Raw genomic sequence first — 120,305 nt, 5'->3', positions numbered from 1 at the left:
TCCCGTAGCCCTGCAAATTTTTCCCTTTCAAGTACTTATCCAGTTCCCTTTTGAAGGCCATGATTGAATCTGCCTCCACCACCCCCTCGGGCAGTGCATTCCAGATCACAATCACTCACTGTGTAAAAACGTTTTTCCTCATGTCACCTTTGGTTCTTTTGCCAATCACCTTAAATCTATGTCCTCCGGTTCTTGACCCTTCCGTCAATGGGAACAGTTTCTCTCTATCTACTCTGTCTAGACCCTTCATGATTTTGAATACCTCTATCAAATCTCCTCGCAACCTTCTCTATTCCAAGAACAACCCCAGCTTCTCCAGTCTATCCATGTAACTAAAGTCCCTCATCCCTGGAATCATTCTAGTAAATCTCTTCTGCACCCTCTAAGGCCCTCACACCTTTCCTAAAGTGCGGTGCCCAGAACTGGACACAATACTCCAGTTATGGCCGAACCAGTGTTTTATAAAGGTTCACCATGACTTCCATACTTTTGTACTCTATGCCTCTATTTATAAAGCCCAGGATCCCGTATGCTTTTTTAACCACTTTCTCAGCCTGCCCTGCCACCTTCAATGATTTGTGCACATATACCCCCAGATTTCTTTGTTCCTGTACCCCTTTTTAGAGTTGTGCCCTCCAGTGTATATTGCCTTTCCACGTTCTTCTTACTGAAATGTATGACTTTGCATTTTTCTGTGTTAAATTTCATCTGCCACTTGTCCGTCCGTGCCACCAGCCTGTCTATATCCTCTTGAAGTCTATCACTATCCTCCTCACTGTTTACTACCCTTCCAAGTTTTGTGTCATCTGCAAATTATGAAATTGTGCTCTGTACACCCAAGTCCAAGTCATTAATATATATCAAGAAAAGCAGTGGTCCTAGTACCGACCCCTGGGGAACATCACTGTACATCTCTCTCTAGTCCGAAAAACAACCGTTCGCTACTTCTCTCTGTTTCCTGACCCTTAGCCAATTCTGTATCCATGTTGCCACGGCCCCCTTAGTTCCATGGGCCGCAATCTTGATGATAAGCCTACCGTGCGGCACTTTATCAAACACCTTTTCAAAGTCCATATACACCATATTAACTGCATTGCTCTCATCTACCCTCTCTTACCTCATCAAAAAACTCTTATCGGGTTAGTTAAACACTATTTGCCTTTAACAAATCTGTGTTGGCTTTCCCTAATCAATCCACACTCATCCAAGTGATTGTTAATTCTGTCCCAGATTATCGTTTCTAAAAGTTTCCCCACTACTGAGGTAAAACTGACTGGCCTAGAGTTGCTGGGTTTATCCTTATACCCTTTTTTGAACAAGGATGTAACATTTGCAATTCTTCAGTCCTCTGACACCACCCCCGTATCTACGGGTGTTTGGAAGATTATGGCCAGTACCTCTGCAATTTCCGCCCTTACTTCCCTCAGCAACCTAGGATGCATCCCATCTGGACCGGGTGACTTATCTACCTTAAGTACAGCCAGCCTTTCTAATACCTCTATCAATTTTTAGCCCCTCCAGTATCTCAACTATATCTTCCTTTACTGAGACTGTGGCAGCATCTTCTTCCTTGGTAAAGACAGATGCAAAGTACTCATTTTGTATCTCGGCCATCCCCTCTGCCTCCATGAGTAGATCTCTAGTCAGCCCCACCCCTCCTCTTACTACCTGTTTACTGTTTACATGCCTGTAAAAGACTTTTGGATTCCCTTTTATGTTTGCCGCCAGTCTATTCTCATACTCTCTCTTTGCCCCTCTTATTTCCTTTTTCACTTCCCCTCTGAACTTTCTATATTCTGCCTGGTTCTCACTTGTGGTATCAACCTGACATCTGTCATGTGCCCCTTTTTTCTGTTTCATCTTACTCACTATCTCTTTTGTCATCCAGGGAGCTCTGGCTTTAGTTGCCCTACCTTTCTGCCTCGTGGGAATGTGCCTAGACTGTTCCCGAACCATCTCCTCTTTAAAGGTTGCCCACTGTTCAATTACAGTTTTGCCTGCCAATCTTTGATTCCATATACTCGGGCCAGATCTGTTCTCATCTCATTGAAATTGGCCCTCCTCCAGGTGAGTATTTTTACTTTAGTGGTCTGTGTCCTTTTCCATTGCTATTCTAAACCTTATGATACTATCGCTGCTCCCTAAATGCTACCCCATCTGACACTTGCTCCACTTGGCCCGCCTCTTTCCCTTGAACCAAATCCAGCAATGCCTCCTTCCTCATTGGGCTGAAACGTACTGGTTAAGAAAGTTATGCAGAACACATTTCAAAAATTGCTCCCCCTCTGTGCCCCTTATTATTGTTATCCCAGTCTATATTAGGATAGTTGAAGTCCCCAGTCATCTCTACTCTATAGCTTTTGCACCTCTCTGTAGTTTCCCTGCAAATTTGCTCCTCTATATCCTTCCCACTAGTTGGTGGCCAACAGAATACACCCAGTAGTGTAATGGCACCTTTTATTTCTTAACTCTAACCAAATAGATTCTGTCCTTGACCCCTCCAGGACATCCTCTCTCTTCAGTACTGCAATATTCTCCTTAATACTGCCACTTCCCCCATCTTTCTTTCCTTCCCTATCTTTCCTAAACACCTTGTATCCAGGAATATTTAGTACCCAATCCTGCTCTTTCTTGAGCCAGGTCTCCGTTATCGCCATGACATCGTATTCCCATGTGGCTATTTGCGTCTGCAGCACAACCAACCTTGTTTACCACACTTTGTGCATTTACACGCATGCACTGCAAACCAGTCTCAGACTTTCTTGTACTCTCTCTTAGTCTGATCCCACCTAATACTGTACTATTACTTGCTCTAGTGCTATCTTTCTCTCCCGATCCTTTGTGCCCCTTGTTTCTCCTTTCCAATGCTACATCCTGGTGCCTATCCCCCTGCCAAACTTCCCCCACCCCCCAGCACTAGCGAACCTCCCCGCGAGGGCATTGGTCCCAGCTCCGTTGAGGTGCAATCCGTCTGGCCTGTACAGGTCCCACTTTCCCCAGAACTGGTCCCAATGCCCCAGGAATCTAGAGTCCTCCCTCCTGAACCATCTCTCCAGACACGCATGCATCTGCTCTATCCTCCTATTTCTATTCTCGCTAGCGCGTGGCACCATCTGGAGATTACGACCTTTGAGGTCCTGCTTCATAATCTCTTTCCTAACTCCTTAAAATCTGCCTGCTGGACTTCATCCCTCTTTCTACCTACATCATTGGTACTGATATGGACCACAACCTCTGGCTGTTCCCTCTTTCCCCCCCAGAATGAGTATAGAATTATTGATGAGGAGCAGTGGGACCCGGGGGGGGACACAGAAATCGGGAAGACTTCCAGGCTTCTGGATTTTCATACAATTTGAATTAAACTTTTGCCCTCACTGCTTCCAAGTTGGTAATTCTGTTTATTCCACGTTTGTGTTGCATAATAGTACAGTCCCATTAAAGTTTATTGCCATCTTCGTGTTGTAATGATTGGCAAATAAAATTATTTTGCTGTGAAATTGCTCATGCACAAATTTTTCAAAACATTTAGTATACATAAAATGCAATTCCGTTGCCCTCCTCTTTGCTAAAGAAACAACTCAAAACAATTTTCTAATGGGAGGAAAAGTTGAACCTCTCCTCCCTCCCCAATTCATACCCTTACTATGACCCTGCTCATACACTCTTGAAGGCAATGTCTTTTAGGAAAATCAGTTGAAACACCCTGATGTCACTTGTTACAGTACCAGGAGGCAACAAGCAGCGATTTCCACGCACCACTGACGTATAATTTCTAATCACTTTACTATCATCGATCAGTAACGGTGCTGAAAACCAAGGAGCAGCAGTTACCACAAAAATGCCTGTGGTTACCAGGGACCACTGCGCCATTATCATTTGAACTCAAACCCGCCAAATCTTTGCACCAACCATTGGCCCAGAACTCTGTCAATCAAACACAAAACAGTCAGGTTGGTCATGAGATTAACAGCAGCAATGAGGTTGCTAGAAAATGGAATGAACATTTAGAACAGGCATGTGATTGGCCATTAAGATTGCCAGAAATATTAATATTTAAACTGGTCACATGATTGGGCAATAAACCAGCCTAAAAGTGGCTCACCCATTTGTTATTAATCTACTTGAGAAATGTGGTAGACAGTCATGACCATACATGACATAAACATTACTTTTGCGTTTTTAAAAACCCTGCAATAAACCACTTGGTTCACACGTTATTTCACTCCCTGGTTTTCTTGCCAGCATTCTTTGCTCCCTTCGTGAAGGTGTTGATTCCTTGCTGGGCTATGGGCCAGTCGTTTTCCAGTTCTTTGCCCATGTCGGTATTATTTGTTTGTGTGAATATTTACTCTGCTGGGGTTCCGCGGTGGGGGGGGGGGGGGGGGGGAAGGCGGGGTGTCACAATATAGCCCAGTGTTGATCGTCTCTGATGTCAGCCCCCGGTAACATTCTGGTGAATCTGCGCTGCATCACTTCCAAGGCCAATATATCCTTCCTGAGGTGCGGTGGCCAGAACTGAACTCAGTACTCCAGAGGGGTCTGACCAAGGCCCTGTACAGCTCAAGCACTTCCTCACTTTTATATTTCAGCTCTCGAGATAAAGGCCAACATTCCATTTTTGAGGACTTCCTGTACCTGAGCCACTCCCTGCCTCCAAAATCAGTAATGTTCATTTATGTGAAGTTACAGGGATACAATAAACTGGGAGACTCAAGTTTTTGCATGAGAAAATTTTGTCAGATTTTGCAGTTGCAGCTAGGATCACAATTCCAAATAATGAGGTGAAATGCTCTCTTTCTAACCCAGAATGCCTGCCCTGTTCCCTTAATATTGGGAACTAACAAAATGCAAAGGAGTAAAGGAAAACCATGAATTTCAGTTCCCTTTTAGTGTGAGCGGAACTGACTGCCTTCCAGTTAACTAAAGGAAGAGAAAGAAAGAACTTGCATTTATGTCACGCCTTTCAAAACCTCGAGACACCCTAAAGTGCTTCACAGCTACTGAAGTACTTTTGAAGGGTAGTCACTGTTGTAATAGAAGGAAACTATTTCTTTTGAATTGTGTTCTGTTAGTTTCATTTTTTTAAAAAAATGCCCGTCATTCAGTTCAACCATGGTACACCAGCCATTTCAAGAACTGAGGGATACAACATTTAAGCTTAATCAGGCTCTTCACAGAATTTGAATTAATTGCTCACTCATCAGATAAACAAAATATAGTTGGGTGTACTGCATGAATCTGCATTTTCTGATCAAATGGTTAAGTTTTTCGAAAGGCTTTCTGGTTAGCTTGTGAAGTGTTTAAGAATGGCTTGAGGCCAAGATTGCTTTGCCAGTTTTGCTACAGTACAATAATTCTGAGCACGCACATCCCATATTGTTCATTGAAGGCACTTTTATACTGAAGCTTGTTTGGTTTGGTTCTCAGGAGACTAGTATACACGTTTACACTACTCAATCCAACTCTCCTTTCTCAGCAGGGGGATGGCAGAAGCTGTTTTTTCATGCGTGCACGATTCTGATAGCGGGGTGGGAGTGATAGATTTAGCAAATGTGAACGTGGGGAGTCCGTACTTTGACCTAGAATCCAAACTAGACAAGCACCAGTGTAAAAGTTTTACCTGTAAAGATAAAAGGGTTGCTTTTGTAGAAAAATTGTTTTTTCATATAAATCAAGTTCATGTGTTTTCAGAGATAAACACATTTCCAATTTCATTCAAGGAGATGTTTATTCTATTAAAGGGAAATATCTACATTAAACATTATCTGTGCATTTACTAACATCTCAGGTGCCTCTCAGTGTTTTATGCTTTAAATTGCTAGCTATATGCAGCCTGGTTCATAAGAATTTCTAGACGAGAAAAGACCAAGGTCCATCTAGATTGCCTTCTACCATCCTGGTAGTCGCATGATATGATGATAATGGAGTTGTTGAATAATCAGAGCAATCAATCTCTATCAATGAGTCTACAACAGACCCAGAAATGAGGTGAGGAAAACCCCCAGTGCTGGAGAGCTTTGGGAACCAGAGGTCCAAAGTCACCTGTTCCTCCCGAGCCTGTTACACTCACCACATGTCATGACTCAAATTCCTCATACACTGTATCACAACATATTTTCTGAAAGAAATGTATCTAATTTGCATTTGAATGAATCAACACTATCTGTTTCCACCGTCTCCCTGTTCAATAGATTGACCACTCGCTCACTGAAATAATGTTTCACAGATTCAGTTTTGAATTTACCCCCACCCTTCAAGCACAGACCGTGTCCTCTGGTTCTACTGTTCTGGACAAGTTGAAACAGTTTGTCATGACCTACATTATCCAGTCCCTTTAGAATCCTAAAACAGCAATCATATCATCTCTCAACCTTCTCTTTCCCAGTGAGAAAATGCCTAATTTACATAATCTCTCATCAGCCTGGGAACAGAAATGAAGTAGGTTTCCTCTTTTTAAAAAAAAAGGTGGATTCCAATATATGCCACATGAGGGGACATTCCACTCTAAACATCTTCCAGGAAACCTCTAAGCAGATGTTTTAAAATATAAAACACAAGGGACAACAGATGGAGATATTTCCCTTTATGACATTTAGGATTATAGAACAATTTAGCTTTGCCATAAACATATACACTGGAATCCACCTCATTCACCATCGTATTTCAACCTTTGAAACTAAATGTCTAAGCAAAAACTGCAGACAGACTTAATTACATTTCATTACACCAGTGTATTAATAAAAGATTTCCCTACACCTTAACAAAAAAAAAATGTTGCCTCAACGGGGAATCTCCATTGAAACGCTGCTGCCATGGCCTGATGTTACCTGATTCCAGCTGTTTAAAGGATTACATTGAGGGCAGGTTGCATAAACTTAGCTTGTATTCCCTTGAGTTTAGCAGGTTAATTGATGTGTTTACCATGATTGGGTAGATACAGATAAACTATTTCCTCTGGTGGGGGAATCCAGAACAAAAAGGTATAATCTCAAAATTAGAGCTAAGCCATTCAGGAAGCTTTTCATAATATGGGTACGGGGTTAGGGCAGGGGAGTGGGACTAGCTGGATTGCTCTTGCATAGAGCTGGCACGGACTCGATGGGCCGAATGGCCTCCTTCCATCTTCCATGCTGCAACCTTTCTATGATTCTAGTGGAAATCTGGAACTCCATCCCCAAAAAGGCTGTGGATGCTGGGTTAATTGAAACTTTTAAGACTCAGATCGATAGATTTTTGTTAGGTAAGAGAATCAAGAGATATGGAACAAAAAAGCAGAGTAAATGGAGTTGAGGTACAGATCAGCCGTTATCTGATTGAATGGCAGAACAGGCTTGAGGGGCTGAACAATCTACTCCTGTTCCTATGTTCCTCACTTTTAAGTGTAGTTTTGAGAGCCCATCACTAGGGCTAATGATTTATCACACAAAAACTGCCATTTTCACTGCTTCCAGAACCTTTATGCAAAAGTGTGGTACTTGGGCTGCAAACTTTAGATTACACCTTATTGTAGAAACAATTTTGCAGTGTCCAGTAATATATGCAAATATTGGCAGGACCTGACCAAATGACCTCCATACTTTTGGTGAAGTGATATTTCAATGTTGCCACTAGGCCTCAGTAAAAATGTAATGATTTGTGAATTTTTAGATTATATCCACAAAAAAAAAACATACCCAGCAGAATAATTTGAGACCCTGTCCTTCCAAATCTGAGCTGGAGGGAGCGTTGAGGTATGCAACAGTAGGGTGATATAGAAAGAGAACTTGCATTATATAGCACCTTATGACATCCTCAGGACATCTCATTTTGAAGTTCAATGAAAATGAGCATTTCATTTGTTTTCTGGTGATAGAAAAGAGAGAGAACTTGCATTTATGTAGAGCGTTTCATGGCCTCTGGATGCGCTTTACAGACAATGAAATGCTTTTTAAGTGTAGTCTCTGTTGTAATGTAGGAAATGTGCACAACAAGCAGCATGGAGATAATGACCAGATAATCTGTTTTAGTGATATTGGTTGAGGGACAAATATTGGCCGGGACAAATATTGGCCAGGACACCGGGGAGAACTCCCTGCTGTTCTTCCAATGGTGCATCCACCTGAGGGCAGATGGGACCTTTGCTTAATGTTCCATCTGAAAGACGGCATCTCCGACAGTGCAGCACTCCCTCAGTACTACACTGATGTCAGTCTAGATTCTGTGCTCAAGTCTCTGGAGTGGGGCTTGAACCCACGACCTTCTGACTGAGGTGAGAGTGTTACCACTGAGTCACGGTTGACACCTTGGTTGGTTGAGGGAGGAATGTTTGGCTATTTGAATAGAGCTGTGAGATCTTTAAGGCCCACAGAAACAGGCAAGCAGGGCCTCTGGGGTTTTAACATTTCACGATAAAGAACTGCACCGAATTGTCAGCCTTGGTTATGTGCTCACGTCTTGAGTGATTCCACTACTTTCTGACTCGTGAATGTTACCAACTGAACTAAGCCGACACTTAAATGCTGGTGGTTACAGATCCATGAGAAAATATAGTCCGCCCTACCCGATGAGATGGCCTTTTTTTTGCACTTTACTGTTCCACTGGGCCGTGCGCTTGACCTGGTACGGCCCGTTCCCAGTCCTTTTGCAGGTTTTCTTGATGGCCTTTAGAAGCACCAGCCTGATCAGTACAACTGAAATAGGAACTCTGAATAAAGTGTGAGGCTAGATCGTAGAATCATACAGCACAGAAGGAGGCCATTCGGTCCATCATGCCTGTGCCGGCTCTGAAAGAGCTATCCAATTAGTCCCACACCCCTGCTCTTTCCCCATAGCCTCCAAATTTTTCAACTTCAAGTATTTATCGAATTCTCTTTTTAAAGCTATTATTAAATCTGCTTCCACCGCCCTTTCAGGCAGTGTATTTCAGATCATAACAACTCGTTGTGTAAATTTCTTTTTTCCTTGTCACCTCTGGTTCTTTTGCCAATTACCTTAAATCTGTATCCTCTGGTTACTGACCCTTCTGCCAATGGAAACAGTTTCTCCTTATTTACTCAATCAATAGCCTTCATGATTTTGAACACCTCTATCAAATCCTCCCTTAACCTCTGCTCTAAGGGGAACAACCCCAGCTTCTCTAGTCTCTCCACATAACTGAAATCCCTCATCCCTGGTACCATTCTAGTAAATCTCCTCTGCACCCTCTCTAAGGCCTTGACATCCTTCCTAAAGTGTGGTGCCCAGAATTGGCCACAATACACAAGCTGGGGCCTAACCAGTTATAAAACACTGGTTAGCATAACTTCCTTGTTTTTGTACTCTATGCCTCTGTTTATAACGCCAAGGTTCCAGTATGCCATTTTAACAGCCTTCTCAACTTTTCCTGCCACCTTCAAAAACTTATATACGTACACCCTTAGGTTTCTCTGTTCCTGCACCCCCTTGAAACTTGTACCATTTAATTTATATTGCCACTCCTTATTCCTACCAAAATGAATCACTTCACATTTACATTTCATGTGCCATGTGTCTGCCCATTTCACCAATCTATGTTCTCCTGAAGTCTGTTGTTATCCTCGCTTTACTACATTTCCAAGTTTCGTGTCATAGAATCGTAGAAAATTTACAGCACAGAAGGAGGCCATTCAGCCCATCGTGTCCGTGCCGGCCACCCAGCTGAATCCTACTTTCCAGCACTTGGTCCGTAGCCTTGTAGGTTACGGCACTTCAAGTACTTTTTAAATGTGATGAGGGTTTCTGCCTCTACCACCCTTTCAGGTAGTGAGTTGCAGACCCCCACCATCCTCTGGGTGAAAAAAATTTCCTCAGCTCCCCTCTAATCCTTCTACCAATCACTTTAAATCTATGCCCCCTGGTTATTGAACTCTGTGTTAAGGGAAATAGGTCCTCCCTATGCACTCTATCTAGGCCCCTCATAATTTTGTACACCTCAATTAAATCACCCCTCAGCCTCCTCTGTTCCAAGGAAAACAACCCCAGCCTATCCAATCTTTCCTCATAGCTAAAATTCTCCAGTCCTGGCAGCATCCTCGTAAATCTCCTCTGTACCCTCTCTAGTGCAATCACATCTTTCCTATAATGTATCATATGCAAACTTGAAATAATGTCCTATTGAAGTAGCAAGCATTTTGAGCTTGACAAATATTAACACCTGTGATGTATTTGTTATATTTAAAGTAAGATGTTTGACCTTGACTTGAAATTATGTCCTATATACACAAGTCCAGGTGATTAATTTATATCAAAAAGAGCAGTGGTCCCAACACTGACCCCTTAGGGACACCACTGCACATTTCCCTCCACTCTGAAAATCAACCGTTCACCACTACTCCGCTTTCTGTCCCTTAACCAATTTCAAATCCACGCAGCCACAGCCCCTATAATCCCATGGGCTTCAATTTTGCTAACAGGTCTATTATGTGGTATTTTTTCAAACACTTTTTTAAAGTCCATATACACAACATCAACTGCACTACCCTCATCATCCCTCTCTGTTACTTCATTAAAGAACTGTCAAGTTTCCGATTTGCTTTTAACAAATCGGTGATGGCTTTCATTTACTAACCCGTATTTTTCCAAGTGCCAATTAATTTTGTCCTGGATTACTGTATCTAAAAGTTTGCCCACCACCGACATTAGACTGACTGGCTTATAGTTGCTGGGTTTACCACACTCCCCTATTTTGAACAGGGGTGTAACATTTGCAGCCCTCCAGTCCTCTGGCACCGCTCTCATAATCTAAGGAGGATTGGAAGACTGTGGCCAGAGCTTCTGCAATTTCCACCCTTACTTCCTTCAACTACCCAGGATGCATCCCATCTGGACTGGGTGACTTTTCTACTTTGAGTGCTGCCTACCTTTTACGTACCTCTTTATCTATTTTTATCCTATCCAATTTCTCTACTATCTCCTCCTTTACTTTGACAATGATGTGGAGATGCCGGTGATGGACTGGGGTTGACAATTGTAAACAATTTTACAACACCAAGTTATAGTCCAGCAATTTTATTTTAAATTCACAAGCTTTCGGAGGCTTCCTCCTTCGTCAGGTGAACGATGTCAACATGTTCAACGAGGTGAACATCGTTCACCTGACGAAGGAGGAAGCCTCCGAAAGCTTGTGAATTTAAAATAAAATTGCTGGACTATAACTTGGTGTTGTAAAATTGTTTACTTTGACAATGGCAGCACCTTTAATGAAGACAGATGCAAAGTAATCTCTTGTAAAGGCAGAAGCTGAGCTCCTAAGAAGATCTCCTTTTTTGTCCCTAATCAGCCCCTTTGACTACCCTTTTACCATTTATATGTTTTAGAAAAGAGTTTTGGGTCCCCTTTTATGTTAGCTGCTAATCTTTTCTCATACACTCTTTGCACCTTTTATTCCCCTTTTTAGATCTCCTCTGTGTATTTAGCATGGTTCTCTACTGTATTATGAACCTGTGTAAACAATTTTACAACACCAAGTTATAGTCCAGCAATTTTATTTTAAAAATATAACTTGGTGTTGTAAAATTGTTTACAATTGTCAACCCCAGTCCATCACCGGCATCTCCACATCGTATTATGAACCTTACATTTATCATAAGCCTCCTTTTTCTGTTTCATTTTAATCTCTATATCTTTAATCATCCAGGGAGCTTTAGCTTTGGATGTCCTTCCTTTCCCCCTTGTGGGAATGTGTGTAGTCTGTACCCGAACCATCTCTTTCTTGAAAGCCTCTCGTTGCTCATTTACTGTTTTAACTGCCAATCTTTGATTCCAATCCACCTGGGCCAGATCCCCTTTCAACTCACTGAAATTAGCCCTCCTCCAGTTGAGTATTTTCACATTTCATTTTTCCTTTATTAGCCGAGGCATAGAATATAAGAGCAGGGAGGTTATGCTTGAACTGTATAAAACATTAGTTAGGCCACAGCTTGAGCACTGCGTACAGTTTTGGTCACCACATTACAGGAAGGATGTGATTGCACTAGAGAGGGTACAGAGGAGATTTGCAAGGATGTTGCCAGGGCTGGAGAATTTTAGCTATGAGGAAAGATTGGATAGGCTGGGGTTGTTTTCTTTGGAACAGAGGAGGCTGAGGAGATTTAATTGAGGTGTATAAAATTATGAGGGGCCTAGATAGAGTGGATAGGGAGGACTTATTTCCCTTAGCAGAGGGGTCAATAACCAGGTGCAGAGATTTAAAGTGATTGGTAGAAGGATTAGAGGGGAGCTAAGGAAAGTTTTTTTTTTCACCCAGAGGGTGGTGGGGGTCTGGAACTCACTGCCTGAAAGGGTGGGAGAGGCAGAAACCCTCTTCTTATTTATAAGGTGCTTGGATGTGCACTTGAAGTGCCGTAAACTACAAGGCTACGGACCAAGAGCTGGAAAGTGGGATAAGGCTGGATAGCTCTTTTTCGGCCGGCACAGACATGATGGGCTGAATGGCCTTGTTCTGGGCTGTAAATTTCTATGATTCTATGATTCCTTGTCCTTTTCCATAACTACTGTAAACCTAATGATGTTGTGATCTCCATTTCCCAAATGCTCTCCCACTGAAACATGCTCCATTTGCCTCACTTCATTCCCCAGAACTAGATCCAGCACTGCTTCCTTCCTCGTTGGGCTGGAAACAAACTGATCAAGCAAGTTCTCTTGTTCACATTTCAGGAATTCCTTCCCCTCTTTGGTCTTTACACTGTTATTTTCCCAGTCTACATTAGGATAATTGAAGTCCCCCATTATCACTACTCTATAGTTCTTGCAATTTCCCTGCAAATTTGTGCCTCCCTCTCCTTCCCACTATTTGGCCTATTGTATACACCCAGCAGTGTGATAGCTTCTCTATTCCTTAATTCTAACCAATTAGATTCTGTCTGAACCCTCAAGTACATCATCCCTTTCCAGTGCTGTAACAGTATCTTTGATCAATACTGCCACTTCCTCTTTTTTCCTTCCCTAACTTCCCTGAATACATTGTAGCCAGGAATATTAAGTGCCCAATCATCCTCTTGTTTGAACCAGGTTTCCTTTATTGCCACTGTATCATAATCCCATGTAGCTACTTGAGCCTGCAGCTCAACAACCTTACTTACCATGCATTTAAGCACATTCACTTCAAACCCATCTTGCATTTCCTTCATGTCTGATCCCTCCTATTTCTAAACTACTCTTTATTCTGATGCCATTTTTGTCTCTCCCAGTCCTCTGTGTACCTTGTATCTCCTCTCTAATGCTTCATCCTGGTGCCCCTCCCCCACAGCACTAGTTAATCTCCCCGTGAGGACATTGGTCCCTGCCCTGTTGAGCTGCAACCCGTTCATCTTGCACAGGTCCCTCCTGCCCCAGAACTGGTCCTAATGCCCCAGGAATCTGAAGCCCTCCCTCCTGCACCATTTCTCCAGTCATGCATTAACCTGTTTTACTCCTGTACTCACTAGCACATGGCACTAGGAGTAATCCAGAGATTACTACCTTTTGAGGGCCTGCTCTTTAACTTTTTTTTATTTATTCGTGGGATGTGGGCGTCACTGGCAAGGCCAGCATTTATTGCCCATTCCTAATTGCCCTCTAGAAACTCTTGAATCATAGAATGGTTACAGCACAGAAGGAGGCCATTCAGCCCATCAGGCCCATACCGGCTCTTTGTAAGAGCAATCTGGTTAGTCCCATTCCTCCGCTCTTTCCCCATAGCCCTGCAAGGACCTCAACTCTTTTACTACTTATGTCATTGGTTCCAACATGGACCATGACTTCTGGCTTTTCTCCTTCCCCTCGCAGAATGTTCTGCATCTGTTCAGTGATGTCCTTTACCCTGGCACCAGGGAGGCAACATACCATGTGGGACTCACGTCGCTGGTTGCAGAAATGCCTGTCTATCCTCTGACTATCAAATCACCTATGACCACTGCATTTCTACACTTTGCTGTGCCCCCTGTGCAGTCATTTGCCCCACGGTACCGTGGATGTGCCCTGCAGTGTCATCACCCTCACCGGTATTCAGCACGGAAAAGCGGTGCTGCACCCACGGAGGATTCCTGCACTGCCTGCCTCTTCCTACTCTGCTCCCACTTATTGTCCGCCTGAACACTCTAGCTGCGGGCTGACCACCTCTTGGAACATGCGCTGCAGGAAATTCTCAGCCTCCCGTATGTCCTGCAGTGACTCCAGCCGCTGCTCAAGCTCAGAAACCCTGAGCTTGAGATCGAGCAACTGGAGGCACTTCCTGCACACGTGGTTATCCAGGGCACATGAAGCGTCCCGGAGTTCTCTCATGGCACAGGAATTGCAGGCAACGGGTCTCAACTGTCCCATTGTTTTGCTTAAAAGCCTATCTACTTATATATATTGCAATTCGGATCCCTTTAATGTTGGTATCCTCTACTTTGTTAATTTTATCCCCTTAGATCTAATTAATTACGCTGATTATATGTTTACTTATTCACTGTTGCCCCTTGATTTAAATTGCTTAGCATCTCCTTCCCCCTCTGCACCGAATTCCCACTCTTTCCAAATTCCAGTTTTTAACGTCTTCACTCTGTTTATAATTCTGTCCATTTTACCAAGCTCTGTGCCTGAGATTCATGTTGTGCCACTGAAGCACCGACCTACTCTTTCATTAACCTTATCTAAAACATCTAAACCAGGCACACATTGTGTTTTCATGCCTGCTTAATGCTTTGCCATTTGTTTTCAGAGTGCACTAGTCTGGTGTATAGTAAAGGATGCTTAATACATGTTCTCCAGTGTTCCTCCTTACTATTTTTACAAATGAGCAAGATACAAGGTTGAAATGAAGACATATAAATGTGTAGCAGTAGTTCCTCCTCATCGGATAGGCTGATATATACTTTTTGTAGATCCTTATGCTAAAAACCTGGTTTTTGATTAGTGTACAAGTCTAAGGTGTTTTCTAAAAGGGTTTTCAGATGTCTCACTAAGGCAATGTTTTCATGAAGGTTTTCAGTAAGTCCCAAATGGCATAGGCGCAAGTGACTAATAAACTTCATATCAGGCACGAGCAGTAAACATCATACAGGTGAGAAGGCCTAACATGTTAGCGGTGCGATTCTTTAAAAAAAACAGTACTGTGCACCATCTTCACTGCTGTGAAAGCAAGCAAACATTTTCAGGGGCAGTGAAAATAATTACTTTCTTACATAAAGGGACACATAATATGTAGTCTCAATTTAAAGGAGAAGTATAATCTGAATTCCCTATAATCCTTAATGTAATCAAAGAAGATAATTTATCAACATCTCTTGTTTTGTTGCTTGAAGGCAGCCTAGAGTGGACATTTTGTGTCGACCAGTGCCCCATCTCTGTGACGTGAAGTTCTGCCCACTGATATTATGAATGGGGAACAGTGAAGTACGACTCGGATTTCCCTGATCATCATCTCATGGGAAGAACAGTTCTGCGCCAACTCTTGCTCCCAAGGTCCCTTCAATCAGCAGTTATAAGGCATAAAATGTGCAGAGGAGAGGCCAATAAATGGATTGTGCTTATGTTTAGTGTTGACTAGGTGTCAGATGTCTTCAGTTCAGCACTTCCATTGCAAAGCTGCCATAAATTCTAACATTTGAAACTTGTTCTCTGAAGGGGCACAAAATGAATGTGAAAAAGAATCTACAGGAGTTGATGACGTAGCAAAGCAGCTGGAAAAGCAGGTCCTCGAGGACAAGGAAAAAGAGGAAGAAGGGGAAGAAGGCAAGTACACTGTCGAAGGACAGGGACTTGTGTGCTGAATGTTTTACTATGCATTACACTAGCGGAACACGCTTGTTGATTTAAAACCTGTTTATTCACAGAAGGAGATGGCGAAGGCGAGAGTTCCGCAGCCAAGAAAAAGAAGAAAAAGAAAAAGAAGAAAGGACGTGAGTGGATTTTTAATACTTCTGCTAAAGTTGTTGCAGCTGATAAGATTCACAGGGCCCTAAAAGCACAAGTGGATGAGTGTTAAAAATGTTCATGAAATACAATGTTTTATGATGAGATATAGAATATAAACGTCGCGATGTAACGGTGAATCTATATAATCCCTTTAGTAGGATTGCATTTGGAGTACTGTGTACAATTTTGGGCTCCACGCTATGGAAAGGATGAGGCAATAGAGAGGATATAGCGCAGATTCACTTGGATGCTGCCTGGTATAAGGAAACATAAATATGAAGACAGACCTGAAAAATTGGGGTTGTTTCATTAGCAAAGAGGAGATTAAGGGGTGATTTTAAAATAGAGGTGTTTAAAGTTATGAAGGGATAGGGCAGAGCAGATAGAAAAAGGTTCTTTCCAATGATTGAGGGGTCTAAAACAAGGGGACAAAAATATAAGATTATGTGCAAGAGATTTAGGACAGAGAAGAAACTTTTTTTTTAAAAGAGTGCTGTGAGGCTGGAATGCACTACTGGAGTTAAAGCAGAGACCATGTCAACATTCAAGAGTAGGTTAAATCGATGGTAGAAGGAAAGGGGGATAAAGGGATATGGGATTAGGATACTGCACGTGTGGAAGATAAACACCAACATGGACTGGATGGGCTGAATAGCCTGTTTCTGTGTTGTAATTTCTAGTGTCTTCTCTTTCAGCAAGAGTTTAATTTAATGGAAAAGTTGAAACTGCATAACTAGTTTGTCGTTTCTGTCCTGTTCTGTTGCCATTAGTTGGGTCACATGATCAATTGCAACCTGCACCATCCCCGTGTGTCCTAGAGTGGCTGCAGATAAAATGTCAGTAGGCCAGAGTCCCTTTCAGCTTGACAGATTTGGGCTTGGAGCCTGCTGAACAGCTCCATTGGATGTCTGGGTGATCCCTGAACTTAGTGGCACACTGACAGGTGGGCAGGGATCTGCGGCTGAAGATGAGCTTTGTGGCTGAACATGACAGACATTTGTAGCTGGTGTGGTTATATGCTGCAAAGGAATTGTCTTGATATTGCAGTAAAAATGACTGCTAGACTACATTGCTGCTTGGTTAAACTTAATGGAGATGGGGGTGAGTAAACAGTAGGATAATCTGGGGTTTCGTAATTAACTTTATTGGCGGTTTTGAACTTGTAACTCCACGTTCTGTAAAGTTTAACTTATCCAAAACTCTGCTGCCCATATCCTATTCCGCACCAAGTCCTCCTCACCCGTCACTCTTTATATGTTGGCTCCCGGTCCCCCAACGCCTCCAATGTAAAATTGTCGTCCTTGTGTTTAAATTCCTTCATGGCCTTGCCCCTCACTATCTCTAACCTCCTCCAGCCCTACAAATCAACCCTCCTACCCCAGAACCCTATGACTCCGGCCTCTTATGCATCCCTCCTTTGCTTGCTCACATTGGCAGCCGAGCTGTTTTGAAGTCTGTCTTTCTCCCCCATTCCCCCACCCCCCAAACTGCACTGTTTCTTCTCCTTTAAGTCTTCTCTAAAGCCCATCGCCTTAACCAAGCTTTTGATCACCCTTCCTAAAATCTTCTCCTCTGGCTCGTGGTCCATCTTTGTCCGAAGTGCCTTGGGGAGTTTTTCTATGCTGAAGTCCCCATATAAAAGCAAGTTATTGTATAGCAAATTAAACTGAGGTTTATATTATCCCTAGAAAGACAGAAAAGAGGGAGTCTGACGCACATAAAGTGACATGACCATACTTTACAAAATTTCCTGCTGCTTTTCCCCCTGTCCCCACCAAATCTATATTGCTGTTGCCCCCAGTTTGGAGGATAATATAGTCCAGCCTGTTGAACTCTCTATAGGGACTGCCAGTATAGCCACTTTTGTTTTCACCAAAAATGAGAGTGCATGAAATTGGAGGTAACCTGTTGACATGGATATGGAATTGGCAGAGATTGTCAAACTCGCCCAAATAAAAAAAACTATTCAGTGCTCACTGGACTGCTTGGGGGTAAACTTAGTCACTAGTGCCACTGCGATACTCCCATTTAGAGGTTTCAAGGTTTACGAATGGATTTTAACTCATTGAAACTTAACTGATCATAATGGCGATTGCTTCAGTTCTTGACCAGCTCTCTAGATCTTAGCGCCATGTGATGATCTGTCTCCCCCAGCCTGCCACTACAGCTGGTGAAAGGGAAATGGAAGTGTTGGGGCAACTCAAGCTTAGTTGAAATACAACTTCCTTCCTGTGTGGTGAGACTTGGGGTACAAATTCCTTTGTTTTGTGCTTATAAAAATAACCAAAATGCCTCACTGTAGCACCATAAATGTGACGGAACGGTTTCTGTTTATTTGAATAGTTCCAAATGTCCCTAACATTTTTCTTTTGGAAGGACATGAGTTCCTTGTTTAATACTTCAATTTTTGTTTTTACAAAAAGCTCACTTTTTTTCTTACCAATTTTTTTTTTATTTATTCGTTCATGGGATGTGGGCGTCGCTGGTGAGGCCGGCATTTATTGCCCATCCCTAATTGCCCTTGAGAAGGTGGTGGTGAGCCGCCTTCTTGAACCGCTGCAGTCCGTGTGGTGAAGGTTCTCCCACAGTGCTGTTAGGAAGGGAGTTCCAGGATTTTGACCCAGCGACGATGAAGGAACGGCGATAGATTTCCTCCTCTCTCCTCTCTTGAAGACATTGATTCTTTCCTGGAGTAGGTTCCCATGGCCATGCTGTGGTGCTTTGCCCACTTGGCCATTATCCATGAGTCACCCTCGACAGTAATTGTCAGCAAACTAATTGGCTGCGGGGCAGAGCACCATAGCAGAGCCCAATCCTGCCCCCGTCCACCCCCACCACGTCTCTTATCAATGAACTTCTAGCAGAGGTGGCTGGTTGGAGGTCAGGGGCTGCAAATGCATATTTCTGCTCACAGTCTAATGGTTTTCTGTAATGTATGTAGACAGGTGCAGTAAATTCAACAAATGTTTGCCCCTTACTATGTGCTAGAGCTGTAATAATGCAGAATCTAGCACAGGAAGGTATACTGCACTTATTGGAAAATATTGCAAAAAATTCTGTTGTGTATTTAGGGCACTGAAGTGGGGTGGGGGAGGTGAGGGAGTTCTAGTGCTTGCTGAAGAGATCTGTAGGATCTTCAGGCAGTGGTAGTTTTTCTCTGGTGTACTTCAATCCAGCTGTTGTCCTCTGGAGAATTCCCTCTGATTCACAGTAGAGGAAGAGGGTAAAGTACCAGAGATACGAGGAAAACTGAAACTAAATCAAGGGGAGGAACTTAATGGATTTAATATAAGTAAGAAAAAATTAAATAAAAAAAAAATGGTAATGGAGAAAATGAGACTAAAGATAGACAAATCTCCAGGACCTGATGGTTTTCACTCCAAAGTATTAAGAGGTTTGTGAGGAAATTGTAGATGCTCTAGTCGTGATCTTCCAAAACTCTGATTTAGGAATTGTCCTCTTGGAGTGGAAAATTGCCAATGTCACTCCATTATTTAAGAAGGGTAGGAGAGATAACTGGAAATTAGAGGCCTATTAGTCTAATGTCTGTTGTGGGGAAGTTACTAGAATCTGTTATTAGGGACAGAGTTACTGAGCATTTGGACAAACATGAGATGATCAGCGAGAGCCAGCATGGATTTGTAACGGGTAAGTCATGTCTAATGAGCCTAGTTGAATTTTTTGAGGAGGTAACTGAAATGATAGATAAGGGAGTGTCTATGGATGTCATTAATATGGACTTCCAGAAGGCATTCGATAAGGTTCCACACAAGAGACAGTTAACAAAAATCAGAGCGCATGGAATTGGAGGCAACCTATTGGCTTGAATAGGGAATTGCTTAGGAGGTCGGAGACAGAGAGTAGGAGTAATGGGTATGTACTCAAATTCTGGGGATGTGACTAGTGGTGTCCCCCAGGGATCTGTACTGGGGCCTCAGCTTTTCACTATTTATAAATGACATGGACGAAGGAATAGAGAGCCATATATCCAAGTTTGCTGACGACACCAAGTTATGTGGCACAGTATAAATAGTGTATATGGAAGCAGAAAGTTGCAAAGAGACATTGATGGATTAAGTGAGTGAGTGAGCAAAGCTGCAACAGATGGAGTTTAATGTTTGGGCAGTGTGAGGTCATCCACTTTGGATCTAAGAAAGATATCAGCGTATTTTTTAAATGGCAAGAAGCTAGAAACTGTGGAGGAGCAGAGATTTAGGGGACCAAGTGCAGAACTCACTAAAAGCTAGTGGACAGAACAAAAAATAATTAAAACGGCTAATGGTATGTTGGCCTTTATCTCAAGGGGCTGGAATACAAAGGGGTGGAAGTTATGTTGCAGTTATATAAAGCTCTGGTCAGACCACACCTCAGGAAGGGTATATTGACCTTGGAGGGGTGCAGCGCAGATTCGCTAGAATGATACTGAGGTTAAAAGGATTAAATTGAGGACAGGTTGCATAGACTAGGCTAGTATCCCCTTGAATATAGAAGATTAAGGGGTGATCTAATTGAGATGTTTAAGATGATTAAAGGATTTGATAGGATAGATAGAGAGAAACTATTTCCTTTGGTGGGGTAGACCAGAACAAGGGGGCATAACCTTAAAAATAGAGCTAGGCCGTTCAAGAATGATGTCAGGAAGCAATTCTTCACACAAAGGGGAGTGGAAATCTAGAACTCTTGCCCCCCCCCCCCACCAAAAAAGCTGTTGAGGCTGGGAATCAATTGAAAATTTCAAAACTGAGGTTGATGGACTTTTGTTAGGCAATGGTATTAAGGGATATGGAACCAAGATGGGTAAGATATAGATCAGCCACGCTCTAATTGAATAGCGGGACAGGCTCGAGGGGCTGAATGGCCTACTTCTGTTCCTATGTTTATGAGGCAGTTTTTAATACAATTCAGTTTTTTACACAACAGTTAATAATCTGTGTCTTAAGAATGCTTTTATCTGTGAACAGCAAAAGTTCAGACAGATCCTCCTTCCATTCCGATTTGTGAGCTGTTCCCTTCCGGCATATTTCTTAAAGGGCAAGAATGTGAATATCCGCCTTTACAGGATGGGTAAGTTCTTAATCCAAAAATGAATGACGCTAAAGCAAATGTGTTTTAATATATATATTCATAAATTAGGCTTTTTTTCCCTCCTCTCTCGGTTTTACTCCAGATTTGTTCTAGAGCAGAAAATGCCTTTTGACTTTTTTTTACAAGTTTTTGTTGGTGCCTGTTGTTACATGAAGGTAGTAGTTGGCCTTCACTGTAAACTGCAAAAAAAAAAGGACAATTTGATACTGATGTGTTGTATTGATGGCTCCAATAACATCACATAGTCGTTGCTAGTTGCTATTGAAATTATGAAAGATAAAAGGGATATTCTAATTTTTTTGAATGGCACCATCAAATGAGGGATGTTAGTGCTTGGAATACTTGCCTATCTAAGGCACTTGGTATCATTCAGTATTGAGCACTCCCAGGTCTGGTATACCATGGTCAGATGTGGTTTAAAACTCCTTCTACTCTTGCCTCAATATTTTCCTTAAACCCCAACTTCACACAATTATGCCACACTTCACTGAAATGTTTCCATTTCTCATCCTTGGGGCTCTGACTAATCAGAGATTGTTTTGTACTGTGAGGCAGTACTTACTGGGAGCTGGATCAAGACTGCGTTAGGCTCACTTCACTCAGTACCCTAGAGCCAGCAGCGATAAGAGACTTTTACGTCGTCAGTGGATTTGAACCTGTTTTGTTCTAGTTTAATTCTGGAACAGAAAATGCTAGGTCATTTTTTAAAAAAAAGATCTGGAATTTGTTGATGCCTGTAACTATGAAAGTAGCAGCAAACCTAAAGTGAAATCAGTGCAAATCAAAATCAATGGTGTTTACAGTATTGATCCTAATCGTTTGTCTTTTGCATTACACTTTATTCCAATAGATTGTCAGATTAATGGTCTCACTTTTGTTCCGAGATAAATATAAACCTGTCTGGAAGCATTATTTATGGCTAATTTAGACTGGTTTCTGTTAAGTGCTTTTGGAAAGGCTTTGTTTTTGTGAGCAATGAGGCAAATTCCTTGTCTGGAATATAGATTGTAGCTTTCAAAGGATGGAGAACCTCTGTTTATATTAATGACACGCAGATGACCCCATCGAGGTTTATTTTGGCATTGGAAGCCTTGCAATTGCATCTTATCTTTAGTTCAGCAAGAATGACGTTACTGCAGGTCACTACACCGAGACCGAACTCTGAGCACCAAAGTGTAATTAACATAAAAGGTTATCAAAAGAGTCCGCTTAAAGGGCATGTGAATCTTGAAATGATTTGGATTTGGACAACGGTTTATTGTAGTGATGAAAGTTAAGTGCTGGAATGGTAATTTTAATCTGCGGGTTGAATATTTTTGTGTATTTCTTTCTCATATTTCAGGCTAAACTATGAATTATGTTGTATATTTTCTGCCTATTGGGGGGGATCAGGATATGCAGTGGGAAATCCATCCCACAACTGGTACCCGGTAGCGAAGGAGGTGCACTGCATCCCATACGTAATGTGCATAAAGTTAAGCTCCAGTTCAGAAAAGGCATACGCACGAGTACAGAGCGCTGGGAGGCAGCTTGAATTATAACAGGGATATTACAGTTTAGTATCTCTTGACCTTGATTATAGTTGTCTACTTCTGATGGGATCAGTAAACATTATTCTATCTCTTTTCCCCCCCCGCCCCGGCATTCAGACGTACTTCTGCTTGGCGCATGACCAGTGAGGAGAAGAAAGCATTAAATAAAGCCAGTGAGGAGATCTGGAGCGATTTTAGACAAGCAGCTGAAGCACACAGACAAGTGCGCAAGCATGTCATGAGTTGGCTCAAGCCAGGGATGACCATGATTGAGATCTGGTAAGTAAAATGTCCTGCTTTACAAACTATTATTGATAAGCAGTGGGTACAGTGGTGTGGCGGTTATGTTACTGGAGGCCTGGACTAATAATCCAGGGAACATGAGTTCAGATTCCACCGTGGTAGTTTGAGAATTTGAATTCATTTTCTTTTAAAATGGTCCCAGTAAAAGTGACCATGAAGTTGTTGGATTGTTGTAAAAACCCAACTGGTTCACTAATGTCCTTTAGCAAAAGAAACCTGCCGTATTTACCAAGTCTGGCCTGTATGTGACTCCAGTTCCACACCGATGTGGTTAACTCTTAACTGCTCTCTGAAGAGTGTCAGTTGTACCACCACCTTCTCAGGGCAACTAGGGATGGGCAATAAATGCCTTCTTGAAGATGCCTGAGAATAAAATTTTAAGAACTATTTGACCATCTGTTTCCCCAGTTGCAGCAGAAAGAGTGAGTGCACAACCTGCTGGGTCACCGACCGACTGACTGTTGAGGCAGACACTGATAAAAGCTGTAGCGATGAGTGCTACATTGTATTGATGCTCCCTGGTCTAGGTCTTCATGGAACAGCTATATAAATATAGCTATTCTTTGACTTAGATTATTTTTTTAAATAATGCATGAACTTTATTGACAATGTCTGCAGTTGGTTTTCATTGAGGAGGAAATGTATTTAAGTGAAGGATGTCAATGCCAATAGCCATCTACTGGGAACTGGATCAAGTTGCCTGAAGCTGATTTCTTGGTCCTTCATAGCTGGTAGAGAAGGTGTGAAGACCTTCATACAATCATTGGTTTTGCTTTTAACCCAGGTCACAAAGGCTGCATTCTTCTCAATATTCTGTCTAATTTCATAGTTAAATAGTTCAAATTAAAAAAAAACTGCAAATGCCAGAAATCTGAAGCAATAGCAGAATATGCTAGACATATAGCAGGTGCATCAGGATGAGAAAAGATGGGCAGATGTTTTACCCTTCCTCAACTGGTGAAATGTTTTGTATATCTTTTACCTAATGACCTGTCAACCCAGTGGAATCACCGCAGTCAATGAAGTTACTAATAAGGTGATGTAAGGTTGCTGCGTGACACTTTTACACACCAAGAGGAAAGAATTAACACCAAACTTTTAATTTTGCAGCGAAAAGCTAGAAGATTGTTCCCGTAAGTTGATCAAAGAGAACGGATTGAGTGCTGGCCTGGCATTTCCTACTGGCTGCTCCCTGAACAACTGTGCAGCCCACTACACACCGAATGCAGGAGATCCAACGGTGCTGCAGTACGACGATGTTTGCAAAATTGATTTTGGAACCCACGTTAATGGTTGGCCAGGTTTTATTTAGGCTGGACCTTCTGAAACGTTTCAAGTCTTTTGGGATTTTATTTCAGTAGATGCTTAATTTGACCTCTCTCTTCTACAGGTCATATTATTGACTGTGCCTTCACAGTCGCATTTAACCCCAAATATGACAAGCTTATAGAAGCTGTTAGAGATGCTACTAATACTGGTATCAAGGTAAGCTAGAAATATAAACTAAAGGTTTAGAATAAAATAGCTGCAGATGCTGGAATCTGAATCAAAAATAGAAAATGCTCGGCAGGTCAGGCTGCATCTGTCAAAAGAACAATGCTTACAGCATGAATCCTTTGTTCAACTGGACAAAGAGTCCACACCTGAAACATTAACTTCTCCATTCTGTCCACGGGTACTGACTGACCTGCTGAGTATCTCCAGTAGTTTGTGTTTGTGATTATGCTAGAAATATCTTAACACATTATCTGTATGTTGATCATACTTTTGACTTGTTTAGATCAGCATGCGGTTAAAACTGTACTCTGCACACACCAATTTCTTTTCCCTTTACCCATTGCCCTTCTTTCCCCGTTCTCCTTTCCTGAAGGTGCTGACTCCTCACTGGGTAATCCTTTCATGGGTACATCACCAACACTTCCAGCAGGAGTGGCTGGGTGATGATTGGGAGTGGGAAACCTCCTCTTGTCCCTCTCTACAATCTAACAGTCCTGAGGCCAATTGTAGTGTGCCTCCTGCTGCCCTGGCTGAGATCAGCTAACATGAGCACGGATCGGGACCTTCCCCACATAAAAAGTGTTGAAGGGCATTCGTCAATTTGCTTACCTAGTTCTAAAGATACGATTTTATGTTGCCATTGTTTACATATGTTGTATCTGTAAAATAATGACCAGTTGTAGTGAGACTGATGTTACTTCCGGACATAAAATGTTCAGTCAGTGGCTTATTAACCTGACCAAGGCTTCAGACTTTAGTCATGTGGATGCCTGCATAGACTGTTCCAAAAATATGGAAATAATTTACATTTTAAACATTGATGCAGTCCAGATTAAATATCATCTTTCACATGTATCAAGAGTGTCAACCTGGCTCAATTGGTAATATTCTCAGTTGAGTCACAAGATATGATGTTTAGTCCATCTAAATTCATCAGAAGGTGGTGGGTTCAAATCCTGCTCCAGGGGTTGAGCACATAACCTTTAGACTGAGATTCCAGTCCAGTAGTGAGGGAGTGCAGCATTGTCTGAGATGCCGTCCTTCGGATGAGGCGTTAATTGGAGGCCATGTCCCTCTGTTCCAGAGGTTCAGGGGACTTTTGTCCCATGGTAGTGCTTGCAGAGGAGCAGGGAATCCTGACATCCTGACTAACATTCCCTCCTGAACCAACGCCACTAAAAACAGCTCGGCTGATCACTCGTCTCATTGCTGTTTGTGGAAGTTTGCCGCATTTGTCTACATAACAGTTTCTACATAACATTGAATACCTCAAAGTATTCAATGTATGTGAAGTGCTTTGGGATGTTTGATGTAAAAGAAGTACAGTGCAGTTCAAATGAGCTGGATCCATTAAATTTAGCTGAAGTTATTCTAAAATGCATGTTTTTTTTCCTTAACTTTTTTAGTTGAATTTGATTTTGGAGCCCACGTTAATGGTGAGAGCATAGTGAAAGTAAACATGGGTCCCTTAGAGGCTGAGACAGGAGAAATTATAATGGGGAATAAGGAAATGGCAGAGATGTTAAACAAATATTTTTTTATCTGTCTTCACAGTAGAAGACACAAAAAGATACCAGAAATAGTGAGGAACCAAGGGGCAAATGAGAGTGAGGAACTTAAAGTAATTAATATTAGTGAAGAAAAAGTATGGAGAAATTAATGGGACTAAAAGCCAACAAATCTGATGGCCTACATCTGAGGGTTCTAAAAGAGGTGGCTGCAGAGATAGTGAGTACATTGGTTATGATCTTCCAAAATTCCCTAGATTGTTGGATTTTGAAGGTAGCAAATGTAACCCCGCTATTCAAAAAAGGAGGGAGAGAAAACAGGGAACTACAGGCCAGTTAGCCTGACATCAGAAGTCAGGAAAATGCTGGAATCTATTATTAAGGACGTAGTAACAGGGTAGTTAGAAAATCAGAATATGATTAGGCAGAGTCAACATGGATTTATGAAAGGGAAATCAAGTTTGACAAATTTATTAGAGTTTTTTGAGGATGTAACTAGCAGGGTAGATAAAGGGGAACCAGTGGATGTAGTATATTTGGATTTTCAAAAGGTGCTACACAAAAGGTTGTTACACAAGCTCATGGGGTTGAGGGTAATATATTAGCATGGGTAGAGGATTGGTTAACACACAGAAAACAGAGAGTAGAGATAAATGGGTCATTCTCAGGTTGGCAGGCTGTAACTAGTGGGGTGCCGCAAGGATCAGTGCTTGGGCCTCAGCTATTTACATATATATTAATGACTTAGATGAAAGGACTGATTGTAATATATCCAAGTTTGCTGATGATACAAAGCTAGGTGGGAAAGTAAGCTGTGAGGAGGACACAGAGTCTGCAAAAGGATATAGACAGATTAAGTGAGTGGGTAAAAAGGTGGCAGATGGAGTATAATGTGGGGAAATGTGAGGTTATTCACTTCGGTAGGAAGAATAGAAAAACAGAATATTTTTTTAAAAGGTGAGAAACTATTGAATGTTGGTGTTCAGAGGGATTTGGGTGTCCTTGTACACGAAACATAAAGTTAACATGCAGGTACAGCAAGCAATTAGGAAGGTAAATGCTATGTTAGCCTTTATTGCAAGGGAATTGGAGTACAAAAGTAAGGAAGTCTCACTGCAGTTGTACAGGGCTTTGGTGAGACCACACCTGGAGGACTGTGTACTGTTTTGATCTCCTTACCTAAGGATGGATATACTTAATGTAACATAAGAACATAAGGAGTAGGAGCAGGAGTAGGCCATCCTGCCCCTTGAGCCTACTTCGCCATTCAACAAGGTCATGGTTGATCTTCTACCTCAACGCCATTTTCCTGCACCATCCCCATATCCCTTGATGCCTTTAATATCTAGAAATCTGTTGATCTCTGTTTTGAATGTACTCAATGACTGAGCCTCCACAGCCCTCTGGGGTAGAGAATTCCAAAGATTCCCCATGCTCTGAGTGAAGAATTTTCTCCTCATCTCAGTCCTAAATGAAGGTTCACTAGATTGATTCCTGGGATGAGAAGGTTGCCCTATGAGGAGAGATTGTGTAGAATGGGCCTATACTCTATGGAGTTTAGAAGAATGAGAGGTGATCTCATAGAAACATATAAGATTCTGAGAGGTTGTTTCCCCTGGCTGGAGAGTCTAGAGGTAGGGGGGCATAGTCTCAAGATAAGGGATCGGCCATTTAGGACTGAGATGGGAAATTTTTTCACTGAAGGTTGTGAATCTTTGGAATTCTCCACCCCAGAGGGCAGTGGATGCTCAGTTGTTGAGTATATTCAAGACTCCGATCGATAAATTTTTGGAATCTAGGGGAATCAAGGGAAATGGGGATCGGGTAGGAAAGTGGAGTTGAGGTTGAAGATCAGCCATGATCTTACTGAATAGCGGAGCAGGCTCAAGGGTCCATACGGCCTACCCCTGCTCCTATTTCTTATGTTATTTTCTGTTACAATACTGCAACTTCAGAGTTAATTTGAATCAGCTGCCTGCTGGCCTGGCCCAGCTGATGGGTCACTGGCCCAACACAGAACTAGAAATGTCGTACAAAAAAAATCCTCCTGAGACTGGCTAGCAGGTACCCATGTGATTAAAGTCTGAAGTCTTGGTCAGGTGAATAAACCATGGACTAAACATTTTATGTCTGGAAGTAACATCAGTCTCACTGCAGTTGGTCATTATTTTACGGATACAACATACATAAACACAGCTACTAACATAATGGCGACATAAAATCGCACCTTTAGAACTAGGAAAGCAAATTGACTAACTCTCCTCAACACGTTGGTTATGTGGGGAAGGTCCCAGGTCCTTGCTCTTGTTAGCTGATCTCAGCCAGGGCAGCAGGAGGCGCACTACAATTGGCCTCAGGACCGTTGGGTTGTGGAGAGGGACAAGAGGAGGTTTCCATCATACATCCAGCAGTTTTCTCCCAATATTTGCTAGGCATCATCTCCAACAGGGAGTGCCTTGCTACAATCTACCAAATGACTTACAAAAGATATTTGGTGAGGGGAAAAACAACCTGGAAGGTTTAATATTTAAAAATTGACCCTTTTTTTTAGAAAATAGGGCTGACAAATATCCCATTGTGTTGGAGCAAGGACTAAAAGCATGAAAGATTACACTGAACACGCACGTCATTTTGGCATCTCAAACTATTCACTGCATAAAACTCATGAGAGGGCGTGGGAAGTCTCCATTGTGGGGTGGGGGGAGCTGGATTATGCTATGTTCTTGTGGCCCTCTGTAGTCGAGCCTTTACCGATAGGTTTATAAAGTGGCACAGGCTGTTCGTTGACTTGAGGGTTGAATTTGACAGAAATCCGATGCTTTCATCTGCCACTCAAATCTGGATATATTTTTTATTTCAGAATGCGGGAATAGACGTTCGCCTTTGTGACATTGGCGAATCCATTCAGGAGGTCATGGAGTCCTATGAAGTTGAAATTGATGGCAAAACATACCAAGGTATCAGCTGAATATATTGACAGTTGCATTGGAGCACTTTTTCCCCTTTCCCTACCTCCTAACCGGGAGCAGTGAGGCCAGTTGTCGCATCCTGTTATCACTCAGTCTCAGGCACATACCAGGGACCTTCCTGGCCTGTGTGGCTTAGAAACTCAGTCTTAACCAGCTGAGGCCTCAGTGAGCTCCTTGATTAAGGGTTTAATTTGAGCTCTGGATTTGACCACTGGTGTTGCATTTAAAGATGTATCCCGTTTCCACAGTAGAGACTTTCTAGATGTTATATATCAATGTGTGCCTTCTATAAAGTGTATGTTCACGTGTGCCTTCTGTAAAGTTGACTGATATATATTTTCTTATAGTAAAACCAATCCGCAACCTAAATGGACATTCCATTGGGCAGTACAGGATACATGCAGGGAAAACTGTTCCAATTGTCAAAGGTGGAGAAGCAACCAGAATGGAGGTAAAGAAAACCAAGTTCCATTCTTTCTTCCAATTCTCAACATAAGCACGGATCAGTAAAGGAATATTGTGAGCAATACCCCATTACCTCTTTTTGAATATCATGGGGTTGGAGGGGGGGAGGAGTCTCTGTCCTACGACTTTCCTACCTGTGTCATACGAAGTGTACTTGTGTGTGTGATCAGTTCTTTTCCTAGTCACCTTCAGACTCACTCGTCAGGTGAAGAGAATAGTCAACTTTTTTCGCCCTCTGTGTTTTGTATTTCCTAAGAGGGGTATCATAAGAACAGGAGGAAGCCATTCAGCCCTTCGAGCCTGTTTGCCATTCAATTAGATCACAGTTGATCTGGACCTCAACTCCATTTACCCGCCTTCGCTCCATATCTCTTGATGCCCTTACTCAACAGAAATCTATGGATAGATTTAAGCAGCACACAGAAGAATCTGGGACCACCGGATAAGGAACCAAAACAGCTGGCATCATGATGGAAATGTTATACCTACCGTCTCATGCAGATGCGGTCGGTGTCGGGCCTCTTGGGTGGGGTTTTTTCTGACATAAGATGCACCACGAAGCTTGGATGAAATCTCATTTGTGGACCTTCAAAACCCCGTTGTAGAAATAAGAACATAAATAGGAGCAGGAGTAGGCCATCCGGCCCCTTGAGCCTGCTCCGCCTTCAATCAGATCCTGGCTGATCTTCAACCTCAACTCCACTTTCCTGCCCGATCCCCATATCCCTTGATTCCCCTAGAGTCCAAAAATTTATCCATCTCAGCCCTGAATTAATTCAATGACTCAGCATCCACAGCCGTCTGGGGTAGAGAATTCCAAAGATTCACAACCCTCTGCGTGAAGAAATTCTTCTTCATCTCAGTCTTAAATTTTTTTTTATTCGTTCATGGGATGTGGGCGTCGCTGGCAAGGCCAGCGTTTATTGCCCATCTCTAATTGCCCTTGAGAAGGTGGTGGTGAGCCGCCTTCTTGAACCGCTGCAGTCCATGTGGTGAAGGTACTCCCACAGTGCTGTTAGGAAGGGAGTTCCAGGATTTTGACCCAGCGACGATGAAGGAACGGCGATATATTTCCAAGTCGGGATGGTGTGTGACTTGGGGAACGTGCAGGTGGTGGTGTTCCCATGTGCCTGCTGCTCTTGTCCTTCTAGGTGGTTGAGGTCACGGGTTTGGCAGGTGCTGTCGAAGAAGCCTTGGCGAGTTGCTGCAGTGCATCCTGTGGATGGTACACACTGCAGCCACGGTGCACCGGTGGTGAAGGGAGTGAATGTTTAAGGTGGTGGATGGGGTGCCAATCAAGCGGGCTGCCTTGTCCTGGATGGAGAGCTTTTTGAGTGTTGTTCGAGCTGCCCTCATCCAGGGAAGTGGAGAGTATTCCATCACACTTCTGACTTGTGCCTTGTGGATGATGGAAAGGCTTTGAGGATGCAGGAGGTGAGTCACTCACTGCAGAATACCCACCCTCTGACCTGCTCTTCTAGCCATAGTATTTATGTGGCTGGTCCAGTTAAGTTTCTTGTCAATGGTGACCCCCAGGATGTTGATGGTGGGGAATTCGGCAATGGTTATGCCGTTGAATGTCAAGGGGAGGTGGTTAGACTCTCTTGTTGGAGATAGTCATTGCCTGGCACTTGCCTGGCCCGAATGCTACTTGCCACTGATCAGCCCAAGCTTGGATGTTGTTCAGGTCTTGCTGCATGCGGGCACGGACTGCTTCATTATCTGAGGGGTTGCGAATGAAACTGAACACTGCGCAATCATCAGCGAACATCCCCATTTCTGACCTTATGGAGGGAAGGTCATTGACAAAGCAGCTGAAGATGGCTGGGCCTAGGACACTGCCCTGAGGAACTCCTGCAGCCATGCCCTGGGGCTGAGATGATTGGCCTCCAACAACCACTACCATCTTCCTTTGTGCTAGGTATGACTCCAACCACTGGAGAGCTTTCCCCCTGATTCCCATTGACTTCAATTTTACTAGGGCTCCCTGATGTCATACTCTGTCAAATGCTGCCTTGATGTCAAGGGCAGTCACTCTCAACTCACCTCTGGAATTCAGCTCTTTTGTCCACGTTTGGACCGAGGCTGTAATGAGGTCTGGAGCTGAGTGGTCCTGGTGGAACCCAAACTGAGCATCGGTGAGCAGGTTATTGGTGAGTAAGTGCCGCTTGATAGCACTGTCGATGACACCTTCCATCACCTTGCTGAAGATTGAGAGTAGACTGATGGGGCAGTAATTGGCCGGATTGGATTTGTCCTGCTTTTTGTGGACAGGGCATACCTGGGCAATTTTCCACATTGTTGGGTAGATGCCAGCCTTGTCTTTTGCACTTACGTGCTGGACTCCGCCATCATTGAGGATTGGGATGTTTGCAGAGCCTCCTCCTCCTGTTAGTTGTTTAATTGTCCACCACCATTCACGACTGGATGTGGCTGGACTTCAGAGCTTTGATCTGATCCGTTGGTTGTGAAATCGCTTAGCTCTGTCTATAGCATGTTGCTTCCGCTGTTTAGCATGCATGTAATCCTGAGTTGTAGCTTCACCAGGTTGGCACCTCATTTTTAGGTATGCCTGGTGCTGCTCCTTGCATGCTCTTCTACACTCTTCATTGAACCAGGGTTGATCCCCTGACTTGTTGGCAATGGTAGAGTGAGGAGTATGCCGGGCTATGAGGTTACAGATTGTGCTGGAATACAAACCTGCTGCTGCTGATGGCCCACACAAATTGTGGTTCCATACATTAGGATGAAGGGGATTCTATAGAATCCTGGAGATTTCAGCTGATATTTTTTCACCTCGAGTGGTACAGTGGAAGAAAGCATTGAGTTGTGTATTCACGTTGCATAGAACAGACTGTTCAAGTTCTGGTGTCTGATGAGTTAACTCATGTAGTGAAGAGACTGCAGAGAACAGCAATAAGAATGTCAAGTGTAAAAGGGATGAACAGAGATTAGAGAGAGAAGGTTGAAAGGGAACCTAATAGAAGGGTATGTAGATGAGGTAAACCTGCACCATAACGGCACTAGGAGCAGTTATTAAAAATTACTCCAGCCAGTGATAATTTTCAGAAATAACAACTTGCATTTATATCACGCCTTTAACCATAGTAAAATGTTCCAAGGTGCTTCACAGGCGTAATCAGACAGGTGATCAAAAGCTTGGTCAAAGAGGTAAGTTTTAAGGAGCGTCTTAACAGAGGAGAGAGAGGCGGAAAGGTCCTAGGGAGGGATTTCCAGAGCTTAGGACCTAGGCAGCTGAAGGCACAGCCGCCAATGGTGGAGCGATTAAGATCGGGGATGCGCAAGAGGCCAGAATTGGAGGAGCGCAGAGATCTCGGAGGGTTGTAGGGCTGGAGGAGGTTACAGAGATAGGGAGGGGTGAGGCCATGGAGGGATTTGAAAACAAGGATGAGAATTTTAAAATCGAGGCGTTGCCGGACTAGGGGCCAATGCAGGTCAGCGAGCACAGGGGGTGATGGGTGAACGGGACTTGGTGCGAGTTAGGATACGGGTAGCAGTTTTGGATGAGGTCAAGTTTTTTTTTTGAGGGTGGAAGGTGGGAGGCCGGCCAGGAGAGCATTGGAATAGTCAAGTCTAGAGGTAACAAAGGCCTGGATGACGAGTGGTGAGACGGGTGATAGGTGGTGGAAATAGGCAGTCTTGTTGATGGAATGTATATGGGATCGGAAGTTCATCTCGGGGACAAATAGTAATCAGCAAGGGAGGGTGTTAGAAGGACATAGGTGGAGAGTGGCATTCAAAATGCAGTTGGATGCCAGCTGGGAGAGTTTGGTTTTGATAGGCCAGATAGCCTCTTATCAACTGTTGTTGATTTTAGAACAGTTCCTTATAGATTGCAATTAGGAATGATGACTGACCAAATGGCTGAGATTCATACATCCTGGGGAAACTTGTCCTTAAATCCTTTGGGTCATGTCTTATGGTCTTTATAGATTGCCTACTCCACCAAATCTAACATCTTGTGACATTGAAGATTCTTTGGTCAGTGTTTGGGGCAGTTCAGATTTAAAGATTTGGCCATTATTTCTCTCACTTGTCTGTTTCTCCTCATTTAGGAAGGAGAGGTATATGCAATCGAAACTTTTGGCAGCACAGGGAAAGGAGTTGTTCACGATGACATGGACTGTTCACATTATATGAAGAACTTTGATGTTGGCCATGTACCGATAAGGTAAGTCTAAACATTTTGGAGCAGACGATAGGTAGAAATCTAACGTACATTTTCACCACGATTGATTCAATTCGAAAATTAAAACCCCTCGCTATACCGTATGGAGCTGTACCCATGCTTTGTGTTCACAGTAACATTGATCTCAGTCAGGTATTTCTGCAATTCAGCAAATGTACCCATTTCATTGTTTCTACACTTTGGTATGCATTCACTAACACTGCATAAAACCTAAGGGTAAGTGTGATCACAATCTGCCAGTATTACCTATATAGACCGCTTGTGGTTTGACCCCAAACTCTTAAAGAATATGCTCGTCTTGTAATACACACCCAACCAACTGTTCTATAAATAAGAGCTGTTGGAGTCAAGTTTGTGCTATATTAACCCCATCTTTGCATTAGATGGAAAAGCTAACAATTCCTTTTTAAACATTAACTGTTGAAAGCAGAATGAACAATGAGAGCTGGAACCCTTTTGGTTCATGAGGTGTGCCTCCCAGAAAAAAGGCTTTGAATTGAATCAGAGAATGGAGAGTTTGAAATGATCACTGATTCTCTCTCTTGGCTGCTGTCCATTTGTTGCTGAGTGGCTTAACGATACTGAACGATTGATTGCTTCAGCTTTGTCCAGCAATCCATATTTGACTATTGATAAATGATGTTTGAACAGCTTCCTTATTAAGCAGCTCAATCAGTGTTGTTTGTCGTGCTGTTTCTCTAGACTTCCACGAGCAAAACATCTCCTAAATGTTATCAATGAGAACTTTGGGACACTTGCTTTCTGCCGCCGTTGGCTAGATCGTCTGGGTGAGAGCAAATACCTCATGGCCTTGAAGAATCTGTGCGATCTGGGTATAGTGGATCCATACCCTCCGCTGTGTGACATCAAAGGCTCGTACACAGCACAGTTCGAGCACACCATCCTGCTTCGCCCAACATGTAAAGAAGTTGTGAGCCGTGGGGACGATTACTGAGCACATCCATCGTTTGGCTTTGCTGTGCGAGCGGTTCCACCTGCAGCGTTCTCCTACCAGTTTGTTTTAGTAATGGACCGGGTTTACGTTTGCTATGTTTTAGAGAGGGTGGCAATAGGGAGGAGAAGCTTGTATTTTCACCCATCACAAAAATTTTTAATAAAAGGTTTCTGGTGTCTAGGAACTTTTTTTTATGTTGACGGGACTTTCTCCTTACACTTGCCTGCTGCTGGATTAATATAGAATGTAATGAAATACTGGCATCTCTGAATAGATTGTGATATCTCCCCACAAAATTGTCTGCTGCTGGATTAATTTAGAAAGTGTAATTGGGTACTGGCATTTCAGAAGTATGGGGTGCTGGTTGCTGTAGACACTCACCTCCGATACAAAACTTTCCCCAACATTTCCCAGAGGGTCCTTTTTATACAGAAAGTGGTGTTAAATATAACTGTTAATGCCAATACCTGCACTCTCGACTATGTTGTCTAAATTTCGTGGCAAACAATTTTACAAAAATAAAGATTAATTTCCAGTGTGTGACTTTTGCCTGCTAGTAACATCGTAAATACATTGCACTGCAGAGGAGGGAATGCCTGAGGAAAAAGAAATACATGTGTGTTTTTCTGCCATTGATCAGATTGGTTTTATTTTTATTAACTATATTTGTAAACTGTGACAAATTGCAACTGCAGGCTGATTCGGGACCTCGCAACTGATGCACAACCTGGCAGAACAGCTAGCGTGAGATTTATAAATCACCGTTCTAATTCCTTTTGGTTTTACTACTGACTCGGGGACCTTTACCAATACGGGGATGGGGAATCTGACTCGGGGACCTTCACCAATAGTGGGATGGGGAATCTGACTCGGCTTTACCAATACTGGGATGCAGAATCTGACTCGGGGACCTTTACCAATACGGGGATGGGGAATCTGACTCGGGGACCTTCACCAATAGTGGGATGGGGAATCTGACTCGGGGACCTTCACCAATAGTGGGATGGGGAATCTGACTCGGCTTTACCAATACTGGGATGCAGAATCTGACTCGGGGACCTTTACCAATACGGGGATGGGGAATCTGACTCGGGGACCTTCACCAATAGTGGGATGGGGAATCTGACTCGGGGACCTTCACCAATAGTGGGATGGGGAATCTGACTCGGGGACCTTCACCAATAGTGGGATGGGGAATCTGACTCGGGGACCTTCACCAATAGTGGGATGGGGAATCTGACTCGGGGACCTTCACCAATACTGGGATGCGGAATCTGACTCGGGGACCTTCACCAATACTGGGATGCAGAATCTGACTCGGGGACCTTTACTAATACTGGGACGGGGAATCTGACCCTGGGACGGGGAATCTGACCCTGGGACGGGGAATCTGACCCTGGGACGGGGAATCTGACCCTGGGACGGGGAATCTGACCCTGGGACGGGGAATCTGACTCTGGGACCTTTACCATTAATAGGAGAGGGAATCTGACCCTGGGACCTTTACCAATACTGGGACGTGGAATCTGACCCTGGGACCTTTACCAACACTGGGACGTGGAATCTGACCCTGGGACCTTTACCAACACTGGGACGGGGAATCTGACCCTGGGACCTTTACCAACACTGGGACGTGGAATCTGACCCTGGGACCTTTACCAACACTGGGACGGGGAATCTGACCCTGGGACCTTTACCAACACTGGGACGTGGAATCTGACCCTGGGACCTTTACCAACACTGGGACGTGGAATCTGACCCTGGGACCTTTACCAATACTGGGACGGGGAATCTGACCCGGGGACCTTTACCAATACTGGGACGGGGAATCTGACTCTGGGAGCTTGACCAATACTGGGACGGGGAATCTGACTCTGGGAGCTTTACCAATACTGGGACGTGGAATCTGACTCGGGGACCTTTACCAATACTGGGACGGGGAATCTGACTCGGGGACCTTTACCAATACTGGGACGGGGAATCTGACCCTGGGAGCTTTACCAATACTGGGACGTGGAATCCGACTCTGGGAGCTTTACCAATACTGGGACGTGGAATCCGACTCTGGGAGCTTTACCAATACTGGGACGGGGAATCCGACTCTGGGACCTTTACCAATACTCGGATGTGGAATCTGACTCGGGGAGCTTTACCATTAATGGGAGAGGGAATCTGACTCTGGGACCTTTACCAATACTGGGATGGGGAATCTGACTCTGGGACCTTTACCAATACTCGGATGTGGAATCTGACTCGGGGAGCTTTACCATTAATGGGATGTGGAATCTGACTCGGGGACCTTTACCAATACTGGGACGGGGAATCTGACTCGGGGACCTTTACCATTAATGGGATGTGGAATCTGACTCGGGGACCTTTACCATTAATGGGATGTGGAATCTGACTCGGGGACCTTTACCATTAATGGGATGTGGAATCTGACTCGGGGACCTTTACCATTAATGGGATGTGGAATCTGACTCGGGGACCTTTACCATTAATGGGATGGGGATTAGCCTGACCAAGGTTGTGCAGGAGGTTGATATGAAGCGCTGTGAAAGAAAATTTCGAGTCTAATGTTTTAAGACTGATTCAATGCCATTATAAAGGAGTGGGAGTTTTAAATTGGAATTTGTAAGCACTAGTTAAATTAAAAAATCTTTTTAAACCACCCTAATTAGAAGTGGGTTGTGTGAATTTTCACATTCATTCCCTGAAAAAATTGTGAAGTCTTTTATAGAATGGTGAATAACTGCAGGTTGCACCTGTACCATAATCAGAGTGCAGTTCAGTGGAGCCGAAAACTGATCGAAGAAACAACTCAAAGGCAGCATTAGGCACAGGTTGACATTCAGCCTTTAAGCATTTTATGACACTACTGGGAGTTCAATCTTAAAATGTTAAGTTATGTGCACTTTTGTGTTTCTAAGTAGCACATCAAAGTGATTGTGTGCAAGTGTGTGCAGTTCTGAAACTAACACAGTTCTATGTCTGGTTTGGTTTGCCTAGAAATCGGTGGACATAAAAGATTCCATGGCACTACTTTGAAGAGCAGGGGAGTTCCCCCAATATTTATCCCTCAACCAATCACTAAAACATGATATGGTCATTATCATGTTGCTGTTTGTGGGATCTTGCTGTGTAAATTGGCTGCTGTGTTTCCTACATTATAATAGTGACCACACTGCAAAAGTACTTCTTTGGCTGTGAAGCTCTTTTGAGACAGCTGGAGGTAGTGAAAGGTTTGATATAAATGCAAGTCTTTAGTCAAATTCCACTGAACACCACTAATCCATTCGCTACCGGTGTAGGAGGCCTCCAGATGTAGCTGTTGATGCAGTAATTATCTCCAGTATGCTGGATTGCAACCTGCTGACATCTGAAGTTGATGACCAGACTCTACTATAACCAAATCTCAATGAATTATGTACACAGTAGCCTCAAGAACAGTCTAGGCAGTAATACGAGACTCTTGAGTAAAAGGGAATTGAGGAGAAAACGCTCCTTGCCATTTCCCTCATTCCTTTCCTCCAGAAACTTGAATTGTCTCTTAAATCCACTCATACTATTTATTCGGTATCTTGCCTGGATTCCTTGTTTGTAGGTTTTAAACCCTCCATTGATATGAACCTAATGTGTTTTGACCAACTTTTATCAATTAGTGGGGCAGGACACAAAGGAGCTTTGGTATTTGCTGATTTTGAGAGCTATGATTTTTTTTTAAGGTGCAATTCTCATTCAAAATACATCTGAAAGTCAAGAACACCTGCAACTGCTGTTTGATTCTAAAACAGGCTGGGACTAAATTAAGTGACATGAGCTGAGTAAGTGGTTTTGGAGGTAACACAACCCATTTAAAGCTTTAAGCATATGCAGAGTAGCTGTTAAGAGCTAGTGCTGGCTGTGACTTGGTGCTTGCATGCCAGAGTTGGAAGGTTGTCCGTTCAAGTCCCACTCCAGAGACTTGAGCCTATAAATCTAGGCTGACACTTCTGTGCCATATTGAAGGAGTGCTGCACGATCAGAGGGGCTGTCTTTCGGATGAGACGTTCGACTGAGTCTGTCCTCTCAGGTGGCCATAGAAGATCCCACAGCCCTATTTCAAGAACAGCACGGGAATTCTCCCCAGTGTTCTGGCCAATATTTATCCCTCAATAGCCCTAAAAACAGATCATCTGGTCATTATCACATTGCTGTTTGTGGGACCTTACTGTGAGCAAATTGGCTGCCATGTTTCCTACATTACAAGTGACTACACTTCAAAAAGTAAATAATTAGCTGTATAGCCCTTTGGAACATCCTGAGGTTGTGAAAGGTGCTATGTAAATACAAGTCTTTTTCTTTGGTCCTTGCTATAGTTTGAAGGCCATTGCATACACAAATTGGCCTGGCTGGTTAAAATTGCCAGTTTTAATGATAATTCAATCAGCACCTCAGTAAGGTCCCTAAGTGATTAACACATAATGCTACTAAGTGAAAGCATTTGTTCATTTAAATTGATGCATAGGTTGCAGGAAGGGCTTCATTGGTCTCTTAATTTATGCTTTAAAACCGCTGAGAGGTAATCTTTGAGCCAATAGCCCTCAGTAATAGAAATGGGGACAGAAGGGTTTTGGGGAGGCAAGTCTATAAAAAATACCTGTGTAGCTGTTCAGCTTCTTACAAAGTAACATTAGGTAATAAATTCACTTGAAATAAGGGTCATTTATTTCTAATAAATTAGATTGAAAAGCAGGTTAAGTAGCTCAATTAGGATTTTTCAGCTGCAACCTATTGACTTGGCCAACTAGATCACCCAACACTACATCCTGTAGGAAGTCTTCTGAGACAACTAAGGTAGACAAAGTTTTAAAAAAAAATTAGCTTCCCTGCAATGGAAGTTGCAATAATGTATTTATTTATAATTGTAAAAATTAAACTCAATCTGTGTAGGGATGATTGTAACTTGCCTTTGACTACCATTGTGGAAATAAAACAGATGTAGTCAAATGATAAATATGAGGGGTATCTAATCACAATGCTTCACACATCACAACTGTGGGGGCAGGCTTGATGGTCATTTTCATACGTGAGGATCAAGTGATCCAAATACATGGAAAACTGCTTATAACAGTGCACTGTGGTTACAGTATGTCTAACTTTAGATTGAAATGTGTTGCATGTCACTACTTGGCATTGCAGCCTCTTACAGACCATTACCTCAATTTATGAAGTTCTCAAAGAATGGTCTGTGTTATGTACATTCTCAGAGAACTCAATGTATGGAAAGCAGGCACTGTATTGTACCAATAATTTGGGGTTTGACTTGCTCAGAGGGTACAGACATGTTCATTGCAACATCTTTACTTACTCAAAGTCAATCTACTGCATGTTATTTTTTTGTACTCCTTACTGGAAAGGGTGGAGAACTCCCATCCAAGAGAGAATACATTTAGCCTAGTCAGTGGTTATAAGAACATAAGGAATAGGAGCAGGAGTAAGCCAATCGGCCCCTCGAGCCTGCTCCGCCATTCAATAAGATCATGGCTGATCTGATCCTAACCTCAAATCTAAATTCATGTCCAATTTCCTGCCCGCTCCCCGTAACCCCTAATTCCCTTTACTTCTAGTTATGTTACAGGACTAGCCCAGGGGTTGAGTTCAAATCTCACCATGGCAATTTGTGAAATTGAATTCAATAAATTGGTAACTTGTGGGCTGGCACCAAACTGAAATTTGCCAGATTGTTGTAAAACCAACTGGTTCACTAATGTCCTTCAGGGAAGGGAACCTGCTGTCCTTACCCAGTCTGGCCTACATGATCTCAGTCCCAGGGCATCTAGGAATGTGCAGTAAATATGGCCTTACTAGTACCATCCACATCCCAAGACCAAATAAAAGTCACTGCAGAGACAGATAAATGAAAACACTGGACTGCATGAGTGTCTGGTGCAGTGCCATTGGCTAGCTGCAAAACTAGCTTAATTCCACCAGAGCAAAACAAGTGTTTCCAGTACAAACTGATCAGGGTAACAAATAATAAATCAACTAACTGTACAGTCTGGTGTGGCAATGTTCTCAATGTCACTTAGTATTTCTTGGTTCATGGAAAAGTGTTTGTATGAACTGACTGACATCACTCAGTGCATAGGTGTCTGGTTGCTTTCCAGGGCAGAGACCAAATCATCAGCCAGCAGAGATGCTATCCAGTTATCCATTGCATCCTGGACCTGACTGAGTCTAGGAGCAGATTTAATAGATAATACTAGGTCCCTCAAGTTAATCATCTTGTGCACTCACAAATGAAAGAACAGCAGTGTTAGTGAGAAGTTCAATTGAAAAGTTAACGGCATTTCCCTCGTGTAGTGAAAGTGGAGCTGCAGCTTCTAACGCAGGTGTGAAACAAATGCTCAGGAGCCCTGAGCTTCACCGTGTCACATTACAAGGGACAACAGATTTTAGTAAACAGAAGTTTGCATCTGGAGGTGTAACAAATTTAACTGGAACATTCACATCTCTGGTTTATTTTAAGATTGTTTTATTGAGGTAAAGTATCTAGAAGTTGAGGTAACAATTTTGCATAGTATTACTTTATGACAACCAACATTTTATTTTACAACTAGCAACATGAATAGGTTTGTCCATTAATAAAATCAGGTTTAAAGCAATGATTTTTCTATACTATAAAATGCTGCTATGTCACATAGCTGAACCTGTTCATTAAAGCTGGTGCACATACATGCAAAAGTTCATCTATATTAACATTATAGTATCTGCATATTTGAAAAAATATAGTAGAACCTTGAATCCAAACCTTGATTGTAGAAAACCTTAGTTATGATACTGAAACAATAACCTTCCATTTTCTGCTTTCACTTTTCTCTGCCCCCTAATTTTTTTGGCACAACCATATTAAACTAGAATGATACAGGTTTTTTTTTTAAAAACCTGTAACTTACACATAAAAGGTTTAGAAATATTCCCTCTCATCACTAAGAATTTCAGACCAAAAATATTATTCCACCGTATTTCACTTAAAAAGTTCTTTCAGCAACAATCAGAATATGTTCACATATCTTACAGTCCCAGAGTGAACAGAATTCAATAACCTCAGTAGAGAATAGATGATATTTAGCCCCCAGGGCACCATTGTTCAAAAAGAATCATTTAGAAAACATTAATGCAGCACAGACTGTTTTAAAGATTATTTTAAACAGCCAAGGGTTTATGTAAAAATAATCAAACCACTGGCGGTACAGTATCAGATCCTGGCACTACAGACATGAGGTTGGAAAATTGATGTGATTTTATAAATGTAGGAGACAACCTTTGCGATGACAATGAAGTCAATAGAAGTGATGTGGGATGGCACCAAAAATTACAGGAAAAGTTGATTCAAACAGGTTGTCATGGATTATTTATACAGTGATGATCAAATACTCACCACACCCAGATACTTTACAACTCAGTGTACCCTCAGTAAGAGTTAAATCACTAGCTCAGAAGTTAACACACATTAATACAAGAAAAATTTTAAAAATATCTTAATATTTGATTTTTCGGTGATTTGGGAGTAACAGGATGTGGATTCACAATGTGCTCCACTCCCATATCCAGCCACATCACTGTGGGGAAGAGCTATGGGGCAAGGCAGAAAAGGAGGAAAAAAAAATCAGGGTCACAACCAGGCTGCTCGTGACTGGATCAGGGCAGCAATGCCAGGCGCGGGGAGACAGGAAAATAAAAACGGTGGGCAGGGGAAAAGAAATAATAATCCAAAGCAGACTTGTTAATGGATATGAACCAGGCACTGTAAAAGTGATATTTAAACCAAGAGCAAAACTCAAACATTAAATGTCACATATGAGTGATTTCTATATCTGTGCACCCAAATATGAATTTAAAATGCAGATCTCATGATCCTTTTAGCTTAGGAATTTCATACATTCTTATTTTAAATAATATAAACACTGCAACACTAACTTGGAATTTCCCCCAAATAAAATAAAATCAATTGAAGCTTTCAGAAAATGCTGCAGCAGCTCAAATTATGATAGGCTGATTTGGTTGTCTTTACAGGACAGCACAAATAGTAGAATTAAAAAGTAAAACTCCCTGTGAAGGGACTCGATGCACTTTGTGATTAGCAGATACTCAGGTTTTGCATATAAAAAGCACAGAACAAAAGGAACAAGTTACCTTTGTGTTTAATTTTACACTGCTGGTAAATACATTATTGCACATTTACCCAAAACATGGGTCAGTGTCCATCGATTTGGCCATAGAGATCTGCACAGGCTTGGAGGAAGTCAGCTCCCCTTAGTGCAGTGTCAGTATTTTAAACCTTCAAAGTTCAACAGCAGAAGGGTTTACATTAAGCCCCTTTAAAGCACAGGCTTCCTCAAATGACTTCCTGGTTACCGCAACTAGGTCTCACCGAGTCACCAATAGTTGCACAAACACACTGCTGCTCGGGATGTTTCTACAGTAAAAGGTGCTGTTGTCATTTCTACATTCAAAGAAGTGTGTCTCCAACACATTACATTCAAGTCCAGACTTTCCACTCAACTTATGAGATTTCACCATTCTCAGTCAGACAGGTTTGTTACTCCAAAGTACAGTTTAACTAACCTGATAAGAGTTTTTTGATGAAGTAACAGAAAGGGTAAATGAGGGCAATGCGGTTGATGTGGTGTATATGGACTGTCAACAGGCGTTTAATAAAGTGCCGCTAGGTAGGCTTATCATCAAGATTGTGGCCCATGGAACTAAGGGGGCAATAGCAACATGGATACAGAATTAGCTACGGGACAGGAAACAGAGAGTAGTGGTGAACGGTTGTTTTTCAGACTGGAGGGACGTGTACAGTAGTGTTCCCCAGGGGTCAGTGCTGGGACCACTGCTTTTCTTGATATATATTAATGACTTGGACTTGGGTGTACAGGGCATAATTTCAAAATTTGCAGATGACACAAAACTTGGAAGGATAATGAACATTGAGGAGGTTAGTGATAGACTTCAAGAGGATGTAGACAGGCTGGTGGCATGGGCGGACACGTGGCAGATGAAATTTAATGCAGAAAAATACGAAGTCATACATTTCGGTAGGAAGAACGAGGAGAGGCAATATAAACTAGAGGGCACAACTCAAAGGGGTACAGGAAGAGAGATCTGGGGGTACGTGTGCACAAATCATTGAAGGCGGCAGGGCAGGTTGAGAAAGCATACAGGATCCTGGGCTTTATAAATAGAGGCATAGAGTACAAAAGTATGGAAGTCATGATGAACCTTTATAAAACACTGATTTGGCCACAACTGGAGTATTGTGTCCAGTTCTGGGCACTGCACTTTAGGAAAGATGTGATGGTCTTAGAGCGGGTGCAGAAGAGATTTACTAGAATGATTCCAGGGATGGGGGACTTTAGTTACGTGGATAGACTGGAGAAGCTGGGGTTGTTCTCCTTGGAACAGAGACAGTTGCGAAGAGATTTGATAGAGGTATTCAAAATCATGAAGGGTCTAGACAGTGTAGATAGAGAAACTGTTCCATTGGCGGAAGGGTCAAGAACCAGAGAACATAGATTTTAAGGTGATTGGCAAAAGAACCAAAGGTGACATGAGGAAAAACTTTTTTTTATAAACACAGCGAGTGGTTATGATCTGGAATGCACTGCCCGAGGGGGTGGTGGAGGCAGATTCAATTGTGTCCTTCAAAAGGGAACTGGATAAGTAGTTGAAGGGAAAAAATTTGCAGGGCTATGGGGATAGGGCGGGACTAGTTGGATTGCTCTTGCATAGAGCTGGTGCAGACTCGATGGGCCGAATAGCCGCTTCCCGTGCTGTAACCTATGATTCTAGAACTGCATAAAAGCAATCAGGAGGATGGCTTAGACAGCCACAGTGAGGCAAAGACAATTGCATCTTTAAAGAGAAAATGGGATAACTGAAGCAGAGGAAGATACAGGGGTGTGAGGAGTCACAAGTAGTGGAATTACTTTTGGATTTCCTCAGCAAAGAGTTGGCAGACACGATGGGCTGAATGACCACCTGTGCTGTAAACTCCTACGGCTCTGTTACTGATCAGGTTTGTGCAAACTTCCAGATCACTAGAGAAAAAGGCTCAAGGAGCAGTTACACGGCAGCCTTGGTGAAAGGTGTGAGGGAACTGCAGTAGATTGTAAAAACAAACTCTGCTGCTTTTACAATCTGTGCTGCAGTTCCCTCGCACCTTTCTCCAAATGATTGCACCAAATCAGCAACTCTTTTTCCTGCTCTCACACAGGCACAAACTTCAGCACTGGAAAAATCTTGGTCCGAGCCAGTGTTTAAGGTCTGGTTCCACTACATTCCGATGGGATACATATTAGCATTGGTCAAATATACTGCAATATTTGAATGCCAAATAATATCCAATTTCAGAGGCCGGCAGGATAGATGCATGTACCTAAATAGCACAAAATGTTGAATATGGGAAATAAAATTCCAGCACAGTACATTGAAAAATTGGGTCTTTTTTCTTTAGAATGCAAATTATGATAGAAGTATTTTAAAATTAAGAAAGGATGGACAGGGTAGTTAGAAGCAGACTGTTTCCAGTAGTTAAGGGGTCTAGGATGAGAGATCATAGAGACAAGATTAAATGCAAGAGATTTAGAACAGAGGGCTGGAGAAACTTCTTCACAGGCTGTGGAATTCACTGCCATTGTTAGTGGTTGAGACAGAAACGGTCAACATTTAAGATTAGATTGGATAGGTGGATGAAAGGGGAGATGAAGGGATATGGGAAGAGGGGGGGTAAATGTGATTGGGACTATTTGCTCATGTGGAGGGTAAACGACGACATGGTCTGTTTGGACTGAATGGCCTGTTTCTGTCTTGTAACTTCTATATATGTGTGTATGTTCATAAATATAACTAAACGCTGAAGCTTTGTTGGCTTTATTTCAACCCTTCTTTGAAACTGCATCAATTGCAGATGTCTGTCCAGGTGTCATTTCAAGATGTTGTACATGGAGGGAGCTCCTCTCCCCAAATTTTTCCCAGGACAAAAGAAAATCATGCAAATGTTGAGATGTTTCAGGGGAAGGGGGTGCAGAGAATGTTCCACTAACAGCAGCGAGCACAGACAAGGCCGAGCATCGTGACTGAAGTCTAGCCAGCGTGGAGAATGTTCGGAGTTGTTGTGGGTCACACTGCCGTGTCAGGTATCGGTGGGTTCAGTCCGACTCCCTCACCACAACACATTAATACTTACAGTGCATGAAAGAAAACAATACTAGCAGCTGCTGTCGTTCCTAATTTCAACTAAGTGGCAGCACAAACTTTAACATGTAAAATATAAAAAGACTTCAGACTATCAGTGTTCTAGGAAGGTAGGAAGTACAAGGGTCTCATAGCGATGGGAGGCAAACATGGAAATAGGAATTGCTAAATGAAAAAAAGACCAAGGTCCATCTCGTTCGCCTTCCACCATCCTAGTAGTCACATGATACAATAATGGAGTTGTTGACTAATCAGAGCGATCAATCTCTATCAGTCAGTTTCCAACAGACCCAGACATGAGGTGAGGAAAACCCCCCAGCGGTGGAGAGCTTTGGGAACCAGAGGCCCAAAGTCACAAGCGTAGGCCGTGTCCTCTGGCTCTACTGTTCTAGATAAGGTGAAACAGCTTGTTATGGGCTACATTATTCAGTCCCTTTAAAAGCCTAAAAAGACAGCAATTATATCACCTCTCAACCCTCTCTTTTCTAGTGAAAACATTCCCAATTTACATAATCACTCCTCACAATCCAATCCCTCCATCCCCTCAGAGATTCCAGTCACTTATAAACTGCCAAAGGCCAGAGATATTCATTAGGGGTTCTTTGTAAAAGTTACTTGCCTTCAGACAATAATTGTTTTTAACATGAAGGTAGATCCCCCATGCAAGGTGGGGAGGTAGAGAAAGTGGAAAACAGTTTGGCAGGAGTAACCATGACTCTCGTTTCAGGTTTGCCAAGAGGGTCTAGTTTTGTAGCTGTGATCCTCTTGTAAGTTCTCGGTCACAGCGAGCCGTGCCTCCTCGTGGTCCCGCCAGGCAACAACATACAAAAAAGTTAGCTAAATGGGCTGCTCAGAGAACTTACATGCAGGTGATCTGTGGAGATCTGCCCCCACCCCCCACAGGAGGGAAACAAAAAAAAACATTGAGCTTCCTCAATTCCGGATGGGACGTACTGGGCAAAATAATCTCTCCATCTGTGGACATCAGTGACCCAGGCAAAAAATGTGGAGCTAAAACACTGACAGATTCCTGCGATTCCTGCACCACTGCCTCTTAAGATCCTAGAGGGTGACAATACGACAAGATCTTATTTGCCCAGAAGGACTCCAACCAGGGAAGACACGAGCGAGAATATTTCGTTATCCAGGGAGCCTGCGAGGAAGTTAACCTCCTGGAGATGTCTATGAAAACTTCCACCTACGTCTGTGGAAGTTCAGCCTACATTTTACGCTCCGATACTGGACAACTGACTAAAGACTCCATATTTTACTTTTATTGTTATGCCATATTGGCTAATGTAGTTCGAACATTTACTCGACTGATTGTTTTATGTATATTTACTGATCTTAATCTATGATTTTATTCTGTAAAATGCTCAACTGTGATTTTAAATTTTAATTCAATTTATGTTATTTTATTACTATTCAACCTATAGAATCCATACATGCGCAGTTTTCAAGAGAGTTGTTTTGTCATGTTGTACTATTTCATTTGTCAATCTCTATATTCTTACTGTGTATTATTGTGGTTATCTACCACATTATTTTTATTTTGGTTTTAATTACGGTTTTAGACTATTTCTCATTGAATTGTTCGGTTTCCCCCCCTTTTTTCCCCCTGGTTATCCAGAGAGCCTCAACGCTTGGTAAATTTATGCCCATCAATGACTGTTCTTAAAATCTCAGGCCCCTTTCGCCCTTCCAATCCTGTAGTTTAATCGCTGGATACAACAAGTAGATGAGCAACTTAAAAACGGGAAATTGACACTCATTTAACGGACCAATAATTTGATCCACAAGTGTATTTAAAATTAGAACTGTACACCTGACCTATCTTTTCATCTTATTCCTAATTTTTTAAAAAAGGTCTCTGTTTAACAATGATGGCTGTAACTTGGGAAGGGGAGACAGAAAACCACTCAAACAAAATGAGAGATCACTTTTCCATTTCGAAGTATTGGAGAGGGGCCATCCTGCCAGTTTTTGCTGGTTGGGCTTAGGCAGAGCACATGAAGTACAACAAAGGATCATCTGAACATTGAAGATCAAATGGAAAAGTAGAGTTTCAAACCAAAGGACCCTGCACATACAAGACAGGGAATCTGAAAGCATTACAGAAACACAAATCAATGGTGAATAGGCCAGCTGGTTTGATTTCTTTTTTTGTAAAAGGTAGAAACATTAACACTGTACATCAAATAATGAATTGCCCATCAACTGGAGTGAGGGCTCAAGCTACCAACTTCACAGTGAGCTGATCTATTGAATTCTACTTACCAAATATATCAAAAATAGAAATGCTCTCTCAGGTATGTGGCTATTACTTGAACATTATTGCATGTGGCAATAGAAGCATTTGCTCAAATTACTCCCAAGAAATCCAAGTACTTGTAAGATAAAAAAATAGACTACAAAAACTCTATGAATGTATTGTATACGTGTTCAAAACAGAAAGGATAGTGTCACAGCTACACCTGGGTAAATGTCAGTAAAGTACATAGTCACAAAATCCTTTAGAACTATACTGCCTTTGGGGTTGGGTTGTGCGGAGAAAGTAGTTACAACAAAAAGAGCATTCGAGTTCACTCTGTTGCTGGTGTAGAATTATTGCCAGGCGAGGCGGGTGGTGATGGTACTTTAATGTCCTGAGGAAGTCGGTGTGTATAGAAGAGGATGTAGGCCTGGGCTTTGCAAACTTCATCCACAGTGCAGATTGTCACCGTCGAATCGTTACAATGGACCCACAATCCTACAAGAGCCAAAACATCCCAATTAAAGTAAACTGAACTCATTAGTTATGTAACATTGAACACATGCTGCCATTTGAACTAAAATATAGTCCATTCAGTTCCCAATTTTCCCCTCCTCTCCTGAAGGCATCAACTTATACTGGGATGCGGTCCCCAGGTATCAACTGCCTTCTGCCACCTCTCAAAGGTGACAGCACAGTCACATGATGGCAAGTGTTGACAGCCTATTTGACCATGGAGGGCATCAGAGCCAAACACAATCCTGCCCTCACACCACTCACCCACTTTCCAGCAAGGGCCACTAGATAGATCTGTATTAGTGGGACACTCGTCGAGTTTCCTTTCCCAGAACAGAGGCCATCTAGCAGAACTAATGTCACTCAGCCGAGATCAGTGATTCCGCCTTCTGCTCTGTACATATCAGTTACCCAGGAGGGAAGGGGGGGGGGGGGGCTAATTGCAGCTAGGCTCATATCCTATCATAACATGGTAATACATAAGGCTAATGTACTGCATCATGGTTTTTAATTCAACACAACTCAAAACCAGATTACATTGGCCTCATTTTAGAGAGGTTTAAAGCAAATTGTTTAATTCCTTAGGATCAGTGAAACAGTTTATGGTTAGAATACTAAACCTGGGGCTTGTGTAACAATATTTCTGTAGTGGATAATTAGAAATTCTTATTTTTCAATACAAACTAAATAGTATCAAACCATAATTCAATGGCATTTTATTGAGGGAACACCTTAGAAATGCTGGAAGTTCCTGAATAAACTGAACTAATCGTTTAACCTGTTAGTTGATATTATTGTTCACAGCAGCTCATCAAATCTGTGGGACACTGTGATCAAGTTTACAGATCAGATGGAAGTCCGCTGTGACCTGGTGGTACTGGTCCAAAGTGGTAGGACACAGGGTCACGTCTATGACCCCCCCCACCTGGAGTGTGGTACTTCCCAGTATGCAGCCTTGGGCGAGGCAAGAGTGGGCCATTTTAAGCTGTTCCACTTTTTATAACTGACTAAAAGTAGGAACGAGCAGAAGCCAAAGGACAAGTGGGTTGTTGGTCAGCTCTCTTAACTAGAGAGACCCACAGAGCAAAATGGTGCACATACCTTACCAAAGAAAAAATTCAGTGAACTGAAAGAGTTGGGACAATTTGGAACCTGTACTTAATGACCAAGAACCTCAATGCAACGACTCGTAATAATCCAACACTAAAAATTACAGTCAAGTCACACTAGTGTAGCTGAGTACTCCTGAAGTTTAAGTTAAGACAAATTGTAGGGGCTGAGTTGAGAACTTATCCCACACAAATGGGATACTTGGCCTGGAATGTTTAATGTGCACACACACTCCACCTCCATTTTTATAGTTATAGAAATGGTACGAATGTAACCATAAATTAGATTGCCATTACAAATAGAATGATATTTCTGGGCAAACACATGTTTGATAATTGATTAAATACAGGTTAGAATATTTTCACATTAGCATGCAGTAAAACTCATTTGTTTCCAGTTCCTGCACTGCCCACATAACTTACTATACTCATTAAAAGCACACACCTCCATCCGTACTGTAGCAATATGCTGTATAATGTCCTGAGCCAAAGCCCTTTCCGTGATGCATGACCACAGCAGCTAGGTCGTATATGAAGCAGTTGGGCCCAAGGGCTTCTGTAGACTCTCTACAGCAGTATGGTTCCATATTTAATACCTGGTCGAAGCTCACATGTACTCCTATCTTCTCACGGTGATTGCGACCTGACCACCTGCAACAAAGAGCCCATCAAGGAACTGAATACAGAATTACAAACCTAAAGTCAACAAAGAGCTTCATTTAACTATGTAAGAAACAGCTCAATTACCGGAATCGTTTGAGGTGTAGTCGCAGAACATGAGGTAGCTTGTGGACCATTAGCTGTTTCTGAGCTTCAGTCAAGATCAATGGTTTCGAAGATGACTTCCTGCGTTTCCCTAGGACATGAAGTAACATTTGAACATCTTGTACTTCATTAACACAAGGTTCCAATTTAGCTTATAAAATGCTGTATCATCAGAATGAGAGTCCTGTGCAGCATGGTCTGAACTTGGACTGATATCTAGAGTTGCCTTTGGAGTTTAGCAGTATGTTCTGTGCTCTGCTGCAATACCACACTTTCTAAACTGCCAAATGAATGAAGCTGTTGTCAGATGTGAAGCAGACAGAAGTCTGCCACTCCATGTGTAGATTACGAAAGAGAAATACTTCAAAATCCAGGGCACACTTCACACTTTCAACCAGGTTTTTATAACTCAAGTGATCAGTGTTTCTGGCTGCTGTCTGTTCTAGAAATCACAGGTGCTATGTTCACACTGGTGTGAATAATACATGGTAAAGCCTAAATCCAAATGTTTCTGGTTCTGAACTCTCCACTCAAACAAACAACAACATTTATAATTTTGTTGACAAACATAGTAAGAATTTAGTAAACTCTCAAAGCATTTTCTCTCACTGCATCCCTTTTAGCATAGCATTAATAAGTCAATACCAAAACCATATAAATATTTGAATATGTATTTTGAGAAAATTATTCATCTCATTGCTGTTTGCATCACCTTGCTGCGTGCCACATTTCCCTGAATTAATTCACTGCATGAAGCACTTTAAGTTGCCCCTCTCCAACTCGAAAAGAGCACCCCCTCCACTGCTCCGTTTACCATACTGTAGCTGAAGATAGACTGATAATTACTGAACTGAGGACAGCTTTGTAGACCCAGTCTCACTAGGAAACAGGTTTGAGATATCCATTTAAGATCCTTTCAGTCCATGGGTCTAAGCAGGATCAGAATCCAGGTCACTGAGGCCAAAGGCTAATTTCTGAACAAGGAGGGAACAGGACTATGACACGCTGAGTTAATGTGAAATAAACTTGCCAAGAGAGCAGACTTGTAACCTAACCTTAAACAGCTGTCAGACTAACCAGGCTCCCAGTGGAGGTGGTTTGTGGGTGCACTTATTAAACTGAAAACTGGTTTAAAACAAATCACCTGATATTTCCAGTGTATATCATTTCACTTTATTCACATAAAACAACTCCCATTACAAGCCTGCACATATGTACAAGTGCAGATACGTGGCATTCTGGTCAGTCCCTCACTACTTGTGCCTGCAAACAGCAATTTAGTCCATAAAAAAAGTTTAAGCAGCTTTTCAACCATAACTCATGAACAACTATACAGCATTATTTGGCACTTATGTTTTTAATGAACTATATTTTCTTGGTTACAGTAGTAAGTCCTATGTTACAGCATACAGCCAACTCTGACACAATGGACCTGTATCAGCCTTATGGTTGTTTGTGAATTAGACACGATTCACCATCCTCCATATACTATTTGTTTTGACCGGCCACAATCAATAACGATCACAGAAACTGCCTCACAACAGCTCCTCATGACAATGCAAAACAGTTAATTTCCCAAGATCACAGAATTACATCGAAACTACAGCACAGAAACAGGCCATTCAGCCCAACTGGTTTATGCTCCACATTAGCCTCCTCCCTCTCACCCCATCAGCATATCCTTCAATTCCTTTCTCACTCAGGTACTTATCTAATTTCCCCTTAAATGCATTAAACTACTTTGTGGTAGCGAGTTCTATATTGCAACCACTGAGTAAAGAAGTTTCTCCTGAATTCTTTATTGGATTTATTAGTGACCATGATGTTTTAAAATTTACTGAGACTGCAAAAACAATTTTGCTGTTTGTTGTCATAAAAATGAGAAATTTCCAACTGTGAGTTTTAATGACATTTGCTATTTATCCATCAATATCTTCACCTGACCATATTCATCCACTTGTCAGGGTTCAGTTTTTAAATTGATGGTGTCCTGCTATGTCAGTGACTTCACATCAATAAATACCACATTGATTGGAGTAGCAGGATGATTCACAGACATGCAAGAATTTCACTCAATAACTTGTGGTTTGTGTTGATAGAGAAGCTGTTTAGTTTATTGATGTAGGCAGGGCTGGGTATCACCTGCTAAAGTATCAGCAACATAGATGAGGAATGAAAAATGTCAGGTTTTTATTTTAAAGTAAGGTACATGCAAGTACAACACAAATTTATTTCTGCACAAGCCCATCTTCAGTTTTCTGTCAGTTATGCCAGGAGCCCACAGTTCTTTGGAGTTGAGATAATTAAAGGGTGAACAGGTGTCAGCCTTGACTGTGGTAGCACTCTCACCTCGGAATCTGAAGGTCATGAGTTCAAACCCCACTTCAGAGGCCTGAGCACATAATCTAGGCTGGCACTTCAGTGCAGTACTGAGGGATACAATGCCCTATATTTAAAATATAAGTTAAGTTGATTTGAAAGGAGAAGTATAAAGTACTACCCCGAGTATTTAATTGCTCACCTACTGTGTCTTTAATCTTTGCACTTTTCACTTTCTGAAGTTCTTCAATCAATCTGATTTTTAAAAAGTTCGAGAGTGGAGTCTCACTACATGACAGAGCTGCACGGCCAAAATCCCTTATTAGTATCAAGTGGATGTGAAAGCACACACTAGTTTGCTAATTTCAGTGCAAAAGGAGATGTACAGAATTAACAACAGCAACATGACCAGCAATGTGTCTAGATCACAGACTACCACCTCGCTTAGGGCTAAGCAGCTGCTGGACTGAGTGGTCCAGATCAACTCCTTTGTCCAACACTTCCCCCTCAGTGAAGATGTAGCCTCACTCAGACTGTAAAAAGATTTCAATTTAAGTAACAGCCGAACAGGATATTTAGAGCGCTTCACAAATTTTGGGGGGGGGGGGGGGGGGGGGTGGTGTAGAAATCAACAAATTATAAACCAACCAGAACAGGCACATATTTTCCTTACTAATCACACGGGGCTAGATTAAATTGTCAGGTGTTTAAAACACAATTAGTGCCAAATTTAACAATCTTATAGTTAACTGTGGTGCAAATTTAAAAGAAAAATACAGCATTGAACTTGAATGATTATATTTCCACGTAGTGTACATACACACTACATCCTCTTTACTCACTGTTGCACTGGTCACAAGCATAAATTTTCCCTTCCAGGGACTCGGTCTCTGTGAATTTTGCCAACATTTCCGTCAACAAGCAAGGATACTGGGAAGCAGCTTCTTTTCCATTGCAGTGGTATCTTTCAGGAAATTCTAGAGAAAGGTCCCAGAAGGATTCAATTGTGTTGGATTTGTTGTCGCAAGCAAGGCACGTAACCTGTTTCAGAAGGATACGAGTCAGTGATATAACTACAGTGATTTCGATCCCATGTAATTCACTCCCACTCAGAGAGTGAGCCTAATTATGTATGCTAATGAGGATCCCAAGTAGACCTGCTCACATTGGTACTTGGTAATAACTGTAGGGAACTGACTCCACAGCTTCTGGATCAGCATGGAGCCTGTTGCAGATCTGCTCCATTTCCTGAAGCTAATCCATAGCATAGGGGTAGCATTGTCAGTGGCAGGCAAGGTTAAAGATGCACACTGCCTCCTTCCAGCCTACCAGTAGGATCATTTGCAGTATTAGCCCACAGATGTATGAAACAAGTGACTGATCCACTAGTGTAACCAGCTATTTTAGCACTCTTCCTAGCATTTCCCAAAATACAAAGGATCTTTGATGGCACCCAGACTTCTCATCCTCTGCCACCTTCACTTGCTTTTCCTCACCCAGTGCTATCTCAAGCTCACTAACTGCATCCTCCAAGATGTGTGCAGAAGTGCTGGTGCTTGCAAACTTTGGTTAGAAAAACACAGGCTGCTGAGAGATGCTGTCTTGCCCAAGCTCATTATAGACTTGGAACAGCAGTCTACCAATGATAGAAAAGTGACAAATGTTACAATACGGTCTCCAAAAAGTACTTAGAGCAAAGCTCAGATAAGATACCATGTATGTTGTTTGTGGGCATGCCTGTGTGGGACTATGTGAGAAGTGGGGCAAAACAAGAACCGGATAGTACTAGCCCATAGCTCGAGGGAAGCCCGTGGCTTCATCTTCTCTTGCTCTCTGATGCTCTTGCAAGGCATGGCTATCCAAGGTGGCCTCCTCAAAGGGAACGAAGGACTTGTCATTTCCAGAGTCCCTGCAGTTTGGGTTTGCTCTTGTTTTAGTTGCCATGACGTGCTGATAGAGCACATGCACAGCAACTGACTTGTGCCCAACTGCAGTACATCCTGGGTGCCATTAACTGACCATGTACCTAGGGTGTGTTAGTATTTTTAGGTGTGAAGTCCTTTGAAGATGAATGTGCCAAGGCTTTTAGTTGTAATTAAAAGCTGTAAGTTGTGCCTTATGGGTATTCATGGCCAGTAACAAAAGATCTGTAAAGTTGAAAGAGAGCTTGGTATGGGCCAGCAGTAATTGTACAAAAGGTAGCCTGGCAACACTGGTATACATATATGGGCCACACAGCTGGCAAATGGTATATTTAGGTATGCTTAGCTTGGCAGTTTCTTTAGGTGTGCTATTCTCTCGAATCTTTTCCCCAAGTCTTATGGGTAGTACAGTATTGGCCATCTCCTTCCAGACATGCTGTACTCCTGTCCAGAGGATTGCAGCCTTGAGTGACAAGCCCTCATTGCAGAGTCATACAGCAACTCAGTAACTTTGCAGGGGTTGGGCATTCATTGTACCATCACTTAACCAGATGCCTCCTTGTATTTTGGTAGCCACTATTTCTCTCTCTCCCTCCTTCCATCACCCCTCCCCCCACCCTTTATAAAAGCTTTTCCAATTTACACACTCAATTATGCGATCACTTGCCTTTAAGTGACTACATCTATCCTCACAATTTTCCAACCCCTCTGCTGAGTTCCTAGTGTCAGGCCCAATAGGAACCAGGACCTCATCTGCATAAATCTGCATTAAATTCACCAACCATTGGAAATCCCAAAAAACTGGCATGCTGCCAAAACAATGGGCTTTAAGCCCACTGCATTTGGTCCTTAAAAATTCTAACTAATATACTCCAAGGATTAAAATTGCAGTGATATTATTCATTTTAGGAGGACAGGTCTGATTTAGGAGTACTGTGTCAGCTCAGTGAGGACAGCTCTGGGCTTTCAATAGTATCTTTCAACCAAATAAAAACTAAAAGATAATGCAATGAGATTACATTTTTATTTAGTAAAAAAGGTAGGAGGGAATATAGCAAGTCATTACTCGGCAGCTAGACATCACAGCCTACTGACCACTGCACTGTAGAATGTATCTTTCATTACTCAACTGCACACTTTTTGTTTTTAATCTTTGTGAAATGAATATTGCTGTTAGTGTAGTCTAGTCCCTCAGCTACCTGTAGTTTAATCCAATATAACATTATACACTAATGAAAAAGAACATCCAAATCCCATAGTGCACTGCGGGGTCAGTCAATACAAACACTTCACTAATGCTCCTTGATAATAAAAGAACCTTTTACAACGACCTTAACAGGAACACACCAAACACCAACACTGTAAAGAATTATCTTGTTTTTACCCAAAGGGCATACCGAGGTGTTGACAGGCAACTCCTGGATTGAAAGGGCCAGGTGTCTTTAAAACTTTCAGCTGACTAGATTTAAAAAAAAATTACAATATACAAATTTGGTATCTTTGTTTTTTGATGGGCATCTTTAAAAAAGAACAAAATTTCATAAAAACACACAATTCACATGCTTTCCTAACTCTGATTACCACTGGCCTTGTGAAATAATTTTATGCCTGAAATGTTTGATGCATGTTATTCCCAGAGTTAGCAATCCACCCTCATACTGCTGAGGGACACACTACAAGTTGTACAGGTTGTCCACCATATATGATAAAATCCCATAGGAGATATACAAGAAATGAAGTGTTTGTATTGAGGGTCAGTGAGCCCTTCAAACTGAGTTCATGTGAGTGCACCCCCCCCACACAATGCTTACGGAGTTCTGTTTCCTGAATGAACTAAAGGCTTGGCAAAAGGCTGCAGTAGTTATACACGATCAGTTCACTATCCAAGTTTCTTTAAAGAAGCCCCAGGTGCTATCTTAACAGCCCAGTAATCAACCTTATTGCTATCACCCCCAGGTGATGGAAAACAACTCTCCGGGCTGTCCGATTTATAAGATCAAATTCAAGACAAAGCCCAGTGAAGATTTATGTCTGGCCTGACACCTCTTAATATCTATAGCAAACAGACATTTAGCTCACATTCATCTGTGATCAGCCTTGCTTCACCCACAGCTGCATAAAGCAAGGACAAAAAGGAAGTGTTATTATAAAGAGCCATGACTCCAATTTTCTAAATTCCAATGTCCTTTGCTAACTTAAATTTATACAAAAGATTCAATATAGAATCATTTCATGTGAAACATCACAATATATAAGCTCTCTTTTGATACTGCTCATGTTAAGTTGGATGATAACACTCCTGTTTTTCTAAAATAGCATATGTGTAATGCACAACATATATTGCTGCTAAAGTGAAGCAGTGTCCCTTTAAGGCCACAAAGGCTAACTATCCAGGAAATAGGCTCAGATCAAAGTTTGATTGTTTGATGAGGGAACTGTGAAGGATGAGGTCAATTTAATTGCTCTTCAGGCTGCAAGTCAGAACCCAGATGAAATATCTGGCTATTTTACCTAAAAAAAGTGATGACTACTAAGGTTTTGTTTTGAAGTCATAGAGTCATAGAGTTATACAGCACGGATAGAGGCCCTTCGGCCCATCGTGTCCGCGCCGGCCATCAGCCCTGTCTACTCTAATCCCATATTCCAGCATTTGGTCCGTAGCCTTGTATGCTATGGCATTTCAAGTGCTCATCCAAATGCTTCTTGAATGTTGTGAGGGTTCCTGCCTCCACAACCCTTTCAGACAGTGAGTTCCAGACTCCAACCACCCTCTGGGTGAAAAAGTTCTTTCTCAAATCCCCTCTAAAACTCCCGCCTTTTACCTTGAATCTATGTCCCCTTGTTATAGAACCCTCAACGAAGGGAAAAAGCTCCTTAGTATCCATCCTATCTGTGCCCCTCATAATTTTGTACACCTCAATCATGTCCCCCCTCAGCCTCCTCTGCTCCAAGGAAAACAAACCCAATCTTCCCAGTCTCTCCATAGCTGAAGCGCTCCAGCCCTGGTAACATCCTGGTGAATCTCCTCTGCACCCTCTCCAAAGCGATCACATCCTTCCTGTAGTGTGGCGACCAGAACTGCACACAGTACTCCAGCTGTGGCCTAACCAGTGTTTTATACAGCTCCATCATAACCTCCTTGCTCTTATATTCTATGCCTCGGCTAATAAAGGCAAGTATCCCATATGCCTTCTTTACCACCTTATCTACCTGTTCCGCCGCCTTCAGGGATCTGTGAACTTGCACACCAAGATCCCTCTGACCCTCTGTCTTGCCTAGGGTCCTCCCATTCATTGTGTATTCCCTTGCCTTGTTAGTCCCTCCAAAGTGCATCACCTCGCACTTTTCCGGGTTAAATTCCATTTGCCACTGTTCCGCCCATCTGACCAACCCATCTATATCGTCCTGCAGACTGAGGCTATCCTCCTCGCTATTTACCACCCTACCAATCTTTGTATCATCAGCGAACTTACTGATCATACCTTTTACATTCATATCCAAGTCATTAATGTAGACCACAAACAGCAAGGGACCCAGCACCGATCCCTGTGGTACCCCACTGGCCACAGGCTTCCAGTCACAAAAACAACCTTCGACCATCACCCTCTGCCTTCTGCCACTAAGCCAGTTTTGTATCCAAAGTGCCAAGGCACCCTGGATTCCATGGGCTCGTACCTTCTTGACCAGTCTCCTGTGGGGGACTTTATCGAAGGCCTTACTGAAATCCATGTATACCACATCCACTGCGTTACCCTCATCCACACGCCTAGTCACCCCCTCAAAAAATTCAATCAAATTAGTCAGACATGATCTTCCCTTGACAAAGCCATGTTGACTATCCCTGATTAATCCTTGCTTCTCCAAGTGGAGACTAATTTTGTCCTTCAGAATTTTTTCCAATAATTTTCCTACCACTGATGTTAGGCTCACTGGCCTGTAGTTCCCCGGTTTTTCCCTACTCCCCTTCTTGAATAATGGTATTACATTAGCGGTTCTCCAGTCCTCTGGCACATCCCCTGTGGCCAGAGAGGTTCTGAATATATGTGTCAGAGCCCCCGCAATCTCCTCCTTTGCCTCACACAGTAGCCTGGGATACATTTCGTCCGGGCCTGGGGATTTATCCATTTTTAGGCCTGCTAAAACCGCCAATACCTCCTCCCGCTCGATGTTAATATGTTCGAGTATATCACAGTCCCCCTGCCGTATTTCTATGTCTACATCGTCCTTCTCCATAGTGAAAACAGATGCAAAAAATTCATTTAGAACCCCTCCTACATCTGCCGGCTCCACACACAGATTGCCATTTTTGTCCCTAATGGGCCCTATTTTTTCCCTAGTCATCCTCTTACCCTTAATATACTTATAAAACATCTTAGGATTTTCCTTTATTTTGCTCGCCAGTGTTATTTCATGGCCCCTCCTTGATCTCCTAATTTCTTTTTTAAGTATCCCCCTGCACTTTTTGTACTCCTCTAGGGCTTCCTCCGTCTTTAGCCTTTTGTATCTGCCAAAAGCCCTCCTTTTTTTCCTAATCCATTCTCGTATATCCCCTGACATCCAAGGTTCCCTGGAGTTCTTGGAACCACCCTTGACCTTTACGGGAACATGTTGCCATTGTATGGTCTCAATCTCCCTTCTGAAAGACTCCCATTGCTCCGATGCGGATTTTCCTACAAGCAGCTGATCCCAGTCCATTTTGGCCAGATCCTGCCTTATCCTATTAAAATCAGCCTTCCCCCAATTTAGAACCTTTATTTCCGGCCCCTCCCTGTCCTTTTCCATGACCACCTTAAATCTCACCGAATTATGGTCACTGTCACCAAAGTGCTCACCTACTAGCACTTCTTCCACTTGGCCGGCCACATTCCCTAGAATTAGGTCCAGTACCGCCCCCTCTCTTGTAGGACTTTCTACATGCTGGCTCAAAAAGCTCTCCTGGATGCACGTTAAGAATTTTGTGATAAGCTACAGAGCTTTTGGTGGCATGCTTCTCTGAATTCTAAATGACTGACTTTTTTTTTTAAAACCCAGAGTTTGATTAGAGAACTTAGTGGATAGGAAAGGGCTCAATAGCTTGTCAAGAAGCACAAAGCATATTATTTTGCATCTGCAACATATGGTGACATCAACGTGCACTTGCGTATCATTTTTAATATTAAATATTCTGCTGTGTTGCTCACGGTAAGTCAAAGATATGCTGTTTTATAACAAGACTGTTATACTATGTAAAGCACAAAGTAACAGCCAATGATTTACAGTGATCAAGTGAAATTGCATTATTACATTATATTCTGCATTATTTAAACTTTACTTTTGGGCATTAAATTGCCCAAGTCTGTCCATTCTTCAATGGAAACGGTGGCCTTTAATACTATTGTGTGCTCCTTTACCTACGTAAAATCTTCAACTCTTACTTTTTGTGAAGTCCAGAATACAAGGCAAGATGTACCAGAAGGGAGGTAGGGCAGGGAGTTTAGGAGCAATGGAAAGCAGGGGGGGGTGGGGGGGTGCTGCAGTTGTCGTCCCAGGGTTTGGTACAACCGTGGCACTGGGAAATTTAGGCACGTGTACTGTGACACAGAGATTAGGCAAATTTAAGCTTGCTCTTGCGTTCCGTTTAATGTTTTTAAACTGATTTAGTTTTTGGCCTGAGAAACGTATCCTATCAGAGCCCTATTTGTCCATCAGTCAGAGACCAGGAAGGTGTGAGGTATCTTGTGGTAATGTCCAGTGAGTTTATCAGCAGCACAAGGGGTTTAGGGTTCATCCCAGACACAGAACCCCCCCCAAGATTACTGCGCACAAGATCACATTTCGGTTCATAGGAAGCATGGCTTTGCCTGTAGAAATGGTGCCTTGTGCTGGACAGTGCCCAGATCATACGGTCAGTTTTAAAAAAAAATTGTTCATGGAATGTGGGCATTGCTGGCGAGGCCAGCATTTATTGCCCATCTCTAATTGCCCTCGAGTAGGTGGTGATGAGCCGCCTTCTTGAACCGCTGCAGTCCATGTGGTGAAGGTTCTCCCACAGTGCTGTTAGGAAGGGAGTTCCAGGATTTTGACCCAGTGACGATGAAGCAACGGCGATATATTTCCAAGTCAGGATGGTGTGTGGCTTGGAGGGGAACGTGCAGGTGGTGTTGTTCCCATGTACCTGCTGCTCTTGTCCTTCTAGGTGGTAGAGGTCGCAGGTTTGGGAGATGCTGTCGAAGTAGCCTTGGCAAGTTGCTGCAGTGCATCCTGTGGACGGTACACACTGCAGCCACAGTGCGCCGGTGGTGAAGGGAGTGAATGTTTCGGGTGGTGGATGGGGTGGCAATCAAGCGGACTGCTTTGTCCTGGATGGTGTCGAGCTTCTTGTGTTGTTGGAGCTGCACTCATCCAGGCAAGTGGAGAGTATTCCATTACACTCCTGACTTGTGCCTTGTAGATGGTGGAAAGGCTTTGGGGAGTCACTCGCCACAGAATACCCAGCCTCTGACCTGCTCTTGTAGCCACAGTAATTATATGGCTGGTCCAGTTAAGTTTCTGGTCAATGGTGACCCCCACAATGTTGATGGTGGGGGATTCAGTGATGGTAATGCCATTGAATATCAAGGGGAGGTGGTTAGACTCTCTCTTGATGGAGATGGTCATTGCCTGGCGCGAATGTTACTTGCCACTTATGAGCCCAAGCCTGGATGTTGTCCAGGTCTTGCTGCATGCGGGCTCGGACTGCTTCATTTGTGGGGTTGCGAATGGAACTGAACACTTTGCAATCATCAGTGAACATCCCCATTTCTGACCTCCTGATGGAGGGAAGGTCATTGATGAAGTAGCTGAAGATGGTTGGGCCTAGGACACTGCCCTGAGGAACTCCTGCAGCAATGTCCTGGGGCTGAGATGGCCTCCAACAACCACTACCATCTTCCTTTGTGCTAGGTATGATTCCAACCACTGGAGAGTTTTCCCCGATTCTCATTGACTTCAATTTTACTAGGGCTCCTTGGTGTCACAAGGGCAGTCACTCTCACCTCACCTCTGGAATTCAGCTCTTTTGTCCATGTTTGGACCAAGGCTGTAATAAGGTCTGGAGCTGAGTGGTCCTGGCGGAACCCAAACTGAGCATCCGTGAGCAGGTTATTGATGAGGTAAGTGCCGCTTGATAGCACTGTCGACGACACCTTCCATCACTTTGCTGATGATTGAGAGTAGACTGATGGGGCGGTAATTGGCTGGATTGGATTTGTCCTGCTTTTTGTGGACAGGACATACCTGGGCAATTTTCCACATTGTTGGGTAGATGTCAGTGTTGTTGCTGTACTGGAACAGCTTGGCTAGAGGCGCAGCTAGTTCTGGAGCACAAGTCTTCAGCACTACAGCCAGGATGTTGTCAGGGCCCACAGCCTTTGCTGTATCCAGTGCACTCAGCCGTTTCTTGATATCACGTGGAGTGAATTGAATTGGCTGAAGACTGACTTCTGAGATGGTGGGGATATCGGGAGGAGGCAGAGAAGGATCATCCACTCGGCACTTCTGGCTGAAGATGGTTGCAAACGCTTCAGCCTTGTCTTTTGCACTCACATGCTGAACTCCGCCATCATTGAGGATGGGGATGTTTACAGAGCCTCCTCCTCCTGTTAGTTGTTTAATTGTCCACCACCATTCACGACTGGATGTGGCAGGACTGCAGAGCTTTGATCTGATCCGTTGGTTGTGGAATCGCTTAGCTCTGTCTACAGCATGTTGCTTCCGCTGTTTAGCATGCATGTAGGCCTGAGTTGTAGCTTCACCAGATTGGCACCTCATTCTTAGGTACGCTTGGTGCTGCTCCTGGTATGCTCTTCTACACCACTCATTGAACCAGGGTTGATCCCCTGGCTTGTTGGTAATGGTGCAGTGAGGAATATGCTGGGCCATGAGGTTACAGATTGTGCTGGAATACAATTCTGCTACTGCTGATGGCCCACAGCACCTCATGGAGGCCCAGTTTTGAGCTGCTAAATCTGTTCTGAATCTATCCTATTTAGCACGGTGGTAGTGCCACACAACACGTTGGATGGTGTCCTCAGTGCGAAGACAGGACTTCGTCTCCACGAGGACTGTGCGGTGGTCACTCCTACCAATACTGTCATGGACAGATGCATTTGCGACAGGTAGATTGGTGAGGACGAGGTCAAGTAAGTTTTTTCCTCGTTTTGGTTTGCTCACCACCTGCCACAGGCCCAGTCTGGCAGCCATGTCCTTCAGGACTCGGCCAGCTCGGTCAGTAGTGGTGCTATCGAGCCACTCTTGGTGATGGACATTGAAGTCCCCCACCCAGAGTACATTCTGTGCTCTTGCTACTCTCAGTGCTTCCAAGTGGTGCTCAACATGGAGGAGGACTGATTCATCAGCTGAGGGAGGACAGTAGGTGATAATCAAGAGGTTGCCTTTCCCATGTTTGACCTGATGCCATAAGATTTCAGGGGGCCCAGAGTCAATGTTGAGGATTCCCAGGGCCACTCCCTCCTGACTGTATATCACTGTACCACCGCCTCTGGTTGGTCTGTCTGTCCTGCCGGTGGGACAGGACATACCCAGGGATGGTGATGGAAGAGTCTGGGACGTTGGCTGAAAGGTATGATTGTGAGTATGGCTATGTCAGGCTCTCCCAATTTTGGCACAAGTCCCCAGATGTTAGTGAGGAGGACTTTGCAGGGTCGCTTGGGCTTAGTTTGCCTTAGTCGTGTCCGGTGCCTAGTGGTCCGATGGTGGGGGGGGTGGTGATCCGTCCGGTTTTATTCTTATGACTTTTTTTTTTAAAGCGAGATTGTACAACTTAGTGGTCTGCTAGGCCATTAAAAATCAACCACATTGCTGTGGGTCTGGAGTCACAAAGGCCAGACCGGGTAAGGATGGCAGGTTTCCTTTCCTAAAAAGGACATTAGTGAATCAGATGGGTTTTTACGACAATCCAGTAATGTCATGGCCACCATTACTGATACCAGTATTTTAATTCCAGATTTTATTTACTTAATTGAATTTAAATTCCCCAGCTGCAGTGGCAGGATTTGAACTCATGACTCCGGATTACTAGTCCAGTAACAACCACTATGCTACCGTACCCGGTAACATCCTCAGACTCACCCAAGCAGTGTCACGGGAGATCTGCTAATAAAAAAGTGATGCATGTGCACATTTCATGGCTATCACATCACACTAACGAGAACATTTCTTTCAGCCACACACACAAAATTATGCAGGCTGACTCCAGTGGCAATGACTCAAGTAATCACACAAAGTGAAAAGAATCCAGACAGGTCATCCTGGGATTCTGACTTAAAACTTGAAAGGCAATTTTTGGTGAGGGAACTGTACAGTGTATCGTCAAAGAATTGAACTCTGGCCTAGAGCTCTATTTACTTAGACTTTTTGATGTTAAGACAACGCAGCTCCACCCAAGCAGCAGAATAATAGTGTATTAAATAGTACAAAACTCCTATCCTTACAAAGAAAGATCATTTGACTTACTGCAGCAAACTACAGACTGGGCTTGGTGCCCACTGTCATATCAGTGTCAGCAGCAGGAAATTACCCAACGGAACAGAAGCCCTCAAAAATCCAATACAGCGGTTTTCCACCACAAGTAGCTGTTATGAGTGACTGAGACAGCAGGTTTCACAGTCCATTGAACTATGGATCTTCAAAGTTATTTGGCTGTTGTCTCATTCTATTGACCTCACACAGTACACTTTGTGAGCAAAGACTACTTATGAAGGGAGAACTTTGCAAGGGTTTTCTATATGGATGGAGTCAATGCATAGGAAAGCAGAACCAAACATTGGCTGAACTAAATTAATACCTGGAATTTACACCATGAGAGGCTGAGATGTCAATTTTACACCACAATACGTTATGACTGGAACTAAACTCCCTCCCCCTCAGGCTGATTTAGATCGGCTATAGATCACTCACATGACCATGGAACAGTATTTTTTCTATAGTGATGGTTGGCAAAATATTGTCAGAGTATTCATACTAACTACGTAATTCACTTGTGAAAGCAGTACTTTGTATCAAGCCACACTTAATATGATAAGGTATAAAACGCATATGGTTGTGGTGAGCAGTACTTTAAACAATCCCGGGTCATGGCACCTGTATCGTTCCACTGCTGGTAAAGGTGGCTCCAGTTTCCACTAAACTCCCACTTGGCAAGCCACTGTGCAGGAAGGAAATTGCAGCAACAGCTTGCATTAGAATACCGATCACATGAAATGAAAACTGACGTCAAGGTGTGGTAGGAGGGAGGAGATCAAAAGCACATTCAAAAAGAAACAAAAATAGAAAATGTCGGAAGCGCACAGCTGTCAGCAACTGATGAGAGAACAGACTATGCGATGTTGAGTGCAGATGCCTCTTCAAAGAGGTAAGTTTTGAGGATGAAGTTGCAGAATGCAGGGCCAAGACAGCTGAGGGCTCGGCCACTGAATGCGGAACAGGAAGGGGTGGTCAGGTCCAGCAGGGACACGATGCAAAGGAAGCCAGAGTTAGAAGACACATGGGGTTGGAGGATGCTGTAGAGATAGGGAGGGACAAAGCCATGGAGGGATTTGTAGACTGGATTTTCAGATGTGAGAGATAGGCATGCTAGTAAGAGTTGGAAATTTACATAGGACAGAACTCAGAAGGCCATATGGAAAGTTTCAAAGGTGAGCATAGAGATGACAAGTGTTTTTATAAAAACGCATTTATTCTCTGGATGTGGGCGTCGCAAGCAAGGCCAGCATTTATTACCCATCCCTGGTTGCCCGAGAAGGTGGTGGTGGGCCTTCTTCTTGAACCGCTACGGTCAGTGTGAAGAAGGTGCTCCCAGTGCTGATAGGGAGGGAGTTCCAGGATTTTGACCCAGTGACAATGAAGGAATGGCGATGTGTCCAAGTCAGGCTGGTGTGTGACTCAGAGGTGATGATTGTGTTGCCATGCACCTGTTGTCCTTGTCCTTCTAGGAATGGAGGTCACGGTTCTGGGAGTTACTGTCGAAGAAGCCTTGGAAAGTTGCTGCAGTGTATCCTGTAGAAAGTACACACTGCAGCCATGGTGGCGGAGGAAGTGGGTGTTTAAGCCAGTGGATGGGCTACCATGAATGAGGGAAAGTGTGTATGAGGTTTTCAGTGATGGTGGGGATCAGGCAAGGTGATGCAGTGGTGTAAATAGTACATAGCTGTTCACCCAGCTACATGCAGTTAACCTCTAAGATGGCAAGTAGGTGAACTACATGTGACTCGCACAGTAAATGGATCAGTTTCATAAAGCACATTTTAACATGCACTGACTTCTGGGATGCTGTTCTAACTCCTGTATAACAGCTGGCAGACACAGAGTGCTACTCCGCCGCCAGACTCCGAGATGGTCTCACTGGAGATACAGCATTCAAATCAGAAAGTAATTTAATTGTTCTACACTGGATTTTTACCACCAAATTAATTCAACCAGCAGTGTGGATTGAAGAACCCTAGTAGAGGATTATGCTAGCCTGGCTCAGTTGCTAACACTCTTGGGTGAGTCGGAAGCTTGAGATCAAGTTCCATTTAGGACTTCAACAAATAATCCAGGATGAAACTTAAGTGCAGTACAGGATTACACTGTTGGAGATGCAGTTTTTTTTTGGATGAGACATTAAACCAAGGCCCTGCTGTATCCTAACTTGCACCAAGTCCCGTTCACCCATCTTCCCTGCGCTCACTGACCTACATTGGCTCCCAGTCTGGCAACACCTCGATTGTAAAATTCTCATCCATGCCCCCGCCCCTCCCCATCACTGTAGGCACCTTCAATCCTGCAACTCAGATCTCTGCACTCCAATTCTGGCCTCTTGCGCATCCCCAATTTTCTTCGCTCCACCATTGGCAGCCGTGCCTTCAGCCGCCTAGGCCCTAAGCTCTGGAATTCCCTCCATAAACCTCCCTGCCCCTCTACCTCTCTCTCCTCCTTCACGATGCTCCTTAAAACTACCTCTGACCAACCTGTCCTAATATAGGTTAGGTTTAAAATGGGTACGGTAGCATAGTGGTTATGTTACTGGACTAGTAATCCAGAGTCATGAGTTCAAATCCCGCCACGGCAGCTGGGAAATTTTAATTTAATTAAATAAATAAAACTAGTGTCAGTAATGGTGGCCATGAAACTACCAATTGTCGTAAAAACCCACCTGGTTCATTAATGTCCTTTAGGGAAGGAAACCTGCCGTCCTTACCCGGTCTGGCCTATATGTGACTCCAGACCCACAGCGATATGGTTGATTCTCAATTGCCCTCTGAAATGGCCTAGCAGCTCATCACCACCTTGAAAGGCAATCAGGGATGGGCAATAAATGCCAGCCTTCAGTGACACCCACATCCCATGAACGAAAAAAAAAACTCATGTGGCTCGGTGTCAAATCTTGTTTGATAATCGCTCCTGTGGAAATTTTTTACTACGTCAAAGGCGTTATATAAATGCAAGTTGTTGCCTGCCTACAAGTGGCTAGAATATATCTACAGAAATACTTGGAGGATCAGCGAGTTCTCCTGATCACCACAGACTCTTGGTTATTCATTCATTTACTGTTTGTGGAGTCACGTGTATAAACTAACTACGTTTGGCTCCATAAGTAACAGCAACTTCTAAATTAATCCATTGGTTGTAAAGTGGTTTGAGATGTCATGAAAGGAACTATACAAATCCAAGTTATGTTTAGTACAACACAGACAGAATAAATTGGGGGTTATGGAAGTCTCCTTTGTGTCTAATATTTCTCATTAAAAGCCAGAGCATAAAAGTGCCCAAATTTCTGCAATCACGAGCCGTAAGGATGGCTGGTGTAAGAATGTTAAATTCACACTGGTCCAATAGAAGATGCTTTTGGGGTCAAGGTGAAGACACGAGATAAGACAGAAGGAAGTAAATTTTGTTATGTTCTTATAGCATGGGCTAACACAGAAGAACATAAATAGGAGCAGTAGGAGGCCACACAGCCGTTCGAGCCTGCTCCGCCATTCAATAAGATCACGGCTGATCTTCAATCTCAACTCCGCTTTCTTGCCCGATCCCCATATCCCTTGAAGACTGAAGACACGTTTACTACTGGTTACAGGTGACAAAGTTCCAAAAACTTGTGCAGAATATAAAAACAAAGCCCACTGTACAAGGTAGGATGGTCTAACAGGCATCTCATTTTAGGGATCAAAATAGCATTAATATAGGAGAAAGGGGGCCCTAGCTTGAATACCCAACCTCTGCTGCCAAAACAGATTTGTTGATAGTCAATGTAGCTGCCTTGCAGACATTGGCAACAGAAACCTGGCTAAGAAGCCCAGGAAATAGCAGCAGAATGAGTAGGTCCTTATCTGGACTTGGGAGTGTTTGGTAATGAATACGTTCTACTAGCCATTTAGTTACACACTGCTTTGTCACCGAGTTACCAAAGGGTGTTATTTCCATATAATACAAGTAACTGCTGAAATTTGCTAAGACCTGAATTCAGAGAACATAAACAAACCACTCTGCAGGTAACTCCAGTGAAAACAATGCTCCTCATCTGATTGATGTCAGACAGTCTCATGATCCAAACAAAACTGTCAGACCATCTTGTAACGTCCCCAAAACAATTTTACTCTCATGCCAAATCAAATAGGGCTGCTTGACAAAAGCCTGCAGCACATCAGCCCTACAGGCTGGAACTTGTCCTACTGGTGTGCTGTCTTCCAAGAAACTTGTAACCACACGTTGAAAGATGTTTAAACAGCAAGTCTAACAGGACTGCATGAAGATCCCAGTTAAGAACTAGAGGTGGCTATCTGTACACAACTTCCATATGGATCTTATAAAGACAGGAAGGGATGAGAACCTATTTGCACTGTTTCTAAAGATGTGAAAAATACCATATTGGCAACCAAAGATTGGATTTTAGACCCAATTGAAATTCCAGAATATAACTTTCCGCTTGCAAGTAGTGAGCACAGACTTGGCTGTGCAACATTCTGCAAACTTCTCCTTTTTCGGTCTAATTAGTGGACAATTTCCTGAAACAAGGACTTGACCACTGACAAAGAAAAGCTTTGGCTTAGGAATCACCACTTCTAAATGGCCAGGCCATCAGGTGAAAATATACTGTCTCTAGATACAAAATCCAACCCTCACTTGCTGAGAGCGCACATCCCACCTGCAGGGTACAGGAATGTTGGCTCTGTTTACTGCCAAGATCACCAAGAGCCACGGCTGATTAAGCGAGCACAGGGTGTTTGGAATGAGTTTCATATGGTCCACCAATGCCTTCGACAGCACTTCCGTGGCTAGCAAAGAGGAGGGAGTATCCTGCTTCCACGTGGATGCGCTTACTATTTCAGAGCAAAATCAAAGGAGCCGATGATTTTCTGGTCACATCCATGTGTAGAATATTCTTTGAATGATCCCAGGAATGATCTTCCACTTGTCTGGAAGGATATTAAGAGACTGAAGGCATTTGCCTTTGAGTAGCCCACTCGCACCAAGGGTAAGAGGTGCTGGAGACGACATCATTGCTCAAAGCCAAGGTACAAAGCTCTACATTTGGTGTGTTTTTGAAGCTTAGCCCAATGGGTCAAGTCAAGGTACTGAACTCTACTTTGAGGGAAGACGTCCACTAGGGTTAAACATTTTTCTTACAAAGAGAACCTATTTTCCTGAAATATTGCTGATGCAACGATAAGCTCATTTACTTTCCTGACTAAATCGGAAAATAAAAAAGGGCACAGAACTTGAGTGCAGTCAGTGTTCAGAATGGGTAATTTTGTCAGATTAACAAAACGGTGTATTCTGGAGTTAAAGAATGGAGCAGTCGGCCCCCAATCTCAGTGAGGAATCATCTGGAGGAAAAATAGGCATAAAAATATAACCAAGCACTTACAAGCTACAAATTATACACATCTCCCCTAATTCTGCAACAAACTGCAAGGCCTGGCTCTCAATCAAGTAAAAGCAATGCTGGAAGTTTAAAGAACCGTCTCACAACCAGGGGGGGGGGGGGGGGGGAGGGAGATATGGTCGGTCGGTCATTAAATAAAATCCCCCAGATCCAAATGAAGATTGGACAGTTTCTATGATGTGAGAGGGATGCCAAAAAGTGACTAAAATAAAGTAAGTATTCCACTATTATTCTGCTCTCTAAAAGCTATGTTTTGTGAAGGATACTCTCAAAACTCCAACATACATGTCTGCATCTATACACACAAATACCTCAATATGTAGCCTCAATATTTGTATTAATCAGGAGATAGTCGGGGCATGTAATAAGGGAACAGCCATAATTATGGGGGATTTTAATTATCATATTAACTGGACAAATCAAATTGGGCAGAGCAGCCTTGAGGACGAGTTCATTGAGTGCATCAGGGATGGATTTCTTGAGCAGTATGTAACTGATCCTACAAGGGGGCAAGCAACCTTGGACCTGGTCCTGTGTAATGAGTCAGGATTAATTAATAATGTCCTAGTTAAGGATCCCCTTGGAACGAGCGACCACAACATGGTTGAATTCCATATCCAATTAGAGGGTGAAAAGGTTGATTCTCAAACAAGCGTACTGAGCTTGAATAAAGGAGACTATGATGGTATGAGAGCGGAATAGATTAAAGTGGACTGGGAAAATAGATTAAAGGGTAAGACGGTACATGAGCAGTGGTGTTCATTTAGGGAGTTATTTTACAACTTTCAAAATAAATATATTCCACTGAGGAAAAAAGGGTGTAAAAGAAATGACAGCCACCCGTGGCTAAGTAAAGAAATCAAGGATAGTATCAGACTAAAAACAAGGACATATAAGGTAGCCAAACTTAGTGGGAGGATAGAAGATTGGGAATTCTTCAAAAGACAGCAAAAAGTAACTAAAGGATTGATTAAGAAAGGGAAGTTAGATTATGAAAAGAAATTAGCAAAAAATATAAAAACAGATAGCAAGAGTTTCTATAGTTATATAAAAAGAAAAAGGGTGGCTAAGGCAAACATAGGTCCCTTAGAGGATGAGACCGGGAAATTAATGGTGGGAAACATGGAGATGGCAAAAATGCTGAACAAATATTTTGTTTCAGTCTTTACAGTAGAGGACACTAAGAATATCCCAACACTGGACAAACAGGGGACTCTCGGGGGGAGGAGCTAAATACGATTAAAATCACTCAAGAGATGGTACTCAGTAAAATAATGGGACTCAAGGCGGATAAATCCCCTGGACCTGATGGCTTCCATCCTAGGGTCTTGAGGGAAGTGGCAGTAGGGATTGTGGATGCTTTGGTGATAGTTTTCCAAAATTCCCTGGACTCAGGAGAGGTCCCGGCAGATTGGAAAACTGCTAATGTAACACCGTTATTTAAAAAGGGTAGTAGGCAGAAGGCTGGAAATTATAGGCCAGTTAGCTTAACATCTGTGGTGGGTAAAATTTTGGAGTCTATTATTAAGGAGACAGTAACGGAACATTTAGATAAGCATAATTTAATAGGACAAAGTCAGCATGGCTTTATGAAGGGGAAGTCATGTCTGACAAATTTGCTTGAGTTCTTCGAGGATATAACGTATAGGGTGGATAAAGGGGAACCAGTGGACGTAGTGTATTTAGACTTCCAGAAGGCATTCGACAAGGTGCCACATAAAAGATTATTACTTAAGATAAAAAATCACGGGATTGGGGGTAATATTCTGGCATGGGTGGAGGATTGGTTATCAAACAGGAAGCAGAGAGTTGGGATAAATGGTTCATTTTCGGACTGGCAACCAGTAACCAGTGGTGTTCCACAGGGGTCGGTGCTGGGTCCCCAACTCTTTACAATCTATATTAACGATTTGGAGGAGGGGACCGAGTGCAACATATCAAAATTTGCAGATGATACAAAGATGGGAGGGAAAGTAGAGAGTGAGGAGGACATAAAAAACCTGCAAGGGGATATAGACAGGCTGGGTGAGTGGGCGGAGATTTGGCAGATGCAATATAATATTGGAAAATGTGAGGTTATGCACTTTGGCAGGAAAAAATCAGAGAGCAAGTTATTTTCTTAATGGCGAGAGACTGGAAAGTACTGCAGTACAAAGGGATCTGGGGGTCCTAGTGCAAGAAAATCAAAAAGTTGGTATGCAGGTGATCAAGAAAGCCAACGGAATGTTGGCTTTTATTGCTAGGGGGATAGAATATAAAAACAAGGAGGTATTGCTGCAGTTATATAAGGTATTGGTGAGACCGCACCTGGAATACTGCATACAGTTTTGGTCTCCATACTTAAGAAAAGACATACTTGCTCTCGAGGCAGTACAAAGAAGGTTCACTCGGTTAATCCCGGGGATGAGGGGGCGGACATATGAGGAGAGGTTGAGTAGATTGGGACTCTACTCATTGGAGTTCAGAAGAATGAGAGGCGATCTTATTGAAACATATAAGATTGTGAAGGGTCTTGATCGGGTGGATGCAGTAAGGATGTTCCCAAAGATGGGTGAAACTAGAACTAGGGGGCATAATCTTAGAATAAGGGGCTGCTCTTTCAAAACTGAGATGAGGAGAAACTTCTTCACTCAGAGGGTGGTAGGTCTGTGGAATTTGCTGCCCCAGGAAGCTGTGGAAGCTACATCATTAGATAAATTTAAAACAGAAATAGACAGTTTCCTAGAAGTAAAGGGAATTAGGGGTTATGGGGAGCGGGCAGGAAATTGGACATGAAGCTGAGTTCGGATCGGTCAATACCCTGTGGGTGGCGGAGAGGGCCCAGGGGCTATGTGGCCGGGTCCTGCTCCGACTTGTGTTCTTTAGATTTGTGGTTGGGATCAGATCAGCCATGATCTTATTGAATGGCGGAGCAGGCTCGAGGGGCCGATTGGCCTACTCCTGCTCCAATTTCTTATGTTCTTATGTTCTTAATATGAAGTCTTGCACTTTACAGGGCAATCAGATGGCAAACCAGAAAGTGCCAACCACAGCAGCTGGGAGCAGTTTAGATCTAAATAACTGGTTAGAATAATACAGCATTCCACCACAGGACAAAGCAAGTAGATAGTTTTAATCCAGGCACATCCAAGTACCAGTAATTCACTAGAGTCAATCACTTAACCAAGACTATAGGTCTGACTTACAAAGCTACTTCAGCAAAATATAAAAGCAGTTCAAATTTTACAACTTACTCTAAATGAAAGTTGATTTTTAAAAAAGGCTAAATATATTAATCAGAATTTCTCCAACATTGCTTTGGGTTTTCTCACAGATTTGAGGGAGAAATTGAGAAAATCTCTAAAGAGACAAGTTTTACTCATTACTAGGTAGATTAACCAACAGCATAGATTTAGGAGGGGAAAACTCCACTCAATAAACCTGGACTAATTAAGAAGTTTGCAGATGATACAAAAATTGGTTGATAGTGAAGAAGAAAGCTGTAGACTGCAGGAAGCTATCAATGGACTGGTCAGGTGGGCAGAAAGTGGCAAATGGAATTCAATCCGGTGACATGAGGTAATGCATTTGGGGAGGGCAAACAAGGAAAGGGAATACACAATAAGTGGGAGGATACTGAGAAGTGTAGAGGAACAGAGGTACCTTGGAGTGCATGTCCACAGATCCCTGAAGATAGCAGGTCAGGTAGATACGGTGGCATACTTTCCTTTATTAGCCAAGGCATAGAAGAGCAGGGAGGTTATGCTAGAACTGTATAAAACACTAGTTAGGTCACAGCTAGAGTACTATGTACAGTTCTGGTCACCACATTACAGGAAAGATGTAATCACACTAGAGAGGGTTAAGAGGATGTTGCCAGGAAAGGAACATTTTTTTTTAGGTATGAAGAAAGATTGGATAGGCTGGAGTTGTTTTCTTTGGAACAGAGGAGGCTGAGGGGAAGATTTAATTGAGGTGTATAAAATTATGAGGGGCCTAGATAGAGTGGATAGGAAGGACCTATTTCCCTTAGCAGAGAAGTCAAAAACCAGGGGGCATAGATTTAAAGTGATTGGTAGAAGAATTAGAGTTGAAGAGAAATTTTTTTCAGAGGGTGGTGGGGGTCTGGAACTCTCTGCCTGAAAGGGTGGTAGAGGCAGAAACCCTCATTGCATTTAAAAAATGCTTGGATGTGCACTTGAAGTGCCGTAACCTTCAAGGCTACGGACCAAGAGCTGGAAAGTGGGAGTAGGCTGGATAGCTCTTTTTTGGCTCGCACAGACAGTGGGCCGAATAGCCTCCTTCTGTATTGTAAATTTCTATGATTCTATGGACTTCAAGACATTACAGATAATAGAAGCCCCTATAATCTAGGTTATATGGATTTCCAGAAGGCCTTTGACAAAGTTCCATGTTAAAGACTACTAAACTAAAATCTATGGAATCCAAGAAGAATGCATGCCAGATAAGCAGTTTGCTTTAAAAATAGTACTCATGAGGGGCGTAGTGTTAGACTAAAGGTTGTTTGGGGGGGGGGGGGGGGGTGGCAGGGGAGGGAGAAGAAAGAAGAAGCAGAAGAAGCAGAAGAGAGAAAATAATGGCACAGAAGATTGAGTGGATTACATTTAGGGGTTTGTGCTTGGACGTTTGGCTGTTTCTTTCTTGCATAAATGACCTGGCTGCAGAAACCAATTGTAAGCTTTAGTTTGCAGGTGACAATAAAGAGTGCAGCAGGGATGCAGTTAAAGTTTGTCAAAAGGATTCAGATCTGTGGTCAGGGACCTCTGATATTATATGGCCTCCATAGCACCACCTTTTAACTCATCCTTTTCCAATCATTTCTTTCCCCACTCCCCCATTCTCCCTTTCAAGTGCGGGTCACAAATAAGCGATGAGAAGGATATCGATCCAAAAGCTCATGGCACAGGAGCCTCAATGTGATAAGTTGAATTCACCACATAACTTATAGGCGAGTGTTCTCTTCAGTTGGGTAGACTTAAGTGTCCATCACACTGGCTGCATACCATACTTCTCTACATAATTAGATTGGACTATTTTCAACTTTTCTGAGGGAATACAAAACATCCAAGGTAGGCTCAGAATATTTCTCCTACAACAATGTGGTTAGTGACTTTTAAAATCAAATTGCAAGTAACTAGCTATATTACATCAGGTTAAAATTTGATGGAGGCAGAGAAAAAGAATGGGAGAAAATTAAGAGAAATTAGACAAACTAATGTTTACAAGTTATTTTTTCAGGTCACTATGATGTTACATACACATTTTGGCTCTGGTGAAATTATTTTGGCTGCTACACAAAAGGAATCATGTTATTACTCAAATACACGTCCGTAAAATGAAAAAGGTAGATGAGCTTGCTTCTCCAGGCAATTGAGTGGGTAAATGCATTGTATGATGTGGTACCAAGCTATGCAGACTAGCTCAGTACATTGTCTGCTTGCATGGTGATGCAAAAGTCATGACTGAGCAAGCTGACTCGTGAGTCCAGCTCAAAGTCAAAGTCAGTAACTGCCAATTAGAAATGTTATTTTAATAAAAAAAGTCAATATTATGGAAATTACAATTATTTTAGGACTCTCCTTGCATATGGAAACAGGACATGAGCAAAGAACCAGTCTGTGCACCCAAACTGGCTTCCAGTAGGCTTGACAGGCTCCAGTGACAAAAGATTCAAATGTAAAAATAGAAGTGTTCCATGGAAGCCTTTTCAGTGTTGCAATTTCCCAAGACCTAGAATGTACTGAGCTGCAAGGTACAATGGCCTTTTAAAAAGGTCCCAGGTACAATCCTTTATCTGTTCCAAGTTACTTGATCTCAGAGCACTACGGGAGAGGCTGAGAAGATTTAAAGAGCAGCGGTAAAATCAAAAATGAAAAAAAAATCAAGTGATGTCACAGGACAGCGGGTAGGTGATTAGTTGGTGAGTATGAATTTTTTTCTTGCTAAGCTAGGGTTTAAACTAAGAGCTGGGAAACTATAACTTGCTATTTTATTAAATACAAATAGATAAACTAATTAGTTAATAAAACTAAAAAAAACCGAGTGAATAAAAACTTTTATATATAAAACAAGGTTAGATAGGAATGGCAGGGTAGGTGGTGTCGTAACTGCAGCACGTAGGAGTTGGTGGAGACCAGCGCGATCCCGAACAACCACATCTGCAACTTGGAGGAACTTTGGCTCAGAGTTCTTGAGCCGGAGTTAGAGCTCCAAACATTGCGATGCATCAGGTAGGGGGAAGAGTTATCTGGACACTTTGTTCCAGGAGGCACTCATACCCCTTAGGTTAGGTAGTAGTTTAGATTTGGCCAGTGGTCCAGGACAGGAGGATGTGACTGCGAATCAGGCAGGTCTGGGGACCCAGGATGCAGTGATGGAGCAGCCTCAGCCTTTGACCTTGTCCAATAGGTACGAGGTACTTACTACCTGTGTGGATGAGAACAAAGATTGCAGGGAGGATGGGCAATTTGACCACAGCACTGTGGTACAGGAGGCCATTCAAGTGTGGGGGGGGGGGGGGGGGGGGGGGGGGGGGGGGAGTAAAAAGGAATGTGGTAGTGCTAGGGGACAGTTTAGTCAGGGGGAATAGACACTTGTCTGCAGTTGCAACCAGGAGTCCCAAAGGCTGTGTTGCCTGCCCGATGCCAGGGTTATGGATGTCTCATGGCTGGAAAGGAACTTGGAGCATGAGGGGGAGGATCCAGTTGTCGTGGTCCATGTAGGAACCAGCAACATAGGTAGAACTAGGAATGAGGTTCTACTGAGGGAGTTTGAGGAGTTAGGGTCCAAATTAATAAGCAGCACTTCAAAAAGGTAATAATCTCTGAATTACTACCTGAGCCACATGCAAATTGGCATAGGGTCAAACAGATCAGAGAGTTAAACGCATGGCTCAAAGAGTGGTGTGGGAGACAGGGGTTTCGATTCATGGGGCACTGGCACCAGTACTGGGAAAAGAGGGAGCTGTTCCATTGGGACAGGCTCTACTGTCCCGGTGAATCGAATAACTAGGGCAGTAAATAGGGCTTTAAACTAAGAAGTGTGGGGGCAGAGGCAGGGGTGGTGAAGAAAGAGGGTTTATGTACAGGTAGATTTATAAATCTAAAGAGAAAAGTCCTGGCCATAGAGCAGTGTAGCAATTTGGGTAAAGATAAGCAGACCGTCAGGAAGGGACAGAGTTTAACGATAATAGTGCATCAGCAAATAAGGTCAAATCAGGGAAAAATAGTAAGTAGTTAAAAATTAAAGGCACTTTATCTCAATGCACGAAGCATTTGTAACAAAATAGATGAATTAATGGCACAGAGATAAATGGGTTTGATCTGGTGGCCACTACTAAGATGTGGCTGCAAGGTGATCAAAGTTGGGAACTAAATATTCTAGGGTACTTGGCTTTTCAAAAAGACAGAAAATGGAAAAAGCTGGGGGGGGCGGGGGGTAGCCCCGATAATAAAGGATGAGATAAAGACAGCAGTGAGACAGGATCTTGGCTGGGATGATCAGGAAGTAGAACCAGTATGGGTGGAGACAAGAAATAACAAGGGGCAGAAAACACTGGTGGGACTATTTTATAGGCCCCCTAACAGTAGTTATAGTGTTGGACAGAGTATTAATCAAGAAATAAGAGGAGCGTGTAACAAAGGAAATGCAATAATTATTGGGGGACTTTAATCCTCAGAGGCTGGGCAAATCAAATTGGCAAAAGTAGTTTGGAGGATGAGTTCATGGAATGTATTCGAGAGAGTTTCCTAGAACAATATGTCATTGAACCAAACAGGGAACAGGCCATTTTAGATCTTGTCTTGTGTAATGAGACAGGGTTAATTAGTAATCTCATAGCAAGGGATCCTATGGGGTAGTGTGATCATAATATGATGAATTTCATAGGGTTTGAGTGTGGCATACTTAAGTCCAAAACTAGAGTCTTAAACTTAAACAAAGCCAATTACATAGGTAGGAGGTGCGAGTTGGCTAAGGTTGATTGGGAAATTAGATTAAAAGATATGACAGTCGATAAGCAATGGCGCACATTTAAAGAAATATTTCATAATTCTCAACGAATATACATTCCATTGAGGAATAAAAACCCCCACAGGAAAAGTGATCTATCCGTGGCTAAAGAAGTTAAGTACAGTATTAGATAAGAGGCTTATAACGTTGCCAAGAAGAGTAATAAGCCTGAGGATTGGGAGTGTTTTAGAAACCAGCAAAGGATGACCAAAATACTGATAGAAGGAGAAAACAGAACGATAGTAAACTAGCAAGGAACATAAAATCAGATTGCAAGAGCTTCTACAAGTATGTAAAAAGGAAGAGTAGCGAAAGTTAACATGGGTCCCTTGGAGGCTGAGACAGGAGAAATTATGATTGGGAATAAGGAAGTGGCAGAGACATTAAACAAATATTTTGTATGTCTTCACAGTAGAAGACACAAAAAATTACCAGGAATAGTGGGGAACCAAGGGGCTAATGAGAGGGAGGAAAGTAATTAAGATTAGTAAAGAAAAAGTACTGGAGAAATTAATGGGACTAAAAGCCGACAAATCCCCTGGACCTGATGGCCTACATCCGAGGGTTCTAAAAGAGGCAGCTGCAGAGATAGTGGATGCATTGGTTGTGATCTTCCAAAATTCACTAGATTTTAGAACGGTCGCAGTTGATTTTGAAGGTAGCAAATGTAACACTGCTATTCAAAAAAGGGAGGGAGAAAAAACAGGGAACTAAGGCCAGTTAGCCTGACATCAGCAGTCAGGAAAATGCTGGAATCTATTATTAAGGAAGTGGTAACAGGGCACTTAGAAAATCAGAATACGATTAGGCAGAGTCAACATGGTTTTAAGAAAGGGAAATCGTGTTTGACAAATTTATTGGAATTTTTTTTTTTTTGAGGATGTAACCAGCAGGGTAGATAAAGGGGAACCAGTGGATGTAGAATATTTGGATTTTCAAAATGCATTCAATAAGTTGCCACATAAAAAATTGTTGCACAAGGTAAGGGCTCATGGGGTTGGGGTAATATATTAGCATGAACAGAGGATTGGTTAATAGAAAACAGTAGGAATAAACGTATCATTCTAAGGTTGGCAGGCAATAACTAGGAGTGCCGCAAGGATCGGTGCTTGGGCCGTAGCTATTTACAATCTATATTAATGACTTAGATGAAGGCACCGAGTGTAATGTATTCAAGCTTGCTGACGATACCAAGGTAGGTAGGAAAGAAAGCGGTGAGGAGGACAGGGAGTCTGCAAAGGGACATAGACAGGTTAATGAGTGGGCAAGAAGGTGGCAGATGGAGTATAATGTGAGGTTATTCACTTTGGTAGAAAGAATAGAAAAACAGAATTTTTTTTAAAAAATGGTGAGAAACTATTAAATGTTGGTGTTCAGAGATTTGTGTGTCCTTATACACGAAACAAAGTTAATGTGCAGGTACAGCAAACAATTAGGAAGGCTAATGGTATGTTGGCTTTTATTGAAAGGGGGTTGGAGCAGAAGAGTAAAGAAGTCTTGCTGCAATTGTACAGGGCTTTGGTGAGACCACACCTGGAGTACTGCGTACAGTTTTGGTCTCCTTACCTAAGGAAGGATATACTTGCCTTAGAGGCAATGCAACGAAGGTTCACTAGATTGATTCCTGGGATGAGAAGCTTGTCCTATGGAGAGAGATGGAGTAGAATGGGCCTATACTCTCTGGAGGGTAGATGCTGAGAGGCTGTGTCCCCTGGCTAGAGTCTAGAACTAAGTGGCATAGTTTCAGGATAAAGGGATTGGATATTTCGGACTGAGATGAGGAGGAATTTCTTCACTCAGAGGGTTGTGAATATTTGGAATTCTCTACCCCAGAGGGCTTTGGATGCTCAGTTTTGAGTATATTTAAGACTGAGATCAATAGATTTTTGAACACTAAGTGAATCAAGGGAAATAGGGGATCAGGCAGGAAAGTGGAGTTGAGGTCAATGATTAGCCAGGATCTTATTGAAAGGCGGAGCAGGCTCAAAGGGCCATCTGGCCTACTCCTGCTCCTATTTCTAAGTTTAGGATGGCTTTCGGGCAGTATCACTCACCTTACTGTTGTCAATCTTGTTTTTGGTGGGGAGGGAAAAAAAGAGAAAACAGAAAGAGCAAAACAAAACACCAGGGTCCTGCTGCTGATGGCTAGCCAACAAGCTCTGATTAAAAAGTGCATATTATGGAACATGAATTGCCTAACACTTGCCATCTATGCTCACGTGAAAAAAAGAGCTGCAAAAATCAGTGGAACTGGGATGCCTGAGCCACAGGACAGTAATTTACTGCATGTACAGATAAGTACAAGTTTGCCTAGATCTTGAGCAAGTGGATCTAATGAATGAGTAAGAAACAAGAGACATGGTAGTTCAGGACTAGAATGGGAGGGGGACTGGGGAGACATGTTAAAACATTCTCAACAGGTCCTGAAAGTATATTGAAGAGGAGACACTAATTACAATGCTTGGTGTGGTCAATTTTTCTTTTAAAAAAAAGTTACTGTACTACTCAAGTGGGTTCACTGGCATTTTACTAGGTTCTTTAGGTTAAAAGATTTAACCACATTTAGAAATCCAAAACATTGAGGCAGCTGACATGCGACATCACCTCACCCCTCCCATTCTACAGCAGCAAAAATGTTTCAAAAATTGGATCTATATTTCATTACAAAAAGAAACCCCACCATATTTTAGGATTACCATCCATCTCTTGTGTTTTCTCTCCATTTTACAAGTTTGTGATTTGAACCATGTTCAGATCCACCTGATGTGCAATCCTGACACTGCAAAAGGTACTTTGAACATTTGAAATTCCACTTAAACCTAGAATAGGTATCGTGCAACTGGCATTAGGTGGCCCAACACAGCTTCAAGAACTCTAACTGTTGAATCTGATGATAGACACGAAAGGCTTCATATTAATATCAGCCATGGTTCTGTGTACAGGCTTCCCTGACTGCAGTAGCTTCTGATATGTTTCCCATGCCAATCTGCCAAACTGGTTTCTAATTAGCTGAAGTGACCTTTATACTTATATGGCACTTTATCAGTTTGAAACTTAACACTTTGAAATCCCTCTCAAGTGCTTTAGACAATAGAATTTAGAAGCACACTAACTTATACAGGCTCAGTTTTCAAATTCTCCTACAAGGATTCCCTGCAAATACAGACACTCCAGGAAACCTTCATCCTAATTTCCAAAGACAGTGTCAGCTAATCAAAAGGAAAACAGTGCTATCATTTCACAAACCATAAGTTGACTAACAGAAATGTCAATGGATACAGAAAATAGATAACTTCACAGATCCCTGGGACTCCTTTGTAGACTCCCTAGTGCCTAGGAACCATTGTTTGAAAAGGTTGTGTAGATAAAACAGCAGAGAATACAAAGACAGAAGAAGTTAAATTTTTTTTAAAACCAAAAATCAGTGGGGGCAGAAGATTTGAATAGATGTAAAACATTAAAATTAAAGTGAGAATAAAAATAGGCGAATAGGAAAAGAGCGCAACAGGGCAACAAGATAAAGTGCATAATTTTATTTTTGTGCATTAGTTTTACTGCTTTAGTTTAGAATTAATATTGCACTAATAAAGCTATCCAAGTTAGTATTTTAAGGTTAATATTACAGTAATATAGACAATCATCCCAGGAAGATAAGAGTTTCCCAGAATCAGCTTCCAAGTTACACCAGGCTAAACTTCATTACTTCATTCACAAGCTACGAAAGCTTGTGAATTTAAAATAAAATTGCTGGACTATAACTTGGTGTTGTAAAATTGTTTACAATTCATTACTATGGTTACACAGCAGGTAGGATTCTGCATGGCAGAGGGTTTCTGAACCACAGTATAGAGTCAGAATTCCTAACCTCGTTATACATTTATGTCTGCAAGCTTTATTAGGAATGTGTATGTTATTACAGTATTACCACCTATATGGATGCTGGGTTGAATGGAAAAGTATGCATGTTGTCTCTCAAGTGAAAAGGGGCAGATTTAATGAAAAACATTTAAAACAAACAGGAGTTACCACCATCTCCATTCTTCCTTTCCTCTCAAAAGTCCTTGAACGTACTGTTGCTTCCCAAATCCGTGCCATCTTTTCCATAACGCTATGTTTGAACCCCTCCACAGCACTGAAACAGCTTTATCAAAGTCACAAATGACATCCTATGTGACTGTGATGCACTATCCCTCCTCCAACACCTCGCCTCCTTCGTCCAGCTGGGTGGGACTGCCCTCGCCTGATTCCATTCCTATTTATCAAGTCATAGCTAGAGAATTACCTGCAATGGCTTCTCTTCCCACTCAGTTACCTCTGGAATCCCCCAAGGTTACATCCTTGGCCCCATCCTATTTCTCATCTACATGCTGCCCCTCAGCGTCATCATTTGAAAACACGTCAGGTTCCAAATGTACGCTAACAACATCCAGCCCTACCTCATCACCACCTCTCTCGACCCCTCCACTGGATTTGTCACACTGTTGTCCAACATCTAGTATTGGATGAGCAGAAATTTCCTCCAATTAAATATTGGGAAGACCAAAGCCATTGTCTTCGGTCCCTGCCACAAACTCTGTTCCCTAGCCACCGAATCCATCCCTCTCCCTGGCTGCTGTCTGAGGCTGAACCAGACCGTTCACAATCTTGGCATCCTATTTGACCCAGAGATGAGCTTCCGGCCACACACTCCATCACCAAGACCGCTTACTTCCCTCTCCGTAACATCGCCCGTCTCTGCTCCTGCGTCTGTTCATCTGAAACCCTCATCCATGCCATTGTTACCTCCAGACTCAACTATTCCAATGCGCTCCTGGTCGACCTCCCATCTTGCACCATCCAAACCTCCGCTGACTGTATCCTAACTCGCACCAAGTCCCGTTCACCCATGACCCCTGTGCTTGCTGACCTACACCAGCTCCTGGTGCAGCAATGTCTCAATTTTCAAATTCCTCCATGGCCACACTACAATCAATTTTACAACAGAAAAGGAGGTCATTTAGCCCATCACACCTGTGCTGGCCCTCAAAGAGCTAGCCATTTAGGGTCTTTCCCCATACCCGTTTACATTTCTCTTTCAAATATTTAGCCAATTCCCTTTCAAAAGCTGCATCATGCATGAACCTAATAGAAAGGTTCAGCAGGTTATTTGACCATGGAGGGTATCACAGTCCCTGTCTTCAACCAAAGACATACAGTAACTCTTCAGTGAGGGGGAGAAAAGGAGACACAGCCACTGGATAGTGATAAGGAGCACAACCCTGGCTGATCTTTCCCTTTTTAGTCAAAGTGCACAGAGGCAAATTTAGGACCTCCATTTCTGATCGAGCCAAGTTCAATTATCAGCACAAACTGGGAATTAAACCAATGGTGAACATTATGAGGATATACATGTTCGGCAAGATCTTATTAGGTTCTTTAGGGCTATTTTCTTGTGCAGCCTTTTGTTTTTGAACTAGGACAGTAAAGGGGAACATAGTTAACCAAAATGTTATCTTAGCTGCTGAGATGAAATGCATCAAAAAAAATTCTTAAACTGGAACTTTTGAATCAATCTGGTAATGCACCATAATGATAATTAAATATTCAGAAAATGCCACAGTAAAAGATTGAAGTAACATGACCAGTACCTGACTGAGTAGCTGTCCATGGAAAATGGTGTTAATCACATTCAGAACTCTTTTCATTAGCTTTCGCTGTGATATGGGAATAGGGGCCGTATGTATTGTACTGGTAGCTTCCAACTCCTGCTGTACTTTATCCAATAACTCACAAAGGAATTCCTGAGCATCCTGCTGGGCATATCCACGGAATGTTGGGATCAGCCGCCATACACAGTGTAGCATAGCAAAGGGAGATACCAATGCCCACTTGCCAGACCACATGACCTGAAAAAGGGTATGGAGTTCATGACACAGAGAGATATGTTTTGAGCTTGGCTCCTTTAGTTGAATGAGCTCCCTATTTCTGCTCCTAGATGCTCCCCCACTTAATCCTTCAGAAAGGCTGGGTCGCCTTGACCCCTTTTCCTCATCTAGCGAGGATGTACTTGAATTAATGTCACTAACCAAATTTCGCTTGCTGGAGGACCTTGTTTTCCCATTTGCTGCACTGGCCAGCAGTTCTTGGGTTTGACTTAAATCAAGATGCAAGAAACACTCACAAAATATCTGCAAGTGACTTAGCACTTGTAGAATGGAGTTCATATAGCAGGTATTACCCAAGTTTCGCAGTCCTGTCACTCCAGGTGTTACGGTTGGCCTCCGTTTAATAGGGGAATCACCAATTTTTTTCAATCTAACTGTGCTTGAGGTAGGGCCAGTTGTTACTGCTGGATATTTTGCTGGTGTCTGTTGAGCTGATGTGTTAATTTGAGAGGGTTCTTTTATACGTGAACTCTTTCGTGGTGGTGTGCTCACTAACTCTTCGTGCAGCCGTCGTTTTAGCTCTTGTCGTCTTTTCCTGGCTTCTTCCCTTTTCATTTCAGCCTCTTCCTTTAATCGCTCTTCCTCAAGTCTCAGCTTGCCACTACATGTCAGTGCAATCCAAGACTGGAACACTTTAGACATGAGTGACTTGCGCCGGTGCCAAAGTGCTGTGAACATCCTATCTTCATTTCGTAGCTGTGCTTGTGCACACCCCCGAGAAAGGTAAGAGTCATCACCTCCTGCCATCGACCGTAAAGTCCTACCACTTCGAGTTGTACAGTCATAGTTCTGGCTCTTGATTGCACTTAATGTGCTCCGCAACAATTTTAGATCGCCTGTCGCATTATCATTCAGCACATAATCATCACAAACGTAGCAAAATACATACAATTCATTTAATTCCAAGGCCACGGGGTGCTTACTATCCTGAAAATGTTTGAGTGCATGTTCTTCATTGTATCGTCCACAAGCAACGTGTGAACAGCTGAGACATGCCCACACTGACTCTGTAGTATTGCAGTCCACACAATGCCATTTTTGGGGGTTTAAGATCGAATGATCCTGGGCAAGCCGAAGCCGCCCTACATGCTTGCATTTATCCATTGATTTTAGGTGTCATCATTCTGGAAGATGCACGACAAACATCCAACATGTTAACCTGCGAGAAGGGAATACGATAGAAACTGAGCATCAATAACAAAAGTTTATAGAATCACAAATTAAACTTCCATAAGCAGGAAATGTGTGGCACAATGTGCTGCTGTTTCAATGTACATCAAAGTGCTATGTGGTATTTAAATTTACAATTCTTCTATATGGATTGTTGGATGCTATACAGGCAAGGAGAGATCAGATGCTTCCCCACGTAAGAATGAAAATTTATTAAAGCCACAAGGGCATACGCATGGCCTTGCAACTCAAAAATGGTACTGCCTGAAGCCTGGACACAGGTCTCCTACCAACTTCCCCAACCAAAGTTTGGTGCATGGAGGCCTAAAGTGGGAGAAAGAGAAAACCATAAAAAATTAAAAATACAAGTTGCATCCCAATTGTTCATTTAGTTGATCATCAAGTTCATTTTCCCCACTGCTGTCTATCTTTAAAAATGCCCCCAAATTAAGTTTCAGAAGCACTCATTAAAATAATCTGCTACTGGAGAAGGTAATTAAGATAAATCAATTTTAATTAGTTTGAAGAACACAGTTTTTAAAAAAAATAGAAGCAAGACTGGACTAAATTACTGCAACAAGTGCAAGTGCTGGTTAAAAAAGCTCCTCTTGCAACTTAACATTTCTCTCAATTACCTAGCCTACTGGCTTTTCTTCCCCTCTCAGGTGGTTGGTGGTGGTGGGGGGAGGAAGGAAAGCACAGTTGGCTCAGGCATTCAAAACGCATTTTATTTCAATTCTACATCTTCAAAAAGGTTAAGTAACCCCCCAACACTGTTTAAATTCCCAAAAGAATGACAGCCTGGGTACACTGAAGACCCAAGAGCGCTGTGGAGCTGAACAAAAGCACGAGTCAGTCATATCCTTAACGCGCATACAAGACAGAACTAAAGACCATCCAATGAAGATTGAGCAGTACAAAATAATCAGCATTAGAAATACAACAGCACTTTTTCCAAATTACTTTTTGTCAATGAGTTGATTAAAGTACATTATACTAGATACACTAATAATTTGACAGTGGAAAAGAAAATCAATTATACACGACATATTATAACAGCCGTTTCCCAAAGCTTTTTTTTAAAAAACTACTTTCCAAAACTCTGTTTTGCTATCAGACTGGCAACATCTGGCAGGAAGTGAAATCTGGGGTCAGAAAAAATGCTTTTTCCTTCATGCTGCTCCCTCATTTTTCAGAATTTTAAGTTTTAGTAAGAATGTAATTTTTCTTACTAGCATCCCTCAAGTCAGTGCTCCCTCCCTGCTACTCTGCTCCAATGACATAATGAGTACCGCCTACGCAGCACCATAACAAACAGCGGGAGCCATAACTGCTCAAGAGGTGGGAAATCTATACCCCCGGCAACATCAGTTCCTCCCTGCCACCAAGGTTCACTGGCTTTTCAAACCGGTTTAAAGTCACAACTCTCATTGTTTACTATGGAGCCACTCCAGAATGGCAATATCACCAGAGTGGTCTCATAGGTCTTCATACCAGTCAGAAAATTATCAAATTCTGCAGTCAATTATTTTATTCTATAAAATGGAGTACTTTGAAAAGAAAGTGTTCCTGCAAAACTTACTTTCATCTTTAAGCATCAATGGTTCAATAAATGCAGTTACCCACACAGTATGATTTCACCACCATAGGCTAGAAATGACTATTGCCAATGTGAGTTAATAAATGCTTAATGCCTTTGAACAATATTCCATTGTTTGCTATGTTAGCAGAGATGTCAGGGTTAACACTTGCATAAATAGCAAATGAAAAATGCCATGACTGCATTAAATGTTTGACTGTCAATACTAGCAACAGTAGTTTCTACCCTTACTGAAGGGTATTGGGCCTTATTGAAACATAACCTAATTAGGCCATAACACTAACAGTCACTCACGCATTGTGAAAAAGCTGCTTTTGCTGTGGTTTATTTTTGCATAATTTTTAGGTCAGCATGCAGTATGCCATTTCCCAATGTGAACGATTCAGATGTTACTGTTTTACATCAAATAGTTATTGCGAAAGAGAAACATCTACCTTGAGTGATAGAGAGTCATAGAGTTATACAGCACGGAGAGGGGCCCTTCGGCCCATCGTGTCCGCGCCGGCCATCAAGCCCTGTCTGCTCTAATCCCATATTCCAGCATTTGGTCCGTAGCCTTGTATGCTATGGCATTTCAAGTGCTCATCCAAATGCTTCTTGAATGTTGTGAGGGTTCCTGCCTCCACAACCCTTTAAAACAACCCCAAAGCGAGAATCATACCCCTAGACCATCGAGCCCTTGACTTCTACACATACATACAATCGTATATGTGCACAACATGGAAAGAATCGAGACAGTCAAGGAATAGGTCAAATGGCCCACAGTTCAGTAGACTTAGCTAATTTCAATCAGACAATAAAATGCTTGACATGAGGAAAAACAGTTCACATTAGTGTAGCTTGGATGTGCAGATTAAAGCATTATGGGGCAATATAGAGGGGAAGCTCTCTGGCTCTATGCTACACTTCAAAGCTTGATATAACATTGGGTGCACAAGGTGGGAAATTGATTTTTTTCCATAACACCAACATCTATAGCACAAAAAAAAGCAAACACAATGAGATGAATTTAGAATGGTGATGAATTATGCATTTTATATTAAGTTAACATCTTGTGAACCATGAACGAACATACTTGCATTTATATAGCGCCTTTCACATCCTCAGGATGTCCTGAAGAACTTAACAATGGATTACTTGGGAAGTGCAGTAACTTATGCAAGAAAATAGTTGTCAATTTTCCCACAGCAATGTCCCATAACCAGCAATGAGATGAATGACCAGTCAGTCTTTTTTGGTGCTGTTGCTCGAGGGGAGAATGTTAGTCAGGATATGAGGTGAACTCCCGTTCTTCAAATAGTGCCGTGGGATCTTATGTCTACCCGAGCAGGCAGTTGGGCCTCAGTTTAACATATCACCTAAAAATTGGCACTTCTGACACAGTACTCCCTCAGTACTGAAGTATCACTAGATTATTTGCTCAAGTCTGTAGTGTGGCTTGGACCCACAACCTTCTGAACCAGTACTACCAACTGAGACAAGATGAAACTATGAATAGGCAGGAGCTGGTGTTAACATCAAGCCCTGGGATGTAGCACAGAGACAGAGAGTAAGGTTTTCTCTCTATATTGCCCAAAAATGCTTTAATCTCAACATCCCAGCTACAGAAACACAAATTACTTCCCCCAATCCCCCAGATCCAAGCATTATTATTGCCTCTGATTGAAACTGGCTATTTGTGGGCAGTTTTGACTCATTTGCATTGGAGTGTCCATATTCTCCATGCTGAAGACACAGCTGATAGATGGCAGGGATGTCCAACCTTTTAGAACAGAGGACCAGATGTAGGTGTCAAAACCAGAGTGGGCTTCATAGGATTATTCAAAACTGAGAGCCCCCTATACACAAAAATTAAAAGTTCCTCAAATTGAGACCATGCATACTGTACCACCCATACACAAAAAAAAATCAAGCCCACCCCCACCTCCCTAAAACTTGGAAGCTCCAGCTCTTTACTAGTCTTTCAAGCCTGGGAACTTTAAAGACTAACAAGTCCTTTTCTACTCCTCCATGTCTAGGACATTTAAACATCAGTCTTGTGCAAAGATAAGAAATTGACCAGGGTTTTTTGAACCAGATTAAAAGAGCTCTAAAGGCTACATTGTAGACATGTCTATTTTAAATAGAAGATCCCATTATCAATCAGACAGGAAGGGATCTCCCTTGTGGGGATGGGGTGGAAGGAGAGGGGAGAAAAAGGGCGAATGATGGAAAATGTGGGGAAAAAAAATCAAGAATCCCTAAAATTTGGTTTTACACGTATGGTGTATAATCTAGGCCAACATTCAAATGTAGCACTGAGGGAATGCTGCACGAAGTGCAGTCTTTCAGATGAGACGTTAAATCGAAGTTCTGTCCGCTAACTCTACTAGTTCAAGTGGACATTAAGATTCCATGTCAAAATCAACTAAAACTAGGCGAGCCATACATCTGATGGCAGTTTTTGGGATGCTGTAGATTCAGAATGGCTGCCACGTGTACCTCCATGACATTCAGTGCACCTCAAAAATTCAACTTCAATATGTAAAGTGCTGAGATGTTTTGTTGTGAAAGAGAGCACACAAATGCAACTATTATGGTACAGAAATACTTTTGGCAAGGGAATGAGGACAAGTATACAAATAATTAAAAAATTGCTTTTCTGTTCAAGATGATGAAATAGTAGGTTATGTACCAAGGAAATATTCTTGAAAATCATGCTAAATAACCGAGGAGGTAGATAATTTTGCATGGTTAATGGAGATTTCACTGCAGCTGCCAATAAAACTTGTCTGACTGGCACTACCAGAGTGTTTCCAAGCACAAACATCCACAGGCAGGGTGGAATGGATTTGAACATGCAGGAGGCTTTCCACCCACTATGTCCACTAAAATTATTCTGGCAGGACGGCCCAGCATATCGAAGCCCTAGTGCAGTACAGATGGGCAGGACATACTTGATTTAGTGAGTGTAACATGCCAGAAATAGTTAACAATCTGATGGTATGGGACTATCTTGCAAATAGTGACCATAACGTGATTGAATTTGATATTAGTTATTAGTTATTAGGCTTGAGGCAGAAGGGAGAGTCCCAAACCAAGGTTTTAAATTTAAGTACGGCAGATTTCGAAGGGATGAGAAATAAATTGACCACAGTAAACCACCTTCCCTTGGTGCATTTTTAAAAAAAAAACTTGCATGAGTACACTTTTCTTTAAAACCAACATTTAAATGTAATTTTAAAAAATCCTTCTGTGGCAAAGTGGTCAAAAATATCTCAAAACATGAGAGTTATATTGTTGTGGAGGTATGTTGAGTGGAGGCCAGGCACTTACCAGAGAGGGGGAAAATTCTGAGGGATAATGGCCCAAAACTGCACCTCCTAGCAGACAGATCAGAGCACAATTGCTGCAGGTCTGGACCACTCTTGTACAGTTACCATGTAGCTCAAGCTGATTGGGGCAAATATTTGGATGGGTGTAAATTTACTCATTTTGGCAAGCTATACCATCTCTACAACAACTTGCATTAATATAGAACTTTTAACGCAATAAAACATCACAAGGTGCTTCACAGGAGCATTATCAAACAAAATTTGACACCGAGCCACATTAGGAGATATTAAGACAGGTGAAAGAGGTAGGTTTTAAGGAGCGTCTTAAAAGGAGAAGAGGTATAGAGGCAGAGGGGTTTAGGGAGGGAATTCCAGAACTTAGGGCCAAGGCAACTGAAGGTACGGCAGAGAAAAAAACAATAAAGTACAGATTAGGCTTCAGACAAAGAAGATTGATTTAATATGGTGGGAGGAGAAAGCAGAGAGAAGATAAACTTGAATATGATTACAGCAATAATCAGAAATCCTACTTTGGACCTTGCTATTTGAGTCTGAAATCAAGCATGCTGTTCCTTGATACACGTACCATAGGAACTGCCTGTTTTCTAATGTAAAAGGCATAATAAACTTATAAAATACTTACAACTTGGGAAAAACATCTTTAAATTGTGTTTACTGGGACCCCCAGGGTCCAACAAAAACATTGCTTTGAAATTCAGAGCATAGATCTGATTATGCTCAATCCCTGCCAGGTTGGTACTAGTAACAGTTTCGACCGCAAGTGTTGGTACCAGAGAAGCACTAAAACCAGACTATAAAACAAAGCAGGAACAGAATGTGACGAAGTGTAAACACAATAAACACTTGTTAATAACAGTGCCAACTTGGTATCAAGCGTGTTAGGTCTGGTCTCAAGGAAGCACTGAAATTCACCAGCAATGACTATTTTAAAAACAGTCTGCTGAACAATGCCAAGTACACCATCAATAGTGACTAATTTAGCACCTGAGTCAATAGCCATCTTCACTGTTGCACTCGTGTATAAATTGTAGCTTTTAAAGCCACACAAGGAGCTCCAGTGGGAGCAGAAATAAAGGACAAAGAAAAATAGGCAACAAAAACTGTAGAAAAAATACACTATGAAAACCAGCAAAAATAGAAAAGCTGAAAAAACAGGAATGTCTGCAATTTTAAGCTATCGTGACTGATATCAGGATGAGTAATATATGGCTCTTTAATTTAATTTTGTCAAAAATATGCAAGACATGCAACATGGGTCTAAAAACAAGTTTGAAGCCATAGAGTTTTATTGCTAAGTTTGCCAATATTGTTTTAATGTAAACTACTTTGATATGAAATAAATCTGACACACCTAAGCTGTGATACCACTTGGTCTTTAACTTTTTCCATAAATTCCTATTTACATACATTATATAGAATCTGATTTAACCAGTCAGGATATTTTAGCCAAAGTTCTGCAAATTTATATTATTTCCTCACCCCACACATTAATTATGCTAGTCATGCACCAAACAGAAACCAAAGCTATACGATTCTCTTCCCCCCCACCCCACCATTACAAAAAATATTGCACACTTTCAATTGATCAACGGTAATAAAAATCGTTTTGCCTTTTTAGTTTACACGATCAAGTTGCCTAAACAATTTTGAGGGGACACTATTTCTGAACAGTCAAAAAAACAAACTTTCAACATAATGAAATGAAGTATACCCTATGATTCAATTTACCAGGATTCAGTCAGCTGCAAAATGTCGGTTTGCACACACTGCAGTTCATCAGTGGTTTGGGATCATGAAGGAATGCAACTGTATTCACAATTTCCTCCGCTTAAGGACTGTGCCAATTCTATTTGAGTCAGTGTCCTTCACAACACAAAACACAACAGGATTTGGGATCAAAAACTGAAAACTGCGTGGGAACACAAATGTGAGGATCGGAGTTGTGAGTTATTTTTTCTATTATTTGTGGAAAAAATAAATTCAGCAGCCTTAAAAGCAGCAGAAAAGGAGGAAAGGAGTTTCAGGAAGACAAGCAGAAGAACTCAATGGTAGTCAGTACAAACAGGCCAGTCATAAAATGTCAAGACCTTGTGATCACACTCTTCCCCCTCTCTACCAGCTCCAGCAGCTGTCTGTTTCATCACTTTTCCATTTGGGTCTTCCTTTAAATCTTGGCTTTGTTTTTCATCTGGCTACTTTCCAACTTCCCAAAGATACCAATCTTCAGCCAATTCAGAACAGGCTCACTGCAATCTCTTCACCGTAACAGGCCAGTCTCAATACTTCAGTGAATAGGATAGAATGGCAGAAAATCTTAAATCTAGTCAGATTCCAGTTCACATGTTTTTCCAACATTCAGAGATTCAATTACAGGATTAATTTTGCTGTGTGCTGTACACTGAAAACTATACCTGCAATTTTTTCTTCATTTACTGAAATTACATATCATTAATTTCTACATCACAGAAGAAAATGCTGCAGCATCACATTTTATGAAAACAGATACCAGGAAATCACTGCTTTACAGGAATTTGTGACTCGCTATATTCGTCATAGCCTCAACTTTAAAATTGTGCAATAGGGCAGATACAAGAGATTATTGTTAAATTTGTCAAGCCAAAGCTTCAACAACACGGGCAGTCATAAGAAATTAGTAGAATTCACATGATTTTTGTTATAATCAACTTTAAACATTTTTCTTTGTTACTTTCAGTCTAAGTGACCTTAAATTTCAGAGCAACTGAAAATATTAGTGACGTATAGCACTACCTCAGGGGATCTACACTTAAAACGCCATTCACTCGCCCAGTCTCAAGTGGGCATTTAGAGTTGCTTACCTAACAGGAAAAATTAAACATGACAACTAACAACCTCTGTTAGATGCTTCTCAATGGACACGCTAAAGGCAAAATAAATTAAACATTTTCTCCAGTCATACAAAATCACATAGCCTAACTGAAATTCTTTATTTGCCATCTAGAAACTCATTTTTAAGGATGTGGCGATGTAGTACTATACAAAGAAGAAACAGGGAATTTGAAAACTTAACGTGCAGCTGGAAGTTTGGATTGCACAGTGCTGCCCCAGTTAAGATTCAAGAGTTATCAATAAAACATTTGCTGGCACCTGCATGTCCCTTCACATTTAGACCAGCATTTTAAAAAAACACCGTCATAATCAGGGACTCTAGAACCTCAAGGCCAAGCTCTGTAGCAAACTCAACTAAATCTTCCATCAAAAGATTTAGATTCTGTGGCAGCTCTATCCAGAGCCAAGGACCAAATTTTAATTTTAGTGGGCGCTTGTTAACTTGAAGAATGGTGCATATTTTGCTGGGGGGTGGGCACACACACGAAGAGGAGAAAGCAGGACATACACCCGGACTCCACTAGATAACAAATTTCACACCTTCAGTGCACTCATCCTTGTTTGCAAAGCTTAATACCACATACATACTAACAATCTAATAACAGGCTTATGAAATGCTCCTTTATGAGCCCACTAGCCCCTCGAGGTTTACGTAAATATAAAGTTTAGTTCCACTTCTGAAACTGACTGTAACTTGCTCATGATTTTCATGAGCACTATTTGGGTCCCTTACTTGTGGAAAATTAAATTAGCTTCACTGGTTTTGAGAAACTAGATCCAAAGGTTAGGCATAATATAAGGTTTACAGCATCCTCGGGGATAGTTTATGCTCATTTGGCAGTATCAGAAGTGTAGTCAGCAAGCAGAAGTACTGTATACATTGCTAATTACAAAGCAGTGAACGCGAACTGAACAGTGATTCCCACGTTTTTTAGTCTCTACATATCTTAGCCAATATTTATCTTATTTATTCAACCGATTAGAGTTACTGCCCAAGTATGTACTTGCCTCACATTTAGCAACAGTCCAATTGTGGCAAGAATACAACTAGTTTAATGACCACTGAATAGTTGGGGCATCCTTACTGTGCTGTGCGCCCATTTACAGGACCTTTATCTTCATACAAGTGCATTGTAAAGTGTCTTGCTTTAGTCAAATGAGTGCGTTAGCTGCAGAATCCTGGTTCACAGCCTCAATTTCAAGGCCTACAAGAGGCGAGTTTTTGTCCTCATCTCCCTCCTCCCCCAAGTAGAATACCCCAAAAAAACTATATAAGTCTGAGACGTTCAGCAATCTTAGCAAATATTTTCAATAATCAAATATTTCAGGACACGATACAATTTACAGACTTCTTTTTGGTCAGCCAGGTGTCTGACAAATGTGGAAACTCCATCAAGCAACACAGATGCTATATTTGGATTTTTAAATAGCATTTGACAAAGTGCTACATAGGGGACTTGTTGTGAAGATTAAGGCCCATCATATTAAGTGTAATGTGGCAGCATGAGCAGCATTACAAGGATAAAAAGCAAAGTATAAAATAATGTTTCTCGCATTAGCAAGATGCAACTGGAATATGGCTGTGAGGTCTGGACATAGATATTGATGGGCCAATATCAAAATTTGCAGATGCAAAACTGTAACGAAGCATGCATGAGACTACAGGATAGTCATAGTCCGAACAAGGGGGTGAGCAGATTAGGTGACAAATGCAGCTCAATGTAAATATGTACATTTTGGGGAAAAAGAATGGAAATAACCCAAGCAGTATTAAAAAATTCCCAATGGAGTGGAGGGTCAGAAAGCATGGGGCACAGATTGATAGATGTTTAAAAGCAGGTTTACAGGTGGAAAAAGTCATAAAGGGCAAATGAGATTCTGAATACCAAAACAAAATCTTTAACTACTTCCAGTTCTGACGAAAGGTCACTGACCTAAAACGTTAACTCTGTTTCTCACTCCACAGATGCTGCCTGACTTGCTGAGTATGTCCAGCATTTTCTGTTTTATTTCAGATTTCCAGCATCTGCAGTAATTTGCTTTTGATTTAGTGTTTAATTCACGACCATTTCCTTTCCATGAATGCCCACCTTGAAGAAGTTCTACTCTTCGATGGGATTTCCGTTTGTCTCTTTTAATCACCCCTGCCCTCCACCCTCTCACCCTTTTGTTCTTTCCTCCCCTCCCTCCACCTCTCAGCCAGCTCTGTACTTAAAAACTGTTTAATCATTAACTTCTTCCAGTTCTGACAAATGATCAGCAATCTGAAACGTTAAGTGTGTTTTTCTCTCTCCATAGATGCTGCCTGACCTCAGTATTTCCAGCATTTTCTGTTTTCATAACAAGGTAATGATAAACTGTAGAATACATTGGTTAAGCAACAGTTGCACTATAGAATCATAGAATCATAGAAGTTACAACATGGAAACAGGCCCTTCGGCCCAACATGTCCATGTCGCCCAGTTTATACCACTAAGCTAGTCCCAATTGCCTGCACTTGGCCCATATCCCTCGATACCCATCTTCCCCATGTAACTGTCCAAATGCTTTTTAAAAGACAAAATTGTACCCGCCTCTACTACTGCCTCTGGCAGCTCGTTCCAGACACTCACCACCCTTTGAGTGAAAAAATTGCCCCTTTGGATCCTTTTGTATCTCTCCCCTCTCACCTTAAATCTGTGCCCCCTCGTTATAGACTCCCCTACCTTTGGGAAAAGATTTTGACTATCGACCTTATCTATGCCCCTCATTATTTTATAGACTTCTATAAGATCACCCCTTAACCTCCTACTCTCCAGGGAATAAAGTCCCAGTCTGTCTAACCTCTCCCTGTAAGTCAAACCATCAAGTCCCGGTAGCATCCTAGTAAATCTTTTCTGCACTCTTTCTAGTTTAATAATATCCTTTCTATAATAGGGTGACCAGAATTGTACACAGTACTCCAAGTGTGGCCTCACCAATGCCCTGTACAACTTCAACAAGACATCCCAACTCCTGCATTCAATGTTCTGACCAATGAAACCAAGCATGCTGAATGCCTTCTTCACCACCCTATCCACCTGTGACTCCACTTTCAAGGAGCTATGAATCTGTACTCCTAGATCTCTTTGTTCTATAACTCTCCCCAACGCCCTACCATTAACGGAGTAGGTCCTGGCCCGATTCGATCTACCAAAATGCATCACCTCACATTTATCTAAATTAAACTCCATCTGCCATTCATCGGCCCACTGGCCCAATTTATCAAGATCCCGTTGCAATCCTAGATAACCTTCTTCACTGTCCACAATGCCACCAATCTTGGTGTCATCTGCAAACTTACTAACCATGCCTCCTAAATTCTCATCCAAATCATTAATATAAATAACAAATAACAGCGGACCCAGCACCGATCCCTGAGGCACACCGCTGGACACAGGCATCCAGTTTGAAAAACAACCCTCGACAACCACCCTCTGTCTTCTGTCGTCAAGCCAATTTTGTATCCAATTGGCTACCTCACCTTGGATCCCATGAGATTTAACCTTATGTAACAACCTACCATGCGGTACCTTGTCAAATGCTTTGCTGAAGTCCATGTAGACCACGTCTACTGCACAGCCCTCATCTATCTTCTTGGTTACCCCTTCAAAAAACTCAATCAAATTCGTGAGACATGATTTTCCTCTCACAAAACCATGCTGACTGTTCCTAATTAGTCCCTGCCTCTCCAAATGCCTGTAGATTCTGTCCCTCAGAATACCCTCTAACAACTTACCCACTACAGATGTCAGGCTCACTGGTCTGTAGTTCCCAGGCTTTTCCCTGCCGCCCTTCTTAAACAAAGGCACAACATTTGCTACCCTCCAATCTTCAGGCACCTCACCTGTAGCGGTGGATGATTCAAATATCTCTGCTAGGGGACCCGCAATTTCCTCCCTAACCTCCCATAACGTCCTGGGATACATTTCATCAGGTCCCGGAGATTTATCTACCTTGATGCGCGTTAAGACTTCCAGCACCTCCCTCTCTGTAATATGTACACTCCTCAAGACATCACTATTTATTTCCCCAAGTTCCCTAACATCCATGCCTTTCTCAACCGTAAATACAGATGCAGTTTTAAGCATCCAATTAGAGACAGGGTATTAGAGTCCGTGAAAAGGCATAATAGAATTACTAGGATGATACAGCTATGATGTGTGTTGAAAAACAAACTGCATTCACAAGAGCAGAAAAGGTTAAGGGAGGATCTAACAGAAGTATTCAAAGTTTTGGGGGTAAATAGTGACAGATTATTTGCACTAGTCAGCAAATCACTAACAAGTGGCATAAATGTCATTAGTAATAGAGAGAGGTAGTATTAGTTATTAGAACACTAACGCTTTACTGCAAGTCACTGTTGAAGCTGAGTAAGTCATGACATTTCAAAGATCAGATAAATGCTTGGAGGAAAAACAATGAGGTGCACAAACAAATGACAGGGAAACAGGATTAGACACTGCAGGTCATGGAATTCCATCTGCTTTTTTTGGCTAATCCCCCGTATTATCGATATCTCCTTGCAGCTTCCTTTGGTCTTCAAAATTATTTACTATGCCTCCTATTTTAGTATCCAAAAATTTGGACACCACTCCCTCCAGCCCTACACCTAAATCATTCACACTGAACGGAAGGGGGTCCCAGAACAGAATCCTGTGGGATACCACTACCCACTTCCAACCACTGAGAAACTGCCCTTAATTTCTACTGGCCACTTCATCCCTTCAAACCCATTTTTAAATCTAATTTGCTACCCCCCCTCCTAATTTCATACCCGCTAATCTTCACAAATAGTCTCCTGTCTGGTACCTGGTCAAAGGCTTCCTAAAAATCCATTACCACATAGAATCATAGAAATTTACAGCACAGAAGGAGGCCATTCGGCCCATTGTGTCTGTGCCATCCAGCCTAATCTCATTTTCCAGCTCTTGGTCCATAGCCTCATTTCCCCCAACCACCATATCTGTCACCTCAAAAACTTGAATCAAACATATTCCCTTTGACTTTCCTCCCACTAAGTAAAATTGCCCATTTGTTAGGGACTCAACATCCATTTTAAATGCAATTCTATATGTAAACAATTCAGCTTCTCCAAGATTATTTCCTTCAAGATAGCAAATCAGATAAAATGCCAGTGTCTTATCCACAACCAGGTTTATTGACACACAGAATACAAGACAAATCTTGTAACAAAACAAAAAAATGAAACCTTTGCAACTAAAGTATAATTAGTGAGTGCTGAGACTTCAGAATACACCAGCTCATAATTTTGTCAGGGGTGGGAGAAAGAGTTGAGATATGAGTGTATTAAGCACTTCCATGAGTTAGTCACTGGGGGTAATAAAGCTCTCCACACCTTTGTTTTTAAACAAAGATTATTCTGGCCCTGATTGATGTCACAATGACTACTGTCACCGCACAGATTAGCAGTAGGGTAAGAGGCATAAGTGTACAAAAGCAAGGAGATTATGCTGAACCTTTATAAAACACTGGCTAGGCCTCTGCTGGAGTATTGTGTCCAATTCTGGGCACCACACTTTAGGAAGGGTGTCAAGGCCTTGGAGAGGGTGCAGAGGAGATTTACCAGAATGGTACCAAGGATGAGACACTTCAGTATGTGGAGAGACTCAAGAAGCTAGGGTTGTTCTCCTTAGAGCAGAGAAGGCTACAGGGAGATTTAATAGAGGCATTCAAAATTATCCCACTGGCAGGAGGGTTGATAATCAGAGAACACAGGTTTAAGATAATTGGCAAAAGAATCAGAGGAGAGATGGAGAATTTCTTTTACACAGTGAGTTACAATCTGGAATGCACTGCCTAAAAGGATGGTGGAAGCAGATATGATAGTAACTTTCAAAAAAGGAATTGAATATATACTTGGAGAAAAAATGTGCAGGACTATGGAGAAAAAAAAAGAGCTTGCATTTATAAAACACCTTTCACAACTTCAGCACATCCCAAAGCTCCTTAAAGCAAATAAAGTACTTCTGAAGTGTGGTCACTGTTAAGGAAACACAACAGCCAATTTGCACACAGCAAGATCCCACAAACAGCAATGTGATAATGACCAGATAATCTGTTTTAGTGATGTTGGTTGAGGGATAAATATTGGCCAGAACTCCCCTGCCCATGTGCACAATAGTGCGATCTTTTAGGTCCACCTGAGGGGGCAGACGGGGCCTCGGTTTAATATCTTATTCCAAAAACGACACCGCAGACAGTGCCGCACTCCCTTGGTGCTGCACTGGATTGTCAGCCTGGATTATGGGCTCAAGTCTCTGGAGTGAGACCTGAACCTACTACCTTCCGACTCCGAGCCAGAGCGGACACCATGAGACTAACTGGCCAGCTCTTTCACCGAGCAGGCACAGGCACGATGGGCCGAACGGCCTCCTCCTTTGCTGGAGGATTGGCTCGGATTCCTGCACAGTGAACCGTGCAAATCCCGCGGCCAGCGAGCCTCAAACACCGAACAAAGGCCGAGTCACGGCGGGGTACAACGGAGCCCAGAGCGGGGGCTCCCACACCACAGGGCCCCCTACAGCTCAACGCGACAGCGGGACGCGGCCTGGCGACGGGAGCGGAGCGGACCTCCCTCCGGCCTCGGGGCTCTAAACAAACCCGGCGCCGCCAGTCCTCCTTCCCGTTCGGGGTGGTCCGGGCGTTTGACTGACGGGGACCGGGGTCGCCTTCTCCTCCTGGTCGGTGAAGTAGCGGCCCAGCGTGCTTCTTACCCGCAAGGCCGGAGCCTCGGACTCGGGTGATTTGTCTGCCGGCGGCTCCTGTCCCGCGCTCTCCATCTTTCTGTCCGTTTAGAATCGGCTTTTCAAACCGCCACCATCTTGCTCGCGGGCCGCGCTCTGCGTCACTGCCCGGGGGCCCTGACGTCACCCGCCCCCCCCCGCGGTCACGTGGCCCAGGCCTGGTGCGACCTGTCAATCACTGGGCTCCCGGGCTTCTGCAGTGGCCGTGGCTGCTTGTTTGTCTGTGCGTGCTCTTCTATATTTACTGTCCCCAGGCTCACGGTTGACTGACTTTGGCGGCTTTCTCCAAAGCAGATGCATAGTTTCCAAGGCGTCCCACATTTTTTTAAAACATGGTACCTTTTGGAAGCCTATGTTCTCCCCACTTGAGCCCATAATCCAGGCTGATACTCCCAGTGAGGGAGTGCTGCACTGTCGGTGGGGTTGTTTTATGGATGAGGCGTTAAACTGAGGTCCCACCTGCTTGTCTCTTATGGATTATGGGGTCTTTTCCACACTGCCTGAGGAAGGGGGAAGCCCCCGAAAGCTTGTGGGATTAAAAATAAAATCGTTGGACTATAACTTGGTGTTGTAAAATTGTCTCTTATGGAGTTATTTGAAGAAGAGCAAGGTTGTTCTCTCCGTTACCTGGCCAAAGTTCCTTCTTCAACCAGCACCATCAGAAATAGAATAAATCGTCATTCATCTGCCTGAAAGGGCGGTGGAAGCAGATTCAACAGTAACTTTAAAGGGAGTTGGATATATACTGGAAAAGGAAAAAATTGCAGGACTATGGGGAAAGAGCAGGGGAGTGGGACTAATTGGACAGCTCTTCCAAAGAGCCGGCACAGGCACGATGGGCCCAATGGTCTCGTGCGCTGTATGATTCCAGGATCTCATTTGCTGTTTGTGGGACCTTGCTGTGCACAAAATGGCTGCAACATCTGCCTACATAACAACACTGACTGCACTTGAAAAGTAATTAATTTATTGTAAAGTGCTTTGAGATTCCCTGAAGATGAGATGAAAATATATCTTCGTTCTTTTATTACTTTTACCTCAAGAATGGCTCAATTGAGATCAGGATCTCCGCATGTGGGGAAATTGCAAACTTGATGCTGATAAATAGGATAGCTTCTTCTCGGTTTGATGTTGTATTATCATATCTTGTACTTCACCACGAATTCAACTTGGGTTGAAATCCTATTTTATATTTACGTCAAAGTAATACTGGAAACAAAATGGGCGAGTGTATTTGTGTAGATCTTGATTGATAAGGCCCAATTTTCATCACTGCAATCAAGTGTAAATGTAAAATCAGCTGCCCATATCCTAACCCGCACCGAGTCCCATTCACCCATCACCCCTGCTGACCTACATTGGCTCCAAATCCACCAATTCCTTGATTTTAAAATCCTCATCCTCCTGTTCAAATCCCTCCATGACCTCGCTCCTCCCTATCTCTGTAATCTCCTCCAGCCCTACAACCCTCCCAGATCTTTGCGTTCCTTTAATTCTGGCCTCTTATGCATCCACGAGTTCCCTTGTCCCACCATTGGTGGCCCTAAGCTCTGGAATTCCCTCCCCAAACCTCTCTGCCTCTCCTCTTTTAAGATGCTGTAAGAATATTGGAAATTGGAAAAAATTGACATATTTTTCTTAAAGTTACCAACCATCATGCCCTGCAGACTGTGCTGTGTATTTTGCTGAATTGTAAACTGTTAACCTTTGACTAGTGACTGACCCCTGTCACCCTCACTGCTGGACATGGCAGCAATGTGATAAAGAGGAACAATGACCCAAAATGCAGAACAATAATCCAAAGATAGCAACAAGACCAGTTCCATAGCTAGAAGCTAGACAATACTACCTTGAAAAGAGTCTTGTGGTTAAATGAGTAATGTTAAAACAAATGGACCATCTGGAATTCTTTGAAAAACAACTTTGTTAATCTATAAGGGTCTTATGAATATTGCTCCATATATGGTGTGAGTTTCCTGCCAAGGTGGGCATAAAAACCCAACATCTTTTGAACTCAGGGCAGAGGAATCAGCGAAGACCACCCAACTGTTGAAAGAGCATCGAGCTGTCTGAAGATGACACCACAATCAGAAGAACAGCTGACTGTCAGAGGATTACCTCACTGGGAAAACTCAAAACAAACCATGTCGCCAACTTAATTATGAGCTCTGCCCAGAGATCAAACGGGGTAATACTGTTTTGATCTTTGTTGTCTAATATTTGATACCTTTACATGTTTGATTTGACTATTAATAAATGAGACGTTGATTACTAATTGGTATCACCTCTGAATCTGTTACAAATTGGCAAGTCAGGCGGGAGGTGACTAATCCATGTTTCATTTTAACATTAAATCAAACACCTAAAGGAAAAATGTTTAAAAATCGACAGACTTAATTTGATCACAAAAGACATAAATTGCTCAAATACCAGAAGTGAGATTTTGTTTAACATAAGCGATCATGGCGAGTGTCCACGTAATGTTAGAAAAGAAACTGAAAAAGAAGCTCAAGGGGTCCGAGAATTAATCGTGGAGAAGGGTGAGGCTTATGAGACGCCATAGAATGGGCCAAGGAGCAAGTTCGAAATAAAAGGATGAAGGAGAGAGTTGGTAAAAGAACTCTTATTTGGGCGGCAAACTTGTGTGCACTTAAAAGTGAGGAACATATAAAACAATTAAAAGGGAAAGATAGGAAGCAGTTAGAGGAAATTAAGAGACAGTCAGACAAAAACAAGAGGTTGAAAGAACCCCCGACTGATGTCTTGACTATGCTGGAGTGTTCGCAAATGGTGCCTAAAACTGCAACAGCGCAGGGAATACAGAGTCAGAAAATATTACAAGAGAGAGATAGACTTACAGAGAAAAATGGGAGACTAGAGTCGGAACTCGCCGATTTTAGAGGGGGATTATGTGTCGACCCATAAATTGGGTAGACCGCACACGGTGTAAGTTAATGATTCAGGGATTACGGGACAAATTGAGCTGACAAGGGGCTGTGGTGGCTGCTGTAACACAAGGAGTCATGGGAGGAACAGAAGGACAACGACAGGTGTTTCCGATGTCAGAAAACGGGTCATTACGCCGTGGACTGCCGTAATAATATAGCACCCCCCCCCCCAGCAGAGAAACAATGAGGGAAATCGTACCATGATTCTCCAAAAACCGGGAGAGGTGGAACAAAAATTAGATAAATTAATAACCCTCCTGACTGGCCAACAACAGAAACAGACACAACTGTTCCAAGAACAGAGTGAGTGTTAAGAGAAATAGTATATGTACAAAGACGGGTGGTGATGGAGGCGAGGTAGACAGGGAAGGGTTGACAGAGGAGGCTGTGAACTATCGCTGCCCAGACAACACGATAACGAGAATAAAGTAGATCGTGAAGGCTTAGATGAGGACTGCGAAATGGAAGTCGCAGAAGATAAAGAATCATTTCAGCAAAGCCAAAGCGTGTTACAGAGTAAAAGACCAGAAGGGAGAGAGGCAGGCGTAGAGGTTATAAAAAGTGAACCAAGGAAGAGACTAGAGCTCCTGGCTGGTTCCCCAGCCCCCCCTTTCCATTCACTATAACCCATCCTTCCAGCAACGGAGGAGAAGGAGAAAACTTTTAAACTGGAGAGCCAATACAAGCCTGATAAATGGTCTTTCCCACATGAGATGTTAAATCGGTACAAAATTGAGTTAAGCAGGAAACATCAGAGGTTGAAAGTTCAGATGCGAGGTAAAGGATAGATGATTTTATACAGGGGGAAAAGGTGAAAAGGGAAGATTCCGTCTCTACTGTTACAAGGTATTGGATTTTTCTTTAGTTTTTAGTGTCTTGTCTCTTTAAGTGTGTTGCACTCTGCAGCGTGCAGGCTGCAGCTTGCACCATTTCCTCTTTTATCACAGAACCGAAGCAGCTTTAACCCTTTACCGTCCCAGTCATTTAATATAATCATTTCAAATCGTTGTGTTTTCTAAGCATAGTACCACTGTTAAATGTACAAAGAAGAAGTCAAAAGAGTTTGGAGAATTATTATACAGTTACAGGACTATGTCCTATTTTATGTCTGTGAGATTTGAGATCTAAATCGATTGTTTTCTTTTTAATTCGGCAAAGTTTCTTTAAATTTAGTTGAAATTTGCCGGAGCCTGGAGCTGCCATGATGAAGCTGGCTCCGCCTTCTTTTCAGTCATTACTGCAAAGAAGTTTTAAAATCATGTTGCCTTCCACAGAGTTTGTTCCACATTTGGGATGACTTTGACCCTGTGGGTGTACAGCCGTCCGACGGGGGAAGTTAGTCGGTCACAGAGCACAGAGCGTCCAAGACCACAGACAGTCGAGACATCAGGTCACGATTGTGTAGGGTGTTCGACTCCAAGTCTCCAAAGAAACTGGAGGCGGAAGAAATAATTCTTTGTGCTTTCTCCACAGATGAAGCGAAAGGGACAATGTGATATTAATTACATTTATTATTGGGGAGTATAATATGACAGGGACTGAGAAACTGTAAAATGGGCCATAAGTGAATAACGTCCAATTTACGGTACTGTAATAAAAGCCCACATGAGATGTGCAGATAAAATGGGAACGAGAGGTAGAGAGTGATAGATAACATAACGGGAGTAGAAACTAGACCAGAGGAGGGTATCTTCAGGACAAGACAATTACAGTCGGACACTGAGGGATGGGTAGGTGCGATAACCAGGATATTCAGAACAGGAATGTCAATTTGGAATCGTAAACAATTTTACAACACCAAGTTATAGTCCAACAATTTTATTTTTAATCCCACAAGCTTTCGGAGGCTTCCTCCTTCCTCAGGTGAACGGTGTTCACCTGAGGAAGGAGGAAGCCTCCGAAAGCTTGTGGGATTAAAAATAAAATTGTTGGACTATAACTTGGTGTTGTAAAATTGTTTACAATTGTCAACCCCAGTCCATCACCGGCATCTCCACAATTTGGAATCGGGTAGATGTTGAGACTATAAAGAAGCATGCGCAATTCTGAACATGCACGGGCCAAACTGGTCGATGCACCAATCCTAAACCCAATCAGTGAGCACAGGAAGAACAATATACCGTCTATAACATGTACAACATTGCCAAGTTTTTCACACAGACGCAGGATAAAATAAATGAGATGATATACAGAGGAAACGAGCGAGCAAAGGTGAATAGGACAGGCAACTATCTGTACGGCATACGGAGCAGATGTGCTTTCATTTATTGAACAAACACAGATTTTTGATGCGAGGTGAAGTCGCGGATATGTTAAGGGACTACGACCATCCGTTGGTATTCTAAGGGGAATGGGGAAACAAATGTGAGGGGTGAAGTTCCACCTGTATCAACAATCTGCAATCTGGGGGACCCTCCTATTCACCCAACGGGCCAAGTTAGGGATAAGAATAAACCTTGATTTTGACCCTATTCTTGCCTATCGTGGATGTTACGACCCGAGTATTTATCGCATTGGCAGAACCACATTCTGTGGGATATTTAGAGGGAGAAGTGTATTAGCAAAGGCTAAACTCACCTAAGTTAACGGTGTATGACAGGAAAACTGCATTATAGAAGGTGCCTAATTTGGATTGTTGTATCAAGCAGGGGAACCGATACCTGGGCCGATGTGGATGTCTCCCTGCTGCATTGCCTGAGTACAGACAGTGTAAACCTGATCTAAAATTGATTAAAACTTTAACATTGGAGGCGCAGGAAAAGATGCTTGTTCAAACTTGTAGTGACCCAAAGACAAGAAGTTTGTTATAATTTGCGGTTAGAGATTATTCCTGCACTGTCAAATTTTTTCTTCTGTATCTTTTGTCTTCTGATTTATGTAATTGAATGTATGTAGATTTTTTTATCACGCTAAGAGAAATGGTACACAGATTTACTAAATGCAATCAGGAAGAGACTTAGATGAACTCACATAGAGACATGGGAACATGATAAAACAGTGTACAAGCATATAGAGGGATTACTTAAAGGAATGAATAGGCAAATGGGGGATATTATGTCAGAACAAGGAGTGTCCCTGGTTTTAATAGAACGACTGGCAGGGAGACAGGTTAGGGATATTGGCAATCATTCAGAATAACAAAGACTATGGAACAACTGATCTTAAACATAAGAACATATGAAATAGGAGCAGGAGTAGGCCATACAGCCCCTCGAGTCTGCTCCATCATTCAATAAGATCATGGCTAATCTTCGACCTCAACTCAACTTTCCCACCCAATCCCCATATCCCTTGATTCCCCTAGAGTCCAAATATCTATCGATCTCAGCCTTGAATATTCTCAACGACTCAGCATCCACAGCCCACTGGGATAGGGAATTCCGAAGATTCACAACCCTCTGAGTGAAGAAATTCCTCCTCATCTCAGTCTTAAATGGCCGCCCCTTATCCTGAGACTATGCCCCCTAGTTCTAGACTCACTAGCCAGGGGAAACAATCTCTCAGCATCTACCCTGTCAAGCTCCCTCACAATCTTATATGTTTCAATGAGATCACCCTTCATTCTTCTAAACTCCAGGGAGTATAGGCCCATTCTACTTAATCTCTCCCCATAGGATAACCCTCTCATCCCAGGAATTAATCTAGTGAACCTTCGTTGCACCGCCTCTAAGGCAAGTATATCCTTCCTTAGATAAGGAGACCAAAACTGTACACAGTACTCCAGATGTGGTCTCACCAAAGCCCTGTATGTACAATTGTAGCAAGACTTCCTTACTGTTGTACTCCAACTCTCTTGCAATAAAGGCCAAGATGCCAATTGCCTTCCTAATTGCTTGCAGTACCTGCATGCTAACTTTTGTGTTTCTTGTATGAGGACACCAGATCTCTCTGAACACCACATTTAATAGTTTCTCACCATTTAAAAAATATTCTGTTTTTCTATTCTTCTTACCAAAGTGAATAACCTCACATTTCCTCACATTATACTCCATCTGCCACCTTCTTGCCCACTCACTTAACCTGTCTATATCCCTTTGCAGACTCTGTATCCTCCTCACAGCTTACTTTCCCACCTAGCTTTGTATCGTCAGCAAACTTGGATACATTACACTCGGTCCCCTCATCTAAGTCATTGATATAGATTGTAAATAGCTAAGGCCCCAGCACTGATCCTTGCGGCATCCCACTAGTTACAGCCCGCCAACCTGAGAATGACCTGTTTGTCCCTACTCTCTGTTTTTTGTCCTTTAACCAATCCTTTATCCATGTTAACATATTACCCCCAATCCAATGAGCCCTTATCTTGTGTAACAACCTTTTATGTGGCACCTTATTGAATGCCTTTTGGAAATCCAAATATACAACATCCACTGGCTCCCCTTTATCTCCCCTGCTAGTTACATCCACAAAGAACTCTAATAAATTTGTTAAACACAATTTCCCTTTCATAAATCCATGTTGACTCTCCCTAATCATATTATGATTTTCTAAGTGCCCTGTTACCACTTCCTTAATAATGCCTTAAAGGCAATCATGCGTGGAGGGTTTTTACAATGTTCAGATTCAAAGGGGGGTTAAATGCTACAGAAAACAATTGGATCCCAAATTTTATATTGGACAAAGAAATTAAAATCTGGAAATCAGATGGGAACATGGATTGGTGTAAGGTACAAAGACTTGGATTGGTTTGTTATGCCAGGAAGCCTTGCAAGCAGAGTGAGATTGTTTCGCGACTGATTCCCATGGTAATGGCAATACCATTGCTATCTGCTGATGTAAAACTGATGGAAGTATTTAAAGTGGAATCGATGGGCTTGTTGGAGGAGAATATTCATAAGGAATTGTAAATCATCCGAAGATCGAAGATATCAATAGAGGGGAAAAGAAAGGTTCTGGATTGCACCAAACACTTCCTGGTTGAGCAGATGTGGCGTTTTACAGAGTGCACTGCCAGCTCGTGGTTTCACCCTGGATGAAGAATTCCCTAATTATACTATTGAATTTGAAAAGGACTAACGTCGTTTTTCGGAGAGGATGGTATTGCGTTACAACTAACAAGGAACACTACACGTAAGGCAACACCATATGTCCAGTTTGGCGGTTAACACCTTGCTTTACACGAACCAGAATTACTAAATTGGGGCTAAGATATTGGTGTCTGTTATGGCCACAATGACACAAAATGCAAGTAAACATTACCCTCCAGACAGAAAGCTTACTATTGGTTGTAAATTTTGACCGCAAAAGCATTAAGTGTACTTAAACGTGCTATCACGAACCTTAGATGGAGGCAGGGCTACTTAGGACTGACAGGCAACTTAAGAAATTCCTGATCATACAAGCCCTGGTTACCATATCCCTCATAGTGTCTACCTGCTGGGTTCGCAGGTGGGTCTCTGAGTTAAAACAGAATACGTATCATTCCAAACTATTCCCCCATTGGACTAGATTGATTAAGTAAGTGAGGGGTCGAAGGCTTGGTCTTCTCCCCCTCAAGGTGGGGAATCTGTAAGAATATCGGAATTGAGAAAAAATTGACATATTTTTCTTAAAGCTACCAACCATCATGCCCTGCAGACTGTGCTGTGTATTTTGCTGAATTGTAAACTGTTAACCTTTGACTAGTGACTGACCCCTGTCATCCTCACTGCTGGACATGGCAGCAATGTGATAAAGAGGAACAATGCCCCAAAAAGTGGAACAATGATCCAAAGATAGCAACAAGACCAGGACCATGGCTGGAAGCTAGACAATACTACCTTGAAAAGGGTTTTGTGGTTAAATGAATAATGTTAAAACAAACGGACCATCTGGAATTCTTTGAAAAACAACTTTATTAATCTATAAGGGTCTTATGAATATTGCTCCATATATGGTGTGAGTTTCCTGCCAAGGTGGGCATAAAAACCCAACATCTTTTGAACTCAGGGCAGAGGAATCAGCGAAGACCACCCAACTGTTGAAAGAGCATCGAGCTGTCTGAAGATGACACCACAGTCAGAAGAACAGCTGACTGTCAGAGGATTACCTCACTGGGAAAACTCAAAACAAACCATGTCGCCAACTTAATTATGAGCTCTGCCCAGAGATCAAACGGGGTAATACTGTTTTGATCTTTGTTGTCTAATATTTGATACCTTTACATGTTTGATTTGACTATTAATAAATGAGACGTTGATTACTAACTGGTTTCACCTCTGAATCTGTTACAATGCTCCTTAAAACCTACCTCTTTGACCAGGCTTTTGGTCACCTGTTCTAATGTCTCCTTCTTTGGCTTGGTGTCATTTTTTGTCTGATTCCCCTCCTGTGAAGCTCCTTGGGATGTTTTACTTTGTTAAAGGCGCTATATAAATGCAAGTTGTTGTTATTTCATATTTCTGCAGAGGACAGGTACAAAAATGGGTTTGGAGCCATTGTACAATTCAGCCTTACACAGGCACCAGAAAACCTGGGTGTGTGGCCTCAGTGGAGGAGGGAAAAGCCTCTTGCAAACTTTATTCCTATAATTTACAGTGTTAAACACTAAATCAGTGAGTGCTGAGAATTCCCACTCCAGTACACTTGTGTCATACTGTTAGAACCCTTTGACTATCAAGTTTCAGCATGGCGAATTTAAGCAGCACATTGAGGATTATGAAAATTCCCTATAATGGTGCATTATTGCAGGATGTGCCAGCCTCTATTCACTGCCCTAACGTGGCAGGCTATGAAGCTACATTCAATAAATCTGGCAATCTGTGGGCTGGCATCAGAAAAACCCAACTTGTTCATAGTGCCTTTAACGTAGTAAAACGTCCCAAGGCGCTTCACAGGAGCGATTATCAAACAAAATTTGACACTGCGCCACATAAGGAGATAATAGGACAGGCGGCTAACAGTTTGGTCAAAGAGATAGGTTTTAAGGAGCATCATAAAGGAGGAGAGAGAGGTGGAGAGGAGGAGAGGGAGTTCCAGAGCTTAAGGTCCAGGCAGCTGAAGGTACGGCCACCAATGGTGGAGCGATTAAAATTGGAGATGTGCAAGAGGCCAGAATTGGAGGAGCGCAGAGACCTGGGAGGGTTGTAGGGCTGGAGGAGGTTACAGAGATCGGGAGGGGTGAGGCCATGGAAGGATTTGAAAACAAGGAAGAGGATTTTAAAATCGAGGCGTTGCTGGACTGGGAGCCAATGTAGGTCAGCGAGCACAGGGGTGATGGGTGAACAGGACTTGGTGCGAGTTAGGATATGGGCAGCAGAATTTTGGATGAGCTCAAGTTTATGGAGGGTGGCAGATGGGAGGCCGGCCAGGAGAGCATTGGAATAGTCAAGTCTAGAGGTAACAAAGGCATGGATGAGGGTTTCAGCAGCAGATGAGCTGAGGCGGGGCGGAGATGGGCAATGTTACGGAGGTGGTCTTAGTGACGGAACAGATATGCGGTCGGAAGCTCATTTCAGGGTCAATTAGGACGCCAAGATTGCGAACGGTCTGGTTCAGCCTCAGACTGTGGCCTGGGAAAGGGATGGAGTCGGTGGCTAGGGAATGGAGTTTGTGGCGGGGACCACAGACAATGGCTTTGGTCTTCCCAATATTTAGTTGAAGGAAATTTCTACTCATCCTGTACTGGATGTCATACAAGCCAGTGTGACAAATCCGAGACAGTGGATGGGTGGGGGGAAGGTGGTGGAGAGGTAAAGCTGGGTGTATACGTGGAATCTATCGTGTTTTCGGATGATGTCGCCGAGGAGCAGCATGTCGGTCAGCAATAGGAGGGGGCCAAGGATAGATCCTTGGGGGACTCCAGAGGTAACGGTGCAGGAGCGGGAAGAGAAGCCATTGCGGATGATTCTCTGGCTACGACTGGATGTGGAAGGGAACCCACGGTGCTTACCAGGTCTGGCCTATGTGTGACTCCAGTCCCGCACTATGTGGTCCATTCTTGGGGCAGCCAGGGATGGGCATTGCCAGTGTTGCCTACGTCCCAAGAACAAACATTTATTTTTTAATTGGCACCACCCTGTACGATTAGCAGTTGTGAATAACTAAGTTTTTAAGGATGAATAATTAACAGATAATTGGCGGGAGGTAATAGTGTTTATTGCAGCTGATTATTACTCCTCTGTGATTGTCATTGTGGGTGGGATGCACTAATCACAACAGGCACATAAAAGCAGCCTGAAAATGGAATTAGAAATGTTGCAAAAAGAGCAGATTCCAGTAAGTTTATGACTTTATAAGGCTGGATTTTCCTGTAAGCGGCGAATGAGCGACTTGCACCTGCCCATGGGCTTTTCCACTGCAAGTTCCTCTCACCGAGCCCTCAATTTAACACGGCCCCCTCTACAGGGCATCTGGGACCTGTGTGAACAGGGCAAGCAGCTGTGTATCTCCTTAACCAATCAGATTGAAGAATCGTTAATAAGCAGCGCAGAGTCAGAACTAGGAAGTGTAAGTCAGAATAGTGAATTAAATGTCAAATCAGGTACAGAAAACAAAATAAAGAGAGAGTAAGAAAGATTGAATTAAGAGACAGAGATAAAATAGACAGAAAGAAAAAGTTTTCAAAAAAAAATTTTTTTTAAGAAAAATGTCCAACAACAATCAAAATCTGAAAGAATGAGACTCCACACTTGTAAAAGTTAATTTTCAGTGCCAGAGAGGTTGTTTGGCAGCCATTAAGACTTATCACACCATTAAAAGTGTGCTTAGACTTGAAATGATTTAACGTTCCTTTTTTTGGCGAGATTAGTTCGTATCCATCAGGTCGGTGCAGGAACTTCACACCGTTCCATTCATTTGAACGGTGAGTCAGCCAGCGAGATGTCGTTCTCGTAGATTTTACAGAGGAGACTCGCATGTGGTACAGCAACTTCCGGATTTCTGCGTTGGACTGTGCGTGTGCTGTTTCCGGAAGTTGCTGTGCCAGATGCACAAATAACGGTGAGCCCTGTTATTTTCACAGGAAAATCCGGCCCATTATAACCTCAGTGATCAGATAAACTTCGCAAGCTTTGATTGCAATTTACAATGTCCTTCTGAAAACCCGAATTAGATTACAACTTTTAGCCTGCAACATATCTGTCTCAATATTACATTCTGCCGATTACATTGTCAACACCCTTTAACAACTGAAACGTTCTTTATACAGATTCACGGCAAAAGTGTCATTAACACAAAATATTTCTCATGCAAAGGATTTCTCAGTTCACGCACTTTCAGAAAGTATGTTGCAAAACCTGATTTAACCCGACCGACCGTGGATGGTGTAGCAGCTTCCTATTTTTAAAATAATTTTGAATAATTTATTCAAATCCCCTGCTGAGAAACACTGAGTTCTTACTGATAGGCCCTTTTCATGTACGCCACCGATGGGCAAATACAAAATGTGCGAATGAGTTATACATCCTGTGGCAGCCTAATAGGTGTCCACAGCTCGCCGGATCAATGATACTGAGGCCCCATAGCACATGTGCACCTCGGGCCTGTCCACTCAAGCTTGGAAGTCATTTCCTGTTCCTCTCCACCAAGCCCCCACCCCGCGCCCAAAAATGGATGTGATCGAATTTCTAGGCCACAGTCTCTCCTGCATGTCTGGGAAACTGTCTCAGGCTTATGCCGTGTCTCTGAGGCAAACATTAAACAGTTATCACCATGTGAACCTTTGCCTGAGGAGATGAACCTTTTTAGTTGCGAGACAGTCAGTCTGCCACTGGCAAAATCTTACTGAGGTAAAATTACAAAGCGATATTGATAGATTAGGTGAATGGGCAAAACTGTGGCAAATGGAATTCAATGTGAGGTCATCCACTTTGGATCAAAAGAGGATAGAACAGGGTACTTTCTAAATGGTAAAAAGTTAAAAACAGTGGATGTACAAAGGGACCTAGGGGTTCAGGTACATAGATCATTGAAGTGACATGAACAGGTGCAGAAAATAATCAATAAGGCTAATGGAATGCTGGCCTTTATATCTAGAGGACTAAAGTACAAGGGGGCAGAAGTTATGCTCCTCGGGGGGGAGGAGCTAAATACGATTAAAATCACTCAGGAGATGGTACTCAGTAAAATAATGGGACTCAAGGCGGATAAATCCCCTGGACCTGATGGCTTCCATCCTAGGGTCTTGAGGGAAGTGGCAGTAGGGATTGTGGATGCTTTGGTGATAGTTTTCCAAAATTCCCTGGACTCAGGAGAGGTCCCGGCAGATTGGAAAACTGCTAATGTAACACCGTTATTTAAAAAGGGTAGTAGGCAGAAGGCTGGAAATTATAGGCCAGTTAGCTTAACATCTGTGGTGGGTAAAATTTTGGAGTCTATTATTAAGGAGACAGTAACGGAACATTTAGATATGCATAATTTAATAGGACAAAGTCAGCATGGCTTTATGAAGGGGAAGTCATGTCTGACAAATTTGCTTGAGTTCTTCGAGGATATAACGTATAGGGTGGATAAAGGGGAACCAGTGGACGTAGTGTATTTAGACTTCCAGAAGGCATTCGACAAGGTGCCACATAAAAGATTATTACTTAAGATAAAAAATCACGGGATTGGGGGTAATATTCTGGCATGGGTGGAGGATTGGTTATCAAACAGGAAGCAGAGAGTTGGGATAAATGGTTCATTTTCGGACTGGCAACCAGTAACCAGTGGTGTTCCACAGGGGTCGGTGCTGGGTCCCCAACTCTTTACAATCTATATTAACGATTTGGAGGAGGGGACCAAGTGCAACATATCAAAATTTGCAGATGATACAAAGATGGGAGGGAAAGTAGAGAGTGAGGAGGACATAAAAAACCTGCAAGGGGATATAGACAGGCTGGGTGAGTGGGCGGAGATTTGGCAGATGCAATATAATATTGGAAAATGTGAGGTTATGCACTTTGGCAGGAAAAATCAGAGAGCAAGTTATTTTCTTAATGGCGAGAGACTGGAAAGTACTGCAGTACAAAGGGATCTGGGGGTCCTAGTGCAAGAAAATCAAAAAGTTGGTATGCAGGTGCAGCAGGTGATCAAGAAAGCCAACGGAATGTTGGCTTTTATTGCTAGGGGGATAGAATATAAAAACAAGGAGGTATTGCTGCAGTTATATAAGGTATTGGTGAGACCGCACCTGGAATACTGCATACAGTTTTGGTCTCCATACTTAAGAAAAGACATACTTGCTCTCGAGGCAGTACAAAGAAGGTTCACTCGGTTAATCCCGGGGATGAGGGGGCGGACATATGAGGAGAGGTTGAGTAGATTGGGACTCTACTCATTGGAGTTCAGAAGAATGAGAGGCGATCTTATTGAAACATATAAGATTGTGAAGGGTCTTGATCGGGTGGATGCAGTAAGGATGTTCCCAAAGATGGGTGAAACTAGAACTAGGGGGCATAATCTTAGAATAAGGGGCTGCTCTTTCAAAACTGAGATGAGGAGAAACTTCTTCACTCAGAGGGTGGTAGGTCTGTGGAATTTGCTGCCCCAGGAAGCTGTGGAAGCTACATCATTAGATAAATTTAAAACAGAAATAGACAGTTTCCTAGAAGTAAAGGGAATTAGGGGTTATGGGGAGCGGGCAGGAAATTGGACATGAAGCTGAGTTCGGATCGGTCAATGCCCTGTGGGTGGCGGAGAGGGCCCAGGGGCTATGTGGCCGGGTCCTGCTCCGACTTCTTGTGTTCTTTAGATTTGTGGTTGGGATCAGATCAGCCATGATCTTATTGAATGGCGGAGCAGGCTCGAGGGGCCGATTGGCCTACCCCTGCTCCAATTTCTTATGTTCTTATGTTCTTATGTATACAAAACCCTGGTTAGACCGCACCTGGAGTACTGTGAGCAGTTCTGGGCACCGCACCTTCGGAAGGACATATTGGCCTTGGAGGGAGTGCAGCGTAGGTTTACTAGAATGATACCCGGACTTCAAGGGTTAAGTTACAAGGAGAGATTCCACAAATTGGGGTTGTATTCTCTGGAGTTTCGAAGGTTAAGGGGTGATCTGATCGAAGTTTATAAGATATTAAGGGGAACAGATAGGGTGGATAGAGAGAAACTATTTCCGCTGGTTGGGGATTTTAGGAGTAGGGGGCACAGTCTAAAAATTAGAGCCAGACCTTTCAGGAGTGAGATTAGAAAACATTTCTACACACAAAGGGTTGTAGAAGTTTGGAACTCTCTTCCGCAAACGGCAATTGATACTTGCTCAATTGCTAAATTTAAATCTGTGTTAGATAGCTTTTTGGCAACCAAAGGTATTAAGGGATATGGGCCAAAGGCAGGTATATGGAGTTAGATCACAGATCAGCCATGATCTTATCAAATGGCGGAGCAGGCACGAGGGGCTGAATGGCCTACTCCTGTTCCTATGTTCCTATGTATGACGATGAATGCTGCACCAGCTCCCTGGAGTGATTGGAGTGTTTGCTGCAGAACAAAATGCCAATTCCTTCACGTAAGATGTTAATGAAGCTACCCAACTACACAAAGGACATAGTCCAGAACTGCCCCCCGCCCCCCCCCCCCCCAGGTGCTACCATGTACATGGTGGAGGTCCTGGGGTATGGGAGGATTAGGAAGAGTCTTGGGAACGGGAGTACTGGGGGGAGGGGTTTGGCATCTGAGGAGGAAGCTGGGATCCGGGGAGAACTAGGAAGAGGTCATTGGAATCTCTCGGTACTGGAGGGGAGCAGACTCCTAGAGTGTGGCAGCAATGGGGATTGGGTGACAGGTTCTAGAGGGTTGTCTTGTGCCAGTACAGGTAGCAGGTTCCTGGGGTGGGCATGTTTCGGTCCTGGGATCTGATAGGACTGGAGGCAGACAGTCAACAAAAGCAACGTGGGTGATTTTAATTCCCTGCGCCCCGCAGAATCAGGGCAGTGGCGGGATCAAAATCGAGGTGGTCGACTTACCGACCCGTTCCCACTCCGCTGCCATTTTAACTTGGGCCTTCCACTGGGCGTCCCAAGCGCCTGCTCAAATCAGGCTCCTTAATCTATGCAAATCAGGGATCCTATGGCCTGCAAGTTTGGGGGGTGTGCTGGGCGAAGCCTGCGCCATAGACACTCCGCTCAGTGAAATCTGGCGCTCAAGAGGAAGAGGAAGAGGCCCGAGTGCTCCTCCAGGCTCTGCGAGAATAATGTAGGATTCTGTGATACTTTCTGTCAGTTCCTCATCCTTTGGCCGTTCAACATTTTGTTGACCTGAAAGGGAAGAGAGGGAGAAGGATTAGGTTTTAGTGTGAAGGGGAAGCGGAGACACCTGAGAGGGAGCTGGATGCAGCTGCACTTTGTCATGCTTAGGGGTGTGAGTGTGAGTTTTCAGTGAGGAGGGGCAGAGTGTAAGATGGCCAAGAACGTGTTGTGTGGGAATGGGAACGAAAATGGCGGCGATGCACCTCCCCCCCGTTCCCGCCTGCCACCCCCCCGTTCACACCCCACCCCCCCATTCCTGCCCCCCCCCGTTCATACCCCACCCCCCCATTCCTGCCCCCCCCGTTCACACCCCACCCCCCATTCCTGCCCCCCCCCCCCGCCGTTCACCCCCCCCCCCCCAGTTCCTGCCTGCCCCCCACTCTGGTCACCCCCCCCACCCCCCCATTCCTGCCCCCACCCCCCCCCTGTTCACACCCCCCCCTCACCGTTCCCGCCTGTCCCCCCGACCCCGCTCGAGGTGCACTCGGGAATCCAATCGACCCCACGGTCTCTGATCCCCCTTCTCTTGGAAAAAAAACGGTATAAATTTCAGGATACAGCTGGGGAAGATGTTGGAGTTGGGACACACGGGGCTGAATTTTCAGGCCTTCTGCCCGACGGAAACTGTGGGTGGGGATGGGGGGAGGTTGGGAGCGCGCCCTGAAAATGGAGTGGGAGAACTTACTGTCCAGTTACCACCATCGCTGCGGCAGACTCCGTTTTGCTGGGGTCCTGTGAATTGGTGGCCAGGGCAGCCCGAAGAGGGTGGATTTAGCTATTTAAATCGGGGTCGGATGAGGATTGCCATATTAGGACTGAGCTGGGCGGAGTGGGCACTGTGCATCCTACACCCACCATCGGCCGGCCCGATCAGGAGCCCAAAGTGAAGTATCTCTTTATTTTTGTGGGGCTGGGAGTCTCCACTAAAGCAGCCTGGGGTGCAGCCACTGCGACTCCCCCCCTCCCCTCCAGAGATTTGGTCCCACGCCCATCTCCACCCACCCCCCCCAAACAGACCTACCATCTTGTGGGCCGCAGTGGGCAGGCTGTCCTGGGGAGGGGCTGGATTTCCAGCTGCGATCCCCCCGCCCGATAGCAATGAGGCCCAGCCCACAAAACGGACCGTGCCTCCAGCGCCCCCCCGGGACTGTAGGACGGCCAGCCTCTGCGTTCCACCAGCCAGCCAGTCCCCGCTCGGGCATGGGGACCTCCCCAGTCATACTCAGCCAGAACTCAGGATTTTGGAATTAACATCGGGCCAGATTTTGCTGTCAAAATAACGGTGAGACTGATGATGCTCGCCATTATTTATCTGCAAATAGTACAGCAAATTCAGGCGAGGGGCAGATGCGCGGTTAAATGCCAATATCCAAAAGTTGCTGTCCGAATTTCGCCGCTCTGTCATTAACTTTGCGAAAACAGCATCTCGCTGGCCGGCTCACCACTGAAACACACTGAATGGCGTGTAGATAGAAACTGAACTCGCCGCAGATATTGAGGGCTAGTATTGACCCTTTCAACAATGTGATGCATTAATTACTGCCAAACAACCTCTCTGGCACTGAAAATTAACTGTTACAAGTGTGGAGTCTCATTCTTTCAGGTTTTAATTGTTACTGGACAATTAAAAAAGTCAAATTTTATATTAATTTTTTTTTTCTTATTTTTCCTTTCTGTCTCTTTTTTTTCTCTCTCTGAATCCAATCTTTCTTTCCTTCCCTTTGTTTCTCTTTCTGCACCTGATTTGACATTGAATTCACCCACTCCAATTCACCCTCCTTCTCAGTCCTTCCTCTGTTTATTTCCCAATCCTTAAACCCCACTGGTTAAGGAGATACCCAGTTGCTTGCTCCGTTCACTCAGGTCCCAGATGCCCTGTTTCCCTCAGTGCCCCGTGACCAGCTCCCACTTTCAGCAACTTAGTGGGCGAACATTTTTCCAGGTGAAGGGTGTAGGAACAAGTCTTAACAAGTGGCAGGGGGCATTAGGTGCCACACGCCAGCAAAATCTGGTCCATCAACTCTGAAATTGTAAAGTAGGTACCAGTTACGTAGAGAGTGGGTGGAGAGTCAGTGAGTCGGAGGGAAATGACTGAGAGAGTGAGACTGTGAGTCAGTATTGAGAGAGTGAGACTGTGAGTCAGTATTGAGAGAGTGAGACTGTGAGTCAGTATTGAGAGAGTGAGACTGTGAGTCAGTATTGAGAGAGTGAGACTGTGAGTCAGTGTTGAGAGAGTGAGACTGTGAGTCAGTATTGAGAGGGTGAGACTGTGAGTCAGTATTGAGAGAGTGAGACTGTGAGTCAGTGTTGAGAGAGTGAGACTGTGAGTCAGTATTGAGAGAGTGAGACTGTGAGTCAGTATTGAGAGAGTGAGACTGTGAGTCAGTATTGAGAGAGTGAGACTGTGAGTCAGTGTTGAGAGAGTGAGACTGTGAGTCAATATTGAGAGAGTGAGACTGTGAGTCAGTATTGAGAGAGTGAGACTGTGAGTCAGTATTGAGAGAGTGAGACTGTGAGTCAGTATTGAGAGAGTGAGACTGTGAGTCAGTATTGTGAGAGTGAGACTGTGAGTCAGTATTGAGAGGGTGAGACTGTGAGTCAGTATTGAGAGAGTGAGACTGTGAGTCAGTGTTGAGAGAGTGAGACTGTGAATCAGTATTGAGAGAGTGAGACTGTGAATCAGTATTGAGAGAGTGAGACTGTGAATCAGTGTTGAGAGAGTGAGACTGTGAGTCAGTATTGAGAGAGTGAGACTGTGAATCAGTATTGAGAGAGTGAGACTGTGAGTCAGTATTGAGAGAGTGACACTGTGAATCAGTATTGAGAGAGTGAGACTGTGAGTCAGTGTTGAGAGAGTGAGACTGTGAGTCAGTATTGAGAGAGTGAGACTGTGAGTCAGTATTGAGAGAGTGAGACTGTGAGTCAGTATTGAGAGAGTGAGACTGTGAGTCAGTATTGAGAGAGTGACACTGTGAATCAGTATTGAGAGAGTGAGACTGTGAGTCAGTGTTGAGAGAGTGAGACTGTGAGTCAATATTGAGAGAGTGAGACTGTGAGTCAGTATTGAGAGAGTGAGACTGTGAGTCAATATTGAGAGAGTGAGACTGTGAGTCAATATTGAGAGAGTGAGACTGTGAGTCAGTATTGAGAGAGTGAGACTGTGAGTCAGTGTTGAGAGAGTGAGACTGTGAGTCAATATTGAGAGAGTGAGTTTGTGAGTCAGTATTGAGAGAGTGAGACTGTGAGTCAGTATTGAGAGAGTGAGACTGTGAGTCAGTATTGAGAGAGTGAGACTGTGAGTCAGTATTGAGAGAGTGAGACTGTGAGTCAGTATTGTGAGAGTGAGACTGTGAGTCAGTATTGAGAGGGTGAGACTGTGAGTCAGTATTGAGAGAGTGAGACTGTGAGTCAGTGTTGAGAGAGTGAGACTGTGAGTCAGTATTGAGAGAGTGAGACTGTGAATCAGTATTGAGAGAGTGAGACTGTGAATCAGTATTGAGAGAGTGAGACTGTGAATCAGTGTTGAGAGAGTGAGACTGTGAGTCAGTATTGAGAGAGTGAGACTGTGAATCAGTATTGAGAGAGTGAGACTGTGAGTCAGTATTGAGAGAGTGACACTGTGAATCAGTATTGAGAGAGTGAGACTGTGAGTCAGTGTTGAGAGAGTGAGAATGTGAGTCAGTATTGAGAGAGTGAGACTGTGAGTCAGTATTGAGAGAGTGAGACTGTGAGTCAGTATTGAGAGAGTGACACTGTGAATCAGTATTGAGAGAGTGAGACTGTGAGTCAGTGTTGAGAGAGTGAGACTGTGAGTCAGTATTGAGAGAGTGAGACTGTGAGTCAGTATTGAGAGAGTGAGACTGTGAGTCAGTATTGAGAGAGTGAGACTGTGAGTCAGTATTGAGAGAGTGAGACTGTGAATCAGTATTGAGAGAGTGAGACTGTGAGTCAGTATTGAGAGAGTGACACTGTGAATCAGTATTGAGAGAGTGAGACTGTGAATCAGTATTGAGAGAGTGAGACTGTGAATCAGTATTGAGAGAGTGAGACTGTGAATCAGTGTTGAGAGAGTGAGACTGTGAATCAGTGTTGAGAGAGTGAGACTGTGAGTCAGTGTTGAGAGAGTGAGACTGTGAGTCAGTATTGTGAGAGTGAGACTGTGAGTCAGTATTGAGAGGGTGAGACTGTGAGTCAGTATTGAGAGAGTGAGACTGTGAGTCAGTGTTGAGAGAGTGAGACTGTGAGTCAGTATTGAGAGAGTGAGACTGTGAATCAGTATTGAGAGAGTGAGACTGTGAATCAGTATTGAGAGAGTGAGACTGTGAATCAGTGTTGAGAGAGTGAGACTGTGAGTCAGTATTGAGAGAGTGAGACTGTGAATCAGTATTGAGAGAGTGAGACTGTGAGTCAGTATTGAGAGAGTGACACTGTGAATCAGTATTGAGAGAGTGAGACTGTGAGTCAGTGTTGAGAGAGTGAGAATGTGAGTCAGTATTGAGAGAGTGAGACTGTGAGTCAGTACTGAGAGAGTGAGACTGTGAGTCAGTATTGAGAGAGTGACACTGTGAATCAGTATTGAGAGAGTGAGACTGTGAGTCAGTGTTGAGAGAGTGAGACTGTGAGTCAGTATTGAGAGAGTGAGACTGTGAGTCAGTATTGAGAGAGTGAGACTGTGAGTCAGTATTGAGAGAGTGAGACTGTGAGTCAGTATTGAGAGAGTGAGACTGTGAGTCAGTATTGAGAGAGTGAGACTGTGAATCAGTATTGAGAGAGTGAGACTGTGAGTCAGTATTGAGAGAGTGACACTGTGAATCAGTATTGAGAGAGTGAGACTGTGAATCAGTATTGAGAGAGTGAGACTGTGAATCAGTATTGAGAGAGTGAGACTGTGAATCAGTGTTGAGAGAGTGAGACTGTGAATCAGTGTTGAGAGAGTGAGACTGTGAGTCAGTGTTGAGAGAGTGAGACAGTGAGTCAGTGTTGAGAGAGTGAGACTGTGAGTCAGTATTGAGAGAGTGAGACTGTGAATCAGTATTGAGAGAGTGAGACTGTGAGTCAGTATTGAGAGAGTGAGACTGTGAATCAGTGT

At 42.9% G+C, this 120,305-nt stretch overlaps 3 protein-coding genes and 1 long non-coding RNA gene across 4 annotated transcripts in view; 2 read left to right on the top strand and 2 right to left on the bottom strand.

Moving 5' to 3' along the window:
• Window positions 1–4,318, bottom strand: part of LOC137341905 (uncharacterized protein C3orf20-like) — an 88,792-nt gene extending 84,474 nt beyond the window's left edge. Inside the window, exons 1-2 of the mRNA XM_068005411.1 lie at window positions 4,240–4,318; window positions 3,853–3,924 (exon numbers count right to left, since the gene is read on the bottom strand). Of these exons, the coding sequence (XP_067861512.1) occupies window positions 3,853–3,924; window positions 4,240–4,318 (151 nt within the window). The remainder of the gene's footprint in view (window positions 1–3,852; window positions 3,925–4,239) is intronic.
• Window positions 4,319–15,572: 11,254 nt separating this feature from the next.
• Window positions 15,573–34,940, top strand: metap2a (methionyl aminopeptidase 2a; the record flags this gene model as incomplete). The annotated part of the gene is made up of 10 exons (XM_068004633.1): window positions 15,573–15,690; window positions 15,792–15,857; window positions 20,835–20,937; window positions 22,608–22,769; window positions 23,904–24,085; window positions 24,184–24,278; window positions 28,659–28,755; window positions 29,115–29,218; window positions 33,309–33,424; window positions 34,145–34,940. Coding segments are annotated over 10 exons (1,296 nt in total), but the record flags the coding sequence as incomplete, so codon positions are not given.
• Window positions 34,941–42,565: 7,625 nt separating this feature from the next.
• On the bottom strand, window positions 42,566–99,174 carry usp44 (ubiquitin specific peptidase 44). The gene is made up of 6 exons (XM_068004632.1): window positions 99,088–99,174; window positions 83,063–84,518; window positions 53,441–53,639; window positions 50,262–50,370; window positions 49,960–50,165; window positions 42,566–48,387 (listed from the first exon to the last, which is right to left on the bottom strand). The coding sequence occupies exons 2-6, from the start codon at window positions 84,461–84,463 to the stop codon at window positions 48,221–48,223; spliced, it is 2,082 nt and encodes a 693-aa protein (XP_067860733.1). The 5' UTR covers window positions 84,464–84,518; window positions 99,088–99,174; the 3' UTR covers window positions 42,566–48,220.
• LOC137341509 (uncharacterized) lies at window positions 91,323–101,646 on the top strand. The gene is made up of 3 exons (XR_010967041.1): window positions 91,323–91,406; window positions 94,631–94,678; window positions 101,136–101,646. It is a non-coding gene; the product is annotated as an uncharacterized lncRNA (long non-coding RNA).
• Window positions 101,647–120,305: the final 18,659 nt, after the last annotated feature.

This window comes from Heptranchias perlo, chromosome 24 (genome assembly GCF_035084215.1).
Source record: "Heptranchias perlo isolate sHepPer1 chromosome 24, sHepPer1.hap1, whole genome shotgun sequence".
NCBI classification, from domain to species: Eukaryota; Metazoa; Chordata; class Chondrichthyes; order Hexanchiformes; family Hexanchidae; genus Heptranchias; species Heptranchias perlo.
The sequence above is the reverse complement of the archived record's forward strand: the minus strand, read 5'-3'. Positions and strand labels throughout refer to the sequence as shown.

Coding starts and splice junctions, on each gene's coding strand:
- usp44 (XM_068004632.1), bottom strand. CDS start 84,463: ATGGATAAATGCAAGCATGTAGGGCGGCTTCGGCTTGCCCAGGATCAT. Junction 50,371..53,440: donor TGCTTGTGACCAGTGCAACA/GTGAGTAAAGAG, acceptor TTCATGTCCTAG/GGAAACGCAGGAAGTCATCT. Junction 48,388..49,959: donor TTGCTACAGTACGGATGGAG/GTGTGTGCTTTT, acceptor TGGCTCTTGTAG/GATTGTGGGTCCATTGTAAC.